This window comes from Molossus molossus, unplaced genomic scaffold (assembly GCF_014108415.1).
Source record: "Molossus molossus isolate mMolMol1 unplaced genomic scaffold, mMolMol1.p scaffold_m16_p_13, whole genome shotgun sequence".
Taxonomy (NCBI): Eukaryota; Metazoa; Chordata; class Mammalia; order Chiroptera; family Molossidae; genus Molossus; species Molossus molossus.
In genome coordinates, this window is record NW_023425348.1 from 73,619,388 (window position 1) to 73,739,019 (window position 119,632).

The following is a 119,632-nucleotide window of genomic DNA, read 5'->3' on the forward strand; positions in this document are numbered from 1 at the left end:
CTCTGGACTTGCTGCTCCCCACCCGTGTGGAGCGGGAAGCAGCCAGCTCTGACCTCACGGCTCCACCACTCCTCAGTCAGAGTATTAATAGCTGGAACCAGCTGCCAACAGCTGCCGGTTACATTCTGAAATGGAAACCATGTGACTGGGCAGAAGCAGGGCTGGGCCAGCGCTGGGGCCACAAGGCAGGATCTGGGAGGGATTCAGGGGGAGCGTCCTTGGTGGGCAGACAGACCTTCACCTCGCTTTTCCTATCACCGGCCCAACCCCCTCCTCGTCTACCTCCTCTGCTCCTGGACAGCAGCTGGCCTGCATCTGTCTGGTGCGAAGAGATGCTGCCTTGAAGCCTGGAAGCCAAAGCAGCTGCTGTTTGGAGGCTTCAAAGGGGCAGGAACATTATGAAACATAAGCAGCAGAGAATCCCTCTCCCGGAGGCTTGGACCGTTTGCCTTCCACATTCTCTTGTCGACATGATGACAATAATCACAGTAATGGTGCTGTCGTGGAGTAAGTGCTTGGTATAAGCGAGGCAATGGGTCGAGTGTTTCCCTTGCTTCATCCTATTCAGTTCTGGTTAGTGGCTCCCCAGAGGGAGGGCCTGCTATTACTGTCCCCGTTTTACAGATGAGGACATTGAAGCTCAGAGGATAAGCAGTTCGCCCCGGGCGCCCCAGCTCATGAGCTGCCGGGCTGCGCTGGACAGTCTGACCTGAGCTTGTTCTCTTTCGTGCCCACCCCCTTGAATTCCATGCCTTGGTTGGACAGGGTCCTCCCACGGTAGTTTCCACCTTTTCCTGTATGCAGAGACTCCCACAACAAGACTCCATTTCTTGGACCTCTTGCATGCAAGCGCTGTCACGTGATGAGCTCTTGTCTGCAGAATGTGAGTGGCAATACGAATGCCACTTCCAAGCCTGGCCCTTAGAATGGCCCGTGTGGTTTTTCCCTGCCCTCTCTTTCGACTTGCTGTCTGGCCAAATGCAGAGGAACCAGGGAAGGATCTGAGGGGGCCTTAGGGCATGGCAAAGCCACCAGATGGAAGAAACCTAGATCCCCGAGTCACTGCTTGGAGGGGGAGTGCCCAGGAATGCTGCTTGACCAAAAACATCTGCACTGAAACCCATACAAGAAAGAAATTAAGTTCTACTGTGTTAAGCCACTAAAATGTTGAGGCTGTTTGCTAGTTAGTCAACCCGGCCTAATGTGGGTGGGAAAGAGAGGGCTTAGCAGAATCTCCAGGAATAGGTGCTCAGCGGCTCTATCAAGGTGGTCAGCCAGCGGCAGGTGAGAGCCCTTTACCTGACGGCCAGCGGACAGCAGACAGAGGCCCTCAGCACTCGGAAGGTGCAGTGTTCACTAAGCCGGCAAAGGATGGTCTGCTCACTCTCCTCATGTTGACTGCAAACGGCACCTGCAGGGCAGAGGCCCGGCAGCCTCTGGACACTGACTCTACCCCTGTCCTTGGGGCCCTATTTGGTCCTATTACACAACGGTTCTTCTTTTAAGTCCAAAGGCCCTCCTACCTGATAATGCACAACAGAATCTCCTCCCTTCTCTGCCTTTAATTTTGGATAGAAATTACCAAATTGCCAACCATAAAAAATAAGTCCCGTTAACTGTTTATGGGATGGAGGTGAGTGCCTGTGCCACTCTGTACTATCCAGCATTACATAGTATCAGACTTGAATTAAAAAAAAATTAATGTGGTAAAAGATGCACACCTGGCTGGTGTGGCTCAATTGGCTGTGTACCATCCCACGCACTGAGAGGTCATCGGTTCTATTCCCTGTCACAGCACAGGCCCAGGTTTCGGGTTCGATTCCCAGTAGGGGGGCGCGAGGGAAGCAACCAATCGATGTTTCTCTCTCTCTCTTTCTCTAAAATCAGTAAAAAAAACATATTAAAATATTTTTTAAAAGGTGCATAACAAAAACGTTACCATCTTCACCTTTTGTAAGCTGCAGTTCAGTGGCATTGCTGTGAAACCCTCACAACCGCCCTTGTCCAGAACGTTTCCATCTCGGGAAACTTAAACTCTTTGCCCACTAAACAGCAGCTCCCCATCCCCTCCCTCCAGGCCCTGGAAACCACCCCTCTAGTGTTTGTGTCTATGAACTCAAGGACTCTAGATGCCTCAGACAAGTGGAATCACACAATATTTGTCTTTTTGTGACCAGCCTGTTTCACTCAGCATGTGGTCCTCCAGGTTCATTCATTTGTCAGTGTTTCTTTCTTTTTAAGGCTCAATAATGTTGCATTGTACATATACCACGTGCTGCTTCTCCATTCATCCCCCAGTGGACACTGGGCTGCCTCCACCTTTCAGCTACTGTGAAGAATCGTGCTACGAACAGGGCAATGCAAACACCTCGTCGTGATCCTGCTTTTAGTTCTTTTGCCTGTATATCCGGAAGTGGGATTAATAGATCACACGGTGATTCTATGTACATTTTTTTGAGGAACCACCATACAGTTTTCCATAAAGACTGCATCGTTTTACCTTTCCACCAACAGGGCACAAAGTTGTGATGTCTGCACGTCCCTGAAAACAGGTGTTCTAGAAGCCATCCTAACCAACGTGAGGCAGCATCTCACCGCAGTTCTAACCTGCAATTCCCTAATAATTCGTGACATCGAACATCTTTCTACACATTTGTTATTTTAACCTACTTGCGTTTTTGATTTACACTTTTTTCCTTCTATGTGAAGTTCAAAGAGGAATTCCTATCCCATCAATGAGATGTGTCCACCTTGCTGTCTCACGAGGGCTCCCGGAACTTTGCAAACAAGTGCTCGAGCCTGGAATGAGTTGCACCGCGGCGGGGTGGGGGGAGCTCGTGTTCTGCTTTCACGCTCATCAGATGCAAAGTATACACAGCACTTCTCGTTCACGAGTTCTCTCTCTGGTTCCTCATAGCAGCCTTGCAAGGTATGGACGGCAGGTGAGGAAACTGAAGCTCAGAGATAAAAACACAGATATACAAGGAGAGGTTCTTTACAATCGTAACTGCTGAAAAAGTGCCCAGTGATGCACAGACCTGCCTGGCTGCCTACCCAACATCCATTCCCCCGTTCCTGTTGCCAGAGCTCTGGTTCTACCAGGGTTTTGACCCATCTATTCATAACTCCATGAATGGGTCTAAGACGATAACAGTGATTACATCCTCCTGCTTAGACATTGATTTAGGCCACTACAGCGTGGGGGCACTTTAGGAAAGATTTCTTCATTTTTAAAAAGATAGAACAGAGACATCATGGCCCCCTTCCTTTTTCTGAACGAGGTGGTTTCCTGGGTGGGATGCTTGGCACTGAAACATCTATTTTAGGACCACGAGTGGGACCAGTCTCAGGACGAAGCCAAGAGACAGCTGACCGAGCAGGAAGACAGAGAGAACCTGGGTTCAGTATCACTGAGTCACCAGTAATGCCACAGTAGGACTTTTCTTCCTTGTAATGTGACATGCCCATTTTCTTATTGTTTGGTCCAATTTCAATGGGGATTTTTGGTTTTTGTTTGTTTGTTTGGTGGGTGTTTTTTGGTTTTACTTTTGCTTTGCGACTGGCACAATTCTTTATATGACGGGTGGCATTGTAAGTGGACAAGAAAGCGGTGAGAAAACACGATGCAAGAGCTGTAAGTGTCGGAGTCCATCGTAGGGGGGTCAGTGATAGGGCAACACTGTCCCAGCAAGAGGGACTGGCTGAGGTCACAGGGAAGCCACGCGAGAAGGAGGGAGAGAGCGGGTCTCACCGTGGCTGTGGGACAACACAGGCCAAAACGCCGAGACGGGACCTGTCGCCGTCCTGTGCAGCCAGTGGTCAGCGTGAGATCAGTCCCTGGGTCCAGAAAGAAACCTGTCATTCCCTGGCCCAAAAATGCTTCCTGCCTCTCTGATCATCTCCTACCTACCTTTTTTTTTTTTTAACAGTGAGTTTGAAGAAAAACTGATCATTCTTCCCTCTCCCTTCGGGTCAGCTATGCCCACCTGCAGCGATAGTTCACTCTGGGCGACCACTCACTGCGGCAAGTGGCGAAGCCTGAAGGTTTCCCCGGGTGTGTGTTTCAGGGGGCGGTACTGCAAAGTGCCCCCTGGCTACGTACTTAAGCTGTATTCTTTTTCTCAGCTTTTCCTAGTACTGAAGCTGGTGTTTTGATCTCCAGCTCGCTGACTGCTGAGTAGGTTTCTTACTTGGTTTTGAACTCAGGAAGGAAGGTGGGAAGTATTCACCAAACCCCTAACCCTTAACCCAAACCACAAACACAAAATCAGCAAGTATTTCACTTGATACAAAACATCATGTTGCCTCTATTTTTCCATGGCTCCTATATAATTATACTTCCTGGAGGGTGGGGAAGGGGTGGTTTAAATATGCCTGATATGATCTGGAGCATGGTTTCCAAAGTTAAGAGAGTCGGGGTCCCACAAAGGCCTTTCAGGGACCTTAGATGAGACCAAGCGAAAACTGAGATTTGACCAGCGTCAGACTCAGGATGGAGGATAGATGTGCGAAGGGAGCAGGTGACTTGCTTATAAATGGAGTGAGAAGTTCTAAAATAATTTGGTGTGTTGGATGACTGCAAACCAGCCTGCCTTTGCTTCTAGAAAATATCTGGGTTTCAGCCACATGGTGTTGAGTCAGCTCAGGGTAAGGGAACAGAGAAATCGTGTCGGTGCTCTTCACCGTGGTAGCAGCGGTCGTGCTAGTACTAGGAACAGCCGAGATATGTGGAGTATCCATTAGTTCATCGTATTCAACTATTGTATTCACTTCTCACTATAGCCCCATGGATTAAATATTACATCAGCCTTGTTTGACGTTTGAGAACACCGAGACTTAGAGAGACCAAATAGTTTGTCCCAGGTCACACAGTTAGCTAGTGCCAAACCTGGGTTTTTAACCTGGTCACTGGGACTCCGTTCTTAATACTAACTGCATAGTAAAATTAAACTGTTCATAACCATTCCCATTCCTGGTAAGTTATCTGAGGGAATAATTCAATAAATGCAAAAAGTGACATGCATAAAATTTCCATTAGAATGTGTCATATCATTGTGACCAGAGGAGAAAACTTAAATGTACATCATCAGCAGGGAAACATTTTAATACATTTTTTTCTACACCCAATCAATGGACTGCTAGACAGAATTTAAACATAGTTACTTTTTTGGAGCTTACATTGAAAAATAAGCACCATAGACTGCATTATTAGGGGAACAAAGCAGAAGAGAAAATGGTGTGTATAACATAATAGCCAACTGTGTACAAAGGAAACATATGCCCACATGTGATCAAAAACCGAAAGCAAATATACAAAAGCAAATAGAAGTTTCAATAACAAGTGGGATGCAGGTAATCTTTTTTTTTTTTTTTTTTTTGCTCTTGTTTGTTTTAGCCAAGAGTGTTTTCAACAGTGCAGAGGTACCACCTTGTCCATCAAAGCAGAATAGTTCTGCATGAGGCGCTGTCAGCAGGATCATGTGTTTGGGTACCAGCTAGTTCACTGGTGGGGAGAGGGGTCCCTGGGCATAATAAGGGGGGGCTTCGGACAGCTCAGCCTCCACCTGGCCAGCCCTTTAGCCTGCCCTTGAGAAGGCTGCAATTCTCCTCCTTCCCTGATCCCAGGTCTCATGTAACTTGAAGCAGATGTTGAAATCCTGAGTGCAGGCTAAGCGTCCCATGGGGCAGGGAGTCTTCGGCTTGACTCCTGAAGGTCCACACAGCAGGGAAGTTTTTCCAGAACTTGCCCAAGGTGCCGGTGACGTGCTGAGACATGGGAGGAGAAGGGCATGGGCTGGTGGAGAAGTCTACATGGCTCAAGTGTTCTAGAGGAAATGACATGCAAATGAGTAAAGAGAAGGAAAGAGAGAAACGCATGCGAGGTGCTGGTGATAAGAGCCTTTCTGGGATGGTGAAGACAGGAAAAGCCATCTCGTTGACAGGGTTTCTCTGTCATGGGGCCCTCACGGCAGTGGGGTAAATAAGGGCTCTGGCGTGAGCCCAGGTTCCACGTCTGGCTGTCCTGATTTCTTGCTGTGTGGCTGTGGGAAGCCAGGTAACCTCTCTAATCCTCAGATGCTTGGTCTTGAAGTGGCATTATGACACCAAATGCAGCCAGTGTTCCGAGGACGCCTTCCTCCCAGTGCCTCCCAGGAACAAATGATTCCTCTGCTGTCTCCTTCTCTCTCCCTGGAGATGGGCTCTCCCTAACCACCGAGATGGCAAAACATGTCCTCTGCCCTCAACGCCCACCCCAGGGACAGCTCCCTGTAAGTCTATGCTTCCAACAAGAGACACTTGCCACAGCTTCCTGGGGAGAGCGGAACGGTGTCTGAGGCCGCACCCCATCGCCCTCCCTGCGCTCGGAGGGTGAGTTTCCAGACTGCGAGCAATGAGCGGAAACACATAAGATGCCTGAACCTGGCTGCCAGGGGCTGACACTCCGTGGGTGGGGAAGAGAAAGGGACAAACCCAGGCTGAGGAGGTGGCAGAGGGCGGACCCAGGTGGAGGAAGGCACTGAAGGTTTAAAAAGGCATAAATGTGGCTGGTGGGAGGAGAAGCCAGCCGAGGAGAAAGGAAGGCGGGTGGGGAGAGGTTGAGCAACAAGGAGGTGAGGAAGGCTGGGGGGAGGGAAAGGGAAACCCATCAGGAGGGAAACACGTTAAGAGAAGAGAGAAGGAATGGAGAGTGAGAAAGAGGAAAGTACCTGAGAAACTGATAGAATTCCCATCATCTTCTGCATCCTGCGACCTCACCCACCCACGCCCAGCTGCACAGGGGAGGGGACCTGGCACCGGTCACTGGACATGGGGCTGTCTGTCCACAAGAAATGCCATTGTTGGTTGTCAGTGGAGGTGCATGACTCACTGTCCTGGGCAGGGAGTCCCCTGCCCCACAGTGCCTGGCCACGATAAAGAAAGTTTTCTTTCCATCCTTGAGCAAGGGAAAGCCAGGACTCCCACCGTGCGGATCATCAGTGGTGTGGCCTTTCTGGCCTGGGAGGGGCAGGGCTTGCTTCTGAGAAGGTCAGATTAGGTACAAGGGGAGCAAAAGCCAACGTGTCTTCAGTACACCCTCGCTCTCTGGGTTTTCCCTCTGGTTTTCCTGAGTATTCAGAGTTCTCATGCCCTTGCCAAACTTCCTAGTGAGAAATGCTGTTCTAAACACATTGACCCAGCCCTGGCTGGTGTGGCTCAGTTGCTCGAGCGTGGTCCGTGCACCAGAGGGTTGCTGGTTCAATTCCCAGTCAGGGCACATTCTCTGGCTGTGGGTCTCTCTCCCTCTCCCGTCCTCTCTCTCTAAAGTCAGTAAAAACATATTTTTAATTAATTGATTGATTGATCCAGAGGCTTCAGTGATGGTAAACGCTGGGGCATCAGCCGGCTGGAAGAAGAGGGCCCAGAGAACCTCCTCTGAAGGACAGTACGTGGTGGCCCTGCCTCGTCACCCTTCCCTCCTCACCACTTCAGGGGCCACCTGACCAGGCCACTCACAGCACTTGTAAGACTGGGCCAGATCCCCATGGACGCCATGCCCCACAGAACTGGGGTGCGGATGGGCGGGATTTCCTCTCCATTTCTGCTGCAGGGTCTCCCAGTGTGTGGTGGAGACAGCCCTCAGGACCCGGGCAGTTCCCTGGAGGTGATGTCAGAGCCACTTAGCAAGTGCGTGCGTGTGTGTGTGTGTGTGTGTGCACGTGCACGAGCATACCCGAATACACCAGTTATGTTTATTGCATCTCAATATGTTTTTTAAATTAGGTTGTTGTTTGATTAAAAAAAAATATATTTTTTTAATATACATGTACATGCCTCTAGTGGTAAAAAAATTAAAATCACCAATAATGTAATAATACTATTATGATTATGTTACTTTAAAGAGCCCTTATATTTTGGAGATAACGTTGACATTTTTACATATGACGTCAGGGATTTGTTTCAAAATGATCTTGTGGTGAGGAAGGAAGTGGGAGGGGCAGAGAGATAAAATGGGCCGTGTTGAAGCTGGGTGAGGGGTACATGGGAATTTATTGTACTTTTCTCACTACCAGTATGTATATATTTATGATTAAACATTTTCATAATTAAAAAATTTTTAATTTTTTATCTTTTGTGTCATATGTCTCCTTCCATGCACTTATTTAAGGAAAAAAAAATCACCAATAATCCCACTTCATATTTTTCCAGTACTGTTTGTTTTATTTTTATTTTTCAATTACTGTTTGCATTTAATATTATTTTGTTTCAGGTGTACAGCATAGTGGTTAGACAATCTACACTTTACAAAGTGTTCCTCCCCGATAGTTCAAGTACCCACCTAACACCATACATATTTAGTACAATATTACTGACTATATTCCCTATGCTGTACTTTATATCCCCATGACTATTTTGCAACTACCAATTTGTACTTCTCAATCCCTTCATCATCTTAACTCAGTCCTCCCAACCCCCTCCCCTCTGGCAACCATCAATCTGTTCTCTGTATATGAAACTGTTTCAATTTTGTGTGTTTATTTTGTTGTTTAGATTCTACATATAAGTGAAATCATATGGTATTTGTCTTTCTCTGTCTGACTTATTTCCCTTAGCATAATACCCTCGAGGTCCATCCATGCTGTTACAAATGGTAAGATTTCATTCTTTTCCATGGCAGAGTAATATTCCATTGTATATATGTACCACAGCCTTTTTACCCACTCATCTATCGATGGGCACTTGGGTTGCTTACATATCTTGGCTATTGTAAATAGTGTTGTAGTGAATATAGGGGTGCATATATTCTTTTGAATTAGTGTTTTGTTTTTGGATATATACACAGAAGTGGAATTGCTGAGTCATAAGATAGTTCCACCTTTAATTTTTTTTGAAGAACCTAAATGCTGTTTTGCATAGCAGTTGCACCAATCTACATTCCCAACAGTGCACAGGGGTTTCCTTTCCTCCACATCCTTGCCAGCACTTGTTGTTTGTTGATTTATTGATGATAGCTATTCTGACAGGTGTACGGTGATATCTCTTCATGGTTTTAATTTGCATCTCTCTGATGATTAGTGACATTGAGCATCTTTTCATATGTCTATTGCCATCTGTACTCTATTGGGATGTGTCACAATTTATTGAAAATAAGACCTTATTTATTTGATCCGTATTAAAATTGTGCACAGTCTATTTCAGGGACTTTAAAATTATGTTTTGCGCTAATATTTTGAGCAATTTCTAAAAAAGGAGAGGGTGTCTATAGTCAAATAATTTGGGGAAAACCTGCATACCATGGCCCGCTCTCTTACAATGAATGTTAGCATTGGATGGTGTACTATTGGAGACTAGGGACTACAGGGCATGTTCATCACTGATCCACAGTGCCTAGCACAGTGCCTGGCACTAGCAAACACTCAACAAATGGTTGATGGGTGAAGTCTTTCTTTAAAAAAATAAGAATAACTATAATTTGGGGGTCCTACTATATTCCAAATTCTGTTAAGCTAAATAGATTTAATTTTTACAATACTTATATAAAGCATTAAATGAGGAACTTCAGCTCCAGGAACTCAGTAAATTGTCCAAGGTTACACAACACAAAAATAATGCTCTTTAGCATCATATCATATTGCATGCAAAATTATAAATATGAAGAACAAGAGAAGGGCAAAGAGCCCATTTCAGGATAGTGGATGGGGTGGACCATGGAAAGAGAAGGGTTTAATGGGCTTGAGGTGAGGGGGATTGAGCTAGAGGGTGACCATCTAACAAAACTATCCATCAAGAGCTCACTCAGATAATCCTTTCTAGAGCCTTTCTGACCTATACCAGTTTTCCTCACTACTCTTTGAACTTCTTCATTATTTACTACTCCTCATCCAGCTCATTACAAACTGCCTTGGAGGGTCACTGGACTTTCTCTGAAGTTGACTTACATGCTACATTTATTTATTTTTTTTAATCCTCAACTGAGGACTTTTTTTTTGCATTTATCTTCAGATAGAGCTGGAGGGAGAGAGGGAAGAAGAGAGAGAGAGAGAGATCGATGTGACAGAGACACATCGAGTGATTGCCACCCACACCACCCCAACCAGGGCCGGGGACAAACTGCAACGGAGGTACGTCCCCTTAGCGGGAAATGAACCCGAGACTCTCTGGTCTGCGGGCTGACGCTCCAACCGCTGAGCCAAACCGGCCAGGGCACATGCTACATTTTTATTTCTTACTTACATTAGGTTCTTTTCTACCTTTAGGCACATCTAGGTAATAGACAATTACCCTTCCCTAGTCCCCTTGCAATTAGATAAGGTCATGTGACTACTTCTAGCCAATGGGTTGTAAGCAGAAATGGCAAATATTATTTCTGAGCCAAAGCATTGAACCTCTGGCATGAGGTCTTCTACTGTTCTCTTTTCCTTATATCAGCAATTGTGTTCAAATGGAGGTGCCATAAAATCAAAACCCCGGAATCCCTGAGTTACTGCATGGAAGACAGCTGTTCGGAAGAACTCTCTGGACTCACAGCAGACTTAGCGTGGCCAGAAGCCACTCGGGTGATTGTGTCAAGCCAGTGAGATTTTGGTGATGTTGTGACTATAGCATTACCCGACTATTCTGAATAATGCAGCTTAATATTTCATCCTGATCAGAGATGCCAAATACTGATTATTCAGGTTATTACTGCCCCATCCTACAGATGTAATATATACTATTAACCCATCACTGAACTCCTACCAACTGAGCTGGAAGGCCTCAGAATCTTTCTCATTACAGTGACCTAAGCAGTCACAACTAATTAATTGGCGCTGGAAAATAAAGGGAACCCCACCACGATCAGTCCACTGCAACAAGCATAAAATCTAAACTTCTTCCATGGCCCGCCAGGCCACACAAGGCCCTTACCTCCTCTACCCTCCTCCACCATTTCATTTCCTACCTCTGACTTTCTCTGTCACTCTGCCCCAGCCACACTAACCTTTTCTGTTCCTCAAACACCCACCTCAAGCCTTTACGTTTGCTGTGCCTTCTTTTTACTTATTTTTTATAATTTTATTTATTTATTTGTATGAAACATTTTTTCTTTATTAATTTTAGAGAGAGAGAGAAAGGAAGAGGGAGAGAGAGAGAGAAACATCAGCGAGAAAGAACATGTTGGCTGCCTCCTGCATGCCCCTCACTGGGGATTGGGCCCACAACCTGGGCATGTGCCCTGACCAGGAATCAAACCAGAGACCTCTTGGTGCATGAGTCAGTGCTTAACCACTGAACCACACTGGCTGGGCTGCTGTGCCCTGTTTTTTGCAAGCTTTTCTCTCATAGTTTTGCAACTTTGGCTCAAATGCCACATCTTCAGACTCTTCTGTCCACCCTATTAAAGTTACCTGCACCTTCCACTCATCTCCTCGGTGATAATAAAGTATGGCTCTGTCTTTGCTGCTGTATTCCTAGTGCTTAGAGTACTGCCTGGTGCACAGAGGTGCTTGCTAAACATTTCTGGAACTGATCTGCCAACCCTGATCTAGATCACAATCTTTTGAAGAGAGAGGGCAGGTCTATGGCTTTTCCTCGGTGCTAAGTTCCTGTAGTGCATACAACAGGTGTCCAGTAAATTCCTAATTGATGGTTGGAAGATGTTTATTTCCCTTCATGTCATAGTGGATTCATGTCTGTACCTTTGTGTTTCTTTACCTGTCAAACGTTCTCTCAAGATGTGTCTTCTTTTCTCTCTCCTTCCCCTCCCTCACCACATCCTCTCCTAATCAAATTAAGTTCAAGTCTCTTTCTCACCCACGCAATGCCTTCTAAATCAGCAGCCTACTGTGGTTGAGAAACAGTATTCAGAAGTAAAATGGGTTCTGGCCTGGCCTGACATTCAAGTTCAGCACCTAATCCATTTTCTGCAGAAGTTGATGCTAAACCCCATCAAAACTTGGCTAGAGCCTCCTGCCGGGACACTGGAGCCCAGAAGTTTTACCCTTTGGGTGTTTGGGAGAGGAGCAGCTGCTACCCTTTGCCAGCTGACAGGTTTTGCCTTTGAAACAGACTGTAAGGCATGTTCAGACAGAAAAGGACTTTCTGGAGAAGTCCTGGGAAGACAAGACTCAGAAGATCTGCCGTTCCTTTGGATTGCCACGCAACTGTGGGCAATCATCAGAGATGTAGATTCTATAACAGTAAAGGAGGAATAATTGCATTCTTTGGGTATAATCAGATGATATGGGGCAGAGGTTGTAAGGAGAGGTCAGGTAGTGTTAAGAGGATGGAACTTGGAATCAGAAGACCTGAGATTTAGAGTCAGAAGTCTGAATTCAAGACCCAAATGTAGGCATATCCCCCATTCGTTTGAGCCTCTGTTGACTGTAAAACAGAGTGATGCCCTCCTACATCCATCAAGTCTTGGTGATTGCAACAGAAACCAGTTTAAGCTATCACAAGGAGAATAAAAAGGGAACATTGAAAGCTCTCAGGGTGAATCACAGAAATCAGGGGCAAGAACGAAGTCGGTGTCAAGAATGGACTAGAATAAGGAACCTGAAAAATGTCAGAACTCAGTGTTTCTGCTTTTCTCTGAGCCTTATTATTCTTTCTCCTGTTTCTCCATTTACGTGGAGGTATGTGGCTACCCCACTGCTTCCAAATTTGTGTCTTTCATGTTCAGCCACATTCTTTTTTTAAATTTTTTTTTTTTTTTTATCCTCACCTGAGGACATTCTTCCATTTTTTTTGTTCAGGTAGAGTAGGAGGGAGGGAGAGGAACAGAGAGAGAGAGAAACATCAACGTGAAAGGAACACATCGAGTGGCTGCCACCCGCACGACCGACCAGGGCCGGGGACAAACTGCAACCGAGGTACGTGCCCTCAGTGGGAACCAAACTCGGGTCTCTCTAGACCGCAGGCCGACACTCTAACCACTGAGCCAAACCGGCCAGGGCTTCAGCCACATTCTAATCCCAAATTTCTAGAGTAAAAACTCTGATTGACCCATCTTGCATCAGCTCTTCAATCTGTCATGAGCATAGCAGGCAAGGGTCACATAGTAAAATTATTGCTACCAGGAATTACCTTTAAGCATCTGGATACAATATTCAGAGAGGGATCTATAATATGTGGGCTGGGCCAGCAATTCAGACATTGTTGAGGAATGAACACTGTTCTCTGCTTACAGCACCTGAAAGTTTCTAAGCAGGACGACTAGATACGGTAAGGAATGAAGGCACAGTCCTATGCAAACCTAAACTTTTCTAGTAAGTATCAAGGTCTGAGTCTATTTAAAGTTGCCTTATTTTAAGAGTCTAATTTTTCATTGACAGTAAACGTTCTTCACCCTCTACCTTAACAACTTTCTCTCTAGCTCCTCAATTCTAACAAAAACTTCTGAAGGAGATCTTTCTTCTGAAAACAAACTGACTGAAATAAAATTCAGTGAAAACTCATTAACTTAGCATTTGTATTAGGTCAAGAATCAGGAAAAACTCAAGTTGTTCTATTTCTACATCTCTTTTAAAAAATATTTTTTTCTTTATTGATTTTAAAGAGAGAGAAAGAGAGAGACAGAAACATTGATGAGAGAGAACATCGATTGGCTGCCTCCTGCGTTCCCCCCACTGGGGATCGGGCCCACAACCTGGGCATGTTCCCTGACCGGGAATTGAACTGGTGACCTCTTGGTGCATGGTTTGATGCTCAACCACCAAGCCACACCGGCTGGGCTATTTCTACATCTCTTAATAGCAAGAAAGATTTCCTGAAAATAAAATGAAGACATGCCTCTAGATAAGTCACCTATCCTTCTTAAGACTTGATTTCCTTATCTGTAAAATGGGAATGGACTTTTCATAGGGTTGTGGTGACAATAAATGTCATTAGGTTTGATCTGTACTGAGTACTGGTAGTTAGCTGTAATGTTGACAATGGTGGTTGTGGTGTTGGTGGTGATGATGTTGTTGTTGTCTTTGTTGGTGGTAGTGATGGTGGTCATGATACTAGCAGTGGCGAAGTGGTGATGATTAACTATGACAGGATCAAGGGTGTTTAAATTTTTCTCAGCACATAATAATCACATAGTGAATGAATGAAGAGCACAGACAATTTTCAGACAACCCCAAGGATGTTAGTCACCATTTGTGGAATGAACAAAAGTAGGTTTACAGTTGTGAATACGTAAAACGGACTTTATTCTTGTATTATTATGTAGTAAATATTGTATTATTTGCCATATGAACAACTGTAAACCTCCTTTGGCCCACCCTGTGTATATTAACCATGGATGTGACCACACAAATTATGCTTAAATATTCATTAAGGCAGATCCCTTACAACCATCCAAAAGATGTTTAATTAACAATATGTTTGGAGAGGAAAGAAGATGAGTAAATAAGATTTAAATTACTACACCTACTTAAAAGAAATACAATTACATTTCTTTTTAATAATAGCGCACACCACACACTCTTCCATTTGTCTTCCTCCCAGTTAGCTTGCTACATAAAGTCACACATCATTCATCAAATCTCATCTTTAAAAATTCACATTTCTGAATTAGTTACCATCTAATTATGTGATTTGGTCCTATGGACATACTATTTTAACATCTGAAAGTCTGTGTAAAACCCCTTTGCATGGATATATCTAGAATCTAAAGGTGCTTTGTCCCCTTGAAATTTCCAGCATCACCCCGACTACTTTATTAGCCATAATTTGAAAGCCTTAAGAATTCTAAGACTTCCTGGCTCCATAATCACACTTGGTTAGCTTGAGATTCATTAGTCATTCACCTTCATTTCTTTATCATGAAGGTTGCTTCCCAAGATTAGTGGTTTATTTAAACTTTACTAATAATTATCTCATGAGAGTTTTTTCACCACTGCTCATTTGCATGTGTAGAATTCACACTGCGGGGGTGCATTTTGTTTTGAGTTAAAGTTTAACTGGAATGGCACTTTCTTTTTACCTTATCAGATTGCTCCTTCTCTGGGACACAGAGTTGAATGTTGTCCCTTTATTTTATTTATGTTTTTTATCCTCACCCGAGGACATTTTTCCATTTTTTATTCAGACAGAGCAGGAGGGAGAGAGAGGAAGAGAGAGAGAGAGAAATGTCGACATGAAAAGGACACATTGAGTGGCTGCCACCCGCACGACCCAACCAGGACCGGGGACAAACTGCAACCAAGGTACATGCCCTTAGCAGGAACCGAACCCAGGCTTCTCTGGACCGCAGGCCGATGTTCTAACTGCTGAACCAAACCGGCCAGGGCGAATGCTGTCCCTTTAAAAGAGTGCGGTGGCCTTCTGTGTTTATAACCCTTAAATCCCACGGTTCAGGCCCACATTTTCCATTCTTGCTCCACACACCCCTTCTCACCCTTGGTTTAGATTTGATTTTTCTTTACTTAAGAAGAACAAGATTTATGACTAGACAGAAGCCAGCAGGCCCCAATATTTAGGAAAAAAATAAAATAAACGAACCCTAGTCAGCCAGAGTGAGCCCTGCTCTGGCCCCACCGGGTCATCTGAAAGAGGTCACCCAGATATGACACTGCAGCTTGCGCTTGTCTAGAAAGTATCCAGTTGTCTTGCTGCTGCTTCTACCTGTTGGCCCTCACGTCACTCCTGAAGGCCCCTCTAAAGTGTGTTGGGAAGAAAAAGAAGGCTAGTCATTTATACATTTCTGGAACGCGTGTTTAGTGAGCATGCCGTACGTGCTGGAGATGGAGAACTGTCAGGCTCTGGGAGCTGAATACGGACTATTGCCTAAACAGACATGTCCCGTCCCCAGGCAGGTGGGTGGGTCACCGAGTCCCACGATGAGTCAGGCACCCCCTGTGAAGGTCTTGATGACTTTTTTTCACTTACTACTCATAAAAAAACTGTGAGAAAGTTCTTAATCTTATTTTGTGGATGGGATAACTGAAACTCCCAGAGGTTGAGTGACCCGAGTAAAGTCACTGACTGATACCAGGGAGAGCCGGTGCTCAGATTTGGGCTTTCTTAGCCCAAGGCTGTTGATTGCATCCTGGAGTCTTTCCAAATGCGTGCTCTCATGTCAACCCAGATCGATTCAAGTTCTCTTTTTCAGTTTCCCACATGCCATGGTTTGACTTAGAAAGGTTATCTGGTACAACCCACAACAGATATTGACTATCTAAAAGTAGTAACTTTAAGGGTTTATTTACTCTTTATGGAGGCTCAGAGAAGAGCATGGGAAAATCTTCGTGAGACCGGTGGTGTGGGCGGCGTGTCTGGACTGAACGGAGATGAGAGGAGCTCAGAGAGGTGATCCAGGAATTCCCTAAGGCTGACCCTGACTCAGTAAGTCACCGGGTCGGCTTGAAATGACTCAGTTGTGGCATGGGGTCGAACAACCTCAGTCCCTCACTGAACTATCGGGAAGCAGGCCAGCGGGCCGTGTAGTGCCTCCTGGGAGAATAACCCTAATTACACTCCCCAGAACTTGCATACCTGTCCACAGTTTACAAAGCACTGTCCATCTGCTTCTTCATTTGCTGACTGTTTACTGTACAGACACAGAAGGGACCAGGGTTTGAAATGACCCAGCGTAGTAGTTTGTATCTATTTTTTAAAGTAAATTTCTTCGTCGAAATGAAATCTCACATGGTGGTCTAGTGTATAAGAAAGATGTGAGGGGAGTGTCCGTGGTTCCGATGGAGGCCGAGGTGAGGGAGGCACAGCCAGGCTCAAGTCTTTGCTTGGACCTCTGTGTCTGTTTCTGAGAGGTCTCCAAGGAAGCTCCAAGTTCCTGAAACACAGTAAGACGAGCATTGCTTCACTCCCCTCCTCCGAAAAAGGAAAGCCGAATGCCCTGGAGGGAACGTGTTCAAGGGAGTCTTTCCATGGAATCCACAGGGCTGGTTTCTCACAAGGTTAACGCCCGAGGATCCGCCCGGGAACCAGTTAGCCCTCCAGTTGTTTCAAGAAAGTGTCTTCTTGGTCACAGACAGCAGCAGGGTTAATTCTGTCACTGAGAACCTTTTTCAAAGTGTCTGCTCTTCAGGTGGGGCTCAGCAGCACTGTCTTCATTTCAGACAGGCCACCTCTGGAGCCATGGAATGCCAGCCAAGCGGTGGGGCGTAGGTCCAGTGATTTTTTTCAGTCCCCCTATCGGGACAGGGCTCTCTCCAACTCAAAAACTGACATTGACCTGGATGGTGGTTGTTATTAGCTGAATGTTTATTTTCCTCCAAAATTAATAACGTTGAAATCCTAACCTCCCAAATGTGATGGTATTAGGAGGTGGGGTCTTTGGGAAGAAATTAGGTCATGAGGATGGGGCCCTTCTGAATGGGATTAGTGCCTTTATAAGAAGACACACACAGCCCTGGCCGGTTTGGCTCAGCGGTTAGAGCGTCGGCCTGCGGTCCTGAGAGATCTGGGTTCGGTTCCCGCTAAGGGCATGTACCTCGGTTGCAGTTTGTCCCCGGCCCTGGTCGGTTGTGCAGGTGACAACCACTCGATGTGTTCCTTTCACATTGATGTTTCTCTCTCTCTCTCTCTGTTCCTCTCTCTCCCTCCCACTCTACCTGAACAAAAAAAAATGGAAAAATGTCCTCGAGTGAGGATAAAAAAAAAGAAGACCCACACAAGAGATTGTGCTTCCGCTTGCTGCCTCCCTCCCTTCTTTCCTCCCTCCATCATGTGAGGTTAGGAGAAGATGGCCATCTGCAAGCCAGGAAGAGTGTTCTCACCAGAACCCACCACAGCCCTGATCTCAAGCTTCCCAGCCTCCTGAACTGTGGAAAGTAAACTTCTGTTAAGTCACCCAGTCTATGGCATTCTGTGATGTAGCCTGGACCAAGATAGTAGTGGTGGCCGCACAATTTTGTGAATGTACTAAAGGCTACTGAATGCTTAAAATGATCAGTTTTATATTATGTGTATTTTAGCACAAACATCACAACAACAATATAATAAAACTTACATTGGCTCCCTCTTTCCTAGGGATCACATTCAAACTTCCCAGAATAGTTTACAGTCTGGCCCCTGCTTACATCTCTAGCCTCATATCTTGTGTGTCCCTCAAACTCTTCATCTGATCAAACGTGCAAGTCACTCCAAACTGCTCTCCACCACCTCAACCAGCCATGCACGTTCATGTCTCCAGCTTCACTCACAATTTTGCTGTTAGTAGTAATAGCAAACACGTATACATAGTGCTTACTATATGCACATATACATATACATCTAGTGCTTAATAGATGCAGAACTTTTGGTTCATGTAATCTTCACTAATTCTATGAAATATACTGTTATTAACCCCATTTTAAGCTTGAGGAAATCCAGGCACCGAAAGGCTAATACACAATGAGTAAGCGGCCAAAGCCTTGCTATTGATCACTATGGAACACTGCCTGTGGATGCTCTGCCCCTGTGGTTTCTTCGGAAGAATTCCTTCTCCTTCTTTAAATATCACTTCCTCTGTGAGGCCCCCCTTGATGTTCCCTAGGAAAGGGTGCAAGTCTTTTTTCTAGGATCAGTAGTACTCTGTACACATATGTTGTGTGGTAACAGCCTGCTCATGGGTCAGATTCCCTACCAAAGTATGAGGCCCCTAAAGACAGGGCAGGTCTTATTTCTTCTGATGCCTTTGAGCGCTCATTACATATTTGATCAATTAAAAATGTCTGCGTGTGCCTGGTGCGTGTGGCTCAGTGGTTGAACGTCGACCCATGCACCAAGAGGTCACCAGTACAATTCCTGGTCAGGGCACATGCCCAGGTTGTGGGCCCGATCCCCAGTGGGGGGCGTGCAGGAGGTGGCCAATCAATGTTCTCTCTCATCAATGTGTTTATCTTTCCCTCTGCCTTTAAAATCAATAAAGAAAAATAAATAAATAAATAAAATAATTAAAAAAAATGGCTGAGTGCATTTTCTCTCCCTCATTCTATTTCTTTGGATAAATAACAACATCAAAGGGGAATTGTGTTTCCTCAGAAATTGAAGCATGGCTCTATCAGGGTCTGGCCACAGTCGCTGATAACCACTATCGTTTTCTCTGTATCTCACCAGGCAAGAAGTCCATTCAGATTTACTTTTAGTAGTCCACATTAACAATAAATACTGCTTCTGAATTTCAAATATTAAATCACAGTATATTAGAGGTAGATATGAAATGATAATGCAAATATGGTTTTCAAACTCAAAATGCCTCCCTGAAGAATATGACAATCTCCTTCCTTCTTGAGAATTTCTGGGTAGGATAGACGGGGAAAGGGGATTAATGTTTGCACAGACAGGAGTATAAACGTGAGCAAGAGAGGGTGGACGAAAGCATGGGTGGATGAGAGTATGGATAAAATGATGAGTGGATAGGTGGATGATCGATGGACTATGCCTGGATACATCGATGAACAGATATGTAGGCGATGGATGCAGAAGAGGATGTGGGTTTACGAAGAAATGTGATTGGATAAATGGATGGCCAGCAGGACAGATGGGTCTGTGGGCCCTAAAGGGATGTAAGGAAAGATGGGTAGATGGATGAACGGGTGGATGGAGGAATGTTAGTGAGGGTGGATGAGTGTGTGGGTGAAGGGGTGGATGAATCCAGGTGCCAGCCTAAGACTGGAGGGCACACATGGGTGAGTGGAACCAAACGCGAGCCCCCTGGCTGACCATCAGCTTCCTCTGAGCAGCCCTAATAAGCAGTAAAACTGCACCTGAGCCATGTGGACTTCCTGCTCTTCGGGGGAAGAAGAATGAGCTCTTCCTCTCTGCCAGGAGGAGTCACAGCCCTCCTTCCCCAGGTGGGCAGCAGGCACCACCGTTCCAGCTCCTCTCCCAGAACATCCAGCTGCCTGTAGAACCCAGAGAGAATCACCCCGGCCGGATTCAAAGAGAAATTTAGCGGGAAGGAGAGGCTGGATCCAGTGGGGTGAAGTTTCAGGACTCAGTTGTCTTCCTCCCCGAGGCTGCTGTTCCAGCCGGCGGGTGAGCGGCCCGGAGAAGAAAGCGGTGCGTCCCGGGCTCACCGGCACCTTGCCGCCGCCGGGCGCCCGCCCGGGAAACCCCGACCTGCGATCTACGTAGAGAAGGAGGAGGGGGCACAGGGGCCTGCGCAGAGGAGGGCTGGTACGTCTTTAAACCTCTGCCCGCTGCTTAGTCACAGCCCCCTCGCTTGGGTGTGTCCTTGCTCGCTCCCTCCTCCCTCACTCTTAGGTCACTCTTTCATCCCTGGAATAAAAACGGCAGCCAACTTCCGAGGCGCCCTCACTGCCCAGCCAGACCCCAGCCTCTGACAGGTCCGGGCTGCCCTCCTTGCCCTGTCCTTTCCGGTCCCCAGCCCAGCGCGCCAGGACCCTCCGGCTTCGCTCGCTCGCTCTCTCCCGGTTCGCTCCGACTCGACACCATGGACAAGTTTGGGTGGCGCGCAGTCTGGGGACTCTGCCTCGTGCAGCTGAGCCTGGCGCAGATCGGTGAGTGCCCGCCCGCCGGGGCCGCGGGAGGGAGTGGCACTCGGAGGGTCAGGACCGACCGGCCGCCGCGCCGCCTGCTCGCCCAGGGAGCAGAACCAGGGCTGCGTGCGGCGTGGATTTGGTTAAGGAGAGCTAGGATGTGCGCTAAGCTGTTGGAGAGTTTGTTGGTAGAAGTGCCGTTTTGTTGAAAGGAAAAGAGAAAGAGAGAAGAAAGTTTGCCGGGCAGGCTGCCGGCGCGCAGTTTGGGGCGAGGTCTCCAGAGCCTGAGCACAAGGCGGAAAGTAACTGTACTCCTGGGCGCGCGCAGCGGGTGTCTGCACCAACAGGCTCCTCCTGTCCCAAAGGCGCTCAGAGCCTGGCTGGGCTGGCGCGGGGGACAGGGCAGGGCTAGGCGGGCAGGGGCTGTCAGCCAGGTGGCTATGGCGGTGGGCACAGTTGCATGTAACAGCTAGTGGTAATGAGCTTTCCAGGAAGGGGCCCTGGTTTCCTGAGGCTGCTCACTGCGCCTGGGTTTCAAAGCTCTTACAGTTGGCTCCCGTCGCCCACTATCTTAGCGCTGGTGGGAACTTGAACCAGGTCTGTGGGGGAGGTTCTGGGTCTCCAAGAGGTGCCAGCCAGGGGCAGGGAGTGTGAGTCGGAAAAGGCAATGACTGGGCAGCTGCTCAGCCCTTGTAAACTCCTGTTTCTGCCAATCAGTTAGGGGAAATCCAGACAGTAATGTGGCTAATATTTCCTGCCTGGCAGCCTTAGAGAAAGGCCAGGAGCCTGGGCACCAAGTTTGCATCAGGGACCCTGGAGCTGGGGCTGCCAAAATTCCATCCCGACGGGGTCTGCCTTGCAGTGGTTGTGGAGGGGAAGGCTGTGTGTGAGGTATTCTGGCGAGGCTCAATTCCAAGGGTTTCTTTTCTTTGTCTGTATATGTACAGATAATTACATGGCTGATTTGCTTATCACTAGGAAAATTAATTTTTCTTTTAAGAAGTGCCAGCTGGGTCATTAAGACAACTCAGCCTATGGTTAATTCTACTCAGCAAGTGTTTATTAAACCCAGCTCTGGGGGGTACCAAGAAAGTAAAAGACACCGGGTGCTTTAGGCTGAGGATAGGTGGGGATCTACGGTTTAGATTCCTGAAATAGAAATAATAATAATAATAATAACAACAACAACAACAACAACAGGAATAACCACACTAGCAAGTTGCTTTGCACACCTTCGCTATGCCAGGAACTGCGCCAAATTCTTTACATGTGTTAGATCATTTCACTCTCATGCTGGCCCAGGGAGAAGTGCCCTGTTATTAGCCTGTTTTACAGGAGGGACAGGAACTGAGGCTCAGAGAGGTTAAATGACTTGCACGTGTCCACACAGCCAGAGGATTAGTGCTCCTGTGAACCCAGGCTCATTCACCGTGCTTAGTCCGAATGTTAGACTGTGTGTACGGCATGGACAAAACCAAGAAGGTTTTGGGGGAAGGAGAGGTTGGGGTGGGCCAAAGGCCTTAGCAGAGGCTGAGGCTGGAGATCCAAAGAGCCCTCGAAAGTCAGAAGCACTTGGGATGGGAGAGAAGAAGGAAACCCGAGCGCGGGGAGAGCCCTGGGCCTGGCCTGGGAGAAGAGGGGCTGCTGGGGAAGTTCACTTGTGTGTTACCTGCCCGTCAAGGCTCCTGCTTTGTTTCTGAGGATTCTGACTCCTGACTCCCGTCAACTTGTTTGCCTGTTTCTTTGAAAGGACCACATCCCCAAATATCTGGTGCTGTCCTGACCCTTGAGGTTCTCCCAGAAACCAGCCAGCTCACTCTTGCCCCAAGTTTCCATGGTCCCTTTGGGCAATGACATTTGGAGGAAGCACAGAAAAATGCCGGTAGCAATAACTGCCTGGACCCAGGCTCTGATGTGCTTGGAAAGTTGTTTGGAGGAACTAAGACTCGGGAAGGAGAGAGACATAACTTCCCAGTGGGCCGGGGCTGGGCAGGCAGAGAGCGGAAGGAGAAAGGGGAGTGGGGAAAGAAAGGCACTGTTGTTACCCCACTGGGGGGGGGGGCTCCAGAAGACAGAGAGAACTTGGGAAAGGGACAAAGCTTTGGGGAGGAAGAAAGGTCCAATCTCTGTATGGGAAAGCAAAAAGTAAGAAATGGCTAAATGTAGTTAAACGTTATTGGTCACAGAAACCCAGGGCTGGGAAACAGACCTTGAACGAGGTGACATATGGGAGAAAGAACGTGGCCGTGGGTGAAGGACAGGCGGGTGAGCCCTCCTGCACACATCTGTCTCCTCCTCCTTTCCGCTGTGGGCCGGAGGTGATTGCTAGGGGATCCCACCCATGGGGTTGGGAAAGAGGGGTGCATCTGAGAGCTCTGCGGCTTGGGGCTGGTTGTTGCCCTCTGTTGCCTCTGAGCATTAGAGACCCCTCTTGGGCATTAGATCTGGCTGTTTTCCCAAGTGAAGGAGCAAGGCAGCAGAGCCCCATCACTGCGGACGTTAGCGTCCGTTAACTTAGTCATTCCCCAGAGACACATTGGACGTCTACTTCCTACAAAGGCAGGGTGCCAGGTAGGCGTGTTTGAGGCTGGCAGCCAGAAGGAAAAGTTTCTTTTTCTTCCAAATTGCACCACGTAGGAGGGGATGCTGGGCAGCATGGCATTCTTAGTTTATGACAGCTCCCTTCCATTCATTCAAGAAGTATTACTTGACTCATTATCATAGACTCAGAGACGGGACTCCAAGGATCATTCAAAAAAAACCCTTCTTTTCCCTTGGAGGAAAGAGCTCCTGAAAGAGAGAGGAATGCCTTCCCCTCTCTCTGCAAGTGTTCGGGAGGGACACTGTCTATACTTAGGGTCTCTGAAATACCACTATCATCAGCGACTGTCATGAGCCCCACCTCTATCCCCTGCAATGGGTCAGCTGGGTGTGGTCTACTGGTGTTTCATGCCTTAAATAGTATCTTAAAGATGCATGACGCCCTGGCCGGTTTGGCTCAGCGGTTAGAGTGTGGGCCCGTGGATCAGAGAGTCCTAGGTTCGGTTCTCGTTAAGGGCACGTACCTCGGTTGCAGTTTGTCCCGGTCCCAGTTGGGGTCGTGTGGATAGCAACCACTTGATGTGTCTCTCTCGCATCCATGTTTCTCTCTCTCTCTTCCTCCCTCTCTCCCTCCCGCTCTTTGTGATGATAAATGCAAAAATGTCCTCGGGTGAAGATTAAAAAAAAACACTCATGACGATTTTTTATTTTACTCCTCAATATACCCAGTTTGAATTTAACATAAGAAAGATGAGAAATATATTTCTTACCATGAAGCAAAGTTGATGTTCCACAAAGAGTTTCTGTACTGCCCGGGGCTTCCAGGGCCCCCTGGATCCCTTTGAGTTAGGAGCACCCCCGTTTTAAAAGCCTGTTTCACTACATGCTCTCTTCAAAAGTAGCATCCAAAGTCCCCGGGAAGTACACTACTGAGCACCCACTCCATGTGAGGCATTCAGTGAGGGGGTTAGCGTCGGTGATCTTGTAGACACCTCACCGCAGCCTGTATACATTTAGCACTGTCTTAACTCCATTTTCTAAACAAAGGAATTGATGCTCAGGGAGATGACATGACTTTCCCAAGGACACACAGCCAGTAAGTGGTGGAGTTGGGGTCCCCCCCATGTTAGACTCCAATGCATATGCTCCTTTGCCTCATCACTTTGCTTCTGGCGGACTTTGTAAATTGCGTGTGTTTCTTCCACTCTCCATCCCTGTGGCCAGCGAACGTGGAGCCTGGCATGAGTGTCCTCTCCGCCCCGCAGGCTGTGGACTCTTGGCTGCCCCGCCCTCCCCTCGCCTGTCTCTCCTCAGGTTTGGCCACAGCTGTCAAAAGATACTAACCTAGTTATTTGTGACTAAAATAAGTCACCGCCTTATCAGAGTCCAGCTGCCCTTCCAGACATGCTCTCATTTGCAGGCTTGGAAAAAAGGGAGAGGCTGCTCCTTGTCTCCGAGACAAGTTGGGACAATGCCCTCCACCTGGAAGTTAAGGAAGAGGCCCCACACAGGCCCTCAGCAGACCCCGCCAGCAGCGAGACGCCCTGACCCAGAAAGCGCCCTCCGCCGCTCACCGGCAACCCTCAGCGTTCAGCAGGTTGTGTGAGCCTCAGTGAGGGAAGGTCTTGAGGACCCAGGATGACACAGTTCTCAAAAGCCAAGGGTCTTGAACTAAAATCCATTGTGGAGCTCCAGGTGACATGTGAGCACCCACGTAAGATTTCAGCTCAGCCTGTGATGTCAGAAATTCCAGGCTGGGTCCCCTGACAGAGCCAAGTGGTGGCAGATAAGCTGGGTCTCTGCGGCAGCCTGTCTGGGTTAAGCTGGGGCTGGGGCTGGGCTGGGGCTGGGCTGGGCCTGGGGCTGGGGCTGGGGCTGGGGCTGGGGCTGGGGCTGGGGCTGGGCTGGGGCTGAGGCTGGGGCTGGGGCTGGGGCTGGGCTGGGGCTGGGGCTGGGGCTGGGCTGGGGCTGGGCTGGGGCTGGGGCTGAGGCTGGGGCTGGGCTGGGGCTGAGGCTGGGCTGGGGCTGGGCTGGGGCTGAGTCTGGGGCTGGGCTGGGGCTGCGGTTGGGGCTGGGCTAGGGTTGGAGCTGGGCTGGGGTTGGGGCTGGGCTGGGCTGGGGATGGGCTGGGACTGGGGCTGGGGCTGGGGTTGGGGCTGGGGCTGGGGCTGGGCTGGAGCTGGAGCTGGGGTTGAAGTTGTGTTTTCCCAGTATCCCCAGTTTAGCTGACTCCACCCAGTGCCTGAAAGGGAAGTGGCCCTTGTAAAAGAATGAGTGAAGCAGGTGGCAGATGCTGCCAGACAAAGCAGTTCTCAAAGGGGATCTTTTCTGCCTCGGAGAAATTCTGGGGGTTTGCACAGCAAGAAACTGATGACTCAGTTTCCTTTGTGTTGTTGCCTGAATGGGAAGCACACAAATAAATGTTCTTTAGAATCGCCTTGGTAGGCTACTGCGTCCTACCTTAAATTAAACCCCACTTTTCAGTCACTTGGGACCTTGACGTTTTTCTTAAACGTGGGCTTCCCGTATGTTGGCCAGCAAGGGCGTGGGTAGCTGGCCCAATTCTCCAGAATAAGGGAGGGGTGCTTTCTGAAATTTGTGGTTGTGGATCTGGCCTGACATGGACACAGTGGTTGTGTGTTGCAGACTTTCCAGGAGAGTGGACACTTCAAATATGCAAATGCTCTACCAACCGATGCATAGTGTGTACTGTGACTAAATGTTTATATATTTTTCTACAAATAAATGCATGACTTGGTGTAATTAGAAGTCAGAAACTTTGCAAGACTTTTGCATAAATGAATTAACATCTCTACAACTCTGTAAGCAGTCTAGTACCTGATTAAATTGATGATTGGTTCAAAAACGTGTACTTTGGAGAGAAATATTAGTATTCTTCTGTTCTCCATTTCTTGATAATCCCAATATAGGAAGTACCAGGAAATGCCACATATTTGATCCTTGCTTGCTAGAGGTGGGTGCATGTGTGGGTGTGCCTGCAAGTCTATATGCATCTGTATGCATACAATGTGGCATCCCCGGTCCACCGTTAAGCATTGCTAAGGTGCTTCTATGGGCCCCGCACTGTGTCGAGTACTTTGGCGATTTGAATGTATGAGACGTGGGCCTTGCATTCAAGGGCATTATGGTTCTACTTGCGTAACCTAGTGCAGCTGAGTGGCAGGCTGGCGGACTTAGAGGGCACTGCCAAGCAGAGGCACAGCGAGGACTGGAGGAATCAATGACGGAGAGGAGGGGCCAATGCAGACAAGGTAGGGTTTGAATATGTGAACAACAGGGAATGAGAACGGGGTGTGCATCTTTCTGTTACCCTGCTATTAGTTTACCCACCCTCAAATAAGCTAACTGATTAACTAGACAATATAGTCAACAAGCGTTCCTCCATGCTTACCCAGTGCGCTGGGCAGTCAGGACGGGAGAGGTGCTGTCGGGGGAACAGCCCTCGCTCCTGCATAGCTCGCAGTGCAGTATGGGGTTTCCTGGGTGATGCCTAACTGTGCATCTTGCCTCCCACATGCTAGATTCCGGTGTGTGTGCCCCACCCCCACTGTAGTAACAAAAAATGTCTCCAGACATTGCCAAATCAGGGAAGGAGTATAAAAGTTGTCCCCCGCTGAGAACCCCTAGTGTAACAGGATGGAAGCTATCTCAGCAACCTCATCTCCTACAATATGGTCTCTGGTTCCCATAGGTGCCCAGTTAATTAGCTTCACAGTAAAGTCATGCAGGAAGAGCCTTTTATCTTTGGGGAACGGGGGCTGTGAGTGACTTTCACACTCCTCAAAGGGGGAAAACCCCACATCTGACGTATCTTCTCTTACCTGTCTCTGCAGTGGAAGCCCCCTGACATTAGGGGTTGTATCTGACTCCTTTTTGTGGTTCTAGATCTCAGAGCTGGCGCATAGTTGTTACCAGTAACTGTTGAACTGAAGTGAGTATCTAGAGTGTAGAAATAACTCTATCCGTCTACATGGACAGTATTCCTGGACAGGACACCTGAGAGGCAAACGCGTTTATGTGATATGGTAACAGTGGTGATGGCTGTTTTGCTTAGGGCAGACCAAAGGAGGGCGTTTGGTCATCTGCCCATCACAGGCTCCTGTTGGTCTGCCCACCCCAGGGCTCCTGTTGGGTCTGCCCATCCCAGGGCTCCTGTTGGGTCTGCCCATCCCAGGGCTCCTGTTGGGTCTGCCCATCCCAGGGCTCCTGTTGGGTCTGCCCACCCCAGGGCTCCTGTTGGGTCTGCCCATCCCAGGCTCCTGTTGGGTCTGCCCATCCCAGGGCTCCTGTTGGGTCTGCCCATCCCAGGGCTCCTGTTGGGTCTGCCCATCCCAGGGCTCCTGTTGGGTCTGCCCAAAGACCCATCTGTTTGTGACTTTGACGGCTCCTTGCTGGGATGTCTAAGGACAGGATTATGAGATTCCTGAGCCGAGACAGGAGTGGGGGCCCAGCAGGATGATGACACCAACCCCCAAATTTAAATCTCTAAATAGAGCACCCCCCAGCAGCTGCCCGCGTAGAGATCTGGTTATTTTGGAGGTGCTTACCTGAGTTTAGACACCTTGGGTGACAGCCCCACATCCATCCAACCCCCATGCCTGCTTCTGGAAGGTGGTGGCAACTGAGAGGAAGCAAAAGAGCTTCACAGAGGATTCCTTTTTTTTTTTTTTCCATTGATTTTTTATATTTTAGAGAGCGTGGAAGGGAGGGAGGTAGAGAGAGAAAGAGAGAGAGAAGCTTCGATGTTGAGAGAGACACATTGATTGGTTGCCTCCTGCATAGCCCTGGTCAGGGCCGGGGACACCTGTAACTCAGGCACGTGCCCCTGACCACGGGCCAGTGCTCTAACCACTGAGCAACTGGCCAGGGCTTCACAGAGGATTCTTGCCTCCTGCAGACACCAAAAGGGGCAAGTCTCAGGGAAGCATGACAGCTGACGGGGAGCCACGTTGGCAACGACAAACTGTGCCTCCTCTTCACAGAGCTCGCCAAGTCTGAAGTTGCTCACCACGGGGGCAAGTCCTGTCTACCACGGGCCACCTGCCCAGTGAGACCTGGAGACATGGAGTCAAAGCAGCATAGGGGTGGATGCTGTGGAGGAACAGAACCTCACAGCACCAGCTCTCCCCGAATTTGGGGTGTGCTGACTGTCTGGGTGTGTCCTCCTGAGGCAAGTGCCCCTCCTAAGTGCAAGTGTGGGCAGATAGGTCCTGGGGGTGGAGAGGAGCTTGAGTCACCAAGGGGTTGATTTGTGAAACTCAAGCCCCAAAAATCTTCCTTGAGTCTTCAGTTTTTGAGAGTAGAGGTTAATTGCAAAACTCCGGTGGGGAAAGATTATTCACACGTTGGTCTCCTGAGCATGCACAGCGGTGCCACCGGCAGCCTCCTCTGGTGGTGCCCCAAAGTTCGTCTTTCCTTCCCACAACCTGCTTCAGAGTTCCAGCTCTTGGACTTTTTGCATTTGCTTCTTTGCAGCTAGCTGTATGCTTTTAAGAAACCATCGCCAATGCCCAGCCGGTGTGGCTCAGTGGTTGAGCGTCGACCCAAGCACCAAGAGATCACCAGTTCAATTCCTGGTCAGGGCACATGCCCACGCTGTGGGCCAAATCCTGGGGGGGTGTGTGTGCAGGAGTTGGCCAATCGATGTTCTTTTTTAAATTTACTTACTTAATTAATTTATTTATTTATCCTCACCCGAGGACATTTTTTGATATTTTGTTCAGATAGAGTGGGAGGGAGAGAGAGAGAGAGACATTGATGTGAAAGGGATACATCGAGTGGCTGCCACCTACATGACCCAACCAGGGCTGGGGACAAACTGCAACTGAGGTACATGCCCTTAGAGGGAACAGAACCCGGGTCTCTCCGGACTGCAGGCCGATGCTCTAACTGCTGAGCCAAACTGGCCAGGGCTGTTTGTTTATTTTTTAATTTTTTTTTCTTTATTGATTTTCGAGAGAGAGGAAGGGAGAGGGAGAGAGAGGAACACTGATGAGAGGGAACATCAATTGTCTGCCTCCTGCATGCCCCCCTCTGGGGATCAGGCCCACAACCTGGGCATGTGCCCTGTCCAGCAATCGAACTGGTAACCTCTTGGTGCATGGGTCTACACTCAAACACTGAGCCATACCGGCCAGGCCCAATAGATGTTCTGTGTCGTCGATGTTTACATCTCTCTCTCCCTCTCTCTTCCTCTCTCTCTAAAATCAATAAAGAAAAAAAAATTTTAAAGAGTCAATGGGGGAAAAAGGAGAAACATCTGTAACAAAAATAAATTAATTAAATAATTAAAAAAAAAACACTCCAGTAGGGAAAAAAAATCAACCATCACCAATATTAGTAATAACAGCAAACACTTATAGTCTAACCATGTGCCAGCACCATTCTGTTTCCTGTGCTGATTTGCTTAATATAGTCTTATATGCTAAGTTATTTTTCTATATAATAGTATATCGCTATATACTAGCTTGTTTCATCTATATACCAACCTTATGAAGAAGTGTTATTATTACCCCTCTTTTACTTGGACTGTGGCATAGAGGAAACTGAGGCATAGAGAAATTAAGTAACTGGCCCAGGACCGCAGGGCCGGTGAGCGATGGAGCTGGGATTCAAACCCAGGTGGTCTGGCTCCTGGGCTCATGCTCGTAGGGACCACGTGACTGTGCTTCTCTTCGGATATCAGGATGTCAGGGCCCCAGAAACGCAAAGGACGGAACCTCGTAGCCCTCTGGTTGTTTTCATAAACCCCATCTGGGAACTGGGTGCGGGCAGAGTGCTCGTGTCCACAGAGCTGGTCCTGCCCTCCTCCCCACACACGCTGTGAAAGGGAGGCCTTTGGAGTTCGAGAAACGAAGAGGAAGGCGTCATGGAGACGTTTTCTCTCTCGCAGTCTGAGCAGCTCGTTCATTCCATTCCCTGGGCGGAGTCCTGTTCTCTCCCCTGGGATGGGAGCAGGGAGGACGCAGGCCTGGAGGGGCGGTGGGTGAGATGTCTGCTCACGGCCGCGTCATCAGTTCTCACACTTGTTACGGGATGAAAGGAGAGGCTGGCTGGTAGATATCTCTCCATCACCTAGGGCTTTGGCTTCTGACTGTACAAAGCTGGGCAATGAGCCAGACAGCAGCCAAGTGTTTCCCCTCAGCTTGGGGGTTCTTGGTTCCAGGGCCCTTCTGGCCAGGAATCAGGCTGCACTGGCCTGGGCACAAGGGGCTGAGCTGACGCTGGACGTGTACTGTAGCTCCTTTCCCCAGCCCTGCCCGAGCCAGGTGTCCTGGCTTCTGTTTGGCGCAGCCGGTGACCGTTGCGTTGCGTGGGGGTTTGACCTGGAGACAGAGATGCAGCATAAATTACCCATCTGTCTCAGGTCTTCGGTGCCTTCTAGAAGAACCCACATCCCCTTTTGAGTCTGGGAAGCATCTTTTTCTATTTCCTGTCTCAAAGAGAACTCGCCAAGATATTAGAATGATGACTATAAAGCTTCTTCATGCGTGTTCAACATTATGCAAATGAAGACACCAGGGAGAAACTACATTTTCATGCAGTCAATACCTGGCTTCCTGCCTCTGGCCTAGAAGGTCGCTTCTGCTCAGGCCCCTGGCCCTGGTCTTCATACACTCCAAAAGTATTAAATGAGCATCTGCTATATACCGGTCACAACCGATGCCCTTTCTGAGTGTGTCCAGTCCGAAAAGCAGAACCCAGCAGAGCTGAGCATCATGTCACAGCCTGTAGGAGGGCAGCTGATGTGACAGAGTGAGTTAGCTCCACAGCCACACTTCCCTGCATGGGCGGACAAGGCTGCCCACAACGGTGCTAATCACGCAGACGCGAACAGCAGTTTGGAGGGGGAAGTGATGCTTCGATGTCTCCTGCCCAGAAGTTTGTCTTTGCAGTGGGTCCTTGGTGGTGGGACTAGTTGCCTCCCCAATGTCAGCCTGAGAGGTCAGGTACCTCCCTCTACATTTCCCTGAGTGACTTTTACTTTCCACGTTGTTTCCTATTGTTGCTCCCTGACATTTCATAAAAAACCCCAAAATAAGTTCCAGGAACTTATTTTGCTATGGCAATCTGTTCTCTTCTGCCCTTGAACGTCTAAGCACCTTAGAGAAAAGGCCGTGCTTTTCATTCCTGTTGTATTTCTCTAACCCCTGGTTGTCAGCAGTTCCTCACATATAGTAGGTGCTCAACAAATACTTGCATGGCTGGCTGAATGAATACTTTTTCTAGATTTGGCCAGCAAAGACATTTTTGTCGTTTACTTTCTGTGATTTAAAGGTTCTGACTAATTCTTTCATATCCTTTAAAAAAAACTTTCTGGTCCGTAAAACCTTTTTATTTTGATTTTCTAGTGCCCTCTGGAGTGATCCTCAAACCTCCCTGAAATTGCTTTTCCGTGCACACTCTCCAACGTGAGAGTATCTTTCTTGAGGTCTGACATGTCAGGCAAGGCAGGGGGAGTTTAGGGCTTGTTAGGTTCTGTCCAGGAGAACAGAAATCTTTATTTCCTCTAGGGCTGTCTGCCTCTATGTCCCAGCACTTACTTCCAAATCTGGCCTCGGGTATACAGAACCCCGAGCCTCAAATTCATATTCTCAGCGACACTCAGAGAAAAGATGTTGGCTTTTGGGTCACCATGTTCAAGAAAAAAAGGGGAAGTTGTTTCTTTCAGTGGTCTCTTAGCCTTCCATACCAGAGACCCGCAGCTGTTGAGTGTGGTGGGATGGGAACGAGGAGGTTTGAAGAGGTTGTGTAGAAAGAGGAAGGACAGTGAAACGAGACAGACCTCAGGTTGAGTACCCTCCCTGCCCCCCAAGAGCAGTGTGAGGTCAGACGGTTGCACACATTAAGTTTTAGAACAAGGTTTAACACATAGGGCTGGGTGTCTAACACATAGAAGGTGTCAGTAATAGAAATGGCTGCGACATTTCAATTCGTCTCTGTTATTAATTCACTGTATGATGCTGAGCAAATCATTTCACTCCATTTGCTTCCAATTCTCCATGTGTACAATGAGAGGGTTGTATTCGCGTTGATCTGGAAAGTCTTTTCCAAGCCTCAAGTCCTGTAAATCCACCACTCTGTGGATCCATGAACACCTAAGTGTCACAAAACTTAATGGAAAGAATGACATGACTGCAATGCAGTGCCAAAGAAAGGGGGTGCCTGGTTTGCATTAAATGTCAGAGGTGAATTATTAATCCAGCTCAGAAACGAGCGTATAGACCCAGTTTCACTCCAGTAGACGAGAATGACTCCTAGAGACGAGTTGCTTTGCTCAGGGGACTCCACGGAAGCCTCCCACCTACTTGGGCGTGGGCAGATGAAGAAGCTCGGGCCAGAGAATCTAGCAACAGTCTCAGGCACACAATTAACAATGCAGGAAGCCAGTCCTGGGATAACCTGAAGGATCTGAACATAATGCCTGTTAGTTTAATCTCTACTTTACAAAACATTGCTTCAAGTGACCAGAACAACCCCTGAAGAAAATAAAAGGTTGTGTCCTTCACTTTCAAAGCTCCATGAGCATCTCAGATGTCCCAGCTTCCCTCAAAGAAACTCTGCAACATGTTGGTGCAAAACTAAGCACAGCAGTCAGCCAAAGTAGTGCTTAGAGGATGAGCACTAGTGTTCTATGGGTGGCCATGGGAATCTAAAAATAAAAGACAACAAAGAACAAACAAATACACACACACCAGGACACTGAGTAAGGCAGGGCTTTGAGATGGTGAGTTGCTGCTTCTACTGAGAACCTTCCAGACTTCCACGAAGATATTTCTTTCTTTTCCATGAAACCAGAGTAGCTCTTGCTCAGGAAAAAAAATAAATAAATAAAAAGGAAGTCATAAAGACTGCATTACTTAGGAGTTTGCCAAACTTGGTCAGAGATGAAATCCCATGTTGGGGTTCCGACCTTCCATCAGTCCCTCCAATTCCCCCGTCTTGGGGGTACCCATTTTACATCCATCTGAAATCCACCAACCAGAAGTTGAAATGACCAGCAGACGGCTTCAGTTCTCATGTCCCATGCGATGCCCTCAGTGGCTGCTGGCTGTGACACAGTCGTCCGTATTTCCAGCCAGTGCTGCACACACAGCCTCTAGGAGAAGTGAGAACCCACATGTACACAACAGAGGTTTAGCATTTCTCGTCTCAGTCGTGGGACGACTGAGAAAAAATTCTTCCCTTACTCATGGACTCTGTTTCCCCAGTTTTAAAATGGGGATGAATTCCCTAATTCAATTCATTAAAACGTACCCTGACACCATGGGGGGAAAATGAGAGAAGTAGGAGATTTCATTTTTCTCCTTGGAGAGCTTACAGTTTGGGGGGAGAAAGTCAAGATGAACGGACTGCACACGATTACAGCTCATCGAGTGCCACCGGATGAGGAAAAGCAGGTACCCCGTGCGCCGCAGTTGTAGGAGGCAGCTTCATGAGGGAGTGGAATGTGAGGATGAGATGAATGTGGGTAAGAAGATGGGCAGAGAGAGAAGAGAGGAGAGCAACCATGGAAGTGTAAAGCATGGGCTGAGAAGTCTGACTTGATTGGGGTCAGGAGAGGGCCCAGCCTGTCTGAATAAGAGTCTGTGCTGAAGGATAGTGAAGGATGAGGTTGGACAGACTCCAGGTGCTCAAGTAACACTGGCTCCGTCTTACCAGATCCGACTCTTCTGTTGCAGAGTTCTCATGACACCCTCCTCAAACAGTGCTAGACAGAGTTCAGAAGCAGGCCAGCTCCAACACTGGTTGAGATAGAACTTGGGCAGCTCGGCCTGAGTTGGAGAATGGCAAGTTCAGAGAATCCCTAACAAGCCTTACAGCAGCCACAGCAAATAGATGTCAGCCCACGTCACATTTTCCACTGATCACTGGAGGCTGCCTGAAGAGCTGCGCAAAGAAGCCGAACCTTGGCTCAGCTACAGAGAGTTCTGTGATCCATTAGTGATGTCTGCTGTGGGCACACTATAGAACATTTGACCCCAGGTATCACAGGAAGGTCACCACAGAAAGCAGCAGGCTTTTCTAATTTACGTTTCTGACAGGTGTGGGTAACTCAGTGAGTTTAGCCACTCAAGTCTAGTCAACTAGCCATGCTGTAGACTCCGCCTCCTTCCAGGACGATGTAAATGCAGCCTCCTACCCAGAGGAGTGAGGTCACTTGAGCCTTTTCTTATGATTCATTCCCACTATGTTTTCCCATCACCCCGACTGAAGTTAGATGCTGGGAGCCAGGAACCTCCTCTGTGTGAACAAGGGCTAGACTTCCTGGCAAAGGGCCCCTTCTCCACATCAGCTTCTCCATCTGCAAACTGAGAAGACAAAAATGATGCCTCACTCATTGGGGTGATAGGAGGAATTACCAGCTAATGTGAGTGGAGCCTTTGAAGATGAAAGGGTTGTACGCGCACGTTAATTACAACTTTTATCAGCCCCGGAGCCTCTGCATTCTCAGCTGCCACCCGGGGCTCTTCTGTGCCTCCCCAAAGCAGCCGGCAGCAGCATTCCACAGGCTGGCCCCACGGGTCCCGTAGCATCCAAGTCAAGAAGGCTGGATTCTGAACTCAGACTGGCCAGCCCACTGTGGGCCACTCAAGTTTCCCACTCCTCATCCCCAAGGGGAAAGCAAGCCCACTACCTGGGCAGGTAAGATAAGATAAAACCAAGGTATAAACAAAAGGCTCCATCAAGAGTTGACTAGAAATAGCCCCTGGGTGAGATTAGGACACCCTGCTCTAATTCCCACCCTGTCAAAGCCTAATTGTGTGACCTTGGGCTACTGGCTTTATCTGTCTAATGCTTGAATACACTGTGAACCACCTGGGAAATAATCCCTCTGCCTCGCCTGGCCCTCTCCACCTTTGCCTGCTGGTGTGAAAGTGTTTTGTGCTGGTCGACAGAAACACGTGATGTAGAACTACAAGGTCCTATTATTACCTAAGGTAACTTTCTCCTTTATCTCTGTCTCCTATGGCTGGTTGACCCCAATCGTTGAAACTGTACTCGTTGGAATGCTCGCCAATCTCCTCTGCGCTGCCTCCCCTCCTGGGCAGCGCTTATCTAGGAGGACCTGGTATGTGCTCAGGCTTCTTGGTTCTGCCATTTCCTGAAGCACGCAGATGCTGTCGGGCTGGCAGGGGACAGGGTGCCCTGCCAAGCTGAGTCACAATGCCCTTGCTGCGGTAACTCAATAAAAGTGCTAGAGGCAAGGGTGGGAGGCTGTCCAGATGCTTTGCTAAGGCTCGAAAAGGTGCAGACTGAGCTGGGCCCCTACAGCAGCACCAAAGTATAGCTCCAAAGAGGCAAAAGACCCAAAGTGAGAAGTTATCATGGGCTGGTGACAAAAAGCCAGAGATGCTGGCATGTCAGAATGGGAAAGGGTGTTAGAAATTACATAGCCTACTGGTTGCACTGACCAGAAAAGGGAAGGTCATCTCAAAGACTGCAAGTGACTTGTTTAAGGTCACACTGCTACAGTCAAACCCCAGCCTTTTGCCTGTCAGTCCAGTGGCCTTTCCATTTCACCCTTTGAGTTGATAGAGGAAAGGACACTAAAGCAGAGGACAATGGGCTGACCAGGACAAGAAGACTCGGAATGACAAAGAGAGGAAGATAAAAGTATACTGGTTTTCTGTAGCACAATGGGAAACAGTAGAGGTGGAGCCTACATTGTATACACTGTTGAAGCTTCCATTGTACTTGGATCTGGTTTCCTAAGCAGCATCTTGTACATCCATATTTGGTGTTTGTTTTGATCCTTTTTGACTTAATGAGCATTCAGAAACCAGAAGGTCCGGCATAACCTGACCTGGCTTTTCCCCAACCGCTCTCAGCAATTCTGTGAGTCAAGTCAACAATCAATGGTTTTCAAAGGAGGCGTCTGCTCACTCAACACATACTTATTGAATACTAAGATGGGCCAGGTTTTCTGCCAGGTGCTAGGGATACAACTTTAAACCAGAGAGACTCCGTTTCTGCTTTCATGGAACTTACAGTTTATCTGGGAAGGCAGATAGTAAATAGCTAATTGTGCTCTTAATTTAATTACGCTTGAGATACACACTGGTAAGGAAGAGCCATGTTCTTGAAAGAGCCTATAACAGGGAAACCTCACCTGATCTAGAGCATCAGGAAGGCTTCTCCAGACCTATGGGATTAATAGTGGTGATGATGTTGCAGGATCGGCACAGTTCCTTGGGAGGCCTGCTTGTTGAACCTCTCCACCTTACCAGTCCTCATGACTTGGGGACAGTCTGGTGGGTAGGGTCCAAGCTCCTCATAGCAAATCTAGCTAGGGAAGCCCCTCTTCTGGCTGCCTTATACTTGGGTCATCTGAGTAAAAGAGCAAGTTAGGAAAAGTCTGCTCTTCAAAATTCTGAAAGCAACTGGTTTATCATGTCCGCCCTACAATAGATGGTGATGGGAAGAGAACAGTGGGTACCTCCGAGCTGACTCAGATTTTAGAAGCACATGTTGGGGCAGCAACAGGATCCAAACTCTGGGTAACAATGTGCCATGTGATATCAGATTATTTTAAGCTATGGGGAAATTTTTCATAATTTACTTGGCAATCTTTAGTGTTAAGTCATAGATTAGGGTCATATCTCATCCATTTTATTGTCAGTTTCTTGTTTTGAGCGCTTTGGTGGCTGGAGTGCGTGTATAGGGGTAGGATGACTTCCAGAAGCCATGCAGGTGCATCTGCTGGGTCCAGGCAGGAGGAACAGGCAAGAACCCTGGGATGTGCATGTCCAACCACTTGGCTCCAAGGGCCTCACTCCTCTATCTCCTTGGTTGGTGGCATTACTTAGAGATGACCAGAGTAGACTCTATCAGGAGAGTAGGACAGACGTTGTGAGAAAACAAACACCGTCACTTAAGATGCTTTCAGATGAAATCATGGATAATAATAACAATATTTATCAATTGGTAGAGTAGAGGCACCAGCTAATTCAGATGGTCAGGTATAAACAGCTGTGTCTTGTAATTGATTCAAGGTTATCCCCCAAAGATGATATAACATCTGTTCACGTCTACTCACATGTGCTTTCTTGGGTAGGAGAGATAGGGATGGAATTACAGCTATCATGATTGAACATAAGCTCTCACCCATCTATGCATCAAACCATGATGTGTTCCCATGAAACTGCTGACACATTTCTAGGCATACCCACTTTAGTGCATGCCAGCTGCATAGCTCTGTATGTACCAGAGCGGTCCCCTCTCATAAAATGACATCTTCCCACAACAGGTGTGGAGGTAGGACAATTCCAGGACCTCAGTATTATCTAAGGCCCAGTTTTCTGCCACGCCCCGTGTCTTCCTACAGGTTAGCCCCCTTCATACTCCCAAACTGACTTCCACAGTTCCAGGCACCCTATGAGAAGCAAAGGAATGTCCAGCACCAGAAGAGGGAAAGCTTATTCACAAACATCTGTTCTAAAAAAGGGAGGGATAGCTTTTCTAGAAGTCCTTTTTCAGATTGACTTTCCTTTATTTCACAATTGAAGAAGAGGCGCACGTCCCACGGAATGCCCGCACCGACCCGATCATTGGCAAGGCGTACTCGGATCACAGCGCTTGGCTTAGACCACTCATGATCCACCCACTGGAGCTGGGTGTCGGGGCCTCACCTCCCCTGAAGCACAAGTTTGGGATAGGAAACAAAATCTGGATTCAATTAGAAGAATTTTGTTGCCTTGGTAACAATATCTGTTACAAAGAGTAAGGCCCTGAAGGGTGTTCACCCACGTGGTGCAATTGTGGTTTGAGACACTGTACACGCTAAGGGAGAAAAGGCAAAACTGAGTTCTTTTGTTCCTAAGCCACACCCTCAACCTTCTGAGAAGACACACCTCATGGACAGAGTTCACCTGGGGGACACCCTGCAGTTTGAGGCTTAGATGATCTGTGGCCTCTACTCAATCATAATAGCTATAACTTGATCCTTTTCTCTTCCCAACAAAACATATTAGGGAATAACTTTGAATCAGTTACAATTTACAAGCAATAGTCAATTGTTGGCACACTTGAGCATTTTGTTATTAACACCTCACTATCGCAACCCACGTCAGCCCTGCTGTGGCTACGGCACGCACAAGGGCCGCTAGTCTGTAGTGATCCATTTAAAAGGGATTGTTCGCTTTTGGACGAGCATCTCTTTCTGCAAAGTATGAGCTGATGACCCCCAAGGCAGGTAACTGGCTCGTTTTTTCTGTAACCACTCCTAGCATGTTTTAACCTGTGTGAGGTGTTTTCAGCTCCATTATCTAATCTCACCCTCACATTAACTTCATGCTGAGCATTATTATCCTCCTGTATAGGAGAGACATTTAATCACTTTCCCAAGGTCATAGAGCTAATTAGTGGAGATTCAGGACTTGAGCCCTGGTTTTCCACCCCCAGAGCTGATGTCCATGTCTCCACACTATGTTGGCTCCCAATGGGCATGACTTGGTTTCGAGGAGTCTAGAATGGACTATTGAATTTTATATTAATAATTGCTGTTTCATAAGCAGGAAAACTTCCTAATAGTTTCTTTGAACTTGAAGCTCAAGTGTCCAACCACCTAACACTTTAAGAAGCCCAAAGATGACCAGGAGGGTTTTCTAGACCTGTCCCCTGTCTCCATATAGTTAGCTAAGGAACCAATCAGCATGGGGGATGGGGGAAGACACCAGGATTTAAAATTTTGTTTACTATTCCTTTTTTGCACCTGAATACTGTTAAAAGATTTATGATGACTCTATGCAGGGAAGAGAAGCCCAAGGGATGTTTAATGTGGACCTTGAGGATGTGATCGTTTCTTACACAGGAAGGGGGCTGCTTCTTTTCAGAATCTAATGATGAAAGAGCTAGAGGAAATGGATTCTATTAAACCAGAATGATTTATGCTTTATTTTGAGACTGAGTTTCCTGACCATGAGGCTTGCTGGTTATTAGACTGGTCTGCTGGTTCCCAATCCATCCCTTCAGTTCTCAGCTGAAGTGACATTGCCTTAGGGAGGCATCTCTTGGGGACAGCAAAAGCCTTGGGGAGAAAAGGCCTCCCTCTAAACTAAGTGCTCAGCACCTTGTTTTTTTGTTACAACATTGCAGTGCTGTGTTTTGACTTGTTGGATGTCTGTCTTCTCCCCTGGGTCATAACCTCCATTGAGTCAATGACCTTGCCTACCTTGTTCAGTGCCCTGGTCCCAGTGCCCAGAACAGTACCCGCACATGGGGGGCACTGAATGAAACTTGTTGAAGTAATGAAGTTGGGACTCGTATTATCTTTTCTGAAGGCCTGTGTTCACTTCAACGTTGGGTTGGTTTTGTGAGATTGTGATTTACTGTGGTGGATTCAGGCTGTGATCTCCCAATTCAACTTAAAAAATCCTTTATCATTCTATTCTGTTCCATTCCATTCCATTCCATTCCATTCCATTCCATTCCATTCCATTCCATTCCATTATATTCTGTCCCATCCTGTCCCATTCCATCCCATCCCATACCTTCCCTTCCCATCTCGTCCTGTCACACCCCCTTCCCATCCCATCCCATCTCATCCCATCCCATCCTATTCCATCCCTTCCCATCCCTTTTAATCCCTTCCCATCCCATCCCATCCCATCCCATCCCATCCCATCCCAACGCATCCCTTCCCTTCCCATCCCATGCTTTCTCATCCCATCCCATTGGAATAAGAGATTAGTACTTAAAAAGCAAACAAGAGTCAGCAAGCAGCATCTATCTTCTCTCGTTCTCTCCTTGTTCTTTGTGGCTGTGCTCCACCCATTTCCCATCTCCTTCCCTTGGCTGCATCTCTTAGGAAACAGTCTTTTCTGTGGTTTCTTGCAAGAGCACCAAGGGAAGCTGAAGATGTACAGTCTGACCACTCAGGATGGATGTGAAAGACAAGGAGGAAACCTTTCTGTTTAGGGATAGGAAAGAATGAACAAGATTTGAGAATGAAAGTCTTGAGTACTGAGACTCTTCTTGCTGGGGGCAAAGGGAGAGGCTCCCTGTGGCTCCCTTCTGGGACATGTTTAAGACAACTCATCATCAGATAATCCCCGGCCTTCCTTAAGGACTGTTTCTCAGGGTATAGGAAAAGTACCCTATTATCTGTTTGAGCATCCTGTTCTTTATATTGTTTGGAAGGCTAAAGTCAACAGCCACTCTTGTATGGTGCATTGTTTGCATTGTTCAAACCTTTGGAAAACTCATCTGGTTTCTTCTTCAAATGAGCTTTCCACGCCCCTTGGAACATATTCAGAAACAGGCCTCACTTCAAACACACCAGCGGGGAACAGTGAGTGTCTCTCAAAGTCAGGTTTCCTTTCTCCTTCCAAAGGCTGGATTTGAGAATGTTTCGTCAGGCCACATAGCGCAGTCTCTGGGCCAAGCGCAGGCCATTAGAGACGCACAAGGGGGGTTGAGTCAGCATCTCCGGCTCTCAGAAAGCAGTGTGGGTCCTGGAGTGAGACCTGGGTTTGAGTACTGCCGCTCATCAGCTATGTGATTTAGGCGAAGAACACCTGCAAGAGCGTGTTCTGATCTCTAAAAGAGAGAAATAATACTCACCTGGAGGGCTGTGTGAGGGCTGATGTGACCACGTGCATGAAAGTCTTGACCGAGTCCCTGGCATGGAGTCGGCACTCATCAGCAATCATTGTGACCACTTATTACCAGGCCTGGGACCTCTCCCCTCCCCAGTCAGCCCTCACTGGATTTCTGCAGCCCTTGAGAAGTGCTCCCAGCTGCTTTGGGAGATTTTCATTCCATCTCTGGGCCAAGCATCAGCCAATAAAATCTCATTTAATTTGGCAGGGAGGGTGCCCCAGAGCGCTGACACCCACGTGTGCTTACTGGAACAACTGTTGCTGAGCAGATAAAGCAGCAGCATGGCTTGTTCCGGAAACCTGGGCTATTGCAGCAGCTCATGAAAGCAAATGGGAAGCGAACTCGGGGTCCTGTCTCTACTTGCACGATGCCAGTCAATCTCCCAGCCTGCTTGTCTCAGCAGGACCGGCCTCTTCCTGCCTTCCGTCCTGGCAGTTGGTGGTGGGGCCAGAGGAGGAGACGGCAGTTCCCTCCCTGTCGGGTGAAGTGTTTACCGTGCTGTTCCCCGGCTTCAGAGTATAGAAGGGCCCTTAGGGTCAGGCGAATGCAGTAGCTTCCTTCTCACTGGAGACATTTTGGAGTTTCCCAGCGCCCACTTCCTCCCCAGAAGCGCGCTTGGAACGCTCTGCCTGTGGATGGGGGCTCGGCTCTAAGGGCATACGATGTCCATCCATCACTCGCTGGGTGTTCAACTTTCTCCTCTCCCAAAATACCTTGCATCGCCTTAAACTGCTTAGTTCTGCTCTCCTCTGGAGAAAGGAAGATCAGGCCCCTCCCAGCCACACCTCTGGCGTGACTCAGACTCTCCCGCCTTCGAACAGGCGTGTTTGCGTTTCCGCCAGGTTCTCATCTTGCTTCTAATTTCATGAGTGTGTGGCTGTGGACTGCTGTTTGGGCTGAAAAGCATGCTTATCAAAGTGCAAATGATTTTTTCCTGGTGTAAATACATTATGAATTAGAACCAAGGGATCCCCGTGGGAGAACTGTGGCCAGTCCAAGGTTTTATCTTCCAGTGAGAAAAGGAAACAGTTTGACATTTTAAAGCACTTGTTAGGAACCCCGCACAATGCTGGTGCTTACTGTCTATTTATTATCCAACTCCCATAAACTTCTCTTTGAGGTACCCAGCAAATACCCATTGAAGACATGAATGACTGAATTTCCTTGGAGCCATTTTACGGGCTGAGAAACTAAGGCTCATAAAAGTGAAGGAACTTGCCTAAGAATGGTTCAGCCCTTAGGTGGTGGGGCTGGAATTCAACTCTGAGCTGCCCCTTCCCTTTGAACTTCCACCGCGAGTTCCCAGTCAGCTTTATGGGGAATTAGTCTTGTTCTTCCATCCCCAGAACTGGAGGCCTTGAAAGACGAAGTGTTTCTTATTCCTAAGAATCTGGATTTTTCTTCTCCTTGAAAGTGAAGGGACTTGTAACAGTTTAGAACTACTGGGAGTTATCTTCAGGAAGGGAGGAGATGAGAACTTCCCTCTCTCCTCTGTGCCGGGGCAACGGAGCCCCCAAGACCACCGGCGATCAGGGAGCCAGGTGGAGGTGGGCGCCGGGACCCCAGTTGTGCAGGTGGGGCCGCATAGCAGGGCTTTGCTTGAGGATTGTCTCACCGCTGAAGAATGGTTTGCGTTGGCCCATGATGCCGAAATTCGCCGTGGGGAGCGCTGGGGCTGCTCGTAGTAATTTAGGGGAATTTCTCTACGGAAATCAGCAATTCTGTCGGTTTCTTCTTAATTGAAACCATTCTTCCCCTCCAGCTTCGGAGGGGCAGGTTCCAGTCTGTGAGTGCTGGAGGCGTTTATGTGGTGTAATCTGAGAACGGGATGCTGGTAACAGGCTCTTGTTTTGTCTATTGTTTTGTGTGGGTTTTTGGGTTTGTGTTTTGCTGGCCAGTCCACCCGGCTAATGCATTCATCACACCACCACCACCTTGGTTCCCAGTGAAATGCCACAACCCTGCAGGAGAGAGGGCGTCACCCGGGTTTCCGGAGCGTTGGGAGAACAAGTCACAAAGACATGTAGATTTCTCCTTAGAGAGGCAGAGGGCTGGTTGGCTGGGGATCTAGAGGTCATCAAATTCAACTTCTTCCTGGTGTGATAAAGAAACTAAAGTCTTCTCCAAGTACTGACATCTTATCAATAAGAGGTTCAGAACCAGACCCCAGGTCACTGGACTCAGCATAGGGCTTTTCCCACTAACCCAAAGAAACAGCCGTTGAGCTCCATACTATACTCATCACACACTGGGGATATAAAGACGAATAAAACATGGTCCCAATGGAACCCACTTTGATTATATGGGTTAATATCACTTTAGACAGGCTTCTTTCTAGAGTGATGTTTTATAGATAGATAGTTTATCCCTCTAACATCTCTTTATCCACCCATCCATCATCCACCCATCCATCTAGTAAGAATACCTATTATGTACAGTAAGAGCATCTGTATGTGGATAATTAAGTTCCTGGCTCCTAACTGGAGGTCTTGAGTGGCTGTTACCAGTGATGCAGCACATAGCTGACCGGTTCACCAAGAGTTAAGTCAAAATATGAGATACTTTATATTTAAGCTACCTTAAACGTCCTTGAATCTTTGAGGTGATTGGCTAATATTTATCAATACCAGGCATTTTTCCAAGTGTCAGGGACTTTGCTAAGTGTTTCAAGGGCATTTGCTCATTAAATCTCTCAAAGCATCTCATGAGATAGGCATTACCTTCACTTTCCGAATGAAGAAACTAAGGCTTAAAGGCTAAGAAAACATGGCATGCCTAGCATTCCACAAGAGCCCAGGCTGGGACTTGGACCCAGGTCTGTCTGATATAAAAGACTGTGAGCATGACCCCTCTGCTTGTTACTGCCCCGTGAGGGTAAATCGTTTCCTCACCAGTTGCCAGTGTAAAATAAGGGGTGTCGAGGGGAACGTGTGGCCAGGAGCACTCTGATGGGCTGTTCTGTCACTGATTTGTCTCCTTGAAGTTCAGACTGAGACCCAGAAGGGACAGATGCACCACCCCCTCCCCCACTTTTACCAACTGTGTACCCAGCTTATGACTCAACTGGAACTCTTGTCCTAGGAACCAGATCATCCCATTGCTACAAGCTTTGCCTTCCAGGTCTCCCTGTTTACCCTACTAGGTCCAAATTCTGGAGACATTTCTTTATGGACTATGGAAAATAAAAATGAATTCCAAATCTTATTTGATCTGTATGTGCGGATGTTTGCGGGGGGAAGCATTTCCTTTCACCAGATGTCTGAGCTGATCTGACCAAAAGCCCCATAATAAGAAGGTTAAATATGCCCTTAAGTTCATAGAAGAGTGTCAGACTGCAGAGACGCCTGACAAGGCAGCCCTGCCATTCTCTGTTATAGCATCACCTTTTATTTTCTGTGTGCTGCTGTCACTACCCGTAACTGCCTTACTTATATATTAATCATGTACCTGTATACTGTCTCTCTCCTCACACTAGAATGCCAACTCTTTATGGGCAGGGACCTTGTGTGTCTCCCCAGCACCCAGGATCATGCCTGACATACAACATCTGTGTCTTCTAGAAGGTGCATTGAACTGATGTCTGCGCCGTGCCCCAAGCCGACTAATGGCCATTTGAGAGGCATTGGTTGCACAGGAAGAGGCCCTGTTGTCCTGATGTCCCCAGAGCGCCTCTCCAATGACCGTGGTGAAAGGAACTTAGGCCCCCGCCAGGCGTGGTCTCTTGCCATGTTTGTTGGCCACTTACTTGAAGGAAACTCAAGACCTTATTTTCTTTGACAACTTCACAGAAGGGTCATTTGTAACTTCCTCCATTTTTAAGCCTCTTGGCTCTTCGCATGGGCCACGCTCCTTAAAAGTAGGATGTTATGTTTGGCCCACTCCAGATGAACATGAAATGGTAAAGATTTTCATCCAAATCCTGTGGCTTGAGTAGGATTTAAAAGCTTGTCAGAAATGAGTTTTCTGGAGCCTGGCATTTGAGACTGGCATCTGTGGTTACAGATGAGATTTCACAGATTGCAAACTTAGGAAGAGGTGTGAATTACAAGCTATTAGCTCACAGGGCAATTGGCACTGAACTGATCCTGGAAATCTTTTGGCCCAGATTTTCCAAAATGTGTCCCCAATCCAGCCTTTCCCTCTGTGGGGCTTTAGGGCTTCTGCTTTGAGACATTTGTGTTGCTCTTAAAAGCATCGGACGAATGACTAGCAGTGAGTTGTTGGACTAGGAAAGAGAGAAAGGATAGCCTGCCTCTGGCACACACACACACACACACACACACACACACACACACACCTCTTCACTCTAGCATCTGATAGAGGGAGCAGAAATGAGAAAAGAGATTGAGTTATTAAAATGTGACCTGATGATTTTTGAGCCCAGTGAATTCAGAATCCGTAGGAATCTAGAACTTTCCTTGGTCATTTGCAATACTTGTTGAAAAATAAATAATTTGTAGCTATGTCACTTCACTGTATTTGATGAGGAAAGTGGTAACCTAAAAGTGTGATTCTTTTCCTGTCTCAACCCACCTGTAGGTCAGTTGTAGGTGCGTTGTAAGTACAGGGCTACTGGCAACCAAGTGGCAAGGCTTATACACGATTTTGTTTTCTTGTAAACGGCATTAAACTGAAGGCGATTCCTAGAAACACTTGCATGCTCGCTCACTTGCATTCAGATAAGTTTCTTTCTAAATGACAGAGAACGAGGCCATTGGGGATCATAAGGCACCTGGTGCCCATCAGAGTGTAACTGGCATGGCCCCTCCCGTGAATTCAAGTGATGCTATGGCGGAAAGAAGTTAGAAGTATTGATCTGAGGGGTGTCTGACCTGATACGATCCATCATGGGAAGAGCAGAGTGACCTGTCTACTGTTGCAGCCAGGCAGAAATCTAACCCATTCATCAAGCTTCTCCTCTGAGAGTGGACGGAGCTGGTCAGCCTTGTCTAGGGCACAGGCTTCTTAAGTCCCAGTGCAGGACTGACTTTTCTGTAAAATTCTCCCCATCCCATTTGGCCTGTTGGTTACACCGTTGGAGGAGAAAGTAGCAAGCAGCTCCCATCCACCAGTTCTACTTGCACGGCACTAGCAGATATTAAGTTAACCCAGGAGTGCTAAACTGTCTGGCAAGAGACATTATTCTGAAACTCACCTGGAATCTCCCGAAGTTAAGCAGCGAGAGAGGCATCCGTGTGTGGCAGCTAAGAAAGAAGGGGCCAGGCTGCCTGACCCCCTAAAGGTCTTCACTTCTCTAAACCTCGGTTCTCCTATCTATAAAAAGGTTTGATGCTAATAATAGCACTTATCTCATATGGTTATTGTGGAGACTAAGTGAGAGAATCAGTGTGGAGCAACTAGCTCAGCCCCTGCACACAGTGGGTGCTCTGTGAGTGGGGTATTGCTGGGATCCCAGGCAGGGGTTCAGCTGTAGCACCTGTAGGAGCTTGAGTTCCCAGCCGCATCCTTTACCCCACAGTGGTCTTACATTTCCGCCCCCCCCCCCCCCTCCTTGAGAATCTGCCTGCCATAAGCAGAGAGGCGTGGCTTTGGTAAACCGAGTTTTGGATAACTTATGTCAGAGATCAGGTATCACCCCAGGACTTGATTCCTGGCTCTGCCACTGTCCCAGCAGGATGTTGTGCTCTGAACCTCACTTATTTCTTCTGCAAAATGGGGATGATCATTGGACCTCTCGAAGCTGCTGTGGGGATCATATGGTGTAACGTCTGTTCCAACATCTAGGCTGCAATCCGACACAGCACAGAGCTTCATAAACCCCGCAGTGTTTTCTTTCTCACTTGAGAAGATGCTCTAAGGGATCGACAAGAGGATAAAATAGAAGTTGGAGATACATGAGACTGTGTGATAAAGTTGGGCTCCACAGGCATCGGCGGTGCCCTTTGCGCCCCTCCATCTCGCTGTCTCTCTCTCAAAGGACAACAGCTTCACCTTGGTGCCTGACTCAATAAGTTCTGTTAAGCCCACTGTTACCCAGCCCCAGTCCCTGTAGGATAAGACTGGAAATTCAGACTTTGCTATCTCCTTTTTACTGGGTGAACCAGGGACAATCTTTAGGGAGAACTTGATCTTGCAAGGTACTTTTATTCTGGAGACCAAGGGGGGACGAGAGGGGAAAAAACACAAAAATAATCGTAGCAAGTGCTACGTATCACATGTAAAGCACTTCGACACAGCGCGTTTTACTTGGGCCGCGGCCTGGGAGCCGCAGAGCCCGGTGCCAATCACTGAACGCCGACTCCGTCCACAGCGCTGTGTGGGGTGACTCACCCTCTCAGCGTTTCAAATGCTTTGGCGCCTGTGAGGGGGAGTTGTCATTCTTTTTTTTTTTATCCTCACCCGAGGACATTTTTCCATTTTTTGTTCAGATAGAGCGGGAGGGAGAGAGAGGAAGAGAGAGAGAGAGAAACATCGACGTGAAGGGACACATCGAGTGGCTGCCACCCTCACGACCAACCAGGGCCGGGGACAAACTGTAACTGAGGTACGTGCCCTTAGCGGGAACCGAACCTGGGTCTCTCTGTACCGCAGGCCGACGCTCCAACCGCTGAGCCAAACCGGCCAGGGCGGAGTTATCATTCTTATGATTGGCACCTCCTGTGGTAGTTTCCAGCATGTTCCATCGAGTCTCCTAGACCACTGGGAGGCGGTCAGGACCATTGGTGGGCTGGGCAAGAATGAGCAGTGGATGGATGGAGGGTCTGGGGTCTGTCCCTCCCCCTCACCGCAGCTCCCACTGGGGCAGCTCTGCTTTGACTTTCTAAATATTGTGGTTCTGGCTGAGACATCACGGGGGGAGGGAGGAAAAGTCTGAAAACCGTGACTTCTCTCTGAGAGCGGCCGCGCTTCCCCTTTGCCTGTCGGCCGCCCGGGCGGGAAAGGGCCGCTCTGCAGGTGATGGAGACGATCCCACCTGGAAAATCTGCGGGGAGGTCTGGATTGTACTCAGACTCTAAGACCGAGTCTCTGAATCTCTTGTTCCTTCGTTTCTTCTTCTGTGAAAGTGAACCAGCTCTTCCAAATGCAGGTTACAGACCTGAGCAAAAGCTGTGCACGAGTTAGGTGACGTGGCCGCAATGGTAAGTGCCTCAGAAAAAAATACCTAGCTACGAAACAAAATGGGCCCCTCTGGTTTTCTGTTTTGTATTTTTGTCCTACTTGCAACAGGAAAGCCCCATGTGGGCCCCTGAGATGCTTTTTAATTTCATTTACCACATCCTGGGTTTGTGCTAGTCAATCTCCGAAAAAGAAGAAAGCAAGGGTTGCAGGACCAGCGTGAGCATTTCCTGGTCGCCATGGCAACACGCGGGGCATACCCTGGGCTTCCTCTTCCTCAGCCATCTTCCTGGAGACTCACTCAGCAAGGACCACTCCGCCTTTCAGAATCGTGCACTGAGGTGACAGTTCTGGGGCACACTCTCTGCCAGAAAGTCTGTTGGACCCGGTGTGGGGAGTAGGAGACTAAACAGGCTCTCCCCACCTCCTGCCCCCCCCAGCTCCCACTGTCTTCGGACTCTGCGAGACAGCCTCAGGTGTCATCGGTTCAGTGGTTGGAGGCCCTGACTGAAGGGCAGAGCAGTGCTGAGAACCTTCGGTCTCTCCTCTGATGGAGTGAGTGTAATGGGCCCCTGTTGGTTCCGCGTTGGCCATTATGACAGGCTCCCTGCTTCTTAGACAAAGGCTGAGAGGTCAGGGGGTACAGCTGGGCACCAAGAAGTTGGGGTGCATTTCCTTTCTAAGTGCCAAGAGATGAAGAGCTCAGTGGAGAGCCACCCAGGACACATTCCGGAGGACATTGTCTGGGTATGATGGCGTATGACTATTTTCTCTGCTCATTAAACCCTCGCGGGCCTCCAGGGCAATTCCGGGAGATACTGAGTCACTCGAGACTCATGGTCTGCACCGAGAAGCCAAAGGCGATCGGCCACCGAGTGTGATTCTGGCCTCATTCAGAAGTAGTGCTGAACAATGGAGCCTTTCACCAGGCCCATCACATGGGCGTCAGGGGATGGGGGCGAGTGACGTGGGGCAGCGGGAAGGCCGGCCAGCCTCTGGACAGGCAGCTGGGTGCCAGCAGGGACGCCCAGAGGGAGACTGCTGGGCTTCAAAGACCTCAGACAATCAAAGAAATGAACAAAATGTCTTCTTTATGTCTCGTTACAACGGTGGATTATGACTGTATGGGGAATGGCTTGCTCAGAGCTCTTATACACGCAGTTCGGTAGTAAGAGCACTGGTCTCGGAGTCAGGAATCTAGCAATTATGGACCCCTGAGGTCCCGCTTTTCTCAGAACTGGCTGGGGGACCATGCTCAGTCCCTCTGGGTTTTGTTTTCTATTGTGTTTCAAGAGAATTGGATTAGAAGCTGTCTGCTGTCCTTCCCGGTTTTAAACGTAGATGATCCAATTAGTGATGCTCTTTTTTCAGAATTGACCTTTTCTTTTCCTGCTTCTGATGAGAATCAGTTTGGTTAGGTTTGTGAGTTTCAAAATCTTTTGGAGACATGAGCTCAGCATATCAGAAGACAGAAACAGATTCCTGGCTATTTCATGATAAACACTATGTTTATTTTAAAAAGTGGAGAAGTCACCAATGCTTTGGGCTGCCCCTGCCCAAGAGGCTTGCGTGTGACGGACTCGCAGGAGCTCCACGGAGTCAGAGGCGATCAACGCGAAGGGCCTTGCTGCCGCCGGATGGGCTAGGCATCTTAGCTTGGACTGCTGAGATTTCAGATCGGGCAGCAGACACCTCATAACGTCCCAAGGACAGCCTGTGGTCTGGCATCCCAGTCCTGGGCCAACCCTGAGTCCTGGGGCCTTCTATTCCCCCTGCCTGACCTTGGCCAGAGCCCCCAGTCTGTAAAGGGCAGAGGAGGTCTGAACTGTAGCTGGGGCTGGATTCTCAGTTCCCAAGGGGATCATGGGACGAGGACAGGTAGAATCAGAGAGAGGTAGTCAGCGCTGTTGGCTGCGAACATGGACAACTCGGAAACTTCTCCCCAGGGAGCGGGTGGAAATTCCATCAGTGAGGGTTGCCCCACTGAAGCCTTAGCAAGCTCTAGGGCAAGGGGCCCTGCCCTTTTAAGCTTTATGGTCTGGAATCAAGAGAACTCTGATCTTAAAAAAATCTAAAATAAGCTCCAATTCCTCTTCAGAGCTCTCATTTAATGCTCACCCTTCCACACCTAAAAAACCACACGGAGCCCTGGCTGGTGCGGCTCAGTTTGGTTGGAGTGTCATCCCATACAAGGAAAGGTCAGGGCACATACCCAGGTTGTCTCTGGTCCAGGCACATTCAGAAGGCAACCAATTGATGTTTCTCTCTCACATCTATGTTTCTCTCTCTCTCTCCCTCCCTTCCTCTCTTTAAAAACCAATTTTTAAAAAATCACATGAAGAATAAGTGGGTTTCCTTCCGCTTTAGCATCTGCCCCGTGTCCAATATAACACGGCGAGGTGAACAGCAGGATGGCCCAGCATGAACCTGGGTCCACAGCTTACTAGCTCACTCCTCGTGTCTTCTCAATGAATCAGTTTCTTCCCACGTGAAACGGCGATAACGAAAGTGCCGACCACGTGGAGTTGTTGTGAGAACGAAGCACATTCTTACGTGTAAAATGTTGAAAACCTCATAGGACCCCGAGTATGTGGGCCAGTACTTGCTGTTTTTTATCGTGGCCCTGAGAACTGCACATTCATTGAGTCACAGAAACTGGCTTTATTCCCATCTCCAAGAAAAGCCAACTTCCCCAGACACACAGCCTACTCAGGCACATCTGGGTGGGTCGTACTGGAAAATAAATTAATTCATCTTGAGCCATCTGGAGAAGTCTGTTTTGGAGCACCGAGGGTCTCTGGGCGCAGTACGAGGGCAGGGCATCTTCTGGTGGTCCTCTCATGAGACACACCGTGTCCGGCCTCCTCCCTCAGGGGAGCTGGCTTCAGAAATGGCCCCATGACAGGATGCAAAAAGGCCATGCCCGTCGCTGAGAAATTGTTTTAAAATTTGGACAAAGCCAGTTACAAAACTGAACACTGGTCTCTGAAACATGTGTTTCCAAGGAAAACAGCAAAGTTTCTCAGAAGCGAATGCTTCCGGTTACAGACATTTTAAGTGTCCAATAGGGAATTCTCAACAAGGCCCAGCTGGTGACTCTTCAGACGTGACGTGGGGCATAGACCCTAGAGGGGCCCTTTTTGCACCCCACATGTCTGCTTGTCCTGTCAGGGCAGGGGGAGATAGAGAATAGTCATTCATTCATTTAACGTGTACCTACTTTGTGCAGCACTGTGCTGGGTACTTGGGACACAATGATGAGGGAGAGACAGTCTCTGCTGTCATGAAGCCCACAGGGAAGTTTCAAAATTCTAGAATCCTGAACTTTGATTACTGAAGAGAACTTGGAAATAATAATCCTTATACATCTTTTTTTTTTTTTTTAATCTCACTGGAGGACATGCTTAGAGAGAGGAAAGAGGGGAGAGAGGAACATTGATGTGAGAGAGAAATATCAGTCCATCAGTTGCCTTCCATAAGTGCCCTGACTGGGAATCGAACCGACAAACTTTTGGTGGACAGGGTGGCGCTCAACCAACTGAGCCACTCCTGTTAGGCTCCTTGTAATTCTTTATGTGTTTGTGTCACACACTTCTTTGAGAAACTAATGAAACCCAGGGATGCTGTTCTCATCAAAACACCTACACACACTCACAAGCATGCATGCACACACTATATGTGAGCACACAAAATCTTGTATACAGTTTCACAGGTTTATAGACTCCCTGAAGATCAAGCTGTAGATTTCAGGTTGAAAACTTCCATCGCTAGCCAGCTATGTGACACCCCACCCCACCCCCACTGATCTCTCCGGTAAAGATGAGGACGATGGAGATAATAGCAAGTTGGGTGGAAATTACAATCTCTACTCCCAGCAGATCTGGTGATTTTCTACTACTCGAGAAATGACTGGGGCAAACCAAGAAGCTATTTGTCTCAGGCTCTGCAATCTAAGCAAAGTTTCAAAATGTGCTTGGGCGATTTTACTGGAGAGATCTATTTCCCTTGAACTGAGTGGAAAATAAAGTTAAGATTAATGGTGTCAAGGGTCAGCTATGGTTTGTCCTGGTAGGAATGAATTTCCCCAGAACCTGCTGTAATTGGCAGCACTGCACAGAGGTTGGAACCTACTACTAACCTGCTTGTGAGTTTGGTGCCAGAGCAGGTTAAACAACAGACGCTGTCCTGGAGAGCGCCTTTTCCTGAATCTTTCTAACAGGTCACACTGATCGACCTCTTCTTGGATGGGTGAAGAGGTCCCCTGTGCTGGGCCCTGTGAGCCCTCTGTCCTCTTGGCAGACATTCCTTGTCTGGACGGCATTTCTCCCTCCAGAGAGGCTCCACCCTGAATCTAAAAGTGGCTTCAAACGGTCTGTGTTGCCCTTTGGGTCTCAGAGGGAGGCACTTGGGACAGTTCATTCATTACGTGATACAGGAGATTAACTGGAGACCAGAGGGCTCAACGGAAAACGTTCTTGACTCATTTCCAGTTGGAAAGGCTTGTTTGAAAGATGCATCAGCCAGTTGCTCGTAGCCTCTTGAGTCACAGCAGATCCCCGGTCACAGGGGCCTCTTTCTCGGGAGAGGTGTACAGAACTTGGGCTTGTTATTCCCCTCTCTGTGCCTCAGGTTCTGTATCTGGAAAGTGGAGATAATAATATTACCCATTTCACAGGGTTGTTTTAAGGGTAAAATGAGTTAGTATTTGTAAAGTGCTTAGACTAGTGCCTGGCGTATACATAATAAATGCACAAGATGTATTAGCTATTGTCACTGCCATTGGTATTATTAATGCCTTTGGGGTAATAGTTTCGGTTTGCAGAAGTGTTAAGGAAGCCCATTGGGAAGTCATCATAAGTTGCCAGGACTGGAAGGGTACACAGCCTTGAAGCTTTGGTCCCTTTTAAGGTGCGAAGGACCCAGAGGGAAGGAACTGGGCACACTCGTGGGATAGTTGTCCTGAAGTGAAGTGTTGGCATCATCTTTGCAATTCCGGATGGCTGAATGCCATCAGCACTGGGAGTTGGTCTTTCTTCATGAGATTAAGATAAGTGTGTGCTGTGGAATTTTCACATTTGCATAGAATACCTTCATTCCTGGGGCAGCCCTTGGCTGGTACCTCCTGTATGTCGGGCCCTGTTTAAGCCTTGAAGTCCAGGGAGGCTGAAGGTTGAGTTTACCTGTTTCTTCCTGTCTTGGCTGAGCAGAGCACACACAACCACGCACTACTACTTGCATGCACACATATAGACACACTCACACGATGCATGCGTGTCTTGTCTATAAGGTTACGTTGGCTGTGGCACAAAGGATTTTATTTGAAAAGTCGCAGCCTGACTGGGTTCCTGTTGCATTTGCATCTCTGTGCGCCAGGTAGCAAACTAAGATTGATTTAAACAGACTGAAACTGCCATTGAGTGCCAAACCACGGTCCATGCCTTAGAGTTTATTTTTAACCTGTGAGTGACAGCAGCCACCTGGCTGAGCGCTGACAGGCAGTTGGCCTCCCTTGCCACCTGCTGAAGTCTCCCCTATCAGCCTCGCTTCCCAGAAGCAAATCGGGAGGCTTTGTTGTTCTTTGGTAGGCTTGACAACGAGAGCTCCGGAAGGTCTGCCACCCAGCGTGACAGTTTCCCTTTGCTAAGATTGACCAACCGAGGCCAAAGCTGAAAATGTCAGTAAAAACAAACAGTATTTCAAAAGGGCCTTGTGCATTTCCCTCCTCTGGGCTCCCCTTGCTTCATCAGACACGTGCCGTGTGACTGGCTAAGGAAGGACACCATTACACCCAAAGAAGAATTGATCTCACATGACAACACTTGTTCTCCATTTCACCTACTTCTGATTGTTTTTGAGAAGCACCTACATGCTAGGGAAACAAACAAAAGCAAAGAAAATCAGTGGAGATTGGCTTGTGTCTTTTCAGAGCTTCATTCCTTGTTTCTTCTTTTGCTGTTTTCAGAGTCAGGAAAGAGCATCCAGAAGTTTTAACAGTTCTCTTATCATCTCGTTTTGCACTTGTCTGACGCTGGTTCCTAGTGGTTGGAACCTGCCTCCTGCTCAAAAGGAGAGGGTGGCCGTCGCTTGTACAACTCAAGCCTACTGACCCCCTGATGTTCTTATGTCACAATAGCTTGGGCACACCTCTCGCCTTTCGAGCAAAACCTTGCTCCAGTGATGCAGAAGGATCCTTGGGCAGATGGCAAAGTGGTTTGGAAATGGGTCTGACATCCAACAGAACTAATATGAAATTCCAGCTCTGCCACTTAACAGCTGGGCAACCTTGGAAAGTCATTTAACTTTTCTGAGCATTGGTTTCTTCACCTATAAGTAGTAGGTACTTACATACATGAAACTCACCTCTTAGGGTGCTCAGAAGCTAATGCAACACAGAACCCCAAAGGGACAGTGCAGTAATAGGCTTCCCCTACCCAGGCTATTGGCTCAGAATTGTAGAACAAAGCAGTTGAGATTTTGAAAGGTGACTATAGGCTTTGGGCAGAAATCCTCACTTCCATGGGCAACTCAGTTCTCTGAGTCTCAATTTTCTTGTTGACTAATATGCAGAATCTTGCTGACGACCTCCGGACCTGCCCGAGAGAGAGAGAGAGAGAGAGAGAGGAGAGAGAGAGAGATTTTGAGTTAAAGCAAGTTCTGCCACAATCCAGACCTGGCTGGTAACTAACAAAGTGGTGCCCAGCCTGGCACAAGGTCCACCGTGGGGTAGGCCCCGAGGAAGTGGCAGTAAGCGTCCGTCGAGCAGGACTGTCTTTGAGGTTCACGGAAGTACTCGGGAGGAATTAGCTTCACCAGGACAGTTTCAATAACTTACCCTTTCTGTGTTGGAGCTTACTCAAGTGCAAACCAGGATAACACAGTCCCAGAAAAATAATGAGCTTTCAATGAAGGCCTTTTAACTCTTTTGAGAGTGTTACAGAGAATCCTATAGAACCAGAAGACTTTTCAGCTCCTTATTGAGATTTCAGATTAATGTCTGCAAAACTCACAGAAATCCTTGGATTAAATCACTTTCACCAGCACGTACCAGTTAGGCTTCGTGTTAAATGCCATTAACTCTTGGGAGCAAAAAAAGAGGTCTGTTGGATCTATCTGTGAAGAAATGTCAAAGAGTCACTCTTTCATTCAACAGTAGTCTTGAGCATCTCTCTCTGTCGGGGACTGTTGTGAGCATGAGAACACAGCTGAAATCAGGGAAAGAGCTGGGCTTTTGGGGGGGCTTCCGTCACAAAAAGGGCAGATGGATAGTAACTAAATGCACAAATAAATAAATGAAGACACAAACGCAAGTTGAGGTGAGGGAGATGCTTCAGGTTGGATGAGAGTGTTCGGGGAGGACGCTTCGAGGGGTATGGAGCTGACAGACGCGAGTGTGATTGTCTGAGGACAGAACATTCCAGACGGAGGGAAAGGCAGACATAAACGATCCAAGGTGGGAAAGAGCTCAGAACGCCCAAAGGAACTGAAGGGAAGCTTTGTATCTGGAGCAGAGTGAGGTACTTCAAGTCTGGAGAGGGACATAGGAGCCAAAACAGTAGATCTTATCAGCCATGATACGGAAATTTATTCTGGGTGCAACCGGGAGCCATCGGAGCATCTAGGCAAGAGAGCGAGAGCACGTGATTGTGGGAAAATGCTCATAGCATAAGATTAAGTAGGAAAAACAATGCCCGAATATATTTAGTATCATGTATATTTAGTATAATTTTAACTAGAAACACATACACATACTTAGAAAACAAACTGAAAAAGCAAAATGTTTAAAATGTTAGTAGTATTTTCTTGATGGTGGACTTGCTTTTCCTTCATTACTCACCAGAATTTTGTAAGTTTTCTACAAGTTTGCATTGCTTTAATAATCAGAAGTAAATCACATGCTTTTCTTTTTAAAAATGTATTCATTCACCTACTGAGGGATATCTTGGTTGCTTCCAAATGTTGGCAATTATGAATAAAGCTACTATAAACCTCTGCATGTAGGTTTTTTTGTGTGGACATAAGTTCTCCGCTCCTTTGGGTAAATACCAAGGAACATGATCGCTGAATCACACAGTAGGAGAATGCTTAGTTTTGTAGGAAACCGTCAAATGGACTTCCAAAGTGGCTGTACCATTTGGTAATATCCCAGTGTTAAAAGATAAGCGAGGCTTATTAAACATTTTAAGAGTTTATTTGAGCAAAAAATCTATTTCAATTAGGCAGCGCCAAACCCAAAGTGGTTAGGAGTGCTCCCAATCATATGCTTTTAGAAAAATTTGTTCTAGGCTGGAGAAGGCAGGAGAGGGCTGGGAGTAGGAAGGAGGGGGGTCAATGGGGGAAAACGGGGAACATCTGTAATACTTTCAACAATAAAAAAAAATTTGTTGTGCAGCAGTCGATGGAAAGAAAGTAAGAGTGATGCGACTTAACTGTGTCATTTCAGATTTGAGCTTAAGGTAATGGTGCTTTGGAATGTTGGAGCAAGTATTGAAGGCTCTGGCTAGTAGAGAGGTTTATTTGGCTTTTTAATGAGGCTGCTCAAACACGAACTTCTTACTCCTTCCAAATTCTAGATGCAAAAAAGTCTTAACATTTCTGTGTCATCCCATAGATTTGAACATAACCTGCCGGTATGAAGGTGTATTCCACGTGGAGAAAAACGGTCGCTACAGCATCTCGAGGACAGAGGCAGCTGACCTTTGCAAGGCCTTCGATTGCACCCTGCCCACCATGGCCCAGATGGAGGCGGCACTGAAAGTCGGGTTTGAGACCTGCAGGTAAGAGACTAGCCCCTGCCCGCTGCAGAAAGCTCCTTGCCCGCAGCTGATTGGATGCTTGCCTGTCAGCCCCACCTGTTCATTTGGCCAAGTCAGTCGGGAATCTGCAAGCCTACTGCAATGTAAAGCATCTCGAGAGGACTGTGCATCCTAGCGGGGTTGCCCAGAGGAGGCCATTCGGGGTCAGCCGCTGGAATCCCGCTGCCTGAAGCCCTTCCACAAGACGCTTCTCCTGGCTTTGAAGAAGCGTGCAGTGTTATTGTCGGAACCACAAGAAAACGTGAACCAAATAACAGTGTTTAAAATAAGTATGTGCCTGGTAAAGTCTAGGCCCTGCAGACTTGGCTTAAAGCAGATTTTTTAAACAACTCACTTTCTCTCTCAGTTTGTTTTTTTTTTTAAATCCTCACCTGAGGACATTTTTCTATTTATATTCAGATAGAGTGGGAGAGGGGGAGAGAGAGAGAGAGACAGAGAGAGAGGAGAAATATCAGTGTGTCTCGATTGGTTGCCTCCTGCACAACCCCGACTAGGGCTGGGACCAAACCACAACCGAGGTCCATGCCCTAGACCGGAATCGAACCCAAGACTCTTTGGGCCAAGGGCCAATGCTCTAACCTCTGAGCAGACCGGGGCCAGGGTTCTCTCTGTTCTTGTTATTCTACTCTATGTTGCTGTGGTTTGAGAGGGTTAAAAAGGGTGGGGGGCATGAAAATTATTGAGACAAATTACTAGTGACCGGTAAACAACGCGAAGGGCTCAGAAAGGCCTCCTGGGAGGATTCTGTGGAGATCACGAGCTCCTGGAGCTTCCCTCAGACCCTCCTGCTGGAGGACAATCCCAGCAGGCAGTGGACTTTCTTTCCTTCCCTGAGTTTCCGATGGCCCTGTGGCGAGTGGTGCACTTTAAGAGGAACAGTGGTAACGACCACAGTGAAGTGTATGTTTTTGTTGGTTTTCACTAGAAGCACTCTGAGTCATCTGATGAACTGCTGTTTCCATCCCAGCCTGTTGCAAAGTAATGTCATTAGAAACATTCAATACACCAGTCCCCCATCCTTGGTTAGAGAGATAGGCACCTACTTTAAGAGCGGCAGTGGAGGCTCTTGCTGAAAAGGAAAAGGTAAAGGAAAATCGTTACGTCTACGATAGTAGTAGCCACGTGTGGCGATCTGCACTTAATTAAAATTAAATGAAATTAAAACCTTGATTCTTCAGTGGCACAGTGGCTACATTTCAATTGCTCAACTAGCCACAAATGGCTAGTGGCTACTGTATAGGACAACATCGATTATAGACTGTGTCCCTGATCATGGAAAGTTCTGTTGTGTCGCATTGCTCTGAAGCGAAGACCAGCTGTATGAGGCATCCATATGCATTCAGAGCCGTGTCTGGGAGAACATAAGAAAAGCGGAGAAAGGGAGATAGCTCTGTCTGGTAGCTGCTCACCCCGAGCTGTAGTCTACAATGAAGAAAGGCCAATTAGCAGATCCATTGATTCTGTTCCCAAGGCTAATTGTTTAAAGATGGCCCCAGACTAGTTCAGTAAGAGAAATTCACTAAGAAAGTGGACTTAGTAAGCTGAATTTTGATTGTGAAATGCAGACAAAGCATACTTACAAAATACAGAAATGTTCTCATATGCCAAAAAAGAGGGAAGTTCTTACTATTTCCAACGGCCAATCAGCACTTGCCCACAACTCTTCACTAAACTCTCAAAGCGCACCAGGGTTGATTACATCACCCCACTTACCGATTAAGCAACTGAAGTTTAGGGAAGTTCCTCAGCTCGCCCTGGGCCATATCACTGGCCTGGGGAGGAGTCCAGATTCGGGTCCTGCTTCATCTGAGCCCAGGGCAAGGTTTTAATGACCACAGCCCCACGGAAGGACTGAGGGCAAAAGGGAGATGCAAGGATGATGCATCAATTTGCTGAGCATTTCTTTTCTCCCCGTGAACAGCAACCTACTCATGCAGTATACACACATGTAACTTTTAATATCTCCAACTCAGGTACAGTGCGACACACAAAACTGGCCATTGACATGACATGGCCAAAAAAAAAAAATCAGGAATAATTTACAAGGGGAATGTCGATTCTAGATTGTCAGGGTTATTCAGACTTGGATGCAAGGCTGGGATGGGGTAGGTTCACCAACAGGTATTATCATTAAGAAAAAAAGAAAAAAAAACCCAAAACGATGCCAAAGAAATCTATCGTTCCACCTAGAGCTGGAATTAAGCGTTGCAAAACTCATTTCCATAATTTCACTCAGGTAGCTATGAATCAGCCATGAGCCATAGCACAGATGGCAGAGTCTCAGGCTATGATAAAACCTTAGCAGTTACATTCTCCCATCTGCCCCACCCTGATTAGTAGCAATTCTCGGATATATGGAAACTTACTAACATTTCATTGCGACCCCTCCCCCCACAAAGCTAAAGAGACTTTGGAGAAACCAGTCTGTTTAGATGAGGAATTAGTCATGCAAGCTGCAGTTGCAACATAGACATAACTATTCTAGGTGCTTCGAAATTTCAAACGCACAGCCCTTTCCACAGGTCCTGCAGGGCAATGCACTCTTGTTGCCACTGGCAGGAAAGATGAAAAGGATCTAGGCTGTGCCTTTCAGCCAGTTTTGCAATTTCTAAACCCTGCTGGATTCAGCTTCTTCTCTGCCCTTCCCCTGCCACCATCCCATCCCTTACACGTGGTATTCTCTCAGCTCACGTCTCAGGTTTTTGAGGCATCTGTAGTCTAGAGAAATTGTGCAATGAGTATCTAGCCACCGTGATGCTGACAGAAGAGGCTGGGTGTTATATGTTGTATCTGAACAGCCTCCAGCTCCAACCTCCATCTCCAACATACTCCCAGAAGCACCTCCGTGGGGCGGTTTAAGTGCTTCTGTGGCCACTCTGCTGCGGGAACATTCCTGAGCCAAAGGAGGCATTGCTATCTCCTTAATCGCTGTTACTCCTGTTTTAATGATGGTCAATTTACTTCCACTGGCAGTGAAGTTATGCCTGGGATGCTCAGCAGGCAAAACGCTCTGGTACCTGGCAGACGAACAAGGCTTCGTGTTTAGAGTAACGGAGTCTGGAAGGAGAGAATCTCGGGAAGAGGCGAGGCGGGGAGACGGGTCAGGGATGGGACGTCGGGCAGGTTTGACATTTGTGGACTGAAACGAAGGGCCACCCAATTCTATCTTATGGGCGCCGGTCATTTTATGCATTTTCTGAAAAATACATGGGCAGCAGAGAGCCACAGTGAATCTCACATAAAGGGGTCATTCTTTTCTTTTCTGTGACTGGGGCTTCCTTCTGCTTGTTCAAGCTGACTTGACCACCACTTTTATTTGAAACACATTTTGTTTTTCTTTTATGAACCTCTTTATTTACAAAGCTCTCATAGAGCCCTCAGTGAAATTGCTTTGTTTCTATCAGCCTTGTTGATCCCTTTCACTCTGCCTCTGCTGTTATTTTTGTATTTCACATAAGTCAGTGGTTGAAACCTCCAATGGCCCTCGGGGTGAGTTGAATGAAGCATTGCCCACATGACATGTCACTTGATGGGCTATGATGAAATAAATACCCGTCAAGCTTTGCAGGTGGATAACCGCTGCTGTTTCTTTGCAGGTACGGGTTCATAGAAGGGCACGTGGTGATCCCCCGGATCCACCCCAACTCCATCTGTGCTGCAAACAACACAGGAGTGTACATCCTCACCTCCAACACCTCCCAGTACGACACGTACTGCTTCAATGCTTCAGGTTGGTTCCCAGTGGATTGTCCTTGTGTTTGGGGTTGCTTTTGGCAGGCAAGCCCGTGGCCATGTGGCCAAGAGCTGTTCGATGTCGGCTTAAGTGGGGATTCGCGGAGCTTCCAGACGTTCAGCGAATGTCTACAGCAGAGACAAGATTCCTGTCTCCAGGGTGCTTACCTGCTAAGCTGGGGAGGCCAGCAGTAAACAAATAAATATTAAATACCTTATATGAAGTCAGAGACAAACAAGAGCTATAAAAAAAGAAAGCAGAGCAGGAAGCTTCAGAGTGCTAGGGTGGTTGTTTTTCTGAGAAGGTGGTCAGGAAAGAGCCTCTGAGGAGGCAAGTCTAGGGGAGCCTTGAGCAAAATGTAGGGGAAGCCATGAGCGGGGGGCGCAGCCAGCGCAAAGCCAGGCGTGGGGGAGCGTCTGGCCTGGCCCGGGAACAGCAGGGAGGTCAGGGTGAATAAAGCCCAGTGATCAGAGGAGAGAATGCCAGGTAATGAAGTCAGAGAGGTAAGCAGGTGCCAGCTCACATACGGCCTTGTGGGCTGTAGTTGAGAGTTTGGGTTTTACTCTCAGCATGATGGGAAGTCATTGCAGGGTTTTGGATAGGGGAGTGACATGAATTAATGATAGCATTGGGGTATAGGCCAAATGGCTTAGCTTAGAGGTATTTATTCTATGTTGGGGCTGGAGAGAAGATTGGGAGGATATACGGTAGGCCTTTGACCTTGTTGAGTGTCCCTACCCAACAATCGAGAGCCCAACAACTGGAGAATAAAGAAGCCAAGGTAAGATTTGCATGCTGGGCTGCTGGCCAGATCTCTTCCCTGTGTAAGGCACTGGCTTCCTACAACTGGCCTAGAAACACACGCTTCCAAGTCTAATTTAGGCCCCAGCAAAACTGAAGGATTCTGGGTATCATGAATCTTCAGGGTCGTTTGAGAAGGGTCAGACTCATACATGTCAATTTTTTGTATGTCAACAATCAAATGTCTTAATTCTCAAACTGAGCCTTCTGTCCCCCTAAAGGTTTGAGATTGTGTGAAGGGGAAGATAAAGCCACCAGGTAAACTTGACACTTCTACCTGGCAAGCCAGTTTTCGTGACAGACAGGAAGGGCATCCGTTCTGCCCGTAAACTAGCTGGAAAGTGACATCAGGCATTTTCTGGATGAGACAAACACAGGTGTTGTTATATGATGATGTAAGGCATTATTTTTATGAGACAAACAGGTTTTATATATGGTAGCAGAATAGAAAATCTGCATGGATTTTTAAGCTATAGTAGGAACATCAAAGAAATTGTGAGATCAGATCAGTAGCTTTAGGCTACGCCACCCATCTGTGGCTTAAGCAGCAGGGATCAGAGGGAGAATTCACAGGGGAAAACTAGAGTTTAGAAGAAAGAATTGATCAGAGCTGTTTGGAATGACCAAAAAGATATACAGGTCACTAGACCTATGGAGGGACACTCAAAATAAGGAGAAAACTGGAGTATTTACTCCTCCCTGTCATATGAACAAAGAACACAAATGGAGTTTGACCAAAAGGAGGAGAGTCCAGCTGAGGCTGCACGGTACATGGCCCATACCCAGGTCCCATACCCAGAATGTCCTTTCTAATGACATGATGATGAGAAAAACCCTATGCAGATAAATAGGAAATAGACACAGAGCCACATGTGGTCTGGCCAGCTTATCTTGGTGCCAGAGCTCACGGAAGAGTTGGGAAGACTGTGCTGTAGATGAAGGGGGTGGTTATATGGAAAAGAGCTAACACCAGACTGCACCCCCTTGAGTGTCTCTGGGTACTGCCAGCTGCCTCTCCTACCGAGTTGGGTCCAGTGAATGTATGCAATAAATGACGTTGTTGCATATCCACATTGCCTCGCCCGATTTACACATTGCTGTTACTTGCTGAAAAGAACCTTAATCCAAAAAGGTAGAAGCTTACCTTGTTTTATTGCCTAGAAGTGTAACCATCTAGGCAAGTTACCACTGAGACTTTTCTACCTGTCCTTATTTTTGCCCATGAGGTGGGCCTGTCTTCAGAGAAGGGAGAGAACAGTACTGTTCACTTTCCTCCTTTGGCGGTTGGGGGTGCTTTAGTGAAGTCCTGGGGGTGCATTGCATACCAACGTGGCTGTATTAAAGTAGGGAAGTTCCAAGTGCCATTTTTTTCTTTTCCAAATTTACTTAATATGGGTAGGCTGCTTTAGTAAGTTTTTCTTTTTTTTTTATTAAAAAAAATTTTTTTTAAATTTTTTGGTACATGCCCCTAGCGGAAACCGAACCCAGGACTCTCTGGTCCGCAGGCCGATGCTCTAACTGCTAAGCCATACACCGGCCAGGGCTTTTCTTTAAGTTTTAAAAAGGGTGTGGATTGATCAGCCATGGGCGCTCAGTACTGTGCTGGACAGAGTGGAATGAAAAAGAACTGGGGGCCACATTTCTTATCTTGGGAGTTCATCTTGTTGAAGCAATAAGACAAAAAGTGAAGATGCTTGAGAAGAACGTTTATCTAAGGATACATTCCTCTCATTAAACTGTCCTGGCGTGGAGTCAGATGATGGAAGTGTGAAGTAAGCGACTGATCTTGATAACCTGCTGCTCCATGCGAAGGTTCTCATTGGAATGATCCCCGCATCCAACTCAGCCTGAGAACAACCCGCAGATCCCAGTAGTGTGACTCCCCCCAGAAACTGGTTACAGGGACCAGAGCCAGCCCAATCTTAGCAGATAGCTTCTGTATGCTTACAATTTCAGCAATGTTTTTATAAAACACAGCTTGTGGTTTACAAATGAAAATAAGGCAGACCCTGAAAAGACTTGGTGATTTTTATTGCCTCATCTGTCAGCGATAAGGCCCAGCATGAGCCTGGTGACTTCTGTGTGAACGACACAGAGAACTAACTTAAATTTGTCTATTTTTTTAAGTTGGCTTTGAATAAAATGCCTCAATCTCTTTTGAAGGAGGAATTGAAGGAAGATTGCATTTTTATTTGTTTATTCATTCACTCTTTTATGGAACAAATACTTATTGGATGCCTAGAACGTATCAGACATTGAGGAAGGTATTTTTCACCGAGTGATGGGCGAGACTGAACAGTGAACATTCCCCTTGGCTTTTAGGTGCAGTGAGGCAAGGTTTTGAGACGTAGCCCACCAGGAAGCTCACCTTAGACTCTTTCTAAAACATCTTTAGGTTCAGAAAAACTGCACGGGCCTCCTTCTCCCAGCAACGCAGTGCTCATTAATCAGGATGCAAGGCTGTCTAATGAGGCCCTGCTATCTGACATGGGAGCGTGAATGTGTTAATTGCACATTTGGGTCACCGTCCAGCTCGGTATGCTTGCCAGATTCGATGTTCTTTACAAAAGTTCAGGTGAACTGGAGCATGAAGGGGGTCCATTTGAACAAATGCCCCAATTCGCTCAGTGTTTCTGACATCATCCCCCTATTACAGCTGAACTCCTGGACATTCCCAGTGCGCTCTACTGTCAGCTGCAGTTATGTTTGAATTGGGGGGGGGGGGGCTGTTCTTCCATTCCTGCCACTAAGAAGTCATAATCCAAGGCCTGTGTCTAGGTCTGTGCAATGTAACAATGTGACATGACAAGAAGCATGTCACAGGTCAGGCCAGTGTTTGGTGGTGTCCCCAAGGCAGACTGGGTGGATACTCTTCACAACCGCCCAGATTGGCTATTTGCCCTGATCTTTTTTTGGATTTTTTTTTCTTTATTGATTTTAGAGAGAGAGGAAGGGAGAGAGAGAGAGAGAGATGGGAACATTGATGAGAGAGAACATTGATTGGCCGCCTCCTGCAAGCCCCCCAGTGGAGATTTGACCCACAACCCAGGCATGTGCCCTGACCAGGAATCAAACTGGTGACCTCTTGATGCATGGGTCGATGCTCAACCACTGAGCCACACCAGCCGGGCTCACCCTGGTTTTTAAATGAAAGATTTACTAGGGAAATATTTTGAAAACTGTAAGTCTATAAGAAAGAAAGATCTCCTATCCTTTGAGATAGCATGGAAGGACCTGGAGAATATTATGCCAAGTGAAACAAGCCAAGCAGAGAAAGACAAATATCACGTGATCTCACTTATTTGTGGAATATAATGAACTAAACAAACTGCTGAACAAAATTAACCCAGAGACAAAGAGGTGGGGTACAGACTGACAAGCCTCAGAGGTGGGAGGATGGGGCGGGGGCAAGATAAACCACAGAACTTACATGCATGTATGCATGACCAATGGACATAGACAACAAAGCTGGGGATGGAGCAGGGGGGAAGGGGAGGAGGGTGTCAATGGGGAAAAATGAGAAACATCTGTAACAAAAACAAATAAATAAATAAATAAAAAACTGTAAAAATCTAAAGAAATATTAATTATAATTTGCCTCCATGACCTTGTGAATTCCTCAAAAGCAGGGACAAGAACATGTTTATTTATTTACTTATTTGCTTCTTTTCTATTATGTGATATCATATGTGTTGAGTAAATGCTTAAAACAGATACATGAACTGATATATCTGGAAGTTCCTTTAATTATTTCTTATGACATTGCTGTTCAGGGTTTATCTAAATGTTTTTTGACCTGTTTATATTTACAGTCAATTTTGGGAGTTAACATCTTAGATGTGTTTACTAGAATGGGCTTTTTTCCCTTTTTCATTCATTAAACAAACATTTATCTAGTACCTCTCTGTCCCCATCACATATAAATGTCCTGGCCAAAACAGATAAGGTTCCAACTCATCTTGTAAAGCTTAAACATTTCTGTGGAGGTGGGTGTGTAGCAGGCGGTAAGGGTTAGGAGATGTGCCATGAACAGCCATCAAGTAAAATGAACAAGATAATTTTAGATAGTGATAAGCCTGAGGAAGAAATGAGAGCAGATGATGGATGATGGTGATGGGTATGGGAGAGTCGTGAGGGGCTAGCTTACACTAAATGGTGGGGAATGGCCTTCCAAGGAGGCAGCTTTCTCTTGGAAGAGTCTCTTCTGAGAAACATTTTAATCAGCCTTTGCAAGAATGGTTTTTTCCTAAAACCTGCTTTTCTCTAGTTGAATGTATAAAGTTGCTATTTAGTTTCTCTCTGAGGCCAAAGCAATAGGCTTTATCTATGGGAAAAGATGGTACTAGGAACTGGGAAGCAGCCAAACCCTGTTTTGTTCAACTTGTGTTTTTGTCCAGTATTATGAGTATCCAGTAGTTTATGGCAGGAAACTTAAAATACTTGTGATAATAGTCTTCTTTGTGATAGCAATCTGCCTGCCTGCCTTCATCCATCCTTCTGTCTGTCCGTCCGTCCATCCATCCATCCATCCATCCATCCCTTTCTTCCAAGCAACTCTAACATGTGCTTCATGAGAGAAGGACCATGTCTATCTTTGTAATTGCTGTATCCCCAGTCTTCCACAATGCCTGATAAAGAACATATATATTTGTTAACTAATGAATTTTGGGGGGTTGGAAGAAGAACAAGTGAGCTTCCAAAAAAAAAAAAATGTATGAAGCTAAATAAAAATGGAAAATGTATCACAAAAGCCAGAAAAGATCTCAGGAGACTTAACAAAGTTTCAGAAAAAGAAAATTATTTGGGATAAGTTATAATAAAACTCTGTCCTAATTAAGTAATAGAAATGGTAATCGACTTTGCTCATATTTTGTAGAGTTCTCATGCCTTTTTTCTTTCCTACCTCATAGCACCACCTGGAGAAGATTGTACATCGGTCACAGACCTGCCTAACTCCTTTGATGGACCAATTTCCATAAGTATGTATCTCTTCTAACCTTGATTCAGTTTCTCTGTTCTTGGGAAAGGGATCAGGGGCATTTTCAATGTTTTATATTTGACTAGTCATTTCCCTAAGGCTAGGCACATAGGCTATAGTTCAATGGTCCTTCCTCTTTTTCTGCGATGGCTTCAAACTGTTATCTGGTTTCCCCAATGCACTGTTCCTCAAACTTCAGTCATTGGAAAACCACTCTCACTTTTTTTGGCACTTCTACGTACAGAGCACTATTATTGATATTTTTCATTTAATCTGCCCGTTCTTTTCTACTTGGAATACATTTTTTTAAAAACTGCAAATGAAAAGCCAATATCCCTGGTCATAATTAGAAGGTAACCTTAAAAGTAAATTTAAGCCCTGGCCGGTTTGGCTCAGCGTTTGGAGCGTCGGCCTGCGGTACAGAGAGACCTGGGTTCGGTTCCCGCTAAGGGCACGTACCTCGGTTGCAGTTTGTCCCCGGCCCTTGGTTGGTCGTGCGGGTGGCAGCCACTCGATGTGTCCCTTCACATTGATGTTTCTCTCTCTCTCTCTTCCTCTCTCTCCCTCCTGCTCTATCTGCACAAAAAATGGAAAAATGTCCTCGGGTGAGGATAAAAAAAAAAAAAAAGAAAGTAAATTTAAATGTGGGGAAGATTAAATAACGTTCTTAAATTCTAGCTGCTGAAGGCTCTGAGCTGTGTTCTCTCTCATAGAGGGGGATTATTAAGTGGTAGGGGAGGCATTCTGGCCCCCAAGATTTTGTGTTTGATTTAACTGGAGTACTGAAAGATAATTATAGAAGGTATAAACCTCTTGATACGTTATTCAACATTATTTACACCATGGCCACCTAAAATGATCCCCTGAAGTAGGCATCTGGCATCCCCGACACCAGAATATCTCAACCAAAACTTGCAAATAGGTCTACTTTTTAACTCTGATCTTATTGCCTCTGAACCTCATTTCTTCCCGAAGTATCAGTGTTGAGGAGGCCTGATGTCTGCCTGCAAAGAGCCAGCCCCCTCAGTGCGCACAGGCAGAGTCGTGACGATGGCAGGGGGACGAGCATCTTCCTGGACCATACAAACCCCTCACTGTCATGTAGGGAATTGTCCCGGGCCTGAGCCTTGTGAAAGGAGGCAGAGGCCTACAGTGTGAGACGTGATGTCTCAGGCATGCTGTGAAATCCTCGTTCCTCACTACCTGGATGAACTTAGAGGAACAACTTCCTCTTTCTGAGCCTCCGTTTTCTCATCTGGGTAATGGAACAACATATGAGATGAGAATTAAGAAAGATAGTATGTCTACTGCATGCCTGGCCCATAGTAGATGCTCAATAAATGTACCACTTCCTTGGTCCCCACAGATGTTCTTAGAAGTCCAGACCTGTACGACTTTAGTCGTATTTTTCTTATCCGATCCTCATCTACAGAGATTATCAGGGTGATTGAAACTTTAGAATGTTTTGTTGTTGTTTTTTTAATCCTCACCCAAGGATATTTTTCCATTGACTTTTAGACAGAGTGGAAGGGAGGGAGGGGGAGAGCAAGACAGAGAGAGAAACATTGATATGAGAGAGACATATCAACTGATTGCTTCCCACACAACCCTGACCAGGGTGGGGAATCGAACCTGCAACCCAGGTGCTTGTTCTTGACCAGGAATTGGACCTGTGACTGTTCTGGTCCACAGGCAGATGCTCCTACTGCTAAGCCAAACTGGCCCGGGCAGAAACTTTAGAATGTTTTAAAATTTATATTTTATGAATAGTTCCACTTGGGCAAGCTAGAGAGGTAGACAAAAGAAATCTTTAATCCTACCAATGCAATACAGCAGAAAATAATTTCAGATAAATGTACATTTGGGCAGTGAGTGACCCAGACTTAAAGGTGGCAACCTTCAAGGGAGAAACAATGAATGAATTCATCCCCGCTTTTTCTCCTCTTGTCCATTATAGTCATTTTCTTGTTTACACCAAAGATTTTGATCTTAATATACATCCGTGCTTCTTAATTTCAAGGCTGAATTTCACAGAGATGGCAAAGGCTTTGTCAAAATTCAGGCATGCTAATTTCTTAGCCAGGAGTAGGGGTTCACTCAAACTGACAAAATCTGGCCCTCAGAAAGAAAATCTAATTCTTCGTGGGTTTGCAAGTATATATTCCTTGCTGACGAAAACAGCCTCTCTGTCTCCTGCTTCATATCCTCTCTGGAAATAGGTGGAATGAACAGTACAAAGTTTACATATTCCTGAGAAGGGAAAGAAGGGACCGGGTGGGAGATTTATTGTTTATTGAGCACCAACTATACTTTGAATACTGTGCTAAGCACTTTATATACAATATCACATGGTGCTCATAAAGGAAGGTAGTATTATCTCTATTTTGCAAATGACAAAGCAGAAGCTCAGAGAGTTTCCTACCTTGTCTGGAGCCACACAACTGGAATTCAAAGACAGGGACTCCCAAACATGCCCTCTTCCCCACTTCCTGTTTCCAAGGTGCATGTGTGGGCAGGGGAGGGTACACTCCTAGTGCTTTAGCCTCGTATCCCCCCACCGGATAGGTCGTGAGGTGTTGCTTTCCTTAATAAAAGAGAAAAGTAGCTTTACAGTCACCATCTTGTATGACCGTTCACAGTCTTCTCTACACTCAGAAAGTATCAGCTGTCAGGTCTGAAAGCGCCTTCTCTCTCTCCCAGCCATTGTGAACCGTGATGGGACCCGCTACACCAAGCAAGGCGAATACAGAACTAACCCTGACGACATCAACGCCAGCAACACCACCGATGAAGATGTCAGCAGTGGATTTTCCAGCGAAAGAAGCACTTCAGGAAGTTACAGCATCTTCCCCTCTCACCTTCCAACTATGCACCCGACCCTAAACCAAGACAGTTCGCGCGTGTCCTACCACCCGGAGCACCCTGCCACCAGTAAGGAGAATGAATCACTGTGCTTTCCAATAGCGATTCATTTGCAAAAACATCTCTATCCTTCCTGAGTGATACGCACTCATATGTAGCTCGTTTCCTGTCTCTAGCAGTGGGTGACGTCATTTGGGGAGGTGGGCTGTGGTGGTTGTCAGTGCCCTGTATGCACTGACTGTACTGCCAACGTTTTTTGTTCATTCATTTGTTTTTTACCTGCAACTCTGTTTTTCTTACCTTGGGGTAAGAAGTACCATATCGAAACTTTTTTAGAACTTCCCTTATTCTCTTGTCCCAGGGATATGGTGCCATTTCAAGCCCAATTTAGAGGCTGTTCTCATTTTTGCAGGTTTCCTTCTGGTTCTTATCTCCTTCTGGATAAAACTGTTTTCTTAAGTTGGGATCCCAGCAGATGTATACCAGTTCATCGGCTCCTTTATGTTTCACTTAACTTTGTAATTTTCCATTTCAGCCTGATTTATACTCTTGTTATTGATTGTATAATATTCAGTCATATTCATCAGCCATGATTTCTGAACAATTCCTTTGTTTTTGGTCTAGGGAAACATAGTTGAAGGAGTTATCTGTTCAAATGAAATCTTGAAGAGTTGTATTCCAGCCTGGAGCGGAAGGCTGCTGGCACTTGCTGGGGTTGTGTGGGTCATTCATCACCTTGGGCCTGCGAGGGCGGAAACACGTAGACGATGCCTTTGAGTTCCCTGGGTTTGGGCTCCTGGTGCTTTGCTTGCACTGGGAGGTGTTTACATTTCTCTCTCGTCTCCTCCTTTGCTTCCCTCTTTGCTTTTCCCCATGGTTTGTTTAAAAACATGTTTCCAGGCTGGCTGTGTTCCTTCTGCAGAGGATTATTCAAACTCAAATAGGGTATCTGCCTCCTGAGCCACTTTCCTAGGTTGGATTTGCTCTTTCCCTGGCTCCGGCTCTTAGGGTGGAACTCTGGTCTCCAGAGTGCGGCAGAGACTCACTGGTTTGTGACTGCTCAAGACGGGGACCTTTCTACCCCTCGTCACCTCGAAGCCAGGAAAACGCCAGAGCGCGATGGTTTCACGCAAGGTTGCTTGCTCAGCCGTGCTTTACTTTTCTGTCAGCAGCTTGCTGAGTGAGTGGTACACAGAGGTTTGGGGTTCTGGTCATCCTCTGCAAATTCTTTGAAACATTTCCAAAAGCAGGCGCTTTCAAGTTGCCCCCGTTCCTGGAGCATCGGCTTGCTGTTTGTAACCCCAGGACAGTCTTTCTTCAGAGAAGCTGCTGCAAACCAAGCTGGTGATGCCGCTGGCTACTCGTTGTGCCCTGACCTCCCTGACCTTTCAAAGTATCCGTGCTGCCCTGGCCGGTGTGGCTCAGCGGTTAGAGCGTCGGCCTGGGGACCAAAGAGTCGCGGGTTCGATTCTAGTCAAGGGCACATACCTCGGTTGCGGTTCATCTCCGGCCCTAGTCGGGTCGTGGGGGAGGCAGCCACTCGATGTGTCTCTCTCACATCATTGTTTTTCTCTCTCTCCCATCCCTCACTCCCTCCCTCCCACTCTATCTGAACATAAACGGAAAAATAGCCTCTCGTGAGGATTAAAAAATAAAAAGGAAAAATAAATAAATAAATAAAAGAAGCTGTGCTGCAGGTCCTTATCATCATGACACTATTTTGTCAGATGCTGGCAGGCAACAATGACTGGTCTCAGCCAGAGGCAGATCAGGTATGCCCTAAAATACCATTTCTCACCCAAAAAGAAAATCCGGACAAAATGTATCTTGTGGGAACTAGATGATGTTAACATTCTAGCTGCTAATAGCCTAAATAAAATAGTGGGCACAATTTATAAACATTCATAGCACATCTTTTAAGGACTATACTTTTCCTGACTATTAGTCAGCAAACAGATTTTGAAGACCTGCTATGTACCTGGCCTATTCTAATGCTTAGCATCCAGCAGTCAACACCATGAGAGCAGGTTACAGAAGAGAAGGAAGACTTAGGAAGCTAGTCATTCATTCAACCAGTATTTGAGGTCTTCTCTGTGCCAGATACTGCTCTGGTTACTGAGGACCCAGAGTTGGACCTACTTTCATGGAGCCTGTTCCGACATCAAGGAAGAAGTGTGCTTTGAGATTTCTCTGAAACCCAGTTCAGGATCTGGGTTAAGAAAAGAATGGTGCCTTCCTCTTTCCAGAGTACTTTGCTAAGGTTCTCTTAGTAGTTCAGGAAGAATGAGACTCATTTGTCCACCAGAGTGAGTCCAGGGCTAACCCCAGAGTTATGGAAGTGCTGTGGGGTCCAGTTAGGCCAATGGTGGCTCTAAATAAAGCAATGTATGCAAAGAAGAGTGTCAAAGAACACAGTCAGGTGGAAACTGGAAAGTAGCATATGGCATACTAGAAAAAGTAAGCCCTGACAAGGGCCTGAATAGACGATACTTTCTAAGCCCGGTGAGGAGATCTCAAAATCTCATGCCTGTTGGACTGAGAGCTGGAACTTAGTGCGAGGGAGTGATTTCAGATCCTCCTCGATGCGTGCAGGAGGGCAGAGGTCAAGAGGAGGGCTGGCTGAGCACCTAGAATCGCTCTTCGGCTTGGCTGGCGCGTTCCTTCCTTAAGGTTCTTGGTGGGTGGCAATAAGGAAAGCCAATAAGAACAACCATCTGGGTAGGTTTTGATTTCCAGCCGACTTTTTATTACAAGTGTTATTTTTGGAAGAGCCCTCCTGAAGGCATGTCAAAGAGAGTCCAACTTCTTTTTCATGGGTGATCTGGAATTCTTTGGAATCCAGAGACCTATACTAATTCAGGAAACAGACTCCTTCCTGAGAGCACTCTATTTCCTTGTCTTTTGGGTGTCAAAGAAATATATATATATGTAAAGTATATATATAATTTACAAATATATATGTATGTGTGTGTATATATATATATATATATATATATATATATATATTTTGGTTTGGTGTGGCTTACTTGGGTGGGGAAAATTGGAAACTCTGTTGGCTAAGGAATAGCTTTTGCTTCCCCCCACCTATCTCTTATAACTCCTTTTAGGAAGATAGAAATAATGCCAATTTCTTTATTGCTCCTGTATGTTTCCTTCCTGTTGGTCTCTTCCTGGTGCACTATAGGGTGAGGGTAGCATGAGTTATGCGTGTTTACTAAGTTCATGAGGAGACAATGGGATGTCTGTGAATTTTCCAGGGAATTCTTGGATTGATCTCGGGCTTCACTGGTGACATTGGCTCCAGTCTCTCTACTCTTTCTTCTGAGCAAGTGTGTTCTTTGTAGCATAGTCTATATTGTGCAGGTGGTTGACATTGGGTGTAGAGAGTCCAAGTTTTTAACCTGGAGTTTATGGACTTCCAGTAGGTCCAGTGGCAGGCCATAAGGTATACAAGACCACCTGAAATCATATGCAGAATTTTGAGAATGTGTACGTGTAGGATCACTTTTTTGAGGAAAAAACGTCATCACTTTTATCAGATTTTCCAGAGGGCTGTGTGACTCAAAATGGTTCTTTAAAATCACTAGTGGTTTAGATGTTTATCGTGGTGATCTCTGCCTTCTTCTTCTACAGGGAAACCTTTGGGCTCAGTCCAACCTGGGAGCCAAATGAGAAATGTCAAATTGTAACATATTACCAGTTATCCTTCCTCTAACTTGAACGAAGTCTAGAATTTCTCTGTTGAGAAGGTTTTGTTTCCTTTCTGGAAACATATTCTTGACAGAATTAAAAGTGACAGAAAGTGATGGACGGATGCTTGAGATCTGATTTCAGCACATTGAACACACAGCCTTTGCAAAGTTCCTGCTTGACCTATATAAAGTGTAAAGCTTGACTTGCGGTTAAGGAGTGTCAGTGGGGCTTTCAAATGCCAGGTGTCATCACAAGCTGCCTGGGTAAAATGATAGACCAAAAGATACAGACAAGCACCTCTGAAGACACTCCAAAAATAAATAAATAAATAAATAAATAAATAAATAAATAAATAAATAAATAAATAAAAGCAACGTGATGAAACTCTGCATTGAAGACCTTCAGTTCACGGCTGAGTCACCCAATCAAGTAAATACACAATCTCTTTCCATCATAGATTATTAAGTTGCTTCTTGATTTTGCTCTGGGCCTGTATTCGGGGCATTTGAAGAATGGGTAGCACTGAATGAACACCCATAGAGAATTTGCATTTCTAACATTATCCTAAGATTCCAGGAGACTTTGGAGAGGGGGAAGATAAAACCAGGCTTCGATCCTTCTTTTCTAATCTTCATTCTGTAGTAGATACAGACATCATGTACAGACAGACGAATAATAAGGGCTTTGTAGAAAGATCTCACTAAATGACATTTTCATAATTGATTCAGTTACTTCAACTGTGCACTCAAACAACCACGCATCAGCTCAGGAGCCCATTAACTGGATATGGTCCTGGTTTGATCATTCACAGCCTAAGACTCAGGATCGAACAACAGCAACGGCAGGTAAATTGTTATGTCTTCTGCTTATTTGTTGTCCTAAATGCCAAGTCTTAGAGTGTTGAGGAAAAGGACATCTGTTATCATTTTCTACTGATGCTCCATCACGATTGTTCACGAAGGCAGGGTCTGGCACCATCTCGTTTATCAGAGAGGCCTATGGATCTGGATACTCCGAAGGGCCCGACTTGTTTTTCTGTCGGCAACATGCCAAGTAATCAGAATTACTTTTCCTTTGGGGGCTTCCATTAGCAGACTCCTTCAGGACAAGTACTCTAGAAAACAGTCTGGTAGAAAAGGCACACTCCTACTCTGCTAATTATCACGGTCAATAATAACTGAGAGAAATATTGATTTGCAGATGGAAAGTGTAGGCCCTGGACACTTGTCTGGATATCTAAAACCTCCGCTGCAAAGAGTAGGAAGTGGCCTGTTGCTTCACATCAGAATCTAAGCCTCTGTCAAGCTCCCTGGATGGTTGACTGCAAAGTATTTTGACCTGAGAGCTTTTGTGGGAAAAGATTCAAAGTCTATTGTAATGGGAGATTAGAAGCATATCTTCATTTATTGACTTTTGTTGATGAAGGATATAGTCATATTTTTAAATAATTGGTATTTTTTCTATAGAAGGAGAGTAATAAAAATGGTCTTTTACATTTGCTTAGATTGTAAGACATTGAATAAACTATATTCTTTTTTTTTAATCCTCACCTGAGGATATTTTTCCATTTACTTTCAGATAGAATGGGAGGAAGGAAGAGAGAGTGAGAAACATTGACGTGAGCGAGACACATCAATTGAATGGACTGCAACCCAGGTACATGCCCTTGGCTGAAATTGAACCCGTGACTCTTTAGTCCACAGGCCAATGCTCTAACCACTGAGATAAACCTGCCAAAGCTAAACTATATTCTTTATATTCAATGGTTGGAGCCTCAGCTCTCACACTGAAGGGTCTCAGGTTTGATTCCTGGTCAAGAGCGTGTACCTGGGTTGTAGATTTGATCCCTGATCCTGGTCGGGCGCATGTGGGTGGCAACCAATTGATGTGTCTCTCTCACATCAATGTTTCTCTCTCTCTCTTTCTCCACCCCCATTCCTCCCTCCCTTCCACTCTCTCTAGAAATCAATGGAAAAAATATCCTCAGGTGAGGATTAATAAAACAAGAGAGAGAGAAATAAGCTGGAGGGAGGGAGGAATGAAGAGAGGGAGATAGACACCGCAGAATAAAGAATATGCTTTTTGAATGTGTTCAGTGTTTTTCTTTATAGGACAAACATTGTGAAGGAAATGGTCTTATCAATGTTTCACCTTGGATCATTTCTGGGCTTTCTTGGTAGCTGACAAAAGGAATCTGATTCACCTTACTTTTGTATTTGAGAATTTAATAATGGTTTCTCTGCTTAAACTTTTGTCAGTTTTTTATCTATTATCTAATATTCTTCTGATGCACAGCATTGTTACAGAAATGGCAGCTTTTAACAGTATTCAAATTAGGACTCTTGCTTCTGGTCTTATTAGTGAGATCATTGGGTCACTTGATCTCTGTCTTTCCTGATTGATTTTCCTCTTTTCAAAAGCTGGAACTCAAAATGTCCTGCTCTGTTTTGCAAAATATAGTGTTGATATAAAATGTAACCATGGGCAAGGTTGCTAGAGGATTTGGACTCTAAATAGAGAAAAACAGAAGGACATTTTTTCCATTTTTCACTTCATGTGTCATCCTTCTGTGTGTTTGGGATTGCTGGGATTATGTGTCTGGAATTGCTCACAGAAATATCATATCCTAAATTCTTGAAGAATGATATTGGTTGGCCAAGATAGAATGTATAGAAGATGAAGGCCTAAGACTCTGAAGAACTGGATTTTAGAATTATAGACTCTCAGATTTGGAGAAGATCTGAAATGGTCTATTTCAATCAACACGGCTAATCATTTAATTTCTTACACAACTAAGTGATCTTCCTGATGGTAGGGCATATAATACTTCATGAAGAAGCTCATTGTTGGATAGTTCAGATTATTAACTTTTTAAATTCAACAATTGGAAGAACAGAGCTTCTCACCATAGATCCCAATTTAGCCTTTTGGGAGCACAAAAATTTAATTCCTCTTTTATATGATAGCCTTTTAACATTCAAAGACAGCTGTTATGCCTCTCTTGAGACCTCTCTGTTGTTTAGTCCTCTGACTTCAGACAGGTCAAGCTCTGTGCAGCACAATTTTTTCATCTTTGGGATGAGCAGCATATAAATCAGATATTAAGGTCTGTACATCTCTGACATTTTACGAATTCCAATTTGGGCCTCTGAAAAAAATGGAACTTCTATACCTTTTCTCTTTCTTTCTTCCATCTATATCAAGTATAGATAACTCTCTTGAGTAGTAAAAGAGCAAAAGCATATACAATGTTATTTCTTAGGAACTGATAATTCACTTTTCAACAATCCATTCAATTATGGTTACAACAGCTTTGATGAGCACTAATGGGACAACTCCCAAAACCAACCAAGAGGCAAGAAGCTCAGGATTGGTTTTCATGGTTCTTTCGACCATCAGAGTCCAAGAACCAGCTCCACACAACAACAGTAATGGCTGGTAATGTGTTATTATGATCTCATTTCATATGTGTTCTTGACAGCCTTCAATAATTCTTCTTGACCTTGGGGATACTGTAAAAGTCTAAAGTCCATTCTGGTTTCACAAATGTTTTTGGTGACTTTAGAAAGATCATGAGCTCTGAGATTTATACATTTGATTTTATAGCACTATTAAAGCAGATTTCTTCTTTCTACTCTGTAGAATTAATGTAGCCCAGGAGGAGGCTAATAAGGGGACTATGAAAAGGATTGGGTCTTTCTTCATGACAGAACTAAGTTTTGACTCTGAAAGGTATTCTAAAATGACCAAGGTCATTTGAAAATTTTGACGTTTCAGGAGAAAATACTAGAGCTGCCCTGGCCGGTTTGGCTCAGTGGTTAGAGCGTCGGCCTTTGATCCTGAGAGACCCGGGTTCGGTTCCCACTAAGGGCGCATACTTCAGTTGCAGTTTGTCCCCGGCCCTGGTTGGTCGTGCGGGTGGCAGCCACTCGATGTGTCCCTTTCACATCGATGTTTCCCTCTCTCTCTCTTCCTCTCTCTCCCTCCCACTCTGTCTGTACAAAAAATGGAAAAATGTCCTCGGATGAGGATAAAAAAAAAAAAAAGAAAATACTAGAGCTAAAAAAAAAAAATACAGAAAATCTCAATCAGTGGAACTATTCTTGGGGTAGATACTAACAATACAAAAAAGATAAATGTTTGTTCCAAAAGATAGCATGAATCTGATTCAAAATGTAGGAAACCCTTTGCGGTAAAGAGATGTCTTTTGCAGTAACCATGGAGAAGAGGGGAAGGGTTTCCTTCTTTCTTGTGATCGCTTCCAAAAGGAGAAGAGTGAGGACTTCTCCAACTCTTGGCTACAGTCCACTTTAGTCAACCAGAAAGGTTGAATAATAATTGCCCGGAATGACTTGTCTGTTGGTTGACTAACATTTTTTTTTTTTCTGCATGCTGAAGTATTGTTGGGAAGTGTAGCGTAATGTTTGCATTTACAGTACAGTGATTTGATGTTAGAGAAGATCAAAACTAGCAAATTGTGAATACAACTATGGGATTGTAGAAATGAATCGCATGTGTTTAGATTTTTTTTTTTTTAAGGTAGCTTGACAAAGCAAACAGGCATGTGTGAAACCTTTCCATTCTATTCTGGATGTCCTAGTTTAAATGACATATGCTTAGTTAGTTAATATGTGTTTCTAAAAGTGCGGGGGGTGTTTATTGGTCTTTTGTTTCTTTTATATCTTTGGTTGGGTTGGGTCTATATTTATTCTGTAACTTTTTAAAGAGAATGTTCAGTTCTAAAGATTATAGCCAATTGATTTTAGATCTGTAGTTTAGCTTCAGAGACCAAGATATGAGAATTTGGGAGTATACACATCGCGTGTTTCACTTTCTTCTTATAATCTTGGTAATTCCATCATACACTCTGTACCTGATTTTCTCCCTTTGTCAAATGGGCTACTTGACACCCAGCTCAGCTACTAATACAAGTCACCACAACAGGTACGGATTCAAATATCATCTCAGCAGGCTGGGAGCCAACTGAAGAAAAAGAAGATGAAAGAGACAAACACCCCAGTCATTCTGGATCAGGCATTGATGATGAAGAAGATTTTATCTCCAGCACCAGTAAGAATAATCAATTACGGTAGAACCATTTATGCAAGGCTTATCAATTAATCCAAGTGATGCTCAATAGTATTTCTCTTGGGAAATAGTGAATATGAACAATAAACATAAGCCTATGACCACACCTTAGTTATACCTTGATGAAATTTTAAAGGAAGAAATGGGTTTGTTTTTTAATGGAAGCCAACATGTATTTGGAGAAGAAATGGGAAAAACATATTTGATAACATTCTTAATGCCTCATGTTCTTCCTATTTTTTTATGTGGTCTGCTGCTACAGAGTCTCTGAACTATTTGTCAGAAAATGGCAATGTAACATATTACAACAAATACTCACTGTGTAGTTACTGTGCTAGGTGCTGGGATCACAAAGATGAAAAAAGCCAGAGCTCTTGTCTCAAGGAACTCATGGTTTATTGAAGCAAAGGACTTGAGAATGTGATTGGGCAGATATTAATTAGAAGTTGTGGATGATCCTAAATTGAAGACTTAGATAGCCCTAGAAAGGTTTTAACAAAGGGAACCAGAACTCAAGAACTGTCTTAGTTAATCAAAACCTGGTGAAGGTCAAGGGAAAGAATTCCAGAGTTTTAACAAATAAATCGAGCACCAATCTAACAGAAAGAAAGACAAATGCCAACTGAGCTTTAACAAAACAGTGCCAATTATAAAAAACAAATAGTGAAACACTGCTTAATAGTACCCAAATTTGTGACAATTATAATACTTTTTGAGAACAAAGATGGAAATTGAACTGAAAAATATCCTTTTAAAAATGCAACGATTGGTCTAATATTCATACCTGTAATGATCCAAGATATTGCTGAACAGAGATAAGAATTCTGAACTCGATTCCATAAACTCTCTGCTTTCCCTTCTGGGGTGCTACATGAGCTCTCTTGGGTCACTGAAGTTCTGCCCATCCTAATCTGAGAGTATCATCCCCGAATGGACAGACCCAGGGAAGGAGGGATCAAAAAATAGCTTAGGCCTTGAGAGCATGTAAGTATATGGCATCGATAGAACAAAAACTTGAGATGAACTAGATGCATTATGTCCAAGCTGTTAAGTGGTATACTTAGCTTGGACACCTCTGCAGAGCTTAATCTGTGGGACAAGGACACTCTTTTTTAGTAACTTCAGAAAGAGAACCAACTAACCAAAAATACTGGAGCTTTTTTATTATACTGTCTCCTGGGTTTAGGGTGTGGCCCCATCTTCCACTCTTGGGTGGAAAGCCAAACAGAGCAACCTGAAAATAAATTGTATGCTCACACTTCAGGAGAAAACTTCTCTTGGTATTTTTCATCTTTGTGGCATATTTTCCAGTTTCAGTTCACTTTTCTGCTGGGCACTTGGGCACATAATTCAACAGGATGCCCTCTTCCTTCTGTAGGGGTATGAAAACTGCCACTTATTTTGTGCTTATTGTGAATGTGGTGAATGATTCTAAACCTGATATTTTAAATTTGTGATGTAGAGATGATAGTAGTATAGTTCTTAAAAGAGTTTTGTATTATTTGGGTATCAAGATAAAGTTTGAGAGAATTTGGATGGATTTGCAAATAACCTTTTCACAAAAGACATTGACTCTGATTTTGTCATGATGCTTGTGTCGGGTGCGTCTCCTATTCCAGCCCTAACATTCTGGGTGACGGTATCGGGTCACTGGTGGATGTATGCTTCTTCTTTCGTCTTTTTTCGAGGAGGTGCTATGATGGTGGTGGTTGGTTCCTTATGGTGTTTTTCTACTGAATGTATGCATCTTGTGTTTTTTTTCCACCGGCTATGAATGGCTTTGCTTGTAAAATCCTTTGTATTTCATGGGCATACCATAGGTGTTTGATAAATATCCAAAATTGTATAGCTAAATCATATGGTTGTTATAGGTATATATTCTTTTTAAGAATCACCTATAGGAAAGCTCTGGATGCCCAGAGTATTTCTTTCCCCACCAAAAGTACTAACAAAATAAAGTGATCATCATGGTATAATGTCCAGGTACCTACCTCCTCATCCTGAGGATCTACATGTAGTACACTTGCCAGTGATACAAATTCCTTGGGCTTTCAAGTGCAAAGGGACGTTATCAACTGCATGGATGGGCAAAGCTCCGCTATGTTTGGTTATCCTCGGTGGAGGGTTGGTGTTTTCAAAGCTGTTCTTCCTCCTGCTGCATCTTCTTTGGCTGCTTTCTCCAGAAGATCTCATGTTCTGACCCCAACATATTCAATGACAGAATGCAAAGGACACTGAGATGCTTAGCAATATGGCTGAATCAAGCTGAAGGCACTTTCTGCTTTTCTTCCATTTCCACTCAGCCATCTATACAACCTGGTATAGATGATTCACTGTGTAGGCTGAAGAAGGGGGAAAAGTGAAAAACAGGTGGTGACGGCTCAAGAAATACCATTTTCCTAATAACTTCAATCATCATTATCACAGTTTCAACCACACCGACACAGAACCGGGATTGGAACCAACGGAGCCCAGGATTTTTTAATCCAGAAGTATTGCTTCAGACAACCACAAGGATGACTGGTAATGGGATATGCATTCTCTTTTTTTAGGATTTTTATTTTTTATTTATTTATTTTTTTAGAGAGAGAGAATCATCGATGTGAGAGAGATACATCAATTGGCTGCCTCCTGCATGCCCCCTACTGGGGATCAAGCCCACAACCCGGCATGAGTCCTGACCAGGAATCAAACTGGGACCTCTCAGTCCACGGGATGATGCTCAATTCACTGAGCCACACAGGCTGAACCGAGATATGCATTCTTAATTAAAAATTTTTTTCCTCAAAGTCTATGATGCTGCAAAGGTCAATTGACAGGACACGGTGGGAAATTTAGTTAGTATCTCATCACAGACTCTTAGAGAACTTTCATGATGATATTCAGTTCAACTAAGGGGTCATTTATCAATCATACCATCTGGGCACAGATATTTTATGTTGCTCCGTTATAAAAATGAATACATTAAAATGGTTTATGGTGCCGCCCTTGAGAAAGTAGTTATAGTGGAATGACAGGTCATCATTAAGACATTCTGTGCCCATTGGTATTTTTCTTGGGAGATGTTAGTGAAGTCACTCAAAAGTATTGAGAGTAGACGCTAAGGCATTGAACTGTTACATACCAGGCACTTTAGTGGAAGAACAGAACCATCCAGGGTTGGTTTATAAAAAGTCACAGTGTATATAAACATCATCACAACAGATGTGGGCAGAAGCGACACCAGTGATTATGGCGAAAACTGGACCCAGGAACCGCAGCCTCCTGTCAGTCACCATGAGTACCACGATGAAGTGGAGACCCAGCATTCCACAAGCACAAGTAAGAAGCATGGCGGTCAGCAGTTCTGGGTTAGGTGAGCTAGTGAAGTCATTCCAAAGAATAGGGAAGACTATTTTTAGACATGGCCACATCTTCTGTTTCCAGCGTAAATTTTTTTTTTATCCCCAGAGCATGAAAAGCTTCCCAATCTACAAACGAGTTTTAGAAATTGGAAGAAAAATGCCAACTTGCCAGGTTACCCAAAAGGCCAAAATACTTAAAAAGTGAAATTTTAAAAAGATCTGAGATATGGTCTTTGTGTGAAAGATTCCTAGAGGTTCCAGTCGGGTGCCTTTTGTGTGTTTATGAAAAAGGTATAATGAAGAGTGTGTTCTGTGGGTGCTTAGTAGTGGCATCTGGGAAGAAAGCTTGAGTGATGCAGTGATCTTTGGAACCCTTATTTTCTGTGAAGATTGTTGATGAATCCAGTTTCTTTTTCACATTCTGTTCTTCACTGCCTTGTAGAAAGGCATCCCTTGTAGCCTTTGGAGGAGTCAGTAGCTCAGATGGTCTATATTTGAAACCTGTGGCTGCTCTTTGAATCCTACGGCTGTTTTTTGCTACTGTTATTTCTGCTTATGTGCAAACATCTCAGGTTCTCTAAAACACTCCCAAGTCTCACTACTAGATGATAGGGATAGGATAAAAAAAAGTAGGAAGTATATACTCTTCTTTTGTCTGTTTCTTGGAAAGATGCCTATCATGTTTGGAATTAAAGAAGCTTTAATTTAGGATAAGAGCCTGTAGCATTTTTAAAACTATGGCTCAACCACCATTCTCATAGCCTTGGGTATTCCTAAAACAAAAATGTAAGAAACATCCACTTAGAATCCAAAGGGAAAAGCCAAAGAGGCTTGGGAATCCACGGTTTCAAGGATGTCTTCAGACAAAAGAAACATTTCAGACATCAACTAAGACATAGGTTAATAAGTCCTGGATAGTGTACTGAATACATCCAACATGCCTACATATCTACTTACCCTGATAGATTCTCTACATGCATGAGAATTATGGGCTGAGTTGAGAACAGACTTTTCTGATAGAAGAAGGAAATAAGAAGCAGAAGTCTCTTCAGAATGGGATTCTGAACCAGTCCTCTTTGGGACCCAACATTATATTTTAGAAACAATTTAAGACAGTTTGTACTTAAAAAGCAGAAAGCTACTTAGGAGACTTGGGATTCATGAGCCTATTGTCAAAAGGTGGAGGTGGCGGCATCTTTACTGAAGGGTAGTTGAAAAATCAGACATAAAAGAACCTACCAGAGGGAAAGCAGCACCAGCCTCAGCAATTCTCTTATCAGCATTTGCAAAACATAAAGAGATTCTGGTTGATGACCTCTGGGCTTTATCAAAGGAATGTTACAACACAATAGACATGTCAAAGAAGTATGTTGCTGTCTCACAGGACTAAGGAAAGGCGCTGGGGAAAATTGATGAAGCCCTTGAATGTCATATAGAAATGACACTCTTTTTGATGCTAGTATAAAACTCAAAATGTCATAATGTTATTGGAAAATTATGCAAAAAATCCAAACATTTAATTTATTCTTGTTCTAAGGATTTGCACGTAGTTAAATAAATGTAAAAAAGCTTATTTAATAAGAGCTTTACACCTTCTAGAAGAGAGTCAACCTTCGTATTTTACAATGGAAATCCTACTTTGCTAACTCATGTTGAAAACAGCAGTGGCGGGGGGGGGCATTACTAAGTATTTAAAGGATCACTGTGTTTATAAAGATAATGATAGAAGAACTATAGAGTAGCGTGTGTGTGTATGCATTTTTTTTTCTTTTTAAAGAAACTTAGAATAGGCCGTTTATGTTTGCCTTAATTTTTCCTTTTTGTAATTGCACTCAGGTTTTTCTAACTTCATTACTTGTCAGGAGGCAGTGATTTAATCAGTGGGATGTAAAACAAGATTTTGAGGGTTTTTCCCTCCCATCTGATAACAAGTTAGCCACAGGAGTGTTTTGACCAATGTTAAGGTAGAATGAGTACAATAAGTTTTATTTTTTAAACGCTTTTGCTTCTATAAAATCACACATATTTTCTACAATAATAAAATCCAACCAGTTTTACAAGTTGCAAAGTATACTTTGACTGGACGAGTTTATAAGCTCTCTTTCTCTTGAGAACTAAATGTTTACTCTTTGTTGCCCTAGATGAAAATGTCACTGGCTTTCTAATTTTTCCCAGTAGAACAAAACCCTGACGCAGTTTTGTTCTATTCACATTTGCCATTTTAAAAACTGGACAGTTATAGCACTGAGTGGTTAAAATTGGAAGCCTGTCACACATTCTTATTGTTTATATAATGCCAATTGGTGAGAATAATTTTCTTTCATTTAATTCATTTTGTTAAAAAGTAAATTTGGCAATTTTAGATGCCACATAGGCATAACCTCGTAATATTCCAGCGGCGGAGCACCCCAGTCATTCCCAGCATCCTCCGTGCTAGGCACATCCGCTGCAGGTGCATTTCCAGGGTTTATGATGATGGGTCACGTCACCACCGTTTCAGAAGGCCTTCCACTGGGCTATCTTGTCATCTACTGTTATATAACACACATCTTCCCCCCAAATCACTGGAGCAAAAAGGTTAATTCTTTGAGCAATTCTCTCAGACAAGATCTATGAAGCCACAGACTGTAGTAAAAGAAGAATAACACTGGGAATTCATCGACCGTGGTGTAGTTCTGACTGTGCCACTCTGTCTATAGGACTTTGAGCAAATCAAAACTTCTCTGGGCCCTGGTTTTCCCACCTGAAAAATGAAAGGACTGGGCTAGTTGAGTTCTAATATTCCCTTCAGAAGATCCGTGGTCTTTCTCTCGCCTTGCTGCTCTCCTTTTCTACCTTCTCTCCCGTGTGTATAGGACCTTAAAATAGAAAGATAGGTGCTGGTGAGGAAATCAAACACTAATGGCTCGCGATTGAAATTCTTCTCTGGCCACCCCTAGTAGTGCAGCAGAAGAAACAGCTACCCAGAAAGAGCAGTGGTTTGCAAACCGACTGCATGGAGAGTATCTCCAAACACCCAAAGAAGACTCTTATTCAGCAGGAGGGACAGCTGGTGAAGGATGGTTTAGTGAGCAAACTTGGGTGGAAACTTCCTCTTGGGTTTTAAATGTTGAACATTGAGGACACTGAACAAACAAGATATTGAAGGAATTGTCACAAGATGTTAAGGTTCCTTAATAAATTATGGTGCGGTCAACACAGAGCTAGCCCTTAAATGCTCAGCACAAATCACCTGAACAGGAATGGGTATTTGCACATAAAGGAGACACAGACAATACGCCCTTGTGTATGTCACTGTCAGATCTAGTATGGGGCCATCCCCTGGGGAGATTGTAGCAGGGACTCTGATCTTACAAAATACTCCTTTAGTTTTATAAAGGAATCTACTCTATGATGTGGGCCCACACTTTACAGCATGGTTCTATAAAATACTGGGCTTGTTAGAAAGCATGTGGTCAGAACCCCAGTGTTTGAAGCAATGGAGCAGACATTTTGAGAAAAATACCTGTCTGATGTCATTTGGTCCTTTTGTCTGGAGATTTCTCCTTGAACATATGAGGTTCTTTTTTAGAGTTACAAAACACACCTTCTCTATTCTTGAATTGTGGGATCGGGGGAATTGGACTCAAGTCTTGTCAGCATCTCTTAGTGAGGCCAGATAATTTGACTCTGTGAGCTCCTATGCATGGTTCTGTGGTCTGTGTCACAGAAACGTTGAACATACCCTGCCTTGTAAAAGAACGTGAATTTCTTGTAAGAATAATATTCCCATTTAGTGTCAGTGAGCACCATCCCCATGTTTCCGTGGCAACTTCTGAATGCATTCCTGGCAGGACAGCGGATTCAGTGACTGGCTATGCGGTGTGGTTGGTTGTTGCTAAGGGGCTACTATCGTAATCTTTTCTACCTACACCTCTTCATTGGCACAAAATGTAGCAAAAGCATGTGCTGCATTCTTACATGTCATTTATGCCATAAATCTCATTGTTAGAAAGTAATGCTTCTAATGGATTCCATTCATGCTTTTGAGATGAATGGCATTTACTTTCATGTTTATCTCATGAGGAGCTGTTACCTGATTCCTTCTCTAAATCACTACCATCCTAATGTGCATTTCACTAGGATGTGGTTGTCTCTGAATAACGTCACGTGCTTAGACTCTTGTACTTCCTCCTTTTGGGGATGGTGGCAACATGGCATGGGTCCAGAACTACTTTTTCGTCTTCATTTGATGTCTATAACTCATCTTTTATCCACTGGAGAAGTCATTAATGCCTTTGTGGCCTCCAGTTCATATCCTGATTGCTAAGAAAACACATTCTGTGTTTATCCAACTTTCTGGCCCTTGATACCAGGAAGATGTTTTCATTGTCTTGTCCAGATACAAAAAGTATTTTAAAAAAATCAGTGTATCCCTGGCCAGATGTCAACTAACACTTTGACAATTGCTTGAACTTCATGGTCATAACAGTCTCAGCCCATGACAGCCATCCAAATCAAAGAACAACAACGCAGAGTCAAGAGGACAGTTCCTGGACTTATTTCTTGGACCCCATCTCGCATCCAATGGGACGAGGTCATCAAAGAGAAAAAATGATGGGTAATAGCCTCTGAACCTTTTTATATTATGTTTTTAAAAAGCCACCAAATGGCTATTTTCCCAGAAATAAGCCCTTGGTTTTAGACCAGTCTACTTTCCTAAGAAGGAAATTGAAGTTTCTTCAAAAATTTGTTTTCTTTGTAGAAGTGATATGCCCATTTATCTAAACTTGAAGTCCTGAGCTGAGAGTGGAGAACTTGGCAGGACAGTTAAAGAAGAATTAGTCCTAAAATTATGGGCGTGGAAGTCATTTCCTCTGTAGAAGGAGTAATCTAAAGAGTCTTTTTTCATTTACTCCTAAGTGCAGGGGTCTTAAAAGAGTGAAGAGATGAATTCGGGAATTATTTTTATTGTAGAATCAAAAATATAACTTGTCTTTGATAAAAATATCTTAGCAGTAAAAAAAACAAGGTGAGTACTCATTCTGAAAAAATACCTAAAAAGCTCAGAAAACTGTATTGTTTACTCTGGCCACATTTAGAGATAGATATAGTACTCCGTGATCTAAGATTTAGACCACTCTTGGCCCTTGATAAATGTTTGTGAATTTCATAAATGGACAACTTTTACACAGAATGCAATATATGTTTTCTTAAACACTATTCATATTTACCTATAAGTAATTCAAAATAGAATTAAACAAAAGAGAGAGTTGAAAAGTTACTAGTTCTAGTTCTGTAAGAATGGAAGATTGTAATTTTATTTGACCAGTTTTTATATTTTAAAAGAACTCTTCCTTTATCAGAACAGATGACAACTTTCCTTAGAGAATCTGCAAGAGTTGGTAGCAGATGATGCCCCTCTTGTCTCAGTCTTTATTAAGTTAAAGAATCTATGTTCCTTACTATACCTATAAATAGTTACTCAAGTTCTGTTATGTTATTTAACAAGATGTCTTGGTCACAGAAATGTAACATTCCAAAAAGGGAGATAAACAAAAGAACCAATAGGGGGATGTGAATGATTATTCATGGCTTGAATAAGCTGGATCCAAACTGTAAAGGCTAGGCATAGCACGGACAGTGAAATGCATTCTAAAAGCACATTGACCATGTTTCTTGGTAGTGAATTGAACCAAGTTATCTCCAAAATGAACGCAACTGTTTTTATGATTTCATATCTTTAGAACCCCCAATTTTGTCATTCCCAAATATGAATGATCAGATATCACCAAGATAAGAAACGACATTGATATTAAATATGTGCCCATGTGTAAGACATCACGGAGACACAACAGTGTACAATTCATGGTCCGTGCTCTTGAGGGACTTAAAATTTAACTGGGAGAAGAAAACGTTTTGCACCAAAATATATCTAACAGTACGAGAGAGCAACTAATAGATGTCAAATGACTGTTGCCAACAGTAACACCAAAGAAATTCAGAGGATCCTCCAGGGAGCATCAGAGAAAGGTGGATTGGATCTGGTTTTTGAAAAACGGGCAAACACACACACACACACACACACACACACACACACACACTAAATAGTCAGAAAAAAGAAATCAGGGAAAGTGTTTGGAGGAAGAAGATTCATGTAAGGAGAGTCATAAAGGAAGGAAAGATGAATTTTTTAGATTGAAGGGATCCATTCGCCATAAAGGAAGATGGGTTTGAATGGCTAGGCTGTGGCAGACCCACACACATGTGTATGCATGTGGCTGCTGGAGGCTCTGATGATACACTGGTGGAAAACCAAACCAGTAAAAAGACCAGAACCAGCATGAAGTCTCCATACTGATGAACAGAAAGAAATTCTATTAAATTGATGAACATGACAAGGACAATAACATTGGCTCAAGCCATAGAATGGGTGTTACCTCATGAAGGATTCTACTGATAAAAGGAACATAAACAAGAGTGTCTGGAGACCATTCACAGGCAGGACTTTTTCTGGGAAAATATCCATTTGGGGTTTTGATTTGGGTTAGCCAGCTTTTCCTCTTTTTTGAAATCAGCCATTTTTTTTCCCTCTAAAGATCTTGATTTGTCTTTTCTTCTTGTATATAAAGCCTGCAGTGTAAATGTGGTGCTCAATATTCCAATTTTCCCCTCTGGAGCCATCTGGAACTGATTAAATCTCTCTAGGGGCAGCAGTGTGGTTGGACTGAATCAGAGAGCCAACAATAGTGATGGCGTTTATAGGTTATCTGGCCTTTACTTCACTCGGGACTTGTTATTGAAACAGAACTGATTTGTGATAATTATTTTAAGAGTGTTTGTAAACATTTCAGTGAAATTTCTGTACCACTCAACATTGTACATGTTAATCTCCAAAGATACCATATATTTGTGTTGACAGGATGATTAATTCACTGACATCCACTGCTTCCTATTTCTTGCCCCTGAGTACTTCCCATGGCTGCTTAGGCAGTTTTAGGTGATGAGCTTATGTCTCATTTGCTCGTCCACTTTGTGAAGTGGAAGAGGACCAAATGTGGGAAGATGGCTGTAAAAAAAAACCTTTTTTTGCCAAGTAAGGGGCGTGTGTGTCCTTTCTCCATGTTTCGAATCCTATGTGTTTAGAACAAAGGCGGTGTGCATGGAGTGGGACATGGTTTAATATGTGTCTCTCTGAAAGGTTTGGGAGGCCTGTCATGTGCTCGTGTTGATGGCTTCCAGACTCAGCAAAAATAAGCAAAAATTGTAGCTTTCCTACAACTCAACCCTTCAATGAAAGCCAGTTACTTCACGTGATGTTCTTTGGAAGAAACCATGATCTATTCTAGTTCTGGAGACATGAATTAGTATGTGCTTTCTTTCCTTGTATCCAGGTCTGAATATAAGAGTAATTTGGCTGTAGATCGTCAACCACCCTCAGGGAGTGGGTTAGAAAATTGAACAGTAACACTGATTTAATTCCTTCAGATAAGGACTCCAGCCATAGTACAACACTTCAGCCTTCTGCAGAGCCCAACACCGGTTTGGTGGAAGACTTGGACAGGACAGGACCTCTTTCAGTGACAACCCGTAAGGATAATGACGGCCCTTTATTGGCCTGTGCTCCTGCCTCAGCTCCTGCTTGCATTGGCCCAGATTCAGAGCTTGGTGGCGGAATGGTGACCTCAGTGCTTTGTGACTAAGCTCAGCCCACGGTACAAAAGCTGTCTGCATTTCCACTTTTTCTTGGTAGAGCTCTTTAAATGTGATTTTTTTTTCTTTTCTTGGTGTTTTCCATATTCAATGAGTTTATGTTTTTTTTTTTTTTCTTTAAAAAAAAAAAAAAAGGGATGTGAAACTCCATTCCACTTGGTTTTCCTTCCCCAAGTAGTTATGGCAGAGTCACCTAAGACCATGGCTAGGACAAACCAGTTCTGCCCACCTGCTTTTGATTCCTCTTTTCTTCAATCAAGGCATAAAAAGGGGCAGGATTGTTTTAACGGCTGTGAAAAGACAATTGGGGGCAGGATAATCATAGAAAATAGGGAAATCGCGTCAGCCCATAGAACAGGGCAAGGCGTGTTGTTGACAACTGACAAAGGTGGCAGAGCCCGGGTGCAAAAGGAGATCATTTGCTAATACCTCTTCCTCTCACTAAACGGCTGGTAGAAGCAATACTGAACTTCTAGCAGCCTTAATGCTCATTCTATGTACAGGGCTCCTAGACATCAGCCTGAAGTCATTCATGATTTATTGGCAGACTATGAAAGAAATCCAGAATCAAGAGGGCCTCATTTCCCTGCTTGCTGCACATAACGGACAGAGTTCTTTCTGGGCGCCCTCGTAGGCAAAGGAAAAAATCAGCAAGTACGCGTTGATCATCAAGAATATAACGAGCACAGTGTTATGCATTAAAGGAGATGCTGATGAGCCAAAGAATGGCCCCTACCAATGGAGGATCTTCTGTTTCCACTTTGTGTCCCTGTTGACTTTTGTTCTGATGTTGGGGATTTGGTGAATGTCTCTCGGTGGTAATGTTTCCTTGGTGGAGGACATGGCTCTTGGGTGTGCTTTATGGAGTGCTTGCACCCGTAACTCAGAGGTCAGTACTTTTCTTAGAAGAACACAAAAGAAATTAACTAAAGACAAAGCAATTTCACCTACGGGCAATGGTTCAGCCTCAAATTGCATAGACTACAGTGAGGGCCCTGTGTTTGCCCAGGTAAGCGTTTCCTGGCATTGCAGTGCAGGGATGAGACTCCTCATCCACAGACGAGATAGAAAACCCAATAATAGAGCAAAGTGGTAACTTTAATTTAACGTGCTTTAGGAGGGACTAAAGTATTTCCTTTTATATATTTGATCTGAGTTACTTGAGCAAGTTACTCTAGATGAACGTCTTCCTCTTTTGTGGTTACAGGTACACTACGTGCTGTCGTGGTGTTCATTTCTCCGACAGGCACACTTTCTGACACGCCGCTAGGTGCTCTTGATTGTTCATAGGACCACTGGGATTCAAGCATTACTTTTTCTTTGCCTCTATGTTCTCTGGTTTTTCTCAGTGACTGGAAGCGATGTTACAGTTGGGTTGGGATGGTCTGGGACAGACCAAGTTTTGGCTCAGGCTTCATGCTGGCACATTATCGTTGCTGATTATACTGGTGGGGAAAGGGGTCTGAGGGGCCAACTAGGGACTAAACAGAATCCTATTGTACATTGTTATCAACCAGAGGAGAATGGCGTGTGCAAACCTTGGTATTCTTACGTTCCTACCTGACGCTATCTAGCTAGATCGTCTCTGTCAACAAGATAATAGGATTTGTTTTATGGCTCCAAATTAATGCCGAATTCATCCCTCGTTGAAACAGAACAGAGTCATACTCAGAGCTTCTCCACAGCACATGGAGGCTTGGAAGAAGATAAGGACCAACCAATGACTTCTACTCCAACATCTAGCAGTAAGGACTGTAAAGCCCAGGTGGCGTCGGCTATGGGTGCCTTTGGTGGCGGTGTATTCACTGGCTGTTGTTACGCTGTTACTTCTGATCAGAGGGTGTGCTGGTGATGGTTCTCTGATTTTTCTGCTTTGTAGACATTTTAGAAGCCATTGTACTTTAAGTGCAACTTTATTTCTTAATCTTAAAGGTCAGGTCTCTTAAATTCTTGATCTATTTTGTGTATTTATGATTTATAATTGGTATAAAGGTCTGAATTATATAACTCTGTATTTTCCTTGCATTACTAATATTATTTAGCCATTTATACTCTGGACCATAACTGTGGAGCTGGTGAGTAAAAAGCAGTGCCCTCTGGGAAAGGAGAAAATAAAGCCTCAGGTCTTGGAAACCTTGCATTGGCTGTTCCAATCACAGCACAATTTTGCCTTTGATGTGTTCAATGCAATGATGTGTTTCCTCCACTTCATCAAATTGCATCCCACTGAGTAAGAGCTCAAGATTATCTAGTACCTGAGCCTACTCCAAGGTAACAGTGGTAGTAGCATAAACCTTACTTTAATAACCCAGGCAGATGTCAGAACAAATGCCTTTTCTGGGTATTAGGATCACCAAAATCTCTTCTGCTGAGTGATGTCCAGGTGTTGTCAATTGCAAAACATAGGTGCTGTGCAATAGTGTAACAAATCACACTATCTTTTGCTCTGGTTCACAGATAATAAGTGGGAAGCTTCCGCAGTAACTGCATGTTCTAAAGACAAGCACATGATGGGTGGTGGTCTTATAAATGTGGGTTTACCATTGATTTCACCTCCACACAGATAGAAATGATGGCAGAGGTGGAAATTTTCCTGATGACTCAGCTGCTACTTCAGTGGAAGGTTATACTTCTCATTCCCCAGACACAAAGGAGTACACAACCCTTATCCCAGTGACCCTTGCTAACACTGGGTCTCCTGGAGTTACTGAAGTTACTGTTGTTGGAGATTCCAACTTTAATGTTGATCATCCCTTCTCAGGTAATTTGACCATTTGTTCTCTGATTTGCTTTCTTTATGTAGAAAAACAACACATGCTTTCATGTTACAGGGACATTTTCTGTGTAGGCTGTGATTAGACTGATCTGTAACATGGGGATGGCTTTTATTATGTCATCATTCTGGTGCAAGTAAACCTAGATTTAGTTTAGATAAAGAACACTTTCATTTGCCATTGTAATGGCTGTTTTTTGTTGTGACTTGGTTGTTAAAGGAGAATGTCTTTCTCTGCCTTGTTTCTGATCTTGTGATATATTAAGTTGATCCATATGAAATTGGTATTATTATAGGTCAAAGAAGTTAGATGTTAGCCATTTTATTTGATTCAACTAATAACAGGTTGCCTATTTAGTAAGGTCTTACCCAACATGTGAATAATTTCCATATACTAATACCTTTGCTCTGAAACTTTTATCTCATATTGGTGATGGGTTGGTGAATTTTACTTTTGGCAAAGGGCTTATGGATAAACCTCTTCTAGCTATGATGCACACTTAAACCTTTATTACGTAACCTACTATTAATGAATAGGCACTGTTTCTCTTGTAATGGCAAAAAAATGGCTGAAGATGACTTATTCAATTAAGTTCGGAGTGGATCTAGAATGAGACTTCCCCACCCCCAAATAAACAGCCATCCTTATTTCTGCTTTTTTTGTTTGTTTCTCCATTTGCATTAAGAAACCAACATTGTAGAAAAAGGAACTAGAAAATACCTACTCTGGCACAGAAAGTAAAATCAGATTCTCTGCTTCTGGTTATTCAACTACTTCTTACCACAAAGGCCTATTAAAGATTAGTGATTTTAAATATACAGTAGTCCAACCTTTATCTATGGTTTTTCTCTCCACGGTTTCAATTATCCGTGGTCAACTGTGGTCTGAAAATATCCAGGAAGGAACATTTTATAAGTTCTAAATTGCATGCTCTTCGTAGTAGTTTGATGAAATCTTTTGCTGTTCTGCTCCGTCCCCACCCTGGAGGAGAATCATCCTTTGTCCGGTGTATCCACACCATATTCGCTCCCCACCTCTTGGTCACTTAGTAGTCACCTCGGTAATCAGGTCAGCTGTCATGGTATCGCAGTGCCGTGTGCAAGGAACCCTTATTTTACTCACTACGCCACATTCATGTAACTTTTATTGCAGTACATTATTGTAACCATTCTAGTGTATTAGCTATGTTGTTAATTTCTTGCTGAGACTAATTTATAAACATGATCATAGGCTTTCCTGTATAGGGAAAAATGACATATATAGGTTCACTACTCTCCACAGTTTTCAGGCATCCTCTGGGGGTGGGGGATCTTAGAATGTATCCCCAGTGGATACGGAGGGACTACTGTATATGTTTTGTAGCACAAGTTCTTTCCCTCCCCTCCCCAAAGAGGAATAAATCTTAGGAGAACTCAATATAGAAAACAGATGACAGCTGCGATGCTCTGACTAATGTAGTGACAGAAAACCCAGAGTGTCACATGTGTGGCCTCCGTCCTTGGCTGCCCATCCCAGGGCTTCAAGGAAAACATTCTTAGAAAACACTAACCTTGGCAATATTGGCAAGATAGAGCTCCTCACACCCTTTGGTTCTTTATTCAGCATGGCTCTGCCCTCAGGTATTAAACATTCCCAGTATCATTTTCACTATTCTTAGAAGTGACTCTTAGAGTACTGCCTAATTTCCCTTGGCAAAATATGACCTTTCGTGCAGTGAATTTAGATTTTAAATGGCCATTCAAATAGTTACAGTAGCCTCGAAGGATTACATAGACTATTTGTAGGTAAGTGATTAGTAAGTAATCTGACTCTCATTTTTGGTTTTCTTTCAAAACATTCCAATAAGTGCTCATTTCTTTCCTTTTTTCTCAGTCTTCATGCTTAACCTTAAGAAGTAAAACATTTGGAATTGTGGTGGTGATGGTAATGGTGGTGGTGATGCTGATGGTGATATTAGAGGTATTGGTCTCGGCATTTTAGCAAATTCTGCTTTTTGTCATTCTAACCATCAATGAAGGAACAAAGCAATGTGTCTTACACTGTACAGTTACATGAGAGATTACAGGTTACCTACCTCTGCCTTATGGGAAATGGTGGTGATCAGACTATGGTATATTCCTTATAGGTACCTTCAAATTGGGTGACGGTAGTGCTTTTATGAAACCATTGTCTTTTTTTGTTATGTTTTAAGATTCCAGTATAGTTTTGGAAAAGGTGTGGGGAGGAGGGAGACGAGCAAGTGTTTCCATGTGCTAAATTCAAGATGGGACATCTGGATGCAGAGTTTAGCAATTCATGAACTTGTCTCTATCTAAAGCCTTTTCATGATGGATATTTGAGAAGATGGACTATACAAACTCTTGATGTTGAAATTACAGATATCATTTTTTCAAAATATTACTATTCGAAACATTCAAATAACAAGGTATACATTAATCACACCTTAGCGACCATCTCCCCATTTCTTTTTTCACTTATTTTCAGACATTTTCTTTAAATAAGCAGTTGACTTTTCTCTTTGAATCTTTATAGAATCCAACCCTCAGATCCTTTATCGCATACCAAAACCTATTCTATTTCCTGCCTCAGAGAACTCTCTTTAAATGTCCCATGCCTTAAGCCACAGAGTATACCCATTCCCAGTGATCACATTGGTCATCATTCAAAGCATAGAGTCTTATTTCAAAGACACAGTATTCAATCCCAACCTCAGACGTGTGAAGACATCATGATATTTTGGTTTGCTTCTTACGGTTACTGGGTTTCTACCAAAGCCACTTCCTGTGGTCATCCTTGATGGTCTGTGCTGAACCAGTTTTCTTAATTTTGATGAAAGCTCTAGCCCACTCTAACCCATTAGTGGATTAAGAAATAAATAGTAATTAATGTTGTGGACCCCTTCAAGGCTCCTTTGCCATCATTTCTGCTTACCTTTAAAAGACTAAGCTTTGTGATGACAGCAAAGTGCGTGCAAATGCAAACATGAGGAAAGGCAGATGGCGGTGTCATTGGAACACACCGTGTTGAACCTTCTCTGATTCTTCCTTTCAGAAGATCAAGATTCGGCTCTGCACCCCAGCGAGCGGCACCCTACTCCTCACGGATCTGGATCAATTGGTGAGTTTGAGCTGCTGTAGTCATTCACTGTCATCAGCATTGAATCTGCTGATTGTTAATGAAGTGTGAGTCAGCGTCTTTTGAAAAGTGGTTCTCAGAGTTTCTGAGCATGTGTCACAATCACAGGGAGGGCTAATTAAATCACATGGCTTGGGACCCATCTTGAAAGTTTCTGACTCTGTGTCTGGGTGAAGCCTGGGCATGTGTACTTTTAAGAAGTTCCCAGGTGACATTGATAATGCTGGAGCAGGGACTGCACTTTGAGAACTACTGCTTTGGAGAAAATTCTTCCATCTGAAAAGGTCAGGGAGAATCCAAGCTGCATCTCAGTTTAACATTGCATGGCACTAAAATGGTTAAAGACATGAGTTTTAGAATAAGAATGGCTTGGGTTTGATCCCAGCTCCCCCACGTAGAAACTGGGGATGTTGCTTAAAGGATCCGAGACTCAGTTTCCTAACCAGTAAAATGACAATAATAATTGTCACAGGGTCTTGTTTACAAGACTAAACGATAGCATACACGAAAGCACTGGGCACGAACACCCGCCCCCACCCCTGCACGTGGCACAATAGCTAGATTTAATCAGACTGCATTGTGTGCCTGTGGCATTGCTCTGAACACTGACATGTGTTAGGTGGGACCATGTCAAACTGCCATTTCTGTAGGTCAATCGTCAAATAGGAAATAAAACACATTTCATATGTCTCGTCTATTGTTAACTCATTTAATCATCCTACATGCCCTGTGACCTACGTAAGTACTCTTATTATGCCAGCATTACAGAGGACACTGAAGCTCAGAGACGCTAAGTAACAACTGAGTTGTCATGATTAGTGAGCTGAGTGGTAGAAACACATTGAAACCCAGGGGTCTCACATCGCCTCTCATAAGCACAGTCTGGAGAAAGCCGTCTGGAATGACCATAACCACTGCCAGGCGTGCATTATGAAATGGATCCCTGTTGGCTGTGGCTCAGAGCACACTCCTGGGAACATCACTCCAGGTAGCAAAAGTCTGACATGAAACAGGCTGACTGGTGACCACTAATGCTGGGGCCACTGAAAGGCTGTGCATGTGCTGTCTTACCCAGTGCCCCTGAGCATCGTCAGTACCGATGGCCCACACAAGCCAGGCCATGCTTGTGAACTGTTGTGCCCCCTTCATGCTTACCTTGGAAGGACAGTTGCTTCTAGGCTTAAACGGTCACACACTGAAAGCACAGTGAAGATGGATATTTGCATGGTGGTTTTGGTAATAACCTTTTACATCACAGGTCAGGGATGTGAGGGCTCATTATAAATGCTTCTAACATAAGGACAGAAGTCCTAGGCTCTCTGGGGCCCCGGGAGGGTGGGGCATTTAGCCTTTCCCAACCTCAATTTCCTTATAGGAAAAAAGAGATCAAAGAGTCTTAGTTACCTCCTAGAGTTCTTGTAAAGAACATGAGATATCAGGAATTTGAAAGTATTTTGGAAATGATAGGAAGTTTTTGCTGTCTAAAATCAAGAGACCCCAGTTACTCCAAGTGTGGTCCTTGGACCAGCAGCAAAGACATCACCTAGGAGCTGATCTGAAATGCAGAGTCCCCAGCCATCCTGGACCTACTGAATCAAGATCCTCCCCAATCCACTAGGTGGCCTGTGTGTATGTGTGTGTGTGTGTGTGTGTGTGTGGTAAGGCTTGAGAAGCACTATCTTAGACTATTTTCCTCACAGTTAAAGCCAGTCGAATTCTCTCTGTGCACCCATGTCCGATTGGATCTCATCTCCCAACTGCAGTATCAGGTGTTCCTCTTTCCAGAACTTGCTTTCCCCGCCAGCCCTTCCCTAGCTACATTTGCAGATGTCTAGGGTGCAAGACAAGACCTGCTGTATCTAGTCCATCTTCTTGGTTTTTGCTTCAAGTGAGAGCCAAGTGGGCAGGAACTGTCTCTTTGACTCCTGCGCAGGTGTCTATTGTTCAAACAGGAGGTGTCATCTGGCTGTGCACACACCCAGATCTTTCCTTGCTGGGAGCGCTCTTTTGGAAAATCGAAATAAAGAGATGATGATCCATTAATGGCCTCCTTTTTAAATATCAAAGGCTGCTATGAGTCAGGGAAAGACCAATGATTTTCAAGGCCAAAGATCTCCAGTTAGATGACCAGTATCCCATGATCTGTGCAGATGAAGACCTGCCAATGACCAAGGACTCTGGTAGGCAGCTAGAGAAAGTGTCTCGGACTCCTGAAGTTTGTAAAGAGAGAGGCCACTGTCAAATGGCAGGGGGTCTGTTGAAATGGCCAGACGTACGGTAAAACTTGAGTTTAACAAAAATGACAGATTGCATAAACAAGAGCCGCTCTACCCAAAATGACCACTTTAATCAAGACTTCAGTGTCTGCTGTGCAGTCTAAAGTTTAACTCTCTTAGGAGACCTTTTCCTTTAAGGCTCAGCCGTCTTCATTCATTGGTTACCCAAACAGTCTTCCCTGGCTTTTTCCTTCCCTTGCAAGCCTTCAGGATTCGGTGGTAGGATCCCATTTGGTAGGGGAAAAAGAGTTCATTTTAGTGGTGTATGTTCAGATTTTGTTTTGAAGTGGTAAAGGAAGCATGAAAAACACAAAAAATAACAGAGCTTTCATTTGAGTGACTCTTTTTACAAAATATCTTATTAGAGTTTCTTTTAAAACATGGCTCCTCCCTCATTTTGGTAAGCCTTCTGTTCCGACTGATGGATTCTTTGTCTTGGGATGCTTCCTTTCAGTCTGAGATTTTTCTGTTTCATCATCTCGTTTTGTCACAGAAGAAAATGTTTATTCTTCAAAAACAAAGCATGTTTCAATGATATATTAGCATGTTACAATAATACATTAGCCTGCATCAAACCAGGCATTTCTAGGGAGGTATCTTTCTTGTAGCGCTTTATAAAGCCTGTGGCTTGAATGTATCAACAGCTTTGCAGGGCGCAGAGGCTGCTCCTCTAGAAGCCTGGCTGTGTTCCAGACTTTGGCTGAGAGATGTTGTTTTTCCCCTTAGGACACTCAAGTGGGAGTCAAGAAGGGGAGGCCAACACGACCTCTGGTCCTAAAAGGAGACCTCAAATTCCAGGTGAGTTTCACGCTGCCGAGGGAAACGATGCACTAAACAGGTCTCTCTGAATGTCTCAGAAAGGAAGAAGCAGCCAGGGAGAACTCACATTCTCCTAAATGTCCAGCCCTGGAAACTGGCTTTTCCTCTTTGTATGCTAGAGATGAGGGAGAGCAAGGAGGGAAAAGACGGGACATTCTTTATCCCCAGGCGCCACAGATTGGCTGAGCTCCCATTTAGACTTGTTTCGGGCCTGTCCCCAAGCAGGGCCGTGTGAGTTCCTAAAGCTTCCTCCTCAAATGCGTGATCACCCAGGGGACCCCGTGTCACAGCCAGGTCCTGCCTGTCCCAGTTTCGTTTCCCCTTTATTTCTGAGGTTGAGGATGACACGTGGAACATTCTTCTCACACTGCAGACAGTGTTTTAGGTGGAGTGAGACATTCTTCTGGTCCCCAGACTGCTTTTTCTCGAGGGACGGTCTTCATGGAACCAGACAGAAGACGGTTTCGGAATGTGTCACACGTGGAGGGGACCGAGATAGCTGGCTCTCCTGTGTGTCAAGATTTAAGGCATTTCAAGCCAAGTCCTTATTTGACTTGGGCTCAAAATGGAGCATTTGTGAAGGGGGATTACAAAAAAGGATGGGTTTTCCTACAGTTGCAAAGTATCTTCTCAACTCTCCCCTCTTCAGAGGTCTCCAAACCGAGCCTCCCAGGGGAAAGGGAAGAATGTGCTGTGTGCCTGGCCCCTGCGTCAGCTTGCCTGGGCATGGCTGCAGGCAGAGCCCGTGGGGAAGGCATGGGCTGCCAGGGAGGGTGGGTGGGTGGGGTGTAATTTGCTGTAATCAGGCAGCAGGATTCTTCCCAGCCCCAGTAAGAAGGAATGTGGGGCATCTCAGGGGTAGAGACCCAGGAAAGAACAGAAATGGTTCTCACCCTTCGGCCTCCCCACCTCCTCATTCGTCCTGGCTCCCCAGACCCACCTAACCAGGTAGAGGTCCGGCAAAGGCAGTGCTGAGCAAGAAACCAGGGGAGAACCAAGACTCCCAAAGACCAATGGCCAGTGAATGACTGTCCGTCTCTCTTGTTTCCCAAGCTCATGGCACAGATACACAGCCCACCTGGCAACTAAATGTATTCAAGTTGTCAAGTCATGTGTTGATATTTTAAAGCTTGATTTAAAAACATGTATATAACATTTTAATAGTGCGTGAGTGACGCATCAATTATTGTAGACATTTTAGAAAATGCAGCTGAACCAAAGGACAAAAATATAAATCACTATTTTCTACCTCACCATCCAGAAATGGCTACCATTTCCACAGATGTCCTTCCTGTCATTTTTCAATGTAGTTTATATACCAAAAGGTAATTATACCGTGTATGCTGTTTGGTAAACGACCATTCTCATCTGGTTGGCCACAGCTCTCCAATGTCATTACTTATTCTTCCCCCACATTGTAGTACATGATCTAATGAATGCACCCTAATTTATTCAACCAATTCCTTATTGTTGAATAGTAGATTGTTTTCAACTTTGGCTATTATAAATAGCACAGTAATTAGCTCTCTTCAGAGCTAATTCTAAGGTCCTATAAACTCCTGGAGGTGTAACTGTTGGATCAAAAGCATGTGCATTTTGAAGGCTTTTGACAGGTTTTGCTGAGTGCCCCCCCCCCCCCCCGGGAACATGCACAAGTTCGCCATCCCCAGGACTGTCTTTCCCCCATTCTCTAGCATGCGGCTTCCATTTTTGTTTCTTAATAAAATGTAAGGTGGATACTCATATAGGAAAAGAATATTCCTTTCAAGGGAAGAATACAGTTTTTCAGTCTACTTAATAATTACACCAAGGGCATCCACACATTTCAACAGGTCATTCTAGTTTTTGGAAACAGGTTTCTCCTGGAGGGATTTGGAAATCTTGACCAATGGTGAAACATTAAAATAAGAGGCCAATTGGACAAACACCTATAGCAAAATCACTCTTCCAGTATTATTTACCTACTGGCTGGACCATTTGGTTGGACTCATCCGTAGTGCTAACTGTGGTTCTTGTTTGGACCAGGCCAGTTATATAAAGTGCATGTTCGTTTTCACAAAATGTATTTCCCAAGTTCATGGGTGTTTTTTTCTTCCCTTGCACCAGAATGGCTGATCATCTTGGCGTCCCTCCTGGCCCTGGTTTTGATTCTCGCAGTTTGCATTGCAGTCAACAGCAGAAGAAGGTAAGGGGGTGCTCCTCGGAGCCTTTGACTTTGGAAGGGCGTCAGCTAAGCGTTGGCTCTACCTCCTTGCTGCTTGGAGCGTAGCTGTGGAAGCAGCAGCCTCAGCACCCTGGCGGCTTGTTAGCAATGCAGAACCTCAGGCCCCACGCGGACCTCCTGGGTCAGAGTCTGTTTCGATCAGGTCTCAGAGACTCATGTGTATGGTACAGTTTAAGAAGCCCTGTTCTGGCACGTTCTTTGGAAAACGGAGACCGTAATTATCTGGACCACCGCTTTTAAACAGTGGTTGAATCTCTTGCAGAATCTTAATTATTTGGGGGTTAAACCCGATGGAGTCTCTATCTGATGGAAGTTATGAAATACCTCACCAAAAAGGTGTAAACGTGTATACTCATTCACTGGTGTATTAAACAAATATTTACTAAGTACATTCACGGTGCATACCAATACCACATCAAGATCCGGGGATTGGTCATCCACTGTCTGAGGCCCATGGAACTGTCTAGAACGCTTACAGTTTGTGTGGGTTTGTTTTTTGTTAGTTTGTTTTTGTAAGGACACTTCTATTTCCTGGAAGCAGTGGTTGAAAGGATTCAGAGTGTGGCCTGGGAGAGACCCCTAACAGTGAGGACAATGGACAGTGAAGAACTTCCCTTAGGAAAGTCTGAATAAAGAGAGACACGTCTCTAGAACTGACGTGGGGGCTGTTTTTATATCCTCAAAGGTCCCCCTCCCTCCTTACCTAAGCCAAGGCCCATTGTTTCAGACGTTATTTATTTATTTATTTATTTATTTATTTATTTTTTGGTATGTGTCCCTAGCGGGAACCGAACCCAGTACCCTCTGGTCTGCAGGCCAATGCTCCAATTGCTGAGCCAAACCAGCTCAGATGTTATTTAAACAATACTTATACCTGGTTGAGCTGTGACCAGGCTCCAGAAATAGCGTCACCTAAAGTGGAGTGAAGGAAAAGTTATTCTAGCAGATGAAACGCACTTTGACAGGGGTACCCCACAAATAGAGTCCACATTTCCTGTTTAAGACCCTTTCAAGATGAGTTTTTTCCTCCAAGTGAATGCGAAGGAACATTAAACCTTTTGTAAGTGTCTCTTGAGATTTCTTCTTATAAGGTAAAATAATCTTATTTCCCAGGGGGTCCACCTGTATTGTAGCACTGGATCATCTAACGGGTCAGAAAGTGCCCCTGGGTTTGGGAGAAGACCTGGAGAAAAATGACAGAATTGTTCTCTTTGGCATTTGGAAAACAGCTCATAACTAATTCCTGTGTGCGGCCCAGGCGGTCTCTCTACTTAGCTGAGAAATTAAATAATGCCGTCTGATGCTGGTACAAGTTCATAAAAGTGCTCTATTAAAGTTGAAGAGCTGTGTTGCTATTTGCACGTTTGAGGGCATAATAAAAAAAAAAAATTAGTCGTGGCAGCTGATTGCATAAGGAACAAAAACTAGGAGAGAAAATCTGAAAGCCCTCCTAGAATCTCCTGTGACCAAATGGAAAGAGATTTTCTTTAAGTTGAATTTAAATAATATGACTTGAGGGACCTTTCCAAAGAGTCTTTCTACTTGCCCTCGTCATCCTTGTTTTCTCTTAGGTTACCTTTGCTCGGTTAAATACGAATTACCTGCTGGAAATCAGTCCTTTGTCCCAGGCCCTAGAACGCACTGCCTCCGCTCACATAGACATGAGCTCTGCGTGTGTCGCCATAGAAACATGGTCCCTGATGCTGTTGATGTGGGGGAGACCTCAGGGAAGCAGCTCAGCTGTCCCGAGAGCAGCTGGAGTCCCTGCAGTGTGGCGGGTTGCTCCTTATCATGTCAGCAGCAGACAGGGGCCCCATGGCTGCCCTCCCCCTCTTCCCAGGACCGGCCGTCACCCTGGCAACAGGCAAACAGGGACACACGGGATCCGGCACAACGAGTATCTCAAGGGGAAAGTAGCTGCTTGGACGCCGTAAATTACCGCGTCCTGATCTGATAATAGAAAGCAGATTTGCCAGGCGGCTGCAGAGTGGTTGTGGCTCCGCAGGCCCCTGAATGCGCACTGTGTTTCTCAAGCCGCCAGCCTTTTCTAATCCTCTTAAAGGCCAGGGCCTTCCTGCTGTGGGCATTACATTCTAGAGAGACACAGAACCCTGTTTTCATCACAGAAAGTCTGGTTGGAAGTGAGGACCTCCGACAGGCATTTTATGTGTCCGCAAACGTCTTCTGATGGGCGGCTAGGACGGTCAGCGCTGGCGAGGAGAAAGAGAAGATTAAAAACCAGAAAAAGGACCACCCGTTCCCTCAAAGGATCTTGAGGTTCAGTGGCAACCTGGGCCCGTCGGGGCTGAGTCAGTTGATATTTACTGAGCACGTCCATATGATTATGGCTAAAAGAGAAAAGTGGGAAAGCATGAGTCGCGGGCGTTGACGTTCAAGAGATGACCACAGCCGATTTGGGGGTCCTGCTATATCCTTAGCTTTCCCCGCCCCGGCCGTAACCTACATCACCTTTTCCTGCTGTTCTTCATGGAACCAGCCCATGAATTGCACCTTTCCGATGAAAATTGCACTTTATCCAGTGTCCTCAAGAACAAACAGCGGCTTCGGCAGTCAGTTGGGTTAGTAGATATTCAGTGCGGCCCAGGGGAAGAAGTTGGTGCCTTTCCCTTAAAGAATGTGTCTGATTTGCATGAAGAAGAGAAAAGAAAAGGCTTCACAAAACAGGAATGACCCAAGCATGTGTCTAGGCTGATTGCAGGACAGGCCTTCGCCAGAGTTCACTCTCATGGGCTTCACCCCTCTGCTGTAGACCCAGCGGGCGGTCCCGGCCCACTGCGTGGCAGGTCCTGCCTTCTCTTGAGCTGCAGTCCAGCTCGCCCGGCCTTGCTCGGCCCTCTAGAACCCAGCTGCTCATCAGAACTTTCTGTGATGGCAGAAGGTTCCACATGGGTCCCGTGTGATACACCATCACCGAGCACTGGTGGCTGCTGCGCACTCCAAGTGTGGCTGGTCGACTTCAGTGCATTTTAAATGTTATTTCATTGTCATTCGTGTCCATTTAAATAGCCAGATGTGGCTGGTGGCAGCCCTCTGGGATGGCCCAGCTCCAACACAAAGCAAAATAGATCTCTAGGTATCTTTAAGGATTTTCAGGTAGAAGAGACCTCAGCTCAGTTGTTAAGTTGCCCCCGTAAGTCTTTCAAGAGAACTTCCTTCTTGCCCTAAAGGTATGTGACCTGGTTTCTAAACTCTGGACCTGCCCACCCTCTCCTGGCCAGGCTCCAGCCTGGTCCTGCCACATGGCGTGGCCGCTGTGTCTTTACGAGCTGGACTCAGCTCCCCTCCCCTGCTGTACCCCGTGCTTCAGACATACCAAGATATTTGCACTTTTCCAAACAGACATTATTTCCTTTTGCTTCCATGCCTTTGCCCTTGACTTTGCTCTGACTGGGATGTGCCTTTTCTACCTGCTCCCTTTTCCTGAGCTGGGTCCTGTTGCTTTTTTAAATCCTCACCAGAGGATATTTACAAAGGATGAAAGGGGGATCCTTTATGAAGGATGTAAAGGCAAGGGGGGTGCAGTGCAGACCTCTGACTTTTGGGCTCAGAAAATCTGAGGGGTGGACTCCATCAGCCCTCTGTAGCAGTCTTGGGTGGTAACCTTGACTTCTCGGGCTCAGCCTCCAGTTCACACAATGAAAAGTTGGGGCTGAATGACCCCCCCACCCAAGTCCCTTCAGTGCTGACATTCCTTTTAAATTTTCTCTAACTAAGAAGAATATAAAAATGAGGACTTGAATTTTAAAAGTACTTATTTAAATGCCTGGAGCACTGTCTATTGGACTGAGTTATTCTTGAAAATCGCCCTGCCCTCCTAAAAAAACGCGGGCAGGTAACATAAATGCGGGGAACGTGGGCGGGACAGAGCCTACGCCCTGTAGATTGCGTGTCATCCACTTGCAAAATCAGCTTTGTCTACATGGAAAACATCAATCCTCACTGCAGTCCCGTGCACAAACTTTTTTATGCTTATAAATCATTTTCCTGCAATATTTCATTCAACTTCCCAAGCACCCAATCGGTAGACAACTGGGAATTACTTTAACAAGACACCTTTCTTCCAAAGAACACCCGAAATACCACCTGAGAATCTAAAATAGCACGAGCAGCATTCCACCTTCGGCCTCTACGTCACCTTCACAGCACGTGAACAGGGTGGTGGAGGCAGCCAGAAGGCACAAGCAAAACCCATCTTCTCTGGTGCTTGTTATATTATTATTATTGTTTTTTTTAATCCCCACCCGAGGATATTTTTCTACTTATCTTCAGATAGAGTAGAAGGGAGAGAACGGGAGAGAGAGAGAGAGAAACATCGACCTGAGGGGAACACATCGACGGCTTGCCTTTCACACCACCCCTGCCAGGGCTGGGGACAAACCACAACCGAGGCATGTGCCCTTGACCGGAATCGAACCCACGACTCATTGGTCCGCGGGCTGACGTTCTACAACTGAGCCAAACCGGCCAGGGCTGCTTGTTATATTAACAATTACAGCCAGTGATTCTTGAACGTTTACTGTGTTCCAGTAACAGCCTAAGTGCTTGTCCCAGGCTTTGGTTTCCTCACCCCACAGTGTTCATGAAAGCAGCGAATAAAACAAGCATAGGCTCCCGTATGCAGTGCCAGGCTTTGAGTTGAGGTTTTCCACAATCTTGTGAAAATGGTACTCTTAGTAATCTGATATCACAGATAAGAAAGCTGAAGCTCAGAGAGGGTAAGTAAGTTGCCCCAGGTCACACAGCAGTAAGGTCTCAAAACCAGGCCTCCCAACCCCCATTCTTGTCCATGTGGACTGCACCCAATACTCGCAGTCCAATGGATTGGCAGCACGGGTCAAGCATCCTTCCCTCCGCCCTCATCTAGCATCCGGCCAGAGGAGAAAGGATCTAACTCCTGTAGAGGAGATACAATTTCTATTTCCCCAAATAAGAGATTAAAGTTTATGGCCTTGGCAGCCCTAGCAGGAATGGCCCACGATCGTGAATAATAGAGGCTTTGTCTCTACAACTCCAAATATCCAGCGGCAAAGTGAACAATTCCGACTTCATACTGTTTCCAAATCTTCAGATGGTTGGCAGCATGAAGGGAGCTGGGCAGAGTCCAGGCTTTTGGTCATAAAAGCCTGGAGTTGACTATTGACTTTCTGTCTTACTAGCTGTGTGACCTCTAGTTAGTTATTAAACCTCCCTGGGCCTCAGTTTCCACTGATGTATAATGGGAATAACAGCTGCTTTGTGGGATTATTGTGGAGATTACATGAAACTACATGTAAAGTGCCTGGCATTCAAGAGGTAGCCAATAAATGCTAGCCCACTTCCCCCTGCCCCGCCCGGCGGATAGCTGTGAGGCCCTGCAATTTGCTTCCGTGAAGCACCATCTGACTTCTAGATGTGTAGCAGTGACTGTTACGGGAAAGAGGAAGACAGTGCTATGACAATGCTATGACCCAGGGACAAGATCAAGGTCATGCTCTTCCACAGAAGACCTTCTGCATTTGAATCTTAAGAAATGTTTCTGAGAAACCTCAAAGTAACTGAACTACTTGCCTTGTATAGTTCAACCTCCTATAACCAGGGTTGTATGGAAGGCAACCAGTGTTGGGGAAAAACACAATACGGCCTTATCCTTCTAGAAAAATGTTGTTTCACGCTGCTCAGTACAGGCAGTGCCAACTCTGACGAGGCCACTGAAGTGTTGCAATGAGGAAGCAATGAGACTTGCTTTTCTTTCTTTCTTATTTTTATTGTTGACCGTATTACAGATGTTCCCCTTTTCCCCCAACGCCCTCTACCCAATCCCAGACCTTCACCACCCTGATGTCTGTGTCCATGGGCTATGCACATATGCATATATGTTCTTTGGTTAATCTCTACCCGCCTCCCCAGGGGGACTTTCTTGAATACACACATCAGAGCAGTTCACAGTCATCTTGTTGATGGTTTCTCTGAGTCTGAAGAAATTGCTGAAGCGCTGATGAGAGGCAAACATCTGATTGTATGGTGCGGTGGAAGGAGAAGTGGGACTTGGGAGTCAGAACTCCAGGGGTTGAATTGTGATCCCTGTATTACTCGCTGAGTAACCTGGGCAAGTTACTGGGTTTTCTGAGCCCCAAGGTTTCTTCACCCATAAGAGGGGATACTAAAAGCATAGGCTTTCTGAGCTTGACCTCTGGTTCTCTAATCCGAGTCTCATCAGAAACCCCTGAGGGATTGTTAAACCCCAGATCCTGGGCCCCCCTCCTACATTTGGGGTGGGCCCAAGAATTTGCCTTTCTAACAAGTTCGCTGATGCCTTTACTGCTGGTTCAGGGGACCTCACTTTAATAAGTGCCGATTGTTCAAAGGCAATACAATGAAACATACTAAAGACCATTCTGAACCGTAGTGATAGTGGTGGCAGGGAAGACCGTGATGATGACGATTGGGTCATTGCTCCCTTTTCTCATATGATCTTTGAATTACTAGGTGCGGGCAGAAGAAAAAGCTGGTGATCAACAGTGGGAATGGAGCCGTGGAGGACAGAAAGCCAAGTGGACTCAACGGGGAGGCCAGCAAGTCTCAGGAGATGGTGCATTTGGTAAACAAGGAGTCATCAGAGACCCCAGACCAGTGTATGACAGCCGATGAGACACGGAACCTGCAGAACGTGGACATGAAGATTGGGGTGTAACACCTACCCCGTGACCTTCGATAGAAATCACACATAACCATTACAGGGAGCTGGGACACTCACAGATGCAATGTGCTACTGATTATTTCATTGGGGTTCTTTTTTTTAGCATAAAATTTTCTACTCCTTTTTGTTTATTGTGCTTTGTTTTTTGAGGTCAGTCCAATTTATAAAAACAACATTGCTTTCTGAAATGAGGGCCCAATTAACAACCAGCAAGAATTCGACAGTTTCAGTTCCCGCCTAGAAGCCTTACTCCCTGAAGTGTGCTGTGGATGGCTTCTAACAAAAGCCACAGATACATCTTTCTGATCCCCAACCTTCCCTCCACCCCACCTCCCAGATGACATGTTAAAGATATTTCCAGAGCTAAGAGAAATTAGTTCCTGAAAGAAAATCTGAGTGGGTCCATATTGCCCATCCAGAAGCCCAATCCCTGGGCATTGCTTTCCAGTGGGGTAGGGGATTGGGGTGTACTGGTTACACATCCCTTTCTACTGACCCCTTGGAAATTTTTCAGATGCTTTTTTGAGAATGCCCAAAGGGTCAAGCTATTTATCTGTAGTAAGCTATTTATCTGTTTTTGAAATATTAAACCCTGGAGGTCCTGTGATTGGTATGATTTTTTGTTGTTGTTTTGTTACTTTGTCAGTGACATAAAAGGGTTTAAGTTGATTCATAATAAAACTGTACTTCTTCCACTTTTCCCCTTTGTGCTGTGATCCTTCAGTCTCTTGACCAGCCAGGTCTAGCCCCCCACCGCTCATCCGGAAGCTATGGGAAGGTCTCCCTGAAAGACTTCATCTCAGAGCTAAGTCCCTGCTCAGCCTCCCTCAATCAAATCTCACAGAAGATGGACAGACACAGCATTATTGTGCTTCTGAGGCAGGTTCCTAAGGCTTTCTGTCTTGTTCTAGAACCAGAATTGCGAGAGGAGGAGATTCAGTGGCTGGCTTGGCTTTCCCGTTTTCATGGCTACCTGTTTTCTCCCTGAAGGGCGATGAAAAGTCACATTACATTTGCATGACTTACCCCATTTCACTGACCCATTAGTGGTGTCCAAAAACAATATGGAAGCACCTTTCGATCTCTTGTAATCAAAGAGAAGCATTGGAGATGAAATAGGGCATAGATCCATAGATCGTAGCCAATTGATTTGCACAGATTGGGGAAGGGGGGAGGGAGCAGGATAGATCCTGTTTGAGTATTTTCATGGCTGAGTTTGTTTATATATCAATACTCCAATTGTCTGTCCTTGATGAAGGTGCTACTCAGAAAATTAAGTGCCTGGGGAATCTCAAAAGCTTACAGGGTTTCTCACCACTGGCGTCTTATCACCAGATACCAGGTTTATGGCCACATAAGAGATTAATGGCTTTATCCCTTGCTTGGCAAGTCCTCTGTGGTCTTCATTTATAAGTTCAGAAGGCCCCCATTCGTCCTAGAACTTCCAAAGGCTATTTGTAATAGAAGAGATTGGATCTATAAAGCAAGAACTCCTATAAAATGGGACCCTCTTCCTTAGGTCCCCCTATAAAAAGTTATCTGTTGCCTACACTAATATGCTTAACTGGCAATGTTTCTCAGACCAAATTAATAACAATAATAATCAGAAGGAGGAGGAGATGGAAGAAAAGGAAGAGAGGAGGTAAAGAAGGAGGAGGAGGAAGAGAATAAGGAGAAGAAAGAGAAAGAAAGAAGTGGAGGAAGAGAAGAAAGAGGGAGGAGAAGGGAGAGGATAAGGAAGAGGGGGAGGGAGGAGGAAGAGAAGAAGGAAGAGGAGGAGGGAGGAGGAAGAGGAGGAGGAGGAGGAAGAGAAGGAAGAGGGGAAGAAAAGAGGGAGGAGGAAAGAAAGGAAAAAACTCCTACAAAAATCAGGGCTGGGCTTTCACAAAGAGTTGATTCTAAGGGAGATATTTAAAGGAGAAAAACTTGCTTTTTGCACTCATTTACAACCTCTGCTGGCCCCTCTTCCCCCTCACAATCCCCTCCCTGCCATGGTCTTTGAAAGCTCCTTTTCTTCTTCTTCTGTGAATAGTATTAGCCACTTTTATATTCAACTGTCTGATTTTCTTTTTATTGTCAAGTTTAAAGAAAAACAAATGGACATCTGGTCACCTCGTTGTTACTGCCACTCATATCTAAGTGCTTTCCACTTTCCAAGACTTTTGCTGGCTCTTTAACCTGAGCACCAGGCCACTCCAGGCCAGGTCTGGGAGTGCTATTCTAGGCCGCTACCTGGCCTCCAGATTCTCTTTAGGGCTATGGATAGTCATACAAGTCTCATAGCTACAGATGATTTTCCACCTCTTCTAGACACTCCCAATTAATAGGCTGAGAGAGGAGATTTCTTCCTACTTTACTTTGGAATTAAATAGGATCTTTCTTTTTATTACTATTGTAGTCACCCAGCTGGATATAGCTTTGTGTTCTCGAGATAGGGATAGGGGAAGTCTAGAGCTTCCATTCCTTAGATGTACTACACCTGCAGTATCACTGAAGTTCATGGACTAGGCTATATGCTCTCCCATTTGATGTATTGGTGTAACTCCAGAAGCACAACTTGACTACATATCCTTCCTACTAGTGACTTGCTAGGTGACCTGGGCTGAGTCATTCAACTGGACCCAGTGTGTATCCAAAAGGGGCCAGCATTTTATTCTTGTGTGAAGGTTAAGAGAGCAAAGATGAGAGCTCTCCAAAGCTGAGAGCTGAAGGTGTAATTTTTTCTACAATCATAAATCTTTTGTCTCCTGAGAGCTTCCTTTAAATTAGCACTGGGTGAAAAACAAAATGAGAGAAAAGAATGGATAACCTGCAGAATGCATTTCTTCAACAGAACCTCTCAAAATGTTTTACATCGAAACTATGACTCCAAGGACCAGTTTCATAGTCCATGTTCATTCAAGGCTAGTCCAGGAGGAGTAGGAGAAAAGAAGCCTCCCACTTCTCTAGAGTAAAATGTACTTAAGTATAAGAATAACATGGTTTGTTCACCTTTGTGTCATAGTTACGCCTTTTGAAAATCATGTTGTGTTTTCGAAGAGTAGTTTATTGTTCGTATATGTCTGATGACCATTGTTAGTTTGATTTTTTCACAGCACACCCTTCCTCTGATTTTTGTATATTTATTGATGGGTCAGTAACAACGAGGAAAGCATGATGTGTATATTGCCTGGTTGAAAGCACTTATTGGAAAATATTAAAGGCCACTATTAAAAAGTGAAAGAAAATGGACTGAGGAGTCTCTGATTTAAGAGGGTGGGAACCTGGGAGGGGGCGAGCTGGGATTATCTACCTGTCTGGCTAGTTTAGAAGCACAAGGTTAAAGGTTTAGGAGGTGGCTGAAGTGTCACATTCACATTATTTTATCTAAAAGAAACAGCTTCATAGATTTCGATTACTTGAGAGACTTCTTTTGGAGGAAGTTTAATTTTCCAAAGAAGTTGTGTGGCCCACCTATTTCAAACTATGTGAGCTATCGTGAGAAGTGTTGGTTCTTTAAAGCCAAGAACTACTCCTTTACTTCTAGGTAAAGAGAGGAAAGTGAACATCCATTGCCTCATGCAAGACTCAGAAGAAATAAGAGGTATTCCAAAAAGGCATAAAGCAATGGGGTCAAAGAGAATGGAAGATGAGACAATAGTAAAGATTTGAAGCTGGAAAGTGACGGTTCATTGGTCACTGACTGAGTAAATCTGGAAAAGCTGAATCTTAAGTCAAACACGGGGAAGGATGAGAAGCAACCAGATTTGTGTAGCAGAACCCCACCCCCCACCCCACCCCCGCAACACACACAGAAGGCTCAGGAATTGGCAACATCAGCTACTTCTGGGTGTGGTGGAGAAAAGGCAGGGCTAAAATTAGGACGATGGGTCTAAAGTCTGTTTAAGACACAGTGAGAACCCCAGCTCTCCTTTCCCACTCTAAGTAGCTGAGTAACTATTCTTTCCCAATTCCAGAAAATGACGGGAAGTCTATTCTCTGAAGGGGGTAAAATAAAGAGTCCCTGACTAAAGGGCAACAAGGCACACACAGTTGACACTGGAAATACCATACTGGAAAGTGAAGCCATGCGTAAGGAATGTGGAGATGGCCTAGCCTTCTCCCCCAGCTTGGCTCCCAGAATGTCGACAGACAAGCACGGATCCTCCGGGCAGAAGTTCAGTCTTCCTGGGGAATTTGATAAGCCTGGGAGAAAACCCTAAAGACACTAACGTGATAGTTTCCCAAGGACACGGCCCAGCAAAGCAATCTAGAGTAAAGATCACATTTCAAGCCTCACCAGGACCACACGGTCTCTCTGTAGCTCACTCTTACACATGAGAAGTTGAGGCAATTCACAGAGAAAAAACTTAAAATAAGAAAGATCATTAATAACCTTAGTATGGTAAGAGGAGATAGTGTATCTATGAAACAAGAACACAATGCTAGAATAAAAAACACTCAGGAAACACCTTAAAAAAAAAAAAAAAAAGGAGCTCTTTAAAATTTAAACATGAAAGCACAGATTTAAAAATAAACTGAATAAAAGCTTTAGAAAATACAGTTGAAGAAGTGTCCCAGAAAATAGAGCAAAGACAAAGCAATGGAACAGGAGAAAAGATGAGAAAAATGGAGAATCATTCTAGAAAATCTAACACGCAAGTAATAGGAGTTGTCAAAAGAGAAAGACAAGGAAATCATCCAAGAAATAAATGAAAAATAGTTCCCAGAATTGAAGAATATGAATAACTAAGCAAATAGAACCATGTGAGTGCTCAGCACAACAGATGAAAAATAGGTCCACACCAAACACCTTATTTTAAGAAGTCATAATTGAGGCAAGGAAACTCTTCTATAATCTCTAGAGAGGAAAAAAGAATGATAATACAGAAGATCAAGAATCAAAATAAAATCAGACTTTCCAACAGCCACATTGAAGACCATGAAACAGTGCCTTCAAAATTCCGAGGGAAACGTTTCCAAGCTAGAATTCTAATTTAGTGAAACCACAAATTAAGTGAAAGAATAGAATGAAGACATTTTAAATAGGCATTGTCTTCAAACCAACTCACCCATTCCCAGGCAACTCCCAAAGGATGCACTCCATCAAAACAAGGGAGTTACCAAGAAAAAGGAAGGCCTGCGCTTCAGAAAACAAAGCAAAGGGAATTCCTATAATGATGATGAAGGGAGATTCGGAGATGACAGCTGTGAGCAGATCTAAGGAACAATCAGCTCAGATTGGTGTACTGACTAATAAATGAAACAATAAATGCCTTGGCTTCATCAACCTCTAATTAAAAAGAAAATTACTTTTTGGTTCATTGTTGCTGCATTAAAAACCACTGCAAAATGTAGTAGCCTAAAACAACACACATGTATTATTTTCCATGAGTCCACCCATTGATGGTGCTTTTGTTGATCTGGGCAGGGCTCCGTTGAGCATGACTACACTCAAGCCAGTGTCTATGGGTAACAAACAGGTCTGCTGGAATCTACGTTGGCTTCATCTGGAATGGCTGGGTGGCTGGGGACTCTTTGTGTGTCCTTCACATGCCTTCAGCTGCCTGGTCCAGGCCTGGCAGGGATCCACGTGACAACAGATGCCCACAGGCTTTTGGAGGAGTAGGCCGGAACTAGCACTCTGCATTCCACCATATACTGTTGGCCAAACACGTCACAAGAGCAGCCCAGAGTCAAAGGATGAGAAATACATTCTACCTCTTTTTTTTTTTTTTTCCATCCTCACCCGAGGACATTTCTCCATTTTTTACTCAGATAGAGCGGGAAGGAGAGAGAGGAAGAGAGAGAAACATCGATGTGAAAGGGACACATCGAGTGTCCGCCACCCACATGACCCAACCAGGGCCGGGGACAAACTGCAGCCAAGGTATATGCCCTTAGCGGGAACCGAGCCCGGGTCTCTGTGGACCACAGGCTGACGCTCTAACCGCTGAGCCAAACCGGCCAGGGCACATTCTACCTCTTAATGGGAGGCACTGCAAAGTCACATTGCAGAAAGTGTGACTACGAGGAGGCCAGTGACCAGGAACATGAGTGTCATGAGTCTGTGACAGATGTATGGAAAAATCCTTAGGTTCAAGGGCACCTCTCATGATTATGCTTAATAAATGCACAGTATTTGGCCATATTGGCAATAGTATTAATTTAGAAAACCACAAACAACTTGATAAATGCCTTGTTTATTGAAAAAGGAAGGAGCTGGATCTTGTGTAAACACCTGTTCCGGAGATTGCCTGGTCTAGTAGAAAGAGCACAGGCTTTGGAATTAGGCAAACCTGAGTTTTAACATGAACGCCACCAATGAACTGCTCAGCCCCGCTCACACATCTTAACTACTTTCAGTCTTAGTTTTCTCATCTGTGAAAGAGGAACAATAAAACCTCCACAGGGTCACCATGAGGATTAAATGAGGTAATAAGTTCATGGCATTTATCAGCTTCTCAAAAAAGATTAATTCCTTGTCCGGCCAGTGTGGCTCAGTGGTTGAGCATCGACCTATGCACCAAAAGGTCACCAGTTTGATTCTAGGTCAGGGCACATGCTCAGGTTGTGGGCCCAATCCCCAGTGAGGGGCATGTAGGAGGTGGCCAATCGATGTCCTTTCTCATCAATATTTCTATCTCTCTCTCCCTTCTCACTTCCTCTCTCTCTAAAATCAATAAAGAGAAAAAAAGATTAATTCCCATGTGAATATTAATTTATCTCCCCCATTCACACAGTAGGTGCTAAACTTCTCCCTTCTCCATCCTCTCCAGTTTCCTGAACTCTAACCAGCTTTAAAGTGTGTGTTGTTATTAATGTAGGGTGCCAGGGGCCCGGATATTTCAGAACCTGAGGCTCCTTATAAGGGAAGCCCTTTGATTTGAACAGAAATGTTTGCTTTCAAAGCAAGACTGAAGAGCAGGGAGCCAGGAAGCAGATTAGCTGGTATCCGTTGATGAAATCTTGGCTATTCAAGCTCTGGCTGCAGATTAACCAAAGTTGGGGCTCCACCTATACTTTGATCATAACCTCAAGAAAGTTGTCTCATGCCACCTCTACCCAGGCTGAGCCCATGTCCCCATCCTGTGCCACCTCTTTACCTTGTCCCCACATGTGGCAAAAGCGGGTCTTACTCTGCCATTTCATTAATTTGCCCCTGGGTCTGTCTCTTCCAGGAGAAAAGAGAACCTCTTGAGGACAGGATTTGGCTCTGTATCTCCAACACACAATTGAAGACCAAAACCAATAATTAATTGCCTCAAAAGTGACTATTTACGGAGTGCTATGGATGCCTGCCTTTACACATCCTTGAGTCTTTCCTCCTTGTAGGGAAGGAGGATTCTTATCCCATTCTGACAGGTGAGACACCTGGGGTTGCAGAGAAGTTAACTGTGGTCCCCATGCTGCTCAAGGCGGGAGTGGTAGAGCCTGGACTGGAGCTCAGCTCTGTGCAAAGACTCTGAATTCACGTGCTTTATTGCCTGCGGTCAGGAGCTTGGTAAATTGAATTTGTTGAAATTAAGAGATGTCTCCAAATGCTGCAAACCAGGTCAGCATGTCCTCACTCTCTGTGCCTGGTGGGGCCAAAAGAGGCTCCCAGAAACCACAGGGTTTGGAGATGAGTAAGTTAAAGTACACGCACTATTTGAAGCCATATTGGTGATAGAATTACTTTAGGAAACTGTAAACAACCTCATAGATGTTGTGTTTATTTGAAAGAGAAGGAGCAGGTAATGTGTAAATACGATTTTTGCTGTGATTCCCCGGGCAAGAGGTCAAGGGAACAGGAAGTCTGGCTAAACCAGACTCCTTTCCCAGTAACCAGCACCCCAGCCTCCAGCTCCCTCTTTTGCCTGTGTTGACATCTGGCCTTCAACACCATTGGTTTGCTTGTCAGGGTTCCCATCACCCGCCTTCTCAACCCCACCCCCTCAGGCTTGCAGACTGCTTGCTCACCATGCGGTGACTACTGTTTTCCAAAAGTCTAGTCCAAACCACTTCTTCCTTCCTCACTCCCAAAAGAGGAATGTCAAGAACCTCAGGAAAGGGAGCTAAACTTTAGTTAGAAAATGGTGGCCTTCAAAATAAGACTCGGAGTTCAAATCCATCCCCTGCCACTTACTCCCCGTGTGAACTTAGCCAAGCTATTGAATGGCTCCGCACCTCGGTTTCCTTATCTATAAAATGGGAATGTTAATTATTACCAGAAAGACTGCTGGGGGATTAAACAAGATAATGTATGTAAAATGCACACACATAGGAGATGTACACAGGTATTCCTTCCTCCTTTCTGCCATCTTCAATGTTTTTCTTCTGCGAATACATAGTAGGGATGTAGATAGAATATGAACCACAATGTAGAGGAAGTCAGGACTATTCCAAGAATTTCTGAGCCCCTCCAACACCTTTCCAAGAATTGGGGTCCTAGAAACCTACCCCCTCCCACCCCGAAAGAAAGGTTCAAATAGCCATCAGAAAGGAAAAGAGGTTCCCCTCTGTTTTCTGGGGAAGGTAGGAATATACAGCCTTATTATTGCTGACATCTTACTACACAAAGGCCCTGTGAGAGCCAAGCTTCAGGGTGGCTGCTACGTGGGGAGAGCGAAGAGACGGGCTGGGAATTCCGTGGGCTCGCTCCAGAGATCCCAGGCCCGCACCTGGGAACTTGTTGGTGCAGAAGTGGAGAGACAGGTTTTCAGCACCGGGAGCTTAAGGGCAATTCAAACTCCAGGCGAGGTTACTCGAGTTCAGGAAGAGCTTTGCTTTTTCTTTTCTCCTCCTTCCAGGATTCTTTAAATCTTATTCAGAAATGAAGAGAAGTCAGGAAAAGCTGTCAGATGAATGACACTGAAGTTAGAAGAAGGCAAAGACGAGCGCGCCATGGACACTTGATCTGAAGGAAGTCGTTGCCACTTATGTATTAAGGACCTGCTGCAGAGCGCAGATTCAGAAGTCAAAATAGAAATGACGTAATCCCGAAAGAGTCTCAGCGAGGAGAGCATCTCTGCTCTAATTTTCAGTGAGACCTGCCGGCTGGACTCCTAGGGCAGAACTGGCCGCCTTGGTACCTCTTGTCTTTCGTCCCCGAAGCCTCTTTCACTGAGCTCTCGGGCACCTTTGCGTAAAAGCTGAGAAAAGTTCTATGTGTCTGTCTGGCCAGCCAAGGATGAGATCAATGGGAATTTTTCCATCTGCGTTCACGTTATTCCAGAAACTTGTTTTCCCTGTTACTCCAACCATCTTGTTGGCCTTCTACATCCTGTTGAAAACGCGCCCCCTAGTGGACACTCCAGAATTTCCCCCTCTTCCATGTGGAAATTGAACCCCCGTGGGTTCAGTCCTTGAATCCTCACAATAAAACCAGAAAGAAGAGGGTGAAGGTGGGTGTCCTTGCACCGAGGCTTAGTGTGGAGTGGGGGTGGAACTGGGTTCCCCGTATGCTGGGATGAAGGGTCGGGGTACAACTGATGGCCCACATTTCCTTTTTAATCCATATCTTGTGTTTTGAAAAAGGATTCAAGGATCTCGAAAAGAAGGAAATATTCATTAGGTGCCATTTAATCATAACCTGGAATACCTCCTATGTGCTGGGCAGGGTGCCGGGTGCTGGGCTACACATCTTTGTCTGAGAGAGGCAGTCATGACTGAAGGACACACAGCAGGGCATCTGGCTATGACGGTGACACTGGCTGGGCATCCCCTTCTACTAGACACTGTCTCACACACATGGCACGTATGAATTCAATCAAGGTATTCAACCTCTGTGATTAAGTGGATCCTAGCTTATAGAGTTATCAGAACTAAACAAATGAATACCTTCTAGGTCTCGGAACAGTGCCTGGCACAGAGCCCTACATAAGACTGTGCTAAGAATAAGAAAACTGAAATTAGACTCAGAGCCATCATGGGAGATAAAGCACCTTGTTTTCTTCATTTCACAGATGGGGAAACTAAGGCACAGGGAGCAGAGTCAGTAGCAGAGCCAGGATGCCAACACGCACAGCTGCGAGCCAGGCCCAGCTGTCATAGTGCCCACACCACACTCCTGCCCGAAAGACTTTCATGACAGCTCGGGAGAGGGCCGGCCTCGGCGCGGACGCGCGATGGAGTGAATTTCAAAATTATCTGTGACTCAGAAATGGTGTACACCTATGAGCTGGTTCCAAATGCAGCTCACGTGACCTGCCCGTTTGGCATTTGGGGGGAAGCTCCTCCTATAATAAATTGTGGCTCTCGATGCTGGTTTGGAATTACAGGTGGCCCCTGCTTTTGGGGAGTTCGCATTATGCCACTTCCCTTTTTTTTTTTTTTTTTTTTAATCCTCACCCGAGGACATTTTTCCATTTTTTGTTCAGATAGAGCGGGAGGGAGAGAGAGGAAGAGAGAGAGAGAGAAACATCGATGTGAAAGGGACACATCGAGTGGCTGCCACCCGCACGACCAACCAGGGCCGGGGACAAACTGCAACCGAGGTACGCGCCCTTAGCGGGAACCGAACCCGGGTCTCTCAGTACCGTAGGCCGACGCTCCAACCGCTGCGTCAAATCGGCCAGGGCACGCCACTTCCCTTTTACACAAGACCTACATTAGGACTTGCTTTCACTAAGCGAAAGAAATCCAAAGAGGATTTTCCCTTCCCTAAGACAGGATGAAAGTGAAATAGGGTTCAGCCTTTGCGTGGCAGCGACCTGTTACAGAGGGTCGCCACCCCGAGCAGAGACAGGGGCCCCGCCAAGTTCCTCCCCTGGGAACTATCCTCAGCATCAGCCCCCAGAGCTTTGAACTGTGTCTGAGCATCTGGGCTTTCATCTGGATTGCTTCTGTGCGTCCCTTAGCAAGCTGTATGCTGAGGCACTTGCTTCTCCGCTGTATGTGGTTTCGGCTTAGGGAAGGTTTCCTAGGAACACTGCTTTGAGATAGCAGGGTCTTCTCTTCGGCTAAATGGATTTGCTAAGAGAATCTCGGGCTACTCAAAGATGAGATTGGCTTATTTGCCGTCTTTGGTTGTTCCTTAAAGAATTTAACATTAAAAATACAAACCTGCTGGTCTACTCCATTTCTATAGCAAGGTAAATAGACAACCAAATATCTGTCTTCTGGGAAATTCTTTTTTCTTTTTCTGTTTTATCTGCACCTGAGGATATTTTTTCATTGATTTTTAGATAGAGTGGGAGGGAGGAGGGGGAGACAGAGAGAGAGAGAAACATTGATGTGAGAGAGACACATCGACTGGTTGCCTCCCACACGACCCCAACCAGGGCTGGGGATCAAACCTGCAACCCAGGTACGTGCCCGGGAATTGAACCCATGACTCTTTTGTCTACAGGCCAACGCCCTAGCTGCTGAGCCAAACTGGCCAGGGCCTGGGAAATTCTTTATTCTCAGATGTTTTATGCTGGAAATGTTTTCTATTTCAAAACGTATCCTCGAAGTTTATTAACAAGTTACACAAATGACTTCAATTTCAAATAATATCAGTGAGACTGGATGAACTGAGACTTCCTCCGGCCTCCAGGGTTTAGGGAAACATGATTTGGACAAGATGCTTATTGTCCAGTGAGATAAGAGGTCTGAGGAATGACCTCAGGGACAAGGTGGGGGTGAATCTTTAAGCACACCAAATTCATGGTACCAGTTTTGCGAGGAGGAGTCTCAGACTGAATGGGAGAAAACAGTGTTTGTTATTTAGCTCAGGACGGGGGATTTCTGAAATAAATTAATCCTGGAGGTGATGAGACAGGTTTGATTTTAGGTAATTCAGGGGAAACCCAGCCGTCAAGCAGGGTGGCAATCTCTCCCTAAGTTTTTCCTCCTGCCCTTCCAGTTCCCAGAGATAAGGGCTCGTCGCTGTAAGTCCAAAGGAGAGGGCCGTTCTCTGTGCAGCGATTGTGGCTGGAAGGGGGAGACGAGCAGCCGACATCCTCATGGCGGGCGGGAGAGCTGAGGGAGGCAGCAGGCTGCAGCGGGCAGAGGCTGATTATTTCTGTGGGAAGGGCTGGGGGTACTAAGAGCAAGGAAGGATTGTGGGGACATTCAAGGTAGATGGGATCAGTGGAGGAGAGATGAGGGGCGGGAACTAAAAGGAAATGGAGAAAAAAGTCTTGCAAAGGTATTTCTCAGGTGGACCACTCCAGGAGGGACCATCTCACACACATGCGTGCACACACACACACACACACACTCACACACACACCCCAGCTGGTATGGTTTGGGGTTAAGGAAGTTAAACCAGGTCCAGTATGACATCTCCCTCCGCCTCCTCCGCTGAAAATTGTGTCAGGCTTGCAAAGAATCAGAAGCTAGACATACAACCTTTATAATTTCCTGCTTCCTGTGCCCTGCAGTGTTCTCTACACCTAGCAGAATGCCTGGCGCATAGTAGGTGCTCAATCATATATGTGAATAAAAATAAATACACAGAGGAATCAGAGTAAGAGACACATCTTACGTGGCAGAAAAAGAGGAACCTAATTCACTGGTCATATTTTGAAGGTTTTTCCAGAGCATTTGAATGGCCATATGATGTCTGGTTACTCCCAATCTAAGCCACAATATAGAACGAAGCTGGGAATATATTTCCCAGGCCTGCTCCTATACAGCAGAAGGTCACCAAGGTGTCAAAGTAAACCTAGCCCGCTAGCGAAGCAATGGTGTGTATAAGAGTTTCTTACGCAACGGTGTCTATAAGCAAGGGCTGCACGAGGGCAGCTAAACATTGGCCTGGCACTGCCCGTTGGAAGGTGTGCAGCATGGACTACGGCTCCCTTTATGATGGGTATTCCATCTGAGACTTTCCATTAAGCCAACAGACTGAATAATTATGTATTTTCCTTCCTAAGACTTACTCAAATGATAGTTAAGCATATTGAAAGAGCATAAATCCACAAATGCAAAAGTAATAAAAACCCGGCCGGTGTGGCTCAGTGGCTTGAGCATCATCCCAGGCACCAGTTTGATTCCTGCCTGGGTTGCAGGCTCAGCCCCCAAGTAGGGGGTGTGCAGGAAGCACCGGATGGAGGTTTCTATCTCTTCCTTTCTCTATCTAAAAGTCAATAAAAACATTTTTTTAAAAGTAGACCTTA

General features: G+C 45.3%; 1 protein-coding gene across 21 annotated transcripts; it reads left to right on the plus strand.

The window, feature by feature from the left end:
• The first annotated feature begins 20,120 nt into the window (after positions 1-20,120).
• CD44 (CD44 molecule (Indian blood group)) lies at positions 20,121-108,243 on the plus strand. 21 transcript variants are annotated; one of them, XM_036257712.1, is made up of 16 exons: positions 20,147-20,414; positions 56,245-56,410; positions 60,046-60,179; positions 65,894-65,962; positions 68,662-68,892; positions 77,461-77,586; positions 80,032-80,127; positions 80,809-80,925; positions 85,420-85,548; positions 88,416-88,517; positions 90,296-90,385; positions 91,204-91,401; positions 94,466-94,531; positions 97,552-97,623; positions 99,751-99,829; positions 106,355-108,243. In XM_036257712.1, exons 1-16 carry the CDS (start codon positions 20,348-20,350, stop codon positions 106,557-106,559), a joined length of 1,947 nt encoding a protein of 648 aa, XP_036113605.1. In that variant the 5' UTR covers positions 20,147-20,347; the 3' UTR covers positions 106,560-108,243. The 21 variants fall into 21 exon arrangements, 20 of the variants coding, with proteins under 20 accessions (XP_036113613.1, XP_036113620.1, XP_036113622.1 ...); XM_036257714.1 differs by having other exon boundaries at positions 91,285-91,401; XM_036257719.1 differs by lacking the exon at positions 20,147-20,414 and adding an exon at positions 47,462-47,659.
• The last annotated feature ends 11,389 nt before the right edge of the window (positions 108,244-119,632 follow it).

What these genes read in the sequence shown, in the direction of transcription:
- CD44 (XM_036257712.1), top strand. Translation starts at nt 20,348, where the DNA reads ATGGACAAGTTTGGGTGGCGCGCAGTCTGGGGACTCTGCCTCGTGCAG. An exon ending in TGATGGACCAATTTCCATAA is followed by an intron (nt 65,963 to 68,661) that starts GTATGTATCTCT and finishes TCTCTCTCCCAG; the next exon opens with CCATTGTGAACCGTGATGGG. An exon ending in CCCGGAGCACCCTGCCACCA is followed by an intron (nt 68,893 to 77,460) that starts GTAAGGAGAATG and finishes TCACCACAACAG; the next exon opens with GTACGGATTCAAATATCATC.